The sequence below is a fragment of the Liolophura sinensis genome, chromosome 4 (genome assembly GCF_032854445.1).
Source record: "Liolophura sinensis isolate JHLJ2023 chromosome 4, CUHK_Ljap_v2, whole genome shotgun sequence".
Lineage (NCBI taxonomy): Eukaryota > Metazoa > Mollusca > Polyplacophora > Chitonida > Chitonidae > Liolophura > Liolophura sinensis.
In genome coordinates, this window is record NC_088298.1 from 20974988 (window position 1) to 21119166 (window position 144179).

The 144179-nt window shown below is 37.1% G+C and overlaps 4 protein-coding genes across 9 annotated transcripts in view; 2 read left to right on the plus strand and 2 right to left on the minus strand.

The window, feature by feature from the left end:
- Nucleotides 1-2836, plus strand: part of LOC135464513 (cilia- and flagella-associated protein 65-like) — a 47491-nt gene extending 44655 nt beyond the window's left edge. Inside the window, 4 exon segments of the mRNA XM_064741938.1 lie at nt 15-143; nt 773-986; nt 2204-2352; nt 2674-2836. Of these exon segments, the coding sequence (XP_064598008.1) occupies nt 15-143; nt 773-986; nt 2204-2352; nt 2674-2836 (655 nt within the window).
- A 3819-nt stretch (nt 2837-6655) lies between these two features.
- LOC135464933 (titin homolog) lies at nt 6656-88524 on the minus strand. 6 transcript variants are annotated; one of them, XM_064742511.1, is made up of 25 exons: nt 88330-88524; nt 82328-82590; nt 81759-81885; nt 80686-80907; nt 70446-70579; nt 69014-69151; nt 37853-37966; nt 37205-37354; nt 36384-36467; nt 35911-36008; nt 34664-34768; nt 33433-34136; nt 32122-32594; nt 30481-30675; nt 30072-30245; nt 28596-28736; nt 27214-27407; nt 26178-26345; nt 23159-23827; nt 22472-22633; nt 20401-20712; nt 13236-13253; nt 11432-11850; nt 10261-10280; nt 6656-9112 (listed from the first exon to the last, which is right to left on the minus strand). In XM_064742511.1, the coding sequence occupies exons 3-24, from the start codon at nt 81866-81868 to the stop codon at nt 10265-10267; spliced, it is 4800 nt and encodes a 1599-aa protein (XP_064598581.1). In that variant the 5' UTR covers nt 81869-81885; nt 82328-82590; nt 88330-88524; the 3' UTR covers nt 6656-9112; nt 10261-10264. The 6 variants fall into 6 exon arrangements, with proteins under 6 accessions (XP_064598581.1, XP_064598584.1, XP_064598582.1 ...); XM_064742514.1 differs by having other exon boundaries at nt 69092-69151; nt 70482-70579; nt 81759-82590; XM_064742512.1 differs by having other exon boundaries at nt 69092-69151; nt 81759-82590.
- Nucleotides 88525-124516: 35992 nt separating this feature from the next.
- On the minus strand, nt 124517-132043 carry LOC135464668 (COP9 signalosome complex subunit 8-like). The gene is made up of 7 exons (XM_064742159.1): nt 131962-132043; nt 130150-130220; nt 129780-129828; nt 128705-128834; nt 127473-127580; nt 126399-126461; nt 124517-125292 (listed from the first exon to the last, which is right to left on the minus strand). The coding sequence occupies exons 1-7, from the start codon at nt 132019-132021 to the stop codon at nt 125213-125215; spliced, it is 561 nt and encodes a 186-aa protein (XP_064598229.1). The 5' UTR covers nt 132022-132043; the 3' UTR covers nt 124517-125212.
- Nucleotides 132044-133562: 1519 nt separating this feature from the next.
- LOC135464514 (MPN domain-containing protein-like) overlaps nt 133563-144179 on the plus strand; it is a 16144-nt gene continuing 5527 nt past the window's right edge. Inside the window, exons 1-8 of the mRNA XM_064741939.1 lie at nt 133563-133814; nt 135415-135561; nt 136328-136420; nt 139310-139458; nt 140699-140745; nt 141395-141632; nt 142355-142451; nt 142942-143014. Of these exons, the coding sequence (XP_064598009.1) occupies nt 133602-133814; nt 135415-135561; nt 136328-136420; nt 139310-139458; nt 140699-140745; nt 141395-141632; nt 142355-142451; nt 142942-143014 (1057 nt within the window). The 5' untranslated portion in view covers nt 133563-133601. The remainder of the gene's footprint in view (nt 133815-135414; nt 135562-136327; nt 136421-139309; nt 139459-140698; nt 140746-141394; nt 141633-142354; nt 142452-142941; nt 143015-144179) is intronic.

The following is a 144179-nucleotide window of genomic DNA, read 5'->3' on the forward strand; positions in this document are numbered from 1 at the left end:
GATTTTATAAACAGAGCATTGAGTGAGAAATCAGTGAGGTCATCTCAGAGTCAGACCAATGAACAAATGTCTGGTCCATCTGTGATCAACTGTCTGGAGTCAGAGGGACAGGTGGTAGCAGGAGTCCTCAGTAACATCCTAAGGTGAGACAAACTGTACAAACTGCTCTGTGAGGCCTTTATTTCTGTGACTGACTTACCTGTGTGTAGGGGGTCCCGTCCAGCAGGCAGGGCAGGAAGGGCTTGGTAATGGGCTCCCACTACACTCTCTCACCTGCTGGTTGGTACAGTTACAAGGGCAAAAGTCAGATTTGTCCTTTAATCACTGTATAACTGTTTCTGTATATTGGTGGTATTTTTTTTGTTTGTTTGTGAAAGCCTTTGAGAAAACAGTACAAACCAACTGAGTTATTTTAAATAATAAAGGTATTATTGGGATGTCATTAACACACTGTTTCAAATCAGAAATGTAAATTTCAACACAATATATTAGGAATTTTCTCCCAAACTCAGGTAATTAATCCCTTAATCTTTTTATTGTAGGAATAAGGGAATCATTGAGAGAGCCAGTGTTTCATTAAAAAAAAATTAAAATATGGACTAAATTGCATGAGTGCGTGGAAGACTAGCTGTCTATATTCTTCACTTTATGTACTTTCTTAGTGCTTGGGTGCATAGTTTGTACTGAACGGTGTTTTGGTTGTTGGTATTGTGAGTATTGACCCAGAACGTCCATTACCGTCGACGACTGACATACGATGTTCTGTTCCCAGAGGTCTGATGGATGACACATACTTCCATGATGCCGTCAACAAGATCAGCGAAGAACCCATCCCGTACTTTGATCAGTACCGGCGCCCAGTCACTCTTGGGGCAGGGGTAGTGGAGGCTGCATCAGAACACTTGCAGACACAGGTGGATGATAGAAAGACCCCGTGCTCTGATATCGGGAACATTGAAACCCCAGACAGCCCTGTGTCTGTACCGGTGAGTTGAGGGAGAAGATGTGTGCTTGTTGCTCCGTTCTTGTTACGGTTAATATGCAAAAGTCGCCCCACTGTTGCAGATTTTCCAGTGGCACATTTAGAAATAACAAAAACTTCATTTGTTTTGGCAATCACTGATGTGGAAATGTGCATGAGGGAATAAATTTCATTATTTGTTGAGTTTCAAATTGCGGAAAAAACTAAAGCGAAGATCAAAAGCGACTTAGGAATGTACAAGTGCTGGATACAGAGTGCATTGCCTGCCAAGAAAAGGGAAATCGAAAGAACTTCCTCCAGGCCGGCTGAATCTGTACGTGTATCTTTTATCAGTATTTTTGCGATATAGATTTCCTCGAACAGGCTCAGCTTTATAATGAATAGGTCATTGTGATGTGTCCATGCTCTGTTGAAAAATTGGTATTGGACGGGGTCCGGTGCAGATTGTCAACACCAAAGGGATGAGTACGATACCACTCTGTAATATACAAAACACTTCACAGTAACCTAATATTCTTGAGTACGGCATAAAACAACAATCAAATAAATATTCAGTGTTTAGGTTTCTCCACCACAAAAGCATGATTGCATGCCGTTGTCATATGAGTGAAAATTTCTTGAGCATGGCATTAAACCAAATCAATCAATCAATCAATCAATCACTTTTTCAGTGGGAGTAAAGTTCCAAAGAACTTGTCCAAATATCTGTAGGATAAAAGATGACAGTTACATATGCAAACGTATTAGATGAATTAGCTTCACATACAGTTGTAAAGCACAACATGGGTTCAAACTAACTTCTTCAGGACAAGTTGATTTTGTATTAGCCCTGCTTTAATGTATTTATTTATTTTGTTATTTATTAGTTTCATTGGTGTTTTACGCCGTACTCAAGAATATTTCATTTATACGACGGCGGCCAGCATTATAGTGGGAGGAAACAAAGCAGAGCCTGGAGGAAACCCACAAACACCCACAGGTCGCTGGCAGACCTTCCCATGTACCAACGGGCCTTGATTCAAATAAGGATGTAGAATTCATTGACTTCATATATAAGGATTTTCCTTACCACTCACAAGGAGTCAGTTGATCTTTGAGGAAATGCGAAATAAATAAATAAATGAATAAATAAAACAGGCTATGAAGATTTTTTATCAGATTTGCAGAAGATATTTCTAAAATTGTCAGTTCACCAGGCTATTCTCCTCATTCTTGTTCCAGGAGAGAACGGCGCGAGGTGTCACACCTAAAACCGGGTCCCCTGTGGTTTGCCCGGGTTCTCCACCCTGTACTCCTGTGGCATCCCAGGATACATTAGACAAGGCTTTCCTTAAGGAGAAGCAGTTACAGGAGACTCAGGACTTGAAAAAGTAAGTACTCTGTCACTAATCCCCACAAAGCTTGTTCTGGCTCAATTACTGTTTTTGACCTAAATTTTTATGCACATCTAAGTTACTCATAATGTATTATTGTGAGAGTTGTGTTGTTCTTAGATTCATGATTTTGAGTTTTGTTCAGAAGGTGGTATGATATCCTACTTCTAAAATGTATCTCCCAGTGCCAGAATTAATAGTTTACAAGCTTTAACATGTCCCTAAAAATTACCTTTTTGGAGCGAATGTTTAGAACAAATATTAAGAACTGAAACTGAAATTTTGAATAAGATTTTCCATCCTGTTTTCATTTTGCAGACTTCCGGAATTTGGAAATTTAAGTGAGTCAATCATTGAGAATACACTGATGAACATTATGTGCGAGGCTCTAAGCGGAGAATTCCGAATAACTGCAAGACCAAGGTTTATCGCCCTGCCCAAGAAACCTGCTTCAGCCAACAGCAGATCTGGAAGGCTGTGAAAAGGGGAGGGAAAATTGGGCGGGTTTTGGGAAAGTTAAATCCAGTTTATTAATTCTTTTGACCGTACGAAACATATGCTATCAGTTCAAGAAGATACGTGAGTTATTTGCAGACATAATAAAACACAACACACTTTACAAAAATGTTGGGGACAGGTGGGTTTCTGTCAGCCTTTTATTAATTAAGGTTTTAATTAAAGTTGGTGTCAAGCATTTGGGATTAAAATTTAGTTTGATGGATACATTTTAGTGCATGTAAGATCTGGATGGTTGGATTCATCATCTCAGGTCTGGTCCAGCAATTTCAAATATTCAGTGTCATATATTGAATGACAGTGTGGTGAATTTAACTCAGTGTTGTGTATTGAATGACAGTGTGGTGAATTTAACTCAGTGTCATGTATTGAAAGACAGTGTGGTGAATTTAACTCAGTGTCATGTATTCAGTGACAGTGTGGTGAATTTAACTCAGTGTCATGTATTTGATGCCAGCGAAAACTGATAAAAATTCAGTATTACCAAAGGTTTTATTGAGAGGTACATTGTGAAATTAATGCAAGCAAACATCACCATTTATCAGAAGGTATTTAATACTAACACCCAGAAAATGTATAGCATTGTATATTTTTATATTCCGAGTATGTAAATGCCTTTAAATTTTCATCTTGAATTTGTTTTTTGTTTCAATGTTGAGCTGTCCTTTTCATTAAACAATATTGTTATGTTTTTTCTTGTTCAGGTTTTGACAATGCTGCGTAATAAGAATTTATTTATTATAGGTTTTATTCCTTGATTTCCGTCCTTGTAAACCTCCGTCTGCCAACGTATTGGGGGAAATCCTTGACAAGCGCTCTTGTTTGTAGAGTTTGAGACTGAACTTAATAGCCACGATACTGGTTAATGGTTGTTTTAGAGAAGTTGACTTGACACTTGGGCTTGGTATATCTGTGATATTCATTTACGTATTGTGATATTCTCTTCAGCCCTTAAACAAACAGGTAGAAAGTTGGATTTGTTGATCAGCTTTCATACGTTTGTACTTTGTCTGGCTGTTGACTTTGATGTATATGTATGTCCTGTACAGACACATGTATGAAATCTATAGTGGTTGTGAAAAAGAATAAAATCAACCCTTATGCTTGGTGTACATTTCTTTTTGAGTTAAATAGTTTAAATTTCTTTTTGAGTCCATTGGCAGAACGGTTGGCAGGTGCTTCACCCTTCCGTATTCAAAAATGTTTCACTTGTTACACATTGGAAACTAGAGTTCAGGAATAAAACCATAGGACTGTAGCAAGTAATTGATCAGCTTCCCATATATGCAGCACAGATTTCTACCCACTGACACGGCTTAGGACACTCAGGGTGTAAACCATGTCGACATAAGCCAAGTTATCAGCAAACTTCATGTAACACTACATGAACTCTCTGGTTCTCCTAGGCCTGACAGAACTATTGGCAGGGAAATCTAAAAAATGTCTTGTGCCAGGCTGGAATGGGAGACCTTGCAATCTAGAACTAACTGCTCCAAGCAGCGTACTGTTTTGTTGTTATTTCTAAATACTACATTGCTTTTGTACTGTGGTGCTTGTGACGCAAATAATTTGTTCATAACAGCAGAGAATGATGTGTTCAGGCAGTTCAGCTTATTACAACCGGCTTGTGTAGTCAACTTATTACAACTGGCTTGTATAATCAGCTTATTACAACTGGCTTGTGTAGTCGGCTTATTACAACCGGCTTGTGTAGTCGGCTTATTACAGCCGGCTTGTGTAGTTGGCTCATTACAACCGGCTTGTGCAGTCGGCTTATTACAACCGGCTTGTGTAGTCGGCTTATTACAACCAGCTCGTGTAGTTGGCTTATTACAACCGGCTCGTGTAGTCGGCTTATTACAACTGGCTTGTGTAGTCGGCTTATTACAACTGGCTCGTGTAGTCGGCTTATTACAACCGGCTCGTGTAGTCTGCTTATTACAACTGGCTTGTGTAGTCGGCTTATTACAACTGGCTCGTGTAGTCGGCTTATTACAACTGGCTCGTGTAGTCGGCTTATTACAACTGGCTTGTGTAGTCGGCTTATTACAACTGGCTTGTGCAGTCGGCTTATTACAACCGGCTTGTGTAGTCGGCTTATTACAACCGGCTCGTGTAGTCTGCTTATTACAACCGGCTCGTGTAGTCTGCTTATTACAACCGGCTCGTGTAGTCGGCTTATTACAACCGGCTCGTGTAGTCAGCTTTACAACCGGCTCGTGTAGTCAGCTTATCACAGCCGGCTTGTGTAGTCAGCTTATCACAACCGGCTTGTGTAGGCAGCTTATCACAACCGGCTTGTGCAGGCAGGAACAACATTTCACTTGTATGACAGCGGCTTGAGTGCAGCATAGAACACCAGTTATTTGATTGGTGTTTTATGGCATACTCAGGAATATTTCACTTGCACGATTGCGGCCAGCATTATGGTGGGAGGAAACCCACAACCATCCGCAGGTTGCTGGAGAGGAAGCCGGCAGGAGCTGGACTTGAACTCACAGCTATAGCATTTGTGAGAGGCTCATGGGTCAAATGCACTGCGCTTGTGCGCTAACTGCTTCAGCCGCCAAATAAATAATGTAGGCGGGAACTGTTGAGCAATCAGGTCGTGTTCAAAGATTCAGGACATGACAGCTTTGTCCAAAGAGCATAGTTTTCACCACAGTTTAATCTGTCTGACATTTACCAAATGTATAGATGTATGTACATTTATCAATTTATTGTGAACACAACACCTCTTTTTTTATGTACTGTAACACTGGATGTCCACATCTGCTCATGTTCATTCAATAATCTATTTTTAATATATCATTCAGTTCAATTATGGATCAAAATTTAGTAGCAGAAAATGAAAATTTGACACAAAAAGTTAAGATCACAACAGTCTGAAGTGGTGCCAGAAATTATGCAGTGACAGTGAATGACGCTAGAGTAACATCGCATTTCTAATACCGACACGCAACAGGAAATGTGTGTCATGATCGTTATGATTGTCATGGTCTTTGTGATTTTCATGATTGTCATGATCTTTGTGATTTTCATGATTGTCATGATCGTTACGATTTTCATGATTGTGATGATCTTGTGATTTTCATGATCTTTGTGATTTTCATGATTGTCATGATCGTTACGATTTTCATGATTGTGATGATCATTGTGATTTTCATGATTGTCATGATCTTTGTGATTTTCATGATTGTCATGATCGTTACGATTTTCATGATTGTGATGATCATTGTGATTTTCATGATTGTCATGATCTTTGTGATTTTCATGAGTCATGATCGTTACGATTTTCATGATTGTCATGATAGCCATGATCGTTAAAATGATGCAGATGTACAGGGTATTACACATGCACAAGAATTGCCAGATAAGGTTTGGGAAACTGACAGGTAGCTGTGTAAGTGTTGTGACATAGAGCTACAACTGTACGATCGGCAGCTAGATTCAAGCACATCGCCATATTGGCTTGGGAGATGCTTGTTATCCTTAAGACAAGCTCTATATGGCTCCACTCATACATTGAAAACAATGTATTTTTTTGATTGGTGTTTTACGCCATTCTCAAGAATTCTTCACTTATACGACAACAGCTAGTGTTATGGTGGAAGGAAACCGCGGTTGGTGGGGGAGGGGGCGGTTGGGTGGTGGTTGGGTAATCCAGGACCATCTGAAGGTTGCTGATAGACCTTCCCACATACAGCTGGAGATGAAGCCAGCATGAGCTGGACTTGAACTCACTGCGATATTGAAAAGAATTCAATAACAGATTGTTCATATGTGTATCAAAGTTTTATTACCTTTTGAGGTCTACAATTGAAAGGAACAGCCAAAAAAATATATATACATAAATGCTTAAGTATGAAATATAACATAAGTATGAAAATCAGTAAATTTGCAACTTCCGTTAACTTTACAGTCTTCAGTTCTAATGAAAGTACATTCAGAACAAATATTATTTAACAACTAAGTGCGAGATAAAAAAAAAGAAACAGGTTGTGATTTCACCTTGCATGAATTTGACGCCCACAAATCAGAAAAAAAAAATATATATATGTAGAGTTTTAGATCTGCTGCCTGAGATATTTACAACACGGCATCAAAAATGGCACAGCTGGTCTATAGATTCTCTGCAGGAAACAGTCCAGTTAACAAAAACTACTACATAAATATAAATATTACATCGAAACAATATCTAGAACCAGATATCCAAGTTTTATGAAATTTATGATTTTGTAACACTTGCAAGTGGAATGTAAATCTAACTCTTGCTCCTGAAACCATTGATACAAGACATTTTGATTGCAAAATCATTATTCTTTCTGTTTGTTACTCGCATTATCTTGAGTTAATCAGAAACGGTGAATTTACTTGTTTTAGAAAATGAAGTTACAGTGCACTTTTGTATAAAAGTTATTCACAGGAAAAGAAAACAACAAAGAAAATAATTAAAAATAAGGAAAAAAACTGAAGTAGATCATGTTGTTATTGGTTGTTTAATAGCAACATTTTAAATTGTTATTTGAGTATTATAACGAAGACAAAAATTTAATTCAGCTGCACTTTTAACTGCCAGTAATTAACACAAGAATACATGTATTAATTTTGAAAAAAAAAATTTATGTATTTATGTGAAAAAATGGTGGATATGGTGGATTTCCCCCAGAAAGTCAACCGTTTTAGTTACACATGAATAATAAAAATGAAAAATAATTATGCTTGTTACAGGGCCTCATTTTAGACATGAGTGTGAGGCTAATTTACATATTCATATAGTATGCCCAGTGCATTGTGTGGGGGGAAAAAATCCACTAGCATGAGATTTTCAGAAGCATTAATAACATATGATTTCCATAAACATGCTGGTTCATGACATTTTCATTAATTCTGCAACATCAAAAGCAAATTTCTGGTGCAATTGGGGAAGCAGTATATTTGTTAATCCTGTAAGGTGGCACGAGTGTGAAGAATGACCTCGAGCCATTGTTACGTCAAGAATGGATTACAGCGTAACGTCTACACCATTACAGTGTATAAGTTTCTACTGTACCTTTGTCCTGTCTTTGATGTGACGTCATCATGATGAGCTGGGAAAGGTATCATTTCACATCAATAGGGGAGTTTCAAATTTGAACTCTTTTGTCACTGAAGGTAAAAAGGGTCTTTCAGTATCATGTGACCTGTGAAAAATGTTAGGCAACCAATGAAGACATTAATTTACCGATCACTTGTCTCGCCGTGTTTCAGAGTCACAAATGACACCCCTTTCTTGTAGAAACTTCTGAAGTTCACAAACGTTCAGCACCTCAAAATTCTCCATCGTAGGTCCACTTTACTTAAAATTTGCGAGACTTTTTTCAGACACCCATGTTATAGTAAATATCATCCTGCAATAGTTACCTAGCATTTTTTTTTTGACAAGTCACATGACACAGTAGGAGATTTTTTTTTTTACCTTCAGCGATAGAAAAGTTTGAACTCCCCTATAAAAAGACGTCAAGGTTCTGATGCCGGGTGTTTGACAGGTCCCCATTAATGCCAGCAGTAGTCTACCCAGACATGGCATGAAGGTTTTGCCTCATGATGTAAATATGCAATCTGAAGCAATCTGAAGCAATCTGAAGCAATTTGCAAGTCACAGCTGCCAAGTATCAGGCTTATTCATCATGTATTACCATCACATAATGCTTGGAGAAATAATTGACATTTACACAATATTGGAAAAATCGAGCTATACTAGTATCTAAAAAATATTAAATCATTATCAGAGTTCGAAAAAATGCCCAAAAAAATCTGACAGTTGTTTCCTCCTCTTATCTAATGTTAGACATACCTACAAACATAGACAAGATAGGCAATTAACACCAGTAATTAAACCATCTGGGGATGGGTCACATGACCATCATTTCATTGTCACTCGGGAATCCTTAACTGCCATTTTGAAGCAATTTCTCTCTCCCTTCAAACACATGAAGTGAAAAAGGAACAGCTTAATTAGCAATCCTTAAGGTCATTTGGATCATCGCCAAAAAAGTTTTGTGCACTTTTAATCGTGCCACAGTTTATATCACTTGAAATAACATTGACCAATGTAACATGTATTATTCTCTCAAGTGAATTGAATGTATTTTAATTTTCCATTGCTCAAATTTAACATTCCCAATGAATAGTTCAATTCCTGTGATATTCTGTAATCACATGATCCTTCAGTGACGTCTTGGATTTATTCTTTGCCAACCTGCAACAGAAAACAAAGCTAATTAGCAACTATATTAATGTATGTAATTTATGAAAATGAATTTATTTAATAATTTAAAATTAATTCACTCATAACTTGTATCTGATTACTATAAGAAATATTCCACATGAATTCAATAACTAACTGCTGCATTTCTCAATTCAGATAAACTTAAACACAAACAGAAACATTTCAGATGCTGTGAATGCAATTAAATAATTTTTGTGGAAACATAAATTATTTTCTACAAAAATTTACAAACATATGTGATATATTTGTAAATGTGATTAGACAGTTCACATGGTATATTTTTCAATATTGTGTATGATAACACATGTATGTAAAAATGTCATAGAAATGGGTTGTGGCAGACTTTCAGTGACAAACACAGGAAGCAAAATAAGAATTCTATACTGAGTTCATCATTAGACACCACAGCATGAAATTTAAGATTGTTAAAGTATTCATATTTCTTTGAGAGTTTTAACCAAAGGACAGCAGAATCTATAAAATTATCAACTAAAATTTCAGCCAAGAAATACAATGGAATTTTGTACATTCTAAACTGAGCCTGGAAAAAAAACAAGCCATTTTACAGGTGTGAATCTACATTAAAAATTTATGCAGAGCAGAAGAAGAAGTAGAAAGCTCCAATAAGCTGACACAAAGCAAGCCATACCCAAAGAGACCAAGCCAGTCAGACAGTGAGTTATAAACCTGCAGACAGATGCACTTGTACTTTCAGCCAATGAAACTGTACGTTACAAGAAAAGTAAAGCAACCAAAAAAAAAACAATCATGCAAATTACTACCAAAAGTGGCCAATCTTTCTTTAGAGAAAGTGATACTAAGGAGCAGAAGGCAAAGAAATTTTCATCAAACACCATGTTCAATGCTTCAAAGAGTAACTTTGTTCTAACAGCACAGCTCCTATGCTTGACAGGGGAGATAGTAAGTGCGCCTGTGCACAATTACCTCCCCTTGAACAAGCTGGGAATAGTCGGCAATAGCTAAGATAGGTAATAGTAGATACAGTTTGCTGCAAATAAATGTTTCAGCAGCAAGAAGCCAAGAATGGCAGAAAATATGCTAAATTATCCGATAAGATGAAGAATTAAGTTAAATATAGAGCTGGTTTATAAACTTACGTGCTCAAAAATCAACTTGGCTGAAAAAAGACGGAAAACACACCAGGTGTTGCATTACAATGCTTTGTAAATTACTGTGGCTCCGGATATTTTCAAACTTCGATGTAATGGCACGTAAATGTGAAATATTCTACAGAAAGTTAAGCAATTCTGACACTTTCTGGGTATGATATGCAAATTTTGTTTTGTAAACCACAGCTTTCCCGAACATAATCAGAGCTGATGATGCAACCTGTTTTTAAAAACAGCAGCAACCATTTGGGTTGATTTTGCATCATTTCACAAACATGTTTTGAAGCACCAGTTATCATTTCACAAACATGTTTTGAAGCACCAGTTAAAATTAGATATCCCTTATTTTGAGTCTGTAAATGCTGAAGAAAGTGATGGCCCAACAAAATGGCCACTTCTATAAATTACAGCTTCTCAACAATGCGGTTGCTGTGAGTTCAAGTCCAGCTCATGCTAGTTCATGGTCGTGGGTTTCCCCCTGGCTCTGCCCAGTTTCCTTTCACCATAATGCTGGCCTCCATCGTTAAGTGAAATACTCTTGAGTACGGCGTACAACACCAAATCAAATAAATAAATTTGGCTAATATGTTTTTAGATTATACTATGCACTTTGTCATTATTGCCAATATTTTCTCAGTATCGAAAGAAAAATGTTTTTATTATATGTACTGTTAGATTTACTGATTGTGTTTAATGCTCAAGATTTTTCACTATATGACAGCTGTCAAGTTTAAGTCTGGCAGAAATGCACAGTTAAAACCTACTGTAATCCTTCAACCTTTTCACAAATTTGCGAGGCGTTTGTTCAACCATATTCTCAAGGACTTATCCTGTGTAGACTGATAAAATGATACTTTTGTGAAGCCCTGAAACTGGCCAATCCAGCTAACGTAGTTAGCTCTCCACAAATCAGACTTAAAATGCATAAACTGAAAGATGATCTTTTAAATGTGAAATGGTTGAGGAATGAGGGTATTGTCTCTAGTTCCTTTTCAAGGTTGTTATTAAGTTTTTGTCATTAATTCCTCTTCAGGTAATTCCATCCAGTCAAATCACTTTTCTTATCGTGAACAAAAAGGTTTGTTTAATAATGCCCTATATGAAAACAGAATGTATGTACTCGTGATGTAGCTGCTGATTGGTACGTTGTCAAGACTACCTTTGGTCTCTCAGCATTGACGGGAAAGAATCGGTCACCAAATCATCTGAGGCAATTTCATCTTGGATTCTTTTGTCCCAGAATGCAGCACGAGCCATAATGGACCCCGTTTTTATCTTCGGACTTATGGGGGATTTCGGAATTGCTCCACTGCTGGAGTCGAATGACTCTCGTCTTTCAAAACTTGAGGCAGTCTGCTGATTGCCTGCAGAAGTTTGCACAACAGGGGGTTGAGGCGCTGGGTATTTCTTGCTCCTGGCACCCAGTTCTCTCCCTTTGCTATTTGTGTCTTGAGATGGTGCTGTGTGCATTATCGTCTCCAACTGAGGTTCAACGTCACTGGACTCTGAGCTCCGATTTCTCTGACGGAATTCCGCCAGTCGTTGTTTGTTGAAACTTCTGGCAGTGATGCTATGTACCTGTAACCATGGAAACACTGAATACAGACAAAAATCAACAGTTCCATAAATTCTACAGGCATGACGACAATCAATGTGAGTTCTGTTTAATCCTTATTGGTTTTTTTTTTTTTTTGCCATTTTGAAAATAAGTATTATAAATTCACTCTGCATGAATTATGGTTTATAACTAGTAGTCTGTTGACATGTGACAGCATGTTTTATAGCATGAATATTCTCCTGCCAAATACTATCATCAGTTTCAGACACAAATTGTCTCGGTTAGAATTTGTTAGAGTTTCTGGTTTTTTTTTATCTACATATTATTAGTTAAACTAAACTAGAAGATAAACAGAACTAGATAGCAAAAAAAACCAAAAAAAAAACCAACAATCTACTGTTTGTTGACTATAAATTAGTATGTTACAATTCTCCTGTTTGTAGAGAACAATATGGTAACGCACAACGTAAAGACTGAATAGTGTTTACAATTACAGCCCATTTCTGATAAATAAGGATTCAACCGAGGGTCACAAGGATTAAAGAGACAAATGAAAGTCCTAATTGTTGTTATATAGTTCAATAGGTATACAATACATGGTATCAAAAAGAATATACGGTACGCGGTACAGCCTACAGGCAATTGGGTGCAGTAGAACATGAAGGAAACCAAGTACAACATGAAGGAAACAAAGTACAGTATCAAGGAAACCAAGTACAGTATCAAGGAAACCAAGGACTATATGGATAAAACAAGTGCAATATGAAGGAAACCAAGTACAACATGGAGGAAACCAAGTACAACATGGAGGAAACCAAGTACAACATGGAGGAAACCAAGTCCAACATCAAGGAAACCAAGTACAATATAAAGGAAACCAAAAACAATATGAAGGAAACTTATACATTATAAAGGAAACTGAGAACAACATCAAGGAAACCATGTACAATATAATGGAAACTGACTACAACATACAAACACAATGTTGAATAAGAAGTAAACGGAGTGCAGTATGAAGGAAACCATAGTGCATTACCAATGACACTTTAAACATTTTAGCCTGACTTAATACAGAAAGAGACCGTGTGTGAGAAGGGCTGGGGGCTAATATTGGGAGACGGAGCTGGAGATTTCCATTACAACATGGCCATAGTCACTATTAGAGTAGACTTTCCAACATGTCTTGGTCCTTCAACACACACAGGATGTTTCTGGCATCCAGAACTATCAAAAAAACTACTTCCCTTAAATTTTAAGCAAGCTCATTGCAGGGTAAGGGGGCTAACAGCAAACTAAAACAAAGCAAGCACGTATTGTACTAATGTTGTCAGACATACAACTGGATATTTCTTTTTAATAGTATGATTTAGTTTAAGGCCTGAGAAATGTTTTTTGGCATACTTACGGCTTTGAGGTTTGGATCCTGATCCAATCAAATGCAGCCAAACAGAATACATAGAATATTAATTAGTATGGAAATGAGGCTAACATGCTAGTTGTTCAGCCAATCAGAATGAACATAACTTGTCATGTGTATATAAACAGCCAATCACAAGGCCATGCTCAATATAGGTAATTTCTATAATATGCCATGCAGGCAAACATATTGACATTTAATTGAATGAAAATCATGCTAAAAAATGGAGAATAATTCAGGGAATCATGCTGTAAACTAAGTATATGTATATACATGTAAGTAAATAATTTGTTGTAAAATTAAATGTTTTTAACATGCAATAATACAAGGAAACAACTGACAAAAAATGAACAAGTCATCTAATACCTGTAAATAAACATGCATACCTCTATGTTATACTATGCACCTTTACATACACACAAGTTTTAAACTATAATTTCTGTGCTTCAAAACTGAATAATTAACAAATGGCCTACTATCACATAGATCAACTAAGAGTAAACATTGTGCACATTTTTGGAGGTTTTTTTGGAACAGGTAAAATTTATATAAATTACAATAATAAAAGTATTTTTTGTGGTTCTACTTATTTACAAAGTTAAAAAAAAAAGCTCTCATGCCATTCGTCTTGGTTACCTGGCATAAATGATGGAAAGTAACCTTAATTATAACATCTATTCAAGCTCTTATGCGATTCATGTATAAATTTCCAGGATTTTTCCATGACTTTTATATAAATTTCCCGGATTTTTCCATGACTTTTATATAAATTTCCAGGATTTTCCCATGACTTCTAATAAATTTCCCGGATTTTTCCATGACTTCTAATAAATTTCCAAGAATTCACCACGACTTGTACATCACTTTTCAGGGCTTCTCCAGGACTTGTACCTAAATTTCCAGGGCCAAAAATGATAACTGCTCACCTCAAGAAGAAGGGGCAATATATGATATGTGTAAATGACTAGAATTCTTAAAAAGTCTGAATTAGTTTCCTCTTTCATGATTCATGTTTTCCTCTTTCATGATTTATGTTTTTCTCTTTCATGATTTATGTTTTCCTCTTTCATGATTTATGTTTTCCTCTTTCATGATTCGTGTTTTCCTCTGTCATGATTCTCATCTGGGAATCTGTCGACATTAAGCTTTCCATAACGCTTTTTGTACATATTGTAGCGGTCGAGCAGAGTGAAGGAACCAAGGTAGACATAATCCACTGGTAGTTCATTGTAATTTTGTCAGATAAATACCATGAGAGTCAAATCCACACAAGACTGAGTATTAAAGCACTGAACACAAATGGTAAAATGGCAACAAACATGAAGATGATGTGAAGCAACCATATTTATGACATCTGTTCAAGCTCTTACGTCATTCGTGTTGGTTTTCTGTTATAATGCAAAATAAAACATGATTCATCTTTAACCATCTCGGAATGGACAAAAATCTTGGACAAAAATGTTCTAATTTTGTCGAAAATAGTTGAAACAGCCCAAAGCTAAAGCTTGATGCTTAACTCCACATAGTGAAACAATGTAGCAAATTTGATCAAGAACTGAAGAGCACAAAAGACATCTGGAAAACTCTTACGGATGGGAGATACCCTAAATGACCTAAACCTGCGCCCACAAAAATGCCTTTTCAAGGCAAATAAATGTCACAAAATATTATCACTGATCCTGAAACTTACAATTTTCCACTAGAATATCACCTCGAGTTTCAAGCAAACCTGAACACCTTTCTAAAATCAATAGAACTCTCAGAATCAGGAAATATGGATAAGTTAGTCACGGAGGAAATTCATGGTCGTTTAGTTTACCAGTAAACCTAGAGTACTCTCCCTTACCCTTAGGGGACTTCATAAAGACACTGGGTGCAAGTATTCAAAACTAATGGTATTTTTCAGAAATAGCCTTTGTTTTGATTCGTTTTACATTAATTCACGTGGTTTCTTTTTTCCGGTTCCTACTTAAGAATACTTCAGTTACATGACATTCAGGTTAAATTAAGCATTAAGGAGACTAGGCTTGGTGTGGAGAAAACCAGGAGGCAAATTCAATTCCAGGACTTCTCCAGGACTTGTACATAAATTTCCAGGAATTGTACATAAATTTCCAGGACTTGAACGTAAATGTCAACGACTTCTCTAGGACTTGTAAGTAAATTTCCAGGACTTGTACATAAATTTCCAGGACTTGTACATAAATTTCCAGGACTTGTATGTAAATTTCCATGACTTCTCTAGGACTTGTGCATAAATTTCCAGGACTTGTACATAAATTTCCAGGACTTGTACATAAATTTCCAGGACTTGTATGTAAATTTCCATGACTTCTCTAGGACTTGTGCATAAATTTCCAGGACTTGTACATAAATTTCCAGGACTTGTACATAAATTTCCAGGACTTGGATGTCGGTTCTCTAGGACTTGTACATAAATTTCCAGGACTTGTACATAAATTTCCAGGACCTGTACATAAATTTCCAGGACTTGTACATAAATTTCCAGGACCTGTACATAAATTTCCAGGACTTGTACATAAATTTCCAGGACTTGTATGTAAATTTCCATGACTTCTCTAGGACTTGTACATAAATTTCCAGGACTTGTACATAAATTTCCAGGACTTGTACATAAATTTCCAGGACTTGTATGTAAATTTCCAGGACTTGCCTAGGACTTGTAAATAAATTTCCAGGACTTGTACATAAATTTCCAGGACCTGTACATAAATTTCCAGGACTTGTACATAAATTTCCAGGACTTGTATGTAAATTTCCAGGACTTGCCTAGGACTTGTAAATAAATTTCCAAGCCGTTTTCAGGACCTGTACTATTAGTTACATGGTTACTCAGTGAAAGTATATTAAAATACGTGGTGTTAGTAATCCTATTAGGTGAGGCATCAGCTGAGCCCAATATGAAGGTTACAGACATCACATATTTTTGTATCCTATCACTGAGTAAGTATTTCCAGGAATTTATCCTGCAAAAGTCCCATTAATTCAGTTCAGGGGATCATTCGCTTGAGTGATGTGACCATTGTTTTCACAACCGAACCAAGGCAGATAACCTACTGAGCAGACACATTTCACGTCTGCAGGACTCAAGAATATACACATCCTTCACGTGACCATTGTTGTCCAATGAAAAGGCAGAATTTTCTTGTCTGGTGCAGGATAAATAAATTTCCAAGACATCTCCTGTACTTGTACATACACTTCCTGTACATATATTTCTAGGACTTCTCCAGGACGTACATAATTTCTGAGATGTATTCAGGGCTTGTTCATAAATTTCCAGGAATTCTCTAGCACTTCTCCATTACTTGTATGTAAACTTCCTAGATGTCTCATATACTTGTACATAAATTTCCAAGGCTACAACACAACGTAAATATGCAGGACTTCAAGGACATAAATTTCCAGGGCTACACCACAACATAAATATCCAGGATTTCAAGGACATAAATTTCCAGGGCTACACCACAACATAGATATCCAGGACTACTCAAGGACATAAATTTCCAGGACCACTTGTAACAGACCTAAAAGCATCCCCCATGGCAGGATTGGGCCATTTTACTTAAAGCAAAACTAAAAGTACCTCTCGCAGGAGGATTGGACCATTGTAACAATTAAAAGTATCTTTTGGAGGAGGATTGGACCGTTTCACTTGTATCAACTAAATGTATCTCTCCCAGGAGGATTGGACTGTTTCATTTGTAACAACTAAAAGTATCTCTTGCAGGAGGATTGGACCATTTCACTTGTAACAACTAAAAAAATCTCTTTCAGGAGGATTGGACCATTTCATTTGTAACAATTAAACGTATCTTTCGCAGAAGGATTGGATGATTTCACTTGTAACAGCTAAAAGTATCTCTCGCAGGAGGATTGGACCATTTCACTTGTAACAACTAAAACTATCTCAAACAGCAGGATCAAACTAACTACTGAGACAAACTATAGAATGACGAATAACAGCTCTTGAATGAATAAGGCTTACTGCCACCTCACAGTCACCTTGTGTCCAGCACAGCTCTTAAAAGTTTACAACAAAACATTCCGCCGTAGTTATAAAGCAATATATTTTAATGAGAAATGTCAGAAAGTGGTACAAATGTAGGAATGAGTTAATATATATATATATATATATATATTTGTATGGTACAATATAGGTATGAATGAATATATATGAATTTATATGTATACCTATATGTACAGTGTATATTGACATATACATGAAAGACAATTAACGAAGCATCACTGCTTTTGGTCCGCACATTATACCATGATCTACAGCTATGAAGTTTCACCCATTGAAAAAGAAATGTTCTCCATCTATAACCATATCATCAATATATATGTATTTATATATCCATATCCTTCAGTAAGTCTTTGTCCAGTGAAAAATCCATGAATTATTGGATCAGGAGAAAACCTGATTGGAGTAAACCACAGTGCCTGAAGGAAACCACGGTAAGTAGCAGAAACAAGAACCACAGTGCCTGAAGGAAACCAGGGTAAATAGTGGAAACAAGAACCACAGTGCCTGAAGGAAACCACGGCAAGTAGGGGAAACAAGAACCACAGTGTCTGAAGGAAACCAGGGTAAGTACAGGAAACAAGAACCACAGTGCCTGAAGGAAACCAGGGTAAGTAGCGGAAACAAGAACCACGATGCCTGGAATACAGTTAATGGCAAATGTCGGAGTCTGCAGGTACAGAACCAACAACTATTCCATCCACGTGATTTGTAACCACGCAGCCAGACTCCTCTCTTCCCCCAAGAAAAATCAGGGGGTAAAGCTGATGTTCCATGCTACATGTAGTAATGCTGTGCTGTCTGTGACAAACACCTCTGATTAACTAAAATTAGATCTCCAAACATGTAATGTCTACACGCTTTGCAGGAGTTACTTCCCTTGTTTCGCTATCTTAATCAAGAGTTATTTCCCTTGTTTCCTTATCTTAAGCATGTTGTCTTACTCCTTGGAAACTTGGCAAGAAAATCACGAGGTGTCCTGACCAGACAATTATAGGTGGACATTCGTCTGTTAATAAAAAACTTCATCGGGTGCTGTTTTTGATTTCCCAATTTATTAACCTGAGAGTTTTAAATGCTGTTTCAACATTTTATGGACTTGATATTATTCAGTGTTTTGTACGATAAAGCTTAAGCTTCACATTCTCATGGAAAGAATACTTAAGTTAATTTTTTCTATAAAATACAAATAAAGCCTAGAAAAGGCCAAAATTTTGATTAACAATATCACAACTTCTTATCACAAAAATGTCATTCAATATTGTGAGAATGGAAGTTTTCAAAACCGACTGTATTACCAAACAAATGTAACAATTACAATACTGGTCTTCAATTCTAACTCCATTTCATTATTCAAAATATCAGTAAAATACTGTCAACTCTTCACAGCTGCTGGTCTTGTATTATTGGTTTAAGTCTCCGCCAAATACCTTACATTCCTGCAAAACTTGCCAAATAATCAGGGCTTTAGGCTATTCCACTTGCATGCAAAAACAAGTATCTCTAAAATGTCACATTTTCTGTAAAAATTTCATTTCTATCTTTTTTAAACAACTATCAAAATCAATTTTAAAGCTGAAAACTTGATGGAAAGTTACTTGTACATACTAACATGGCAGATTTCTTTCCGAATTTCAAGTTTGACAACAATGGCTATTGCAATATGCCTAAATTTTAATTTTTTTTATCTGGGAATGCATCTTAACATTGTCAGTTACAGTGAAATTAGGGATTTTCAACAAATTAATTGTTTAAGCGTCTGACTCCTTATATATCACAATCTACACGTATCCATTTTACATAAGGATGTGAGATTCTGAAAATACTGCTTTTAGTTATGTTGGAATATCTTGTATTTAAGTTTTCACAAAAAATAAGAAAATAAGGTTTAATAGTTAAAACTGCATTTTTACCCTATTTTGTGGAGTCAATGAGCTCAACTCTGACAAAAAAATACAATACAAAGTAATACATGTATGCATCATACATACATATGAAAGTTACATAAAAACAAAAGCTTTTGTCTGTGGATCACTGAAAGGAAAGTAATACTATTCAAATCGGGGGTGTTGGGGGGGGGGGGGCCTCAAAAATACATACGTGTTATCTTGACAAACTGCCTTTCACTTTAATTTTTATTGTTCTCTTGTTACGTGAAATGGCTTATGAATCTGTTAAAAGCGAGTGTTCAATAAATTAACTCCAGCATTTCAGCACAAGCTTGCTAGTTACAAATTAAAGCTGTCAGTCTGCCAGTTAGCATGGAGTGACGTGAGCTTAAAACCACAGCACAGCACTACTTGAGTCAAATTCCAAACATGTGACATCAATGCAAAACGTGATGTATACGGATGGTATGATTGATGACAGGTTACACTAAGACACTATGATTCAAGCTGAAATACACATAAATGGTACACATGTAGTGTTTTGATCTCTATGGAAAACGTTATGGTTCCTAAACAAAATGTTACAACTTACACATTTTACGTTTTTTTTATGTACTTACATGTATATATGAATTATTTTTTCGACTTCTTGTTTAAATAATGTAATACAATTATTAACATGACCATGTCAAAGTTTCCTGACTTTATATACCTGAAGCTATATGCCCCAAAACTTAATTATTGCCCAAATCAGACTGAAATTTTCTGATTCAAAGTCATGTCATGAGAAGTTGTATATGTTTTTAAAGCCAATATTTGCAGCCCTTAATTGCCACAACCTACAAAAAAGACGTCAACAATGTATCAATATTATCATACTCTTCCCTGAAATTCTATCACTGACCAGCAAAATAACAAATTAGATGTAAAAATACATTACCTAAGTAACACAACTTGAGATTTCTAAAAACACAAATTGTTGATCAACTTTCTTTTACCCTATTAAATTTAAATCCTTATCTTCCAGCCACCATTGAGACAAACAGGAAGTAAGAAACACCCGCCACCTACAGGGCAGTCACAGTCAAGGGAGATAATTGAAGTGGTGCAAAAGTGCATGCTGTGAAACATGAACAAAGTTAATGAGTTTAGATGAGTCGGTTAATGTCCATCTCCAAGGGATACACAGAAACAGAAATCAGTATTTCTTGCTAACCCGTCTGAAGGCAGATTCTCCGCCGCCATCATCTCGATCAGAACTACTGAACATGTTCTTCAGTCGATTCACAGATGGCAGCTGATACTGACGTGCATCGTATTCTGACTGGCACGGAGGCACGTCTCTCTCTTTTGTCTCGCTTACAAGACTTCGTTTCTCACTCACACCCGATGACTCCGGCTTTTGAGCGGATATGCTGATGGAGCTATCTCCGTATTGCTTCATCCCTCTAGACCTTGGTTTCGGGATCTGCTGTCCAGCTGGTGCGTTATTCCTCAACTGAGCGACCACAGTTTCCACACGGTGAACCTAAAAATATCCAGAAGGATAACATAATTACTTTTTCGAAAAAATATGATAAAATCCAAATCAACAATTCTGAAATAAAAGGGATTATGTCCACACAAACTTAAACAAGTCAAATAAGAGACTTGTTCGCTGGCATTGTGCTAATTTGTGCGAGACAATTTGCCTTTCTCAGTATCTGTTAACATCATACAAAAGCACAGATACTTAAAAAAAAAAACTGAGAAGTCGCATATCTGACGTTAAAATACTTCAAAAAAAATTTTATTTGTCAGCTTCAGGATACGATAATATTTTGTGGAAATATTGAAACATCAAATATGCGATTTCTCAGATTTTTTTTGGAGCACCATTATGCCAAGCTTGTTGGTGGATCAACACCTTTTTTCAGTATCTGTCAACTCGTCTTCAAAGGAGAAATGTACATGTACAAGACTGACATCAGCCATACTGGATCACATTGAGTGACGAAAGTCAATCACAGCCCTGGTTTTATGCAAGGAAATTTAGTATGTATGTGTACACTTTACTTGGGGCTTGGGCCAAACCAGTTTTAATTGTTGTTTTTTTTTTTTACAAGCAGAATAAATCTCTTTTCAATGTCAGAAGAGGGTGTATCAAAATGCAAACAAAACAATTAAGCCATCTGCGGAAATTTGTGAAAAATTTAGAATACCTCGTAATTTTTCCTGATGAAAACATATTTACATGATGGGTAAGAATTGAAAAACAGGAAAATCATAAAACATCAAGGTTGGATCAGCACTGAAATCAGAACTTAAACTGATGTCGCCTCTGATTTGCTTTAAATTCCTTCATTCATAAACCTAATTATTCTCACAAAACTTCAATAAACACGCATTCTTAAAGAACTGCTTCTGCAATAGCTGTCCCCTGCCAGCTGAACCAAACAAAATGCACTGTATACACAGAAGTCACTGTCCTAACGGGGACAAAAATGGCCACAGTTTTGCAGAAACAAGTCAAAACTTGAACCTGATCTGTAATGCATCAAGGTGAAACCATGTGTAATGTTTCAATCCAAAATGAATTAAACTGTTATGGAAACAAAAAAAAAACAAAAAAAATCTGGAAAATCTGGAAACTGTTCTGCATCCACACGTCAAAACATACATTTGTATACCAGCATTTAACCAATACAGACGTCCCAAGTCAATAACCACAAGGCCAAATGGAGGCTCGAGGACGAGCTACACAGAAGGTCCAAATAACAGTAGAACCCATTGTTAGAATTAGATACAATTTATAGGATACTGAAATACTAAAATTTCACCCCGAAAAAAAAAGACAAATGGAAGTCATTATCCTACTTCCTAGATCACCGCACCTGAAGACACCCTTTCTGAGATCAATAGAGCTTCTAAAGATTCGGGTAAAATGTGCTAGGTAGTCACAGGGGAAACTTGATGTCATCGACATCCTTTGGCATAAAAGCAGTTACAAATCCTATTACAAATCCTGTCATAATTCTATAGCAGATATTTTCTCGTGACATTGCAGAGCATGTGTACTTCATGTAAGTGTTAAGTGAACACGTACTCCGATAATTGTGACGTAATATAAAAGGTAAGAACAAACAGCTCACAGCTTTGGACTGTCTTGATAAGGAGTTTATTAAGGAGGCAGAAAATAGTTTTAGAGTTGCCCTTTCCCAAAACTATGTCATAATGACTCAAACATATAATGCACAGATCGAGACACCCCCAACAGGTAGAGATTAGTAATTACAATGTTTTCTTACCTCGTGTTCACTCTGTTCCACCTGTGCAACAGTTCTGGCAACTTCATCTTCCAAGTCAGACAGGCGATCAGAAGCCACCTTATTCTCCGCAGTTTTCAGCTTTTTCTCCAGACTTCCGATCTTCTCCTCCAGGGAGTAAACCTTGCCGGCCGTCATGTAGATCTGGATACAAATGTCGGTTATTAATTATTCATCAATGATGTTAATTTGGATATAATTCAATTCTGTTATTTAGCAATTAGAATAAGTTTTCTAAGCGCAGGAAATGCTAAACACCTTGTCTGCTTAAGAATTTAACAAACTTTCAGGTTGTGGGTTCCCCTGGACTCTGCCTGGTTTTCTCCTGTCATAATGCTGTAGCAGAAGTGAAATATTCTTGAGTATGGCGTAAGACACCAGTCAAATAAATAAGTAAATAAAAAAAAATCATTGCCTTCTATCATGAATTAACCCTTAAATTGTCTGAGAAGTATTTCCAAATGTTCTTTTCTCTGTAAATGAAAAATCAAAAAAAAATATTTAAGACAGTGTTCACAAATGCCTTTTTACACCCATTTTCATCTCAAATGTGCATCACTTTCATGTAAACCTTTTTCCTTTAACCTTAATGGTAATGTATCTGGTTAAAATCATTACTTACAAGTGTACTATAATAATTACTTGTGTACCATAATATAAATCTCTCACCTTGTCCTCCGTGTTGTTTGCCGTGTCCATGGGATTCCTGTTCACGATGTCCGCCCTCGGTGAATAACTGTTCAAATTCACCTCCCACCTTTTCCGCGAATGCTCTGATTCCTCCTGATTTACAACATAATCACGACCATATTTATCACTCACAGGTTTCAGACCAATCACAATCTTCTCTCCTTTCACCACCTGCACCTTTTCAGGAGTTGCCTCCCTTAAGGCTGGCGGAGACTGCGTACTAGACAACAGATTGTGTGTTGAAAGTCTTGAGGTGGCCTCCGTCATTCGAGAATTTTCATTCGCCAATTGTTTTCTGGGCGGTCCTTCTGATAAAATTTCCGAATCTGCCACCACAATGCCCGAATCACTCATCCTCTTAGAATCAAATCGACCGGATGACGTTCGCTGAAATCCATTTCGCTCGTCGCCAATGATGCTGAAAACACCTGAGTCAACAGATGTCTTGCTTTCTTCACGCTCAACACCTCTCATTTTAACATCCACTGTGAGACTGTCAACGTAACTTGGTTTGACGTAAGCATCCCGTAATGATTTCCGTTCCACAAAGTTCTGATTGGCTCTCTCTTGCTGAATCACATCTTCGGCTGATTGGATAACATTAAACGCTGTGGCTGTCATGGACCGGACATTGCCTGCAGATGTTTTCTGTAAAATCACAATCAAACAAAGTCAAGACTAAAATGAAAGAGAATAATATTTTCTCAGTAACCCTGAAAGAAATCATTGAAAACGGAACCAATGTGTTAAAAGAAAGAATCTGTTTTGAAATGAGACAATTTGGTGACCGGATTAGCCTTTAAATTTGAACTTTTGTGGGTCAGGAATGTATATTTGTGGAATTGGCTTTGATGGAAACAACACTGGTTGTGTGATCCCAATATATTTTCAGGAGAGTGAAAATGAGGAAGTGCTGAAATGAAAAAATGGTTCCAAAAGGTACCTCAGTAGAATCAGAAAAAAAAGTCAGATCTATCATCACCAAGGAATTAAAATCTAGAAGAGAAAGAATGTGCCAGAATTTTAACCAACACCAAATGCAACTTTCACATCAAAAACATCTTAGTACCGATCAAGAAATGACAAGTTGGATGTCAAAACACACAAATGTCACGTAGACACCATCGCCACGTCTTATATCCACAGCATCCCCATAGAGGACGATCGACCTAGCTACTAGGTGAAATTTTACAACTGTTGTACATTCACGCACACAATGAAGAATCCCTGAAGCTGGAACACCAATCAAATCAACATACAACAGGAGACAACACATGTATGATGTTAGTATAATGACATCACAATAATCAATTCTTTTCAACCTTTTTGTTGCTATAAAGGAAATTAAATGACATGGATAATGTCTCTTACAGTAAATCTTCAACATTTTTGACCCCTAAAACACCTTTTTTCAGTGAAATTTATGCATCTAATTATTACGAAAATGATGCAAAAACGATTTAGTTGTTTCACTAAAGATGTAATTTTCACAAAACTGTTCTCTCTGAATGTTTCAAATAATTGTCACAGAGGTGGTTGAAAAGGTCAAAGAATTAGGGCATATACAGTTTATAGGACAATAAGACACTAAAATTTCACCAAAAAACTCATAAAATATAATTTTTGGTGCTGAAACTTGCACTTTTCCAGGAGGACATTGTCCTACTTCTCAGATCGCCTCACCTGAAGACACCCTTTCTGAGATCAAAAGAGCTCTTAAAGATTCGGCCAAAATGTGCAACGCAGTCACTGGAGAAATCTGAAGTCACTGATGTCCGTTGTCATGAAAGCAGTTACTAATTTTATGACAAATCCTATTATAATTCCACTAGGGTATTTTTAGTGTTTTATATTTTTAGTGTTTCACCCTTTACCAGCCATCACACTATCTCCGCTGCTCTGGTCTTTCTCTCTCAGCGGTACATCTTCGTTATATTTTATAAACATGTCTTTGTAATACTGTCATCCTTCAACTTTTTCGTATGTTTGCAAGGTGTTTAATCAAACTTATTTTGAAGGCATTATTCTGTGCAGACCGATAACATTACACGTTTTGTGAAGCCCTGAAATTGGCCGATTTAACCAATGTAGTTTTGGCTCCAAAGTCAGCTTAAAAATGTGCACAAAATTGTGCTGAAAGTTACTCTTTCATATGCGAAAAGGTTGACGGGTTCGGGCAAATGGAAAGTAAACAGTGTACACTAAAATTAAACAGGACACACATGCATAAAAAGGTTGAAAAAGTAAAGTGTTTAATATGGTACCAGTCAGGGCAAAGTCAAGGTAACACTGTAGCCAGATACCAGAATGCCAATGGTTTCTCTGCAGTGTGTCTGTGGTGGGATTATTTAACACTGAATAAACTGCTCCAGATGTCAGGTTAGCATTATCCACAGGTGAAGACTAGCTAGGGGAAAGGTTGAAGCCAGCTGAAGGCAAGCTAGAGGAAAGGTTGGAACTGGCTGAAGGCTATCTAGAGGAAAGGTTGAAGCCAGCTAAAGGCTAGCTGGGGGGGAAAGGCTGAAGCAAGCTACCAGTGTGCCAATGGTGAGATACCCTCTTGTACATGTGAGCTACTGGGCAGTGAATGATATCAAATTATTGTATGGAAACACAAGCCACCAAAAATATTATTCCCAAATGAAGAATGGCAGCACACAACAAACAACTTATTTACCAACGAACAAAGATCAACACTAATTTGTGAAACAAACACTCATTTAGTCCAACATTTACGTTTCTCAAACGAGTTTGTCGACAACTTGATTCCGATAAGATTTTGACTTTGCCCATGACTCAACCTCAAATTGTAAGCGTTACCAGCCCCATCAGGAATTTCCACTTTAGCCAGTGCCTTAAAAGTGAACGACTGATGTATGCACCATTGATGAAGTTGAGTATTTTTGCGTGGCTTCTGTCTTCCACATTATTGCAGCTAGTTGATCAGTAACATCATTGCTACTACCCCTGGTGACTGAATGACCCGTCTGACACTCACCATTACATTATAGTCGTCAATGACTTGATGACTGAATGTGTTGCCAAGCAGAGAATGATGGTTAGTGGAGTTAGAACCAACAATGTTGTTGTTGTTGTTAGTAAGTCCCTCCTCCATGTCTGCCAGGGCTCTGTTCATGGCATCAAGCTCGGCATGGATCATAGAGAGCTGGAGTGCAAAGAGAAGTGCACCTTCATATACCACCACACGAAATCTAACTATGACGCAAATCCCGCTTCTGACCCCAAAGTGCAGGCAGACAGTGATTATGAAACTATGTTATGAGCTATGTAATGAACTTTTATAGCAAGAAATGGGGGAACTATTCCTGTTTAACATGAAGAGAGCAAATTTGACAATTTATCTGTTTACAATAAGGTTTCAGTTCAATATGATTTTGATTTGATTTGATTTGATTTGATTCCAAGCTGTGTATTCCACTCAGCGCCATTCTATATCATTTACTGCAAAGGCATCCCTGCTCCCTAACAATATAGAAACAGCAACAAATTTTGATGCCCATGGGGTCATAAAATTTTTTTCCATCATCACTCGATCATTATTAAATCAATACATAGGTGCATGAATTAACATTTATTGTATGGTATTCAATTACAAAAGACTACAATATCTGACCTTGTCTCTTGCTCAAAATCAAATTCATGCTAGTCAGAAAAAGTTCCCCGATATAGTGATCCGATTTGACTCCTTGTTGGTCTAAATGAAGATGAATACTACTAATAAATGAAATGAATACTTAACAGCTTCATATATATTCTCATTTATCTAGTATCTTTACATCTAGCAACTATATTTTTACATGAAATGCTTATAAAACTTCAAAATTTAGCAGAATTCTTTAGAAAAAGACTAAATTTATTTAAATTAATCAAAGCATGGGGTTTAGCAAGCTGAAAATGGCAAGGACAACGCATTCATAGCTGCACTTATTAACTTTCACCCTGAATCCTCATATTCCACCCACAACAAATAGTTTACAACAACAACGCCACCCAAAACACTACCACACCCTCACCTCTCCTGCAGTTGACAACATATCCTCCGCAGCATTTGACACGTCATTCCTCGTCATCTCCATCTTCTGGCTGAGATTTGCGATCTCTTGATTTTCCTTCGTTCGGTTTTTCTGTGCCGGAAGCTTGCTCTTCTGACTGGAGGTAGAAATAGTCAAAGCTGACCTCTGAACTTTGTCCTCTGTCTCATCCAGGTCTATAATGAAAGGAAAACAGACAGATTATTTGAGTCCACATGCAGCCACTGATCTGTCCAATTTATGCACTATGGTATTCACAACAAGGAGAAGGAAACATAAAAATGCTGCCAAAATCAGATGAAAGAGCGTCAAAACTTATTTGCAAATATGATCTTTAATATTTTGGGGGATTTTTTTTTCATCAGAAAAGGGCATTTGAAAATATTTTTGAATGGTGGGTATTTGGGACCAACCTTTGGTATTTATCGTTGTTGCATAATAATGTTCTAAATAAAGATGTGATGCTTGTCATATAATTTATTTGAATGTAAATTTGTTGTTTATATCCAAACATATGCATTTAACCTAAATTATGATAATATTTATGAACATATTAAAAACATAAATATGATCCAAATTGAGGTTTAATACATTTGTCAGCTGAAAAGAACAAATTCTAGCGCAAAAATATTTATTAAACCTGTGTTAAGGAAAAATCAGAAAAAATATTGAAGACCACACTTAGGAATAACTTTTTGCACTCTTTCATCTGAACTTTGTCATTTTTATGCTTTCTCCACCTTTAAACTTTTTTATACACCGTACTCAACCTAAACTCTTGGTAATGACTACACATACCATGCTTATTTTGACTGATTCTGAGAGTTATACATGTATTCAGGTTAGCAAGATGTTTTAAGGATCATTAGGAAGGTAGAATGATATCTTACCGGAAAATTTCCGCACAAAAAATCAATATTTGATGACCTTCATTTGCTTCTAACTATGCATTTTGTAACATGACAAATATGGTTTACAGCAATTTTCATTTTACATAACTTTTCAGAGAGCATAAAATATAATAAAGTAAATAAAAAAAAAACAAAAAAAAAAACTGCTGCACATCACTTTAATTATACAGAGGGATGTTATTATTCAAAGTTTCATTAGGCTTATTTACATCTACCATCATATAAACGAGTGAGTGAGTGAGTGCGTGCGTGCTTGGGGTTTAACGTCGGACTTAACAAATTTTCAGTTACAACTTCCTCTTTTAAGGTCTATTGGTGTGACTAGGCGGCCAGGATTGACCCTGGATCTACCGCTCCCGGAAGAGGACATTCTACCTACTGTGCTATCGGGGCCGGTCCATCATACACAGGGAGTTTTCAGTTATACCAAATAAAACAAAACAATGAACACACCCTCTTTCTCTTCCAGCACTAGCAGTTGGGCAGACTGTTTGCATTCTCCGGCCAGGTTTGTTGCCTTGACCGTGTACTCCGCATCATGGTCTAATGTGGCGTACTCTATACCCAGGATGTAATCTCGATTTCCAAACTTATCTGAAAACACCAAAACAACACGGTGATCACCATTTTATTTATTTTTCATTTCACAAGCAAATCATTTTTGACAGGTATAAATAGTGAGTAAGTGAGTGAGTGCTTGGGGCTTAATGTCGTACTTAACAAATTTTCAGTCATATGACAACAAAGAAATCCTTAGAGTGCATGTAATGTGCCTCCTTGTTGCAGGACGGATTTCCTCTGCTCTTTTATCTAGTGCTGTTTCACTGCGCCCCGCCCGAGCCATTATACTGAGTCAGGTCAACCAGTCGTTGAACTATCCCCTTCATGCTGAACGCCAAGCGAGAAAGTTACAACTTCCTCTTTTAAGGTCATAGGTGTGACACAACCGAGGATTGAGCCTGGATCTACCGCTCCCGAACCGGACGCTCTACCAACTGTTCTGTGGAGGGACAGGTATAACCAGTAAAATGCCACACTGCGTATACATATAGGCTACACCAATTTTATTTTGTGTTAAAAAAGTGAAAGCAGGAATAAAAATACATATGAAAATCTACCATTCAATTTTTTATCCTATCTGAATGTTTTATCCTATCTGAATGTTTTAGATTATTTTCCTTTTATGCAATTAAGGCCTTCCAATCTTGTAAATGTGTCTTTAATAAGGAAAATAAAAGTTTACATTTTCCACAAATTGGATGATGTGTTTTATTTTTTATTTTTTTGCTCTCCTCAGACACTGAAAAAAGATTTATTCTGCTCATAAAACAACAATTAAAATAAAATTTGTGTGTACTTGGCGTCAAGTACAAATTTAGTGTCTCACTAACACGTTCACTATACCTGCAGGTGTGGTGTTTGCTTCCTGCACAAACTTTTACACATGAGCTAATATAATAAATTAAGTTGTGCAATACACTATTACAGTTTTTGCGGTCTGTCATTGCCCGTAGTGAGCAAATAATAGTACACAAAAGGGGCCTACATTTTTGCCTTGTGTGTTTGACTCAGACTGACAACCCAAAGCGCACGATGCCGATTGACTGGTGAGAGTGTGCATGCACATTGCTGGCCAGTTGACACGTGCCAACTTTAAAAGAAATACCAGTACAGGAAAGGTGATTTACTTTGTATTTATTCATTTCCATGATGTTTTCATTGTAGCATTCAGTTTTTACTTAGCACACTGATGACAACCTTCAACATGTTTTCATACTGTTATCACATTTCATACATAATATTTATCACTAGACCACAATTACATGTAATTATAAATTTAGACCATAATTATAAATTTACACCGTAATTATAAATTTACACCATAATTATAAAGTTACAGCGTAATTATAAATCTGCACCATTTCTTACCAACTTTGTAGTCTTTGTGCGACTTGGCAATCCTCTGACCATCTTTGTACCACGTGACTCTTGGCTGAGGGTAACCTTTGATCTTACACCTGAACTTTACACTTCGACCTTCCACGACCTCAATATCCTCTAACCCCCTCATGAATTCTGGCGCTTTTAATTCCTGAGTGTTTTCTTAAAAATCAGAAACAACCAAATATGGTCATTGAATAAATAATTGTTTTGAACTTAACCAAAATAAAGAATATTACATCCAAGTGCAAAGAAACAAAGAAAAGTTTTTAAAAATGCATCAAACTGAAAATACTTCCATCTTGATGGACATGTCAGTTCAGATCTGAACTTGGACATCATTTCAATTCCAAAACATCTTTAAAGCTGGCTAAATAAAAATTAAAGATCTACACACCTTTAATACGAATGGCAAAGTACTGGCAGCATCTTCCACTCTCGCTGAGGGCCACACAGCTGTACTGCCCTGCATCACTGTGGGACGGGTTGAAGATGGTGACAGTGTGACGATTTCCCTCATTCGTGACATCGTACTTCTCACAGTCCTCGATCTCTCTTAATTCATCATCGTCAGCACGATACCAAAACACATCTGAAAATCCAGACACATTAAAATCTGATGCGCACTATCATAATGAAATACATCTATGATCAGTATGAAACCAAAACACATCTGAAATCCAGACACATTAAAATCTGATGTGCACTATCATAATGAAATACATCTATGATCAGCATGAAACCAAAACACATCTGATGTGTTTAAGACCATTTAAAAAGAGTTTAAGACATGTTTAAAAAGTGTTTAAGACGAGTTTAAGACATGTTTAAAGAATGTTTAAGACGAGTTTAAGACATGTTTAAAAAGTGTTTAAGACATGTTTAAAGAGTGTTTAAGACATGTGAACACTGAGCACAAGGCCAAGTTAAATCATTAACCTTTGTATATGTTTACTTGAAGTCTAAGCAAGGAAACTGACCAAAGTCAAAAATCAGTTCTCCACTGGGGAGGCGGCAGATTTTGAGATCCCTTGAGGCTCATGTGAAGTAGAACCTTGAGTCATTGTTTGATTGAATGTCTACCATGTTATACTGTAATGGTTTCTGTCTGGTACTGTTATACTGTCTTTTAATAATGTGACATCATGCATGGTGCACTGGGAAAGTAACATCTGACGTCAATGAAATGATGTCAAGGTCCTGCTGTCAAGTGCTTGACAGATTCCCACTGTAGTTTCTGGTGTCCCTTTTTGACATACTCCTGAAACGCAACGATCCTTGGAGCTACCAATTAATAAATTTCTCACTCTTTGCTCGGCCAGGTGACAAACATGATTTTACACAAAGGAAAGATAAATCATCATGATAAAACATCATGAAAGACATCATGATAAATTTCAGATGTGGAATATGCCTCACATCAAAAAATATGTTTCTTGTTTAAATAATAATCATTAAGAAATATCAAATGCGATAACGACTTGAATATGAATATGAATGAGATATGAATATGAGATATGAATATGATCTGCAAATTTGCATTCACAACTCATTGAAACAATAATGAATATTACACTTTTTGTATGACGCCGATGAGATTTGTGGGTTATAGATTAACGTTAGGGTAGAGTTCGATCAATGAGAGCTAAATTTTGAGGAAGGAAAACTTGCATGTGATTGGTAATTGCACTACCTGTTCAGTGTTTAAGTTAAAAAGACAAAAATGAAACATAAAAAACCGTAACAGTTATTTGCTATTTCTGGGTGCATGTGTTTGATCTTGTAATGATTATTACCAATTTCGCATATTTTTCCATCAGCTTGTTAAAATATAGGCCAAGTCTCCTCCCCCTTCCACTTTCCTTCCCCTAACAGTTTTGACAATGTTCTGGCTAATTAGATCATTATTAAACTGCCAGGTTGACAGCTTGAACCTAGGTTATACAGACTATCCTTTAAAGTATAAAAAGCTAATTTGCATAAAATAAATGCAGAGTTCAAAGAGCATTTCAGTTTAATGCATCTTTCAACCACTCACCAATAGGCTCAGTCCCAGAAACGCGACACACCAACTTGATTGCCTCCCCTTCAAAAGCCGTCGTGCTCTCCGGAGGAAGATCAAACTTGGGATCATTGTTCTCTGACGGAATCAACATTTCCTGAAATTTCTGACTAGATTTGAGTTCGTCTTTCCTCTCCTGTATGGACGACAACACAGACGAATCGTCTGATTGGATGCTGGTATCCAAGGACTCTGACAGCCTTAGTTTCAAGGCAGGGTCTACTGAGTGTTTTGATTTCATCCCGTGTAAATGCAGCGAAGACTTGGAAGCATCCAAATCGGAATCGTCTGTTTGCACAAAAGAGTCTGTAATGCTGGCAGTCCTGTTTATGCGATTAGAAACGCGCTCAATTTCGTTTGAAGTTTGAGCATAAAATGCATTGTCATCATCATCACTGGGAGAGTCCTTATCCTCGTTTTCGGACAAGTCGGACAAATCCTCAGCATCCCTGAAAACACAGCCATCCCTATTTATCAAACATATATTGATTACTTTTACTTTTCAGGCTCATGAATTTCTACTGCTACTGGTAAAGTAGCATTCCTGCATTACAAGAGAACATTAGCCTATCCAGCTTGGACCCGAGTTGCCATTGCATGGGAAACACTGCCACAATACTGGTGGAAATCGACTGTGCAGAACTGACTTGAAGTTGCTGAAGTGCTGAGCAGGTACCTCACAGTACTGACCAGTCATTACACCTTTCTGAGCATGCACCTATTCCACAAAGCCATTTCTAATTTAAGTCAAAAGTTAAAATTCCACCCCAGCACTTAGTTTTTGGTACTGGAAGTTCAACTTTTGTTTTTATGAGATAACACTTATGAGGTGCACCAAACATTGTTTATTAGCACCCGCTTCCCTGCAAAAAATTTAAAATTGTATTTAAAAGTTGTTTTAAGTTGATTTTGGAAACAAAACTGCACTGGTTGAATTGGTCAGTTTCAGGGCTTTACAAAAAGTATAATTTTATCAGTCTATACAAAATAATGTCACCTGAATAAACACCTTGCAAACATGCGAAAATGTGGAACAATTAGTAAGTCAGAAATTGTGGAACTGTCCTCATAATCATACGCAATGAACCCAGCAGTCATGGTTTTGTCATGAAGTTCTGAGAATAACCCAACTCAGGAAAGAATCCAAATGGATCTGAACACAATTTCACGATGTGAAAGTTGTAGTTTATAGAAGCATTTTGTGCTCACTACTGACTGATGATTACTTTGGTTAAATTATACATGTACATGGAAATCGCACAGACCTCACTGAAAATTCAAACTTACGTTTCTCCAACTCTGGGTGAGACGTCATTTTCTGGCACATGTACGTACATCGAGTCTGACAAGTCGCTTTTCACGCGTTGGACAGTCGCGCGTTTATGTAACCCAGAGCCTCGCTCATGTCCCAAAATCCAATTGTCCTGCCAGGAACGATTCAACTTCCTGTTCAAGGAATTTGTTGATTCTGATAAATAGTCTTGGTCATCGTACCCATTGTCTTCGCGTTCGCTGTGACTTAGCGACATCAGGTCAGGATCCACTTCATTAAATCCCAGCGAACCCACAGAAAAGTCGGGCAGTTTCGGGTGTGGGTCGTGAAGCTTTTCCAAACCCATAACACGATCGAGCAAACCCAATTCCGTTTCCTCTTTCGGCTTTGTCACCTTCACAACTGGAACTTCCTCCACTGGTGCTAATTTTTCTTCCTGAAGTTGCCGAGCTTGAAGCTTCGGTCGCGATGACGAGCCCTGTGAGAATTTGATGAGTTTCTCGAATTCGGCGTCGTAGTTGAAACGGTTCTTGTCCGCCTCCTGTTTAGCGCGCTCCGCCTCTTTCTCTTGCTCTAATTGCAGGGCTTCTTCCTGCGCCTTTATCTCTTTCCGTCGCTGCTTTGCCTTTTCTAGCTCCTCTCTCTTCTTCTCTTTTTCACGTTCCTTTTGACGCAGTTTCTCTTTCTCCTCAGCAACCTTGCGATGACGGTCGACCACCTGTAACAACAAAATTAAAAAGTTCCAAAAATTTTCTGCTCTTCTTGCTAGTGATTGTTAGTTGCACGTTAGAAACGTAAGATTGAATTTTCAGTGGGGTCTGTGCAATTTCACGCAAGCATCTCATCCTACAGGTTTTAAACATAGCCCCAGTTCAATAAATAATTCATTTAATAATTCCTAAATAGAATTGCTCTACCTTAACTCTTTACTATTCATTTCACAGTTATAGGGAGAAGTACACGTATACGCATGTAAAAGTGAAAGTGAAAGATTTGTCATGACTGTCTAATATGCATCAGAATATGAAAATTTTTGAACAAATGACCACTGCATTTTTTCAAGTCCTCAGGAAGGCACCTAGCAAGTATCGAGCTGTCTTGATGAACGCATGTGGTGAAACCATCTCACTGAAATGAAGACGGAGATGAAGGGTTAAATGGCCACACCAGCATTACCGACTGTTAATCCTCACGACAACCAATGAGATCAGGGGAACCTACACATTCCCTGTTCAAGCCTCTTACCTTTGTAATGAGGACCTGGGCCAGCTGGTCTTGATACGACGTGTCGATGTCATTCCCATCCTCTGTCGACGTTGACAGATCCGACACTGCTTCATCGGAGCCCTGCTGTAAACAATGAACATCACATGTTAGTATTAAACGAATAAGACTCAAGGATTTTATCGGTGCATTATTTAGCAAGAACATATTAGTTGACGGGGCCGATTCCAAAAAGCCATTACTTACGTGTACTTAAGGGTGGAGAAAACATAAAAATGGCATAGAGTTTAGATGAAAGAGTGCAAACAGTTATTTCTAAATGTAGTTTTCAATATTTTTTCAGATTTTTCCTTAAACAGAAAAATACACTTGAAAATAATTTTTGTATGGTGGGTATTTTGGACCATCTTTTGGTATTTATAGTCTTTGTTTAATAATGTCATAAATGAGGATGTAACACAGGATTAATAAATATCTCTGCTCTAGAATTTGTTTTTTTTTTTCAGCTAACAAATGTATTAAACCTCAATTTGGATCATTTTTATATTTTTAATATGTTCATAAATATTATCATAATTTAGGTTAAATGCATACGTTTCGATATAAACAACAAATTGACATTCAAATAAATTTATTAGACAAGCATCACATCTTTATTTAGAACATTACTATGCAACAACGATTATAAATACCAAAAGTTGGTCCAAAATACCCACCATACACAAATATTTTCAAATACCCTTTTCTGCTGAAAAAAAAAATCCCCCAAAACATATCCCTAATATCATATTTGCAAATAAGTTTTGACGCTCTTTCATCTGATTTTGGCAGCATTTTTATGTTTTCTTCTCCTTCATACCATAATACCAGTGTTATTGTCTCATTTTCCCTAGAATATTGTTTCTGGATTCACATCGAAATTTCCATTTGTATTACGTATTTTTTAGCCCACATTAGGTAATGATCTTAGCAAAGCCACTCTTGGACAATTTAGTAAATGTCATATCAGTTCAGGGTAGGCAATGTGACCTACCCTTATTTTTGCAATTTATGTACAGTTTTAATTTGATTATGGAACAAAACCAGATTGGTTGGATTGACCAATTTCATTGATTTGCAAAAAGTTTATTTTATCACACAAAATGAAGAAGTCTTCAGAATATGCTTGAAAAAAAAAAAACCATCTTGCAAACATGTGAAAAGGTTGAAGAAGTACAGTACTATTAAAAGATTCATCACACTTTCTTTTGCAAGGGGAGATAACTTACCCAATCCACTGTGTCACCGACAGCATTTTCCACAACTTTTGATAAGGTTTGTCGAATTCGACTAGAAGACTTTGATTGGCCTGTATTCCCATCTGCATCTGCAAGAGACAGAGAGAGAAAAAAAATCAGCGCAAAGTTCGGGAATCTTTAGGCTTCTATCTGCAAATGATTCTGATAAATTCTTATATGCACCTTTACAAACTGCTGATCATATATAAATACTATATTTGTGCCCCAAAAAACTTTCTGTAGACTAGGAGAAAAACTATTGATTGTGGATTTTCTGATCACATATCGTGGGCAAATGTTACAAATGTAGAGTAAGTTTTGTAGATGAAGAGAAAAACTTGCGATTGTGGATTTTCTGATCACATATCTCGGGGAAATCTTACATATGAAGAGTGAGTTTTTTTAAACTAAGAGCAATCTTATAAATGTAGAGTGAGTTTATGTACACTGAATGAAAAACTTACGATTGTGGATTTTTTGTAGACTATCCGATAAATTACTCAGAAGATCACGGAAACGATTTCTGTAATTGGTCACAAAGTCTCCATCTGGAAAACAAACATCATGATATCATTAAAAACAAATTGTCAAGAAAAAGTTACTAAACAAGCAAACAATAAGGCAATGAATGCACCTATCAGCCCTCTTATGTAATAAGTCCATTTATTTTTTTGATTGTCTTTTTACACTGTTCTCAAGAATTCTTCAATTAAACGACGGTGGCTGGCATTATGATGGAAAGAAACAGGATAGAGCCCGGGGAAACCCACAACCATCTGAACATTACTGCCATACCTTCCCACATACGACTGGAGAGGAGTTGAAACTCACAGTGATCACATTGTCTCAGAAGAGACTTCTGAGTCGCTATGCTGCAGTAGCATGCTAACTACTAGGCCACAAAAGCCCTTCTTAAAAAATAAAAATGTTGGGGAGGAAAAAAGCAAAACAGTAAAAATCATCATGTGTCCTGCATACTTTCGTTCCAAAGAGTTAATTTTTGTTAATTACATAATATGCTTATCTTAATTGTTTGAAATAGCATAAATGAAAAACTTTAAAAAACTTGTAAAAATACTGCGTCATTTTTTAATTCTATTCCAGACTCCTGTTGTGAAATGACTTAACTGATCAGGTATAACCACAGAGCGGTTTCTGGAAAACCACAACGCAGTGGGAAGCCACCGGGTAATAACACCATTACACAGACCACCCGGTGTCCTACACAGAAATCAAACAGTTAACCAGACAAAAGTTATGTTACTGAAAAATACACGAAACGTACATTTGTTGCCATGGTAATCGATCTGTGATGGCGTCTGGTTGTCCAAGGATCTGTACAATTCTGTAAGGGCGTTCTCAAACTTTTTACGGAACTTTTCTGTTTCCTCATCCTCACGTTTCTGAGCCCTCTGGAGCTGTGTTTTATATGTATCTGAAAACCAATCAAAAAAAGTCAAAACCAAGGTGCTAATAGACTTGCAGACGAAAACAATCTTAGCTCTGGGAAAAAAGCTTATAACAGGTATGAAGAAACAGAACTGACAATGATATGTTAAAGGGGTATAGCTTACTTAAAATCCTAACAGATCTAGCTTTGTTTTTGTTTATTTATTTGACTGGTGTTTTACACTGTATTCAAGAATATTTCACTTATACAATAAAATACATGACCATCTGCAGGTTGCTGACAGACTTTCTCAAGTACAGCCTAAAGAAGAAGCCAGCATGAGATGAACTCACAGCGACCGCACTGGTGGGACGATCCTACTTCACTGCATGGTGCTGGCACGCTAACCACCTCAGCACCCAGGGCACCTTTCCATTTATAGGTATCAATGACAGATATCTACTGCCCAAGGCTGGCTTTAAACTGTAAAATTGAAAGAACCCAAAGACAAGCACCTTAACCATGAGTTTCAGCTCGACCTACCTTTAACGATGACAGAATTCTCTTCCTTGAGCAGAGGCTGTGGGGAGGAGAAAGCTTTCGGGAGTGGCAAACTGGGCGAGGTGGACTTCTCACTGACACCACTGAGGTTGAGCTCTGTGAAACACAGGGAGACGAAGTAAAGATAAAATATGCCAATTGTCAACATGTCAAAAACCATAAAGACAAAAACAAAGCTTTAACACTTAATACACTGCTGCTGCAACATCAGATGGAACATCACCTAAAGCGTTCGGTGATATTTTATATTCAAGTTAAGATCAGCAGTCTCATTCTAAGACTTAAAAGTACTTTAAACAATAGTAAATCCGAAAAAAAACCCAAAAAACATTGAGTTAGCATGCAAGCAGGTCGATCAGCAAACAAAAATGAGAGAGAGCGAGAGAGAGCGAGTGTGAGTTAGAATGATAGCAAAAGAGGGCATTAAGTGAGGCAATGCATTGAATGGACTCCAAATATCATATTCCACACAATACTTCAGCTAAACAGCTAATTGTTTTTATCATTTGATTCGTATTTTACATCACTTTTTTCCCACCATTCAACATTTTATGTGTGCAGTAGCTATCAAATTTATGACAGGCACAATCCGACTACCCGACAAGAAACATCCAGGTTCCGAAGAAGACAAGGTACATGTAGGCTAACTGGCACCCACAAACTAATATGTAATTAAACCACCATTAATAATGGTAAAACACATCTCTACTCAAGGAACTACTAAACTCCTGACTTGGGCTATAAATGTTGATATTAATTTTAATGGTGCTTTAATTTTATAACTCTCTGTAGGATGCCATGGTCAATAAATATCCACCTGTGAAAAGGTGTTTTACAATATGCTAAAAAGTCATTAGGATGAATAAAAACATACTGGTTTAATTATATTCATTTATTTATTTGATTGGTGTTTAACACCGTACTCAAGAATGTTTCACTTATGTGATGGTGGCCAGCATTACAGTGGGAGGAAACCATCCGCAGGTTGCTGCCAGAGCTTCCCGCGTATGGCCAGAGGTTTAATTATATACTATACAGGAAAAAATGTGTATGCATTAACCTGTATAAGATTTTTACATTACAGACTAAAATGTGCATCAATTTCTAGCTATTATTTATTTATTTGATTTGTGTTTTGCACCATGCTGAAAAATATTTCACTTAAAAGACGGCGACCAGCATTATGGTGCAAGGAAACCAGGGCAGAGCTTGCGGGAAACTCACAACCATCCACAGGTTTTTAGCTATTAAATACGAAGATAGATGCTCTTCAACAATTAGTGGACAGGTGCATGTATCCACAATAGGTGAAGATTATCTCGCATTCCAAACTAAAAGGGGACTCAAGTTGTTCAAATGTAAGAAACATAAGAATGAACTGTTTCACGGGAGTACACATTCGATCAGGTTCTTCATTAGGACTTGTTAAACAAGTTTCCTTGAAAAAGTTGATAAATTAACTGCTGCATATAAAGGTGGAATATACTGCAAATGGGATATATTTTCTGTCCAGACAAAACTCGTCTGCTTTAACATGTAAGGACAAACCACACAAGACATGAGGCCTTTCACTTAGAGGGTATTTCACAAAGTAAAAAATACACCACCGAGTAAAAATATTTGCGTGCTGTTAGGCCATAGAGCCAGATTAACACCTGAGCCAGGTTAGGTGCTAACGAGGCTTGTCAATTTCTCGGCCAGGTAACTCTTCGAGGTTTACTGACAAAATAAAAAAACCGCCTAATTCAATTAGGCCAGAGGAAACCCGTGAGGTTTTACAAAAAAATGTATCACCACACCTTAACATAACAAAAATCAGTAGAGAGAAAATGAATCGCAGGAGTCTGCCGTCCATCACGTGGCCAAAATATACAGAGCTGGACACCCGATGTTTATTCAGAACATTGTTCAAACGTGACGGTAATTCAACAGCTCTGCTTTAACTGCCAAATAAATATGTCCTACAACAGCTAGGATCTAGGCTTTTATTGTACAGCTTTTATTGTGGAAAAACCAGTTTGAAAAACTGAAAAAAACTGAGCATGAATATAATTATTCCCTGGATGAATCATCGGAATGTACGTTCCAAATGAGAATTTCAATTATTAAATCAAAGCGGCTTTTCAGCATAAATCATTCAATCAATCATTCAAACACTGTCAGGACTTCAGCTTGAATATTCACAAACGTTATAGCATGACAAAAATATGATGCAAGGAAATGCAATAATTATAGTAACTGGTTAGAAAAAGCATCAATACCCGGTTGTTTGAATTTACATGTAGTTTAAGACTTGTTACCAGATTCAACTTGAGCCAAGTCTTCAATTTTGTACTTAGCCTTACAAAAAATTGCATAACATTATACTAAATATGAACTAAATCTACTGCTGCTTTACTTTGACACTGGAGAACTGCATTGTCGGCTGGGCTTGAATAAAAATTTAAATATAAAATATGACTCAATATCAATATTAGTTAATACAATTTTGAATAATTGGGCCCTGAATATTAATACAAAAAAGTTCTATGTCCGATGCAAGATATATAATTTTACTGAAATGTCATGCTTAGTTCCATGACCTTTATCATCATAATTCATTGTTTTTCAGAATTGTCTTAAAAAGAAACCCGACATGTTCTGTATGACTGATATATATATATATATATATATTTATATTCTGAAATCAGGGCAGTGTAGTTATTAAAAACAATCCAGCAAAAAGAAATCTGAAGAAGATTGTGCAGCGTAATGACCCAGGAGTCTCTCACCAATGAAGTCGCTGTGAGTTCAAGTCCAGCTCATGATGGCTTCCTCTCCGGCCGTACGTGGGAAGGTCTGTCAGCAACCTGCAGATGGTTGTGGGTTTTCCCCGGGCTCTGCCAGGTTTCCACCCACCATAATGTGAAATATTCTTGAGTACAGCATAAAAATACCAATCAAATAATAAATAAATAAATAAATAAATAAGAAGATTGTTATCCCTGAAGTCACTAAACTTCAAATCCAGTCTTTCCTTCATAAATCCTTTAAGGGATGTGTGTTTATATGTGCATTCATAAAGGTTACAAGTTTCCATGCAAAGGCACTTTAGTGGACCATTACAAAATACCTGTATGAAATATGTCTTTAAACACAGTGTGTACTAGAAATACAGGTATGGTGAATTCACCATCAAAGTAATAGGTTTCAAATTTATTTATTTACATGTATTTATTTGATTGGTATCTTTCGGCATGCTCAAGAATATTTCATTTTTACCATGGCGGCCACTATATTAGAGGGAGGAAAGTGGGCAGAGCCTGGAGAAACCCACGACCATCCGCAGGTTGCTGGAACACCTTCCCATATACAGCCCGAGTTTAGATACTTGATTAACATAATTCTAGATGAGAGCGCTACGACGGGTTCAAAGAGTAATAAACGCGAATGCGACGCAAAATAAGAAAACATCTCAGAAATAAGCAATATGTCTTAACATCATTAATTATCACTAAGATAAGTCCACGGTGTTACGCACTATCATGTACGACAAAAAAGTTCATTACATCTCCATACAAAAAAAAGGCACAAAAACAAATCATCACTCGGGCTAGCAAAAATCTTTGCAAAAATTTTTAATGGCCTATTAAAATGACTGAATTACTGCTGGCTATATACACAGTAAACTCATTTGTTAAGTTTAAATGCGATAAGGATACTGTGGCTTCCCTGGGGGTTTACTCATTACGCTATACGTGTGCATATCAGTGTACGGAATGATGTGAATGAGGAGGCTTTTCAAACCACACAACAGGAAATACTGCTTCACACATCACGTCAGTGTTGTTTTACACCTGAAGTCAAAGTCTGTTAGCGACAAGCTTCCCCACAACTACGTTATACAGATATGCACACCGTATGGGAGGAAGACAAATCCTCATCCACACACATTACACTGCCCAAATGCTATGTATTAATTGTCAAATTGAGCTGGCCTTGCTTCGGCTGCAGATTTAAAGGCACAGACCACTCTAAACTGAAGTATATGTCAGATGAAAGACAATTAAAAACTTTCCATGAAAATGGTTGGATTAATTTTTTTAAGAATTTTTCTAACAGAGAAAAAAGGTGTAGAAAGAACAGATTCTAATGTGACCCAAAAGGTATCAATTCCGTCATATCTATACATTTTGCTTGAAATAATTCCTTTCACGGTCCAATCAGCGAAAGCATTCGTAGATCTATATGTATGATGTTCGAATGGTGACATGTAGCAGTCTAACGTGTGTTAAGTAGCAAAAACCATATGTGATGATACTGTTGCCAATTTGTGGTCAGAAAAGACCACCACAGAAAAAAAAAATAAAAATGCATTTTACCAGGATTTACAAATTTTTAAAAAATAAATCGAACTATCTTACTGGACAGCTTTTAATTAGTCAACATACTGTAATTCTTCAACCTTTTAGCATGTTTGGAAGGTGTTTATTCAAGCACATTCTGAAAGCGTTATTCTGTGAAGACTGATAAAATTACACTTTTTTGCAATGCCCAGAAATTATATCCAGAATTATTATAAAAATGTGCATAAATTGACTGAAAGATGACCTTTCATTCGCGAAAAGATTGAGGAATTAGGGTATTGATAATTCAATTCCTACATAAATCTTAGAGTCTAATATTACCAGCTTGACAGTATAATCAGAAGTTCTGACTGGCTGAAAATGCAGCTTACTTCACTGGTTGAATTTTTGCAATGTTGTTTACCTGCATTTGAGGTCAAAGGTCACCTCATTACAGCCTCTGATTACAGCTGGCTGTTGTTTTAGATGAATGGGGATGCAGAACTCTGATGACATTAACACTGTCCTAGAATCTTGTCCCTCAACATGTGAAAGGTAGATACCTGAACTCAGGCACAGTCCATTACCATTCGCAGGGGGGTACAGGTAATACTGAGTAATGTTTATATAAAGCTTGCTTTAGCCCATAAACTGATAATGTTAGAATGAAAATCAATAGTCAGGTAATATTATCATTCTGTCTGCTTTAGAAGGTCATATCCAAGGTGAAACTATTGTTGCTGTAATGGAATGTGAAACATTTCAAAAGCTTTTACTTTCCAAAATTTTAAATTGTGACACAAATGTAAAGTGAAACTGAAAGAATATTAAATATCCATTCTAAAATATGTCTTGTATTTACAAAATTGTTTCGATTCTACACAATATAGCATGTTCAACAAAGGTGTAGCGTCACATGATTAAACACTTCATATTCCAACATCACGTACTGGTATATGATGAGAATGCTATGGAAAAATAAATTATATATCATGTACTGCTACTCATGTAAACAGCATCTTACGGAACCACATGCACCTAGTAAGTTGGTGGTGACCCATTACACTATCGGAATAAATTAAATTAATTCAGAACTGTTACATCAGCGTATTAAATAGCTTTTTACTTTGAACTTAGAACTTTCAACATAAGGCTTAATTACAAATGCAGGTACTCTCATACATGCATCTTATACAACCACATACAAAGCTTAACTACACAAATGAATTAAATAAATTCTGGGCTAGCGGTTACATAATCCTATTATATTACTTTTTTAATTTAAATTCAGACTTTCACAAATAAGGGTGAATTGCGCATAATTTCTTACCTATAATTATCAGAGGACATCGTGCAAGCTCAAATTAATTAGCATTAATTTTTGCCCTAACAATTCAATTACATACTCTCATGATCTTGCTCACAATCCTTGAATCATCTGATGATACATAATGAGTGCTTTCATGAATTTCGAATCTCATTAATATGCAAAAATATGCAAAAGCCACAAGCTGTTAAATGTTTGATATGCAACAGTTTCTGAAAGAGCAACTTAACATGCACCAAGCTAGGCTACAACTTGGTGGTGAAACCATCTAATCAAATGCTGCTATTTTAGCTATATTTACTGTATTGACTGACTGAAAATTCTCACTAAAAAGCATACGATTTTATATCCCTATGCAGACATTCACAATTAAATCTCTAAATCACATATGTACAGAATATCAATATACAAAACCTCTGTTTCCCATGAATATGTATCACCTGAACTGAATATTCATATTAAAAAAGAAAACATTTGGAGTAGTAATCTAACATATTTACTGCCTTTTATTTTGGTTATCCTTCTGAACAAGAAACAACAATATTGGCAAAAGAAAGCATGTACATGGTAGAATACTTTCTGGCTGTAAATGAATCATGTAGTTACGACATTCCTGACTTAATTTACTTATATTTTTTATGCAATGACTAACAGCATTTCAGTGTTCGTTCATTACGGAGCAGCCAGTCCCATGAAAACCGTGACTCATTCAGGCAGAGGCAAGAATAAACATTACAGCATTCCCAGGTTTTTATCATTTTTTCCATTCCTAGATTTTTACTTTTCTGTTCCCAAAAAGCTTACTCTATATTGATGTGCAAGAATTTCAATTAACTTTGTAATAAATAAATTCACCAAATCAATGTATGCGTGAAAAACTGAAGTATTTCAGTTACAGTAATGTAAGACAGGTAATGTCACATGATTAAAAAAAAAAGGAAAAAGATACTGCGATTCCTCTATACAATCAATGAAAGTTGCATGGCTATTTGTTTTGCACATTTATTTTTTGTCCCAAATTGATTGTTCAGCTTCTGAGTGGAGCTGATGAGCACCGCAAATAAACAGATCCCATTACAAGGTGGAGGTCATGTTTCTTTTCTGCCTAAAAAAAGATCTGATCAATATTTGTCTGTGTCAAGTCTGTTCATGCAATCATGAACGACTTTTTTCGATGTGGCTGACCCACTGCTTTTTGCTCTCTGGCTTTTTTATGCACCGATGAAGACAATACAACTGGGAGATTAATTATGCGGATACGATTAATTATTTGGAGGGAAATGAACATCCTGTACAATGTAGGTAACGTGATCACTGAACACTATTCTTCTACCATGAATTATTAATTATAGGCTTGAGGAAACAAAGCTGTCATGAAATTCAAGTTGTTTAGTTATTAATCAACAATTTTTTAAATTCAGACGCATAAAAAGCTGTATCAGGTACTGTAATCCTTAAAACTGTCTGCAACGTTTGCAAGATGTGTATTCAAACATATTCTTTCAGGCATTATTCTGTGTAGACTGATAAAACTGTACTTTTTGTGAAGCCATGAAACTGGCCAACCCAACCAACGCAGTTTTGTCAATAAAATCAAACTAAAAATGTACATAAATTTCACAGAAAGCTGCTCTTTCATATGAGAAAAATTGAAGAATTATGGTAAATAAACTCAAGCAAGACATTCCGATTCATTACAGTCTGTAACATTTAAATTATTTAGTAATATAACTGAACATAAGCCTTAACAGAATTCTTTAAAGAAAAGTTTTTTTGTTGTTCAGGAATACTTCCTGCATAAATCTAGCAAACATCAAACGCCAAAGCAGACGTGTAGGAGAACAGCTGAGGCATTTGGGAGCATACTGGTAGCTAGGTCTTGAAGTACATCTCTCAGCTCTCTAGGTAATACACTTTTGTAATTGACATCAATAGCTCTGGTAAATGCAATTTGAATTAATTCAATACAATATTACAAATATTACAAAAATTATATTCATATTATTTCGTTCAACCCGATTTTGATTAGGATTAAATTTAAACTAGCCAGAATAGACTTTTTGGTGCATTAGCACCAGCTCTCGAGAAAGAGTATTTTCCAAACCAGGTGAGAACAAATAGGGCAGGGTGAGAGTTTGCCATTAAAGGCAAGGTAAGTGACAACAGGTAACATACACCACTCTATTTATACTTGTCCAGTGTTCATTTCACCTATAGGTTGATTAACGACCATTAAACCACAGGTAAACGGCCAAAATACAGTCATGCATCAATAAACCAGGTCAAATATTTCACAGTTAAATATTTTTTCGACGAGTCATCATGTGGTATAATCTGATGTTATCATTGAGGTGGTGACTTAAAAAACGTAAATAACATAATAAATAGGAGCACCTGACATAAAATACAGAGGAAATTAGATAACTGTTGTCAAATTACATGAGGTACAGTTATATTATCTGTCACACAAAAACCTCAAATTAAGAGTTTTTAAATATGATCTATGGGATGAGAAAAGCCCTTAATTGGGAAAAAAAACATAAGAACAAAACAAAAACCACCACAGAATTTAAACACTGGACTTCACAGTCACTTATAACTATAATTTGGAGTGTTCCTTCACCTCATGCACTTTGGTGAATTTACAGAAAAGCTTCATATCCCTAACAAAATTTACTGTGGTATAAAGAAAGAATATTCCAGACTCCTTGGGTTATCATACATAGACAAAAATCACAGAGAATGGTTTGTGAAGTTCCAGTACTATATTGTGTGTAGTACTGGAACTTGCCAGCATGGCTAGTGTGTTAAGGCGAGTGGAAAGACATTGGCACTGGCCTACTACAAGCATGCCAATTGCATTCACTTGCTGCAAGTGTGCTAGTGGTCAGCTGATGGCATACCACTGGCATTAGCCTGCAAAAAGTGTGCTAGGGTCAAGTGGAAAGCCATTGGCACTGGCCTGCTAAAAGTGTGCCAGTGGCATGCCATTTGCACTGGCCTACTGCAAGTGTGCTAGTGGTCAGCTAACGGCATGCCACTGGGATTAGCCTGCAATAAGTGTGCTATGGCTAGTGGAATGCCACTGGCATTAGCCTGCTGCAAATGGGCTTAAATGGAATGCCAATGGAGGACATTAATAGCCTGCTGGTAAGTTCTATATCAGATTACAAAGATATCTGTCAAAAAAACTATCTGCCTGACTTTGTCAACAAACACATATCCACACCTGTATGCTACTTCCACGCATGGTGAAGGAAATCAATTCCGCATGATTTAACACTGCGCAGGCAAGGTACGTCAGTGATGATCAGTTACCATCAATCAACATTTACCTCCAACATGGCAGAAAATGTATGGAGACTAATTTTTTACCATTAATTTTCTCGGTTTTCTTAAGGATTACTATGACAGGTCTCAGCAAAGATGGGACAAGTCTTAAGCCGACAGGTATAAAGGATCAAAGAGTGGCATGGCTAACTCACAGGTAAAGGTACGACCCGACAAATTATGGCACCTGACGTGGATCGTTTTGGTGAATGAGGAGACAACCTCAGAGGAGAGCAATGCATTCACGTATCCGAATGATCTCTGATATTTGTGCATAGGTACACATTTATCATCTAATAGAAGGCTAGAAGGTGACATCACCATGTAATGCACAAACATCATATTCTTGCATTTATTATTAACATCATAATTTTTGGCAAAGTAAATGACAATGAAGTTAAGTATACAAGATGCTCAGATTTTCAGCTATACCTATATGTGTGCTGTAATTCTTCTAATTCTTAGAACAGATATTAGTAGTGCTGAAAACCAAAAATTACATTTCTCTCTCACTGTTTTCAGAAAAGTAAAGATATGTTTATGTTGTTCATTGGATGGACTAACGATGTGAGAAAAGAAAAATAGTGCATTCCTGTTACAATTACAGGTGTATTAATTGGCTAAAAGAAACAGACTGTCAGCGCCAAAAATTAAAAGAGTTATGGTATATGTGATATCATCAAAGGCAATTCATCTCCTATAAACTTCATGTCAGACCACACAATCTTCAATGATGGACAAATCATGCAGAAACAGGGCTGTCAGTAGGAAATTGACAGCTAGGAGATGCCAGTGAGCTAGTACTCATGTTGTATGTTAGGAGTTACAAGGGATTGGCACAACCCAATGGTTAATCTCTTCCCACCTCTAGCTTAATCCTACACATTTCCCTAGCTAATTTCACAGGTAAACTCAGAAACACCTGGCCTACTAGCTAAGTAAGCACTGTAGCATGGTTACTTTACAGTGACACCAAGATACACTGTAAATTACCATAAGCTTTGTCCATGCCCTTTTTACCTGATTCTGACAGTTCTACTGATTTTAGAAAGGTGTTTCGCGGCTTGCTTCTCTGGGTGATATTCTGCTGGAAAATTGTAAGGTTCAGTACCAAAAAACAGTATTCTGTGCCATTTATTTGCCTCTAAAAATGCACTTTTGTGGGTGAAATGTAAGGTAATTTAGTAGTTATTGTAGTTATTGCACCAAACACAGGTGAATAATAATAAGTCTTAATTAATGACTGTTAAGACTTGAAAGTGAAAGGTTTGTTTTTTCCTTCTTCTTTGATAGGGGTGAACATACGGCACCATGGTGAAGTAGATTTGAAAGGTGAGTGAAATCATGCAGAGCTTGGTGTAAACTATCCCCCTTCCTCAAAGCAAATTTCAAATCATCCTTTTGAATCATTTCAAATTTCAATTTCAAATCCAAACCATACTTATTTCATGTACTTTACACACATGCAGGTTTATAAATACTAGACTAGTCTGTCTACTGCAACCGATGTGAGTTTTTCTTTATTTAAAATATGAAGATTTTACTTTCAGCATAATGCTTGGAAAACCTTGAAGTATGCGAAACAGCTGGGTGTGAATCCGAAAGTCAGGTGAACGTAAGTATCCCGCAGACAACAATGATTAATCTGGCTCACCTGTAAATTTGACTCTGACTTCTACCTCACCTAACATATCTCCCACACACATTCTTGCTTAGGACAGGAGTGAAAGATTCAGTGGCATGAAGGGGAGATTAGTGGCAGCACGGCTGACAGGAATTGTAATGGAGCTGGGTTGTACGGGTGTGAGGTTGATTTTATTTATTTAATTGTTGTTTTATGCTGTTTTCAAGAATACATGTATTTCTATTATATGATGGTGGACATCATTATGGTGGGAGGAAACCAGGCAACTCAGGACCATGGTCCAGTGAGGTTGATAACAGACTTGGGCAGATTAAAGATTTATTTATTTGTACTCAGGAATATTTCCCTTATATGACAGTGGTCAACATTAAGGTACGTCCCTAGCTTAAAGCAGTTAAAGTTCTCCATAGGATCTGTCCGAATCGATCCCATTTTATGAACAAACTGTGGTATATATTCTGATATACAAACTTACAATTACCCACCATTACAGTTTGCAACTTGCCACCATTATATTCAACTTACCACTGTCACATACAGCTTACCAGTGTCACATACAACTTATCATTGTCACATACAACTTGCCATTATCACATACAGCTTACTAGTGTCATATACAACTTGTCATTGTCGTATACAACTTGCCATTTGTCATTGTCATATACAACTTGCCATTATCCCATACAACTTACCAGTGTCATATACAACTTGTCATTGTCATATACAACTTATCATTGTCACATACAACTTGCCATTATCACATACAGCTTACTAGTGTCATATACAACTTGTCATTGTCATATACAACTTGTCATTGTCACATACAACTTGCCATTATCACATACAGCTTACCAGTGTCATATACAACTTGTCATTGTCATATACAACTTATCATTGTCACATACAACTTGCCATTATCACATACAGCTTACCAGTGTCATATACAACTTGTCATTGTCATATACAACTTGTCATTGTCACATACAACTTGCCATTATCACATACAGCTTACCAGTGCCATATACAACTTGTCATTGTCATATACAACTTGCCATTGTCCCCATACAGCTCACCATTGTCACATACAGCTTGCCAGTGTCATATACAACTTGTCATTGTTATATACAACTTATCATTGTCATATACAACTTGCCATTGTCACATACAACTTGTCATCACATACAACTTGCCATTGTCATACACCTCCTACCAGTTGAATGTTTGTGGTTGGTGTCATATACTTAAGTGAAATTATTTGTCTATGGCAGAGTAAGAAGTTAAAAGAGCTTAAAGTTTCACATGAAATATAGATCAAAATTTTCCACATGTAACTTTACACAAGTACCTACAATACTGACAAATTGTCATATAAAACATACCTGCCAGGTGACTGAAAGAAATGACTAATGCGAGACAAGAAAGGCTCACGTCGCCCGTGGTTGTCTGACAACTCTGGACAAGAAATGACAGGCGGGCAGATTTACTTCTGACAATACAGTGCACGCAAGTTTCTGTTGTTTAGGTAGAAAGCTATTTGAACTGACATGAACTTACAACTACAGGTATAATACTGAACTCAACTGTTAAAACAACGGACATCATAATACATGATCATGATGATAAATTTCACCTGTTTTAACTTTGTAAATATAACATTCCAACATCATGTCACTTCATATCCAGCACTAAAGCATTTTCTTCTGTGGAATTTAAGCTGACAATTATTGTGAAAATGATGCTGAGAATGATCTGCTTGTGCCACTAAAGATGTAAGCTTCAAGAAACTGCGCAAATTATTTCTCTACACCCCATAGTTCAAAATTTTGTTCTAAGAAGTGGTTGAAACAGTTGAAGAATTAGGGTATATGTGTTTATAAACAGGTAAACCATAAGATCAAATGATCTCAAATTTAAATGTGATATAAATTATGATACAAATAACAGAACGCCGTTTACATCACAACCAAAATGATATTTTCTACCCAATTATAAAAGGCTGGGCTTAAAAATCCCCCAACATTTTCTTTTCAGACAAAATACCTTCAACACTATATAATTCTCAAAAAAAATAAATAAATAAAAGCAGAAAAGCTATGGAAAAAAAAAAACAGGTCAACAAAAAATATAAGCCCATTAATTTTGGGAGTCTGCCACAGTTAGAACGAAACATTTGCCATAAACATCTTGTCAGGACAATAGCTGCCTTTGAAAACTCCAAAACTTGTACAACAGGATAGAAGACAAAAATGGGGTCCATGAGACAAGACACCAGACTATGTTTTATTTATCGGCGTCTGCTTCTGAGTTTACAGTTTAGGACTTGTGAAATTTCGTACAATACCTACGCAAATACCCATTGGCAATTAAAATTTGGGGGGGGGGGGGGGGGGGGGAATGCCCTAGCATCGATCTGGAATGCTCGGAAAAATGCCTGACTTTATTCAGTTAATGAGAAAACATCCCTGATATAGGACCAATCCCAGTCTGTGTTACAATCAACAATGTTAAGGCAGATGGCAGATTCTATTCACAGCAAAAAGCTGAAGCTCTCATAATGAGTGTGACCTTATTGGCCAGGAGACATTCTGGAGCAATCCTGCAATACTAACCAATGCTAATTTTGCACCAACATGAACGACAAACGAATGTTATTCTGGAATGACAAATATATCTGTACATAAATATATATATAACAGGACTAACAATACGATATGCAATACAAAAAAAAATGAGTGTGACACGCACAATCCCATCAGGTTTAACATCCAGCTTTCCACGCCTACATGCAGCCTCTAAAGCTATAACTTTCTGTTGGTTGCTTTAAAATCCAAAATCTGAGAACATATGACTTGTACATGTTCACAGGAGCTATACTGAAGCCATCATGCTTTACAAGTCCAAACTAATATTTCTCCAACATTTATCATGCAACAGATTCAGAGTCAACTTGCTCCAGGATGACAAACCAATCTTAAACTTAAGTCAAAATTTTGTATCACCTTAAAATTGTTATTTCTTACGTAACAAGGTTAAAATATTGCTTGACAACGTAAATTCTGGGTAACTTATCGCAAAACACATGTCTGCTAAAATAACAGAAAGGAACATACCAAGTTTAATGATTAAAAAATTGGATTAAGTCTAAGATCACTTTGGTGATCCTGGGTTTGAATGTTATTCTAATTTCTGCTGATCTTGGATCTTTTGAATTACCCAATGAGTGAGACGTGCGTGGGGCCAGACCTCGATAAAGTCTGGTGATGTATACACAGACCTTGGGATTGAATAAATAATTGACAGGAAGCAATTTTCATTGTTTCAAAATTGACACATTATCTCTATGAGTTGCTTTGTTCAAACTGTTCGGATAATCTACACAATATTGTCAGAAGACAAGGGATATCCAGAAGTAGCGGCAAGGGCTGGCTGAAGAAAAAAAACACATGACGGTGTTTTTGTAACAAGAGCAAACGTCTTGTTCAAATTTGTGGAGGAGTTAAGCGAAGTGGCCAAAAATGTTTGGCGAGGAATTGAAGAATGTGACTTTCAGCTAGTCACATGACTTACCGTGGTCGAATCCAATAAACCAGGTCGCAAACGTTTTCCCTTCTTTCTTCTGACGAATCATGCTGCGGCTGTGATGTTATGGGTAAAAAAAATCTTCACGCAGAGATTCACAACTTTGCAAAATACACCCAATGGTTAAGATGATTGATGTAAGTCTTTCCGACACTTGCCAATCAAATCATGTTTCAACCCGGACGTAACATTTTTGAACTTTTTTTTTTAACAGTTCACAGCAAAGTTTGCATACAAAATCAGATGTTATGGGGTTTGGGGTCTTCTTGTTTTCTTTTCTTTTTTCTTATTTTTTTCTCATTTTTTTTTTTGTCTAAATCCACAACAAGGTTCAAAAGAATGACAACAATCTGCATTATCCTGGTATAGCCCTCCAATCCATGGCTAATGAAAAAGTCAAGCAAATTCCTGCAGACTCCATCTACTTCAGCTTTGCTGAAAAAATTTCACGTTGAACATATCTCTCCTTAAAGCAAATGCTTGGGCTTGCAGGTCTCCGGTTTGGATTCTTGGCATCGTGAAATATTTCTGCTCTTCAGGTAGTTTATGACCAGCTTTGTGTTCGGGTGTTGTTAGCCTGTCATATGACACCCCAACCCTCAAATTAGCCGCTTTGGGGTGGGGATTTTCTGCTCAAATTTTTTGGCTGAAACACATCACTGCATCTCAGGAATTTTGCCGCCACATTTACTTCACCTGGGACCTACAGGGTCAAAAATCAGTGTTTTTTTTTTTTTTAATAAAGCTCAATTAGCAACAATTTGGGTTTTTAAATATACACTGTGGAAAGTTACATCAAAGTTTTCCTTTCCTTAAATACATACATACATATGTTCAGAAATTTTTTACAACAAAACATATAAATATGAAGACAATAATTACATAATCTACAGTATTCTGGGTAAATGAGTACTATACGTTACTAATCTTCCCCAGGACATGCACTATGGGTTTTCAGCTGATATATAGCACAATTTTGATGACAGTAGGCCCTACACAACACTATCTTCAGTCCTCTAGTGAGATCAACCCATATTTTTTAGAGAATTTACACCATATAATACATATCCAAAGGCGAAAATGAAATCAAAATTCTCCACAGATTTTCTGAACAACCTAGTGAGGTGCCAGTATTAGACCTCTTGAATCTTCTGGCAATTCACTTCAGACTAAAGCTGCCCTGACAAGAAAAATTCCCACGATGCCAGACAGGAATTTTCTTGGAAAATAATACTTCCTGCCAGGGACACGGCTGAACGAGACAAAACCTCCCTAGGGGGAAATTCACACATTATTTACCTTGATTACCACCCAAATACCTTCAGATCAGCCAAACAAACACGCCATCATCGAGACGACCCAAGAGACAGGGGAAAACAACCCTGGAAGGTTAACTCTGACGGAGAATGCTAAAATGACCTCAGAAAAATGCTCTAAAATCCGTCCCACGATCCCCTCGAAAACACAGACAGTTTGTGAACTTTTCTACAGACGGCCACTGAGACTCTAGTGTGGTTGTTGTAATCATTTCAATTCGTCACGCTTATATTTTTCTGACCCGTTAAAAGGATAGTACTTTGTACCAGCCACTCCTGTAACAATACGACACTTGCAAGAATGCTGAACTCGAGTTCACAGGAAAAGTTGAATTTCCTGACTGAACCAAAATAACCCTGATGCTTGATGAACGTGAATGAAATAACTCCAGACTATAACGGTATTTGTGTGAGCTGCATGTGCTTGTGTCCTGTTGTCATTCGGCTATATAAGGTCGCTGGATCCGTATTCACTTTATGACTGAATTATCAAGTGACAGGCTGCATTACCGTATACCACCTAATAATATCACTGATTTTTTTTTTATATATTGAAATTTCAACCTTTATGATTGCAAACAACTTTCAAGTGGAAATTAAGAAAATGCTACATTACAACAGTTCATCAAAACTGAAATGCGTCTGAAAATTGACAGAAAACGCACATAAACATCACCATGTGTGCTTCTTAATTTATCTACACTCAGGCTGTAATGTATTCCTTGATATATTAACTTGTGAATCATAATGCCATTGAGTTCAAAGGTCGTGTATCATTTCAGAGGGTCAAAGGTCACACTAGCCTGCCTGCTTGTTATATATCACCAAAACATTAAGTCTTTTGTGAGGCCAAATTCAAACATCTACATGTGATGAACTCCACTCAACCCTGAAGTAATTCTAGAAATAGAACTAGCTGATACATGCGCACAAATTGAAAGGCAATAAATATCACAGAAATAACAGTCTTTCCAATTTTCAACTAAGAAGACCGAAACTAGATGTAGCAGACCAAATTCAAACATCTACATGTGAATCAATACACTCAGCTGAACTCTATTTACCCTAAGGTATTTCTAGAAATAGAGCAACTGATAAGAACAAAAGTACACAAAATCAAAAGGCAATAAATTGAAACTGACTTTAGGTTAAACACTACTTGTCATGTTAATGAACTCTGAGAAACACAAGTTCATCTGGACATGGTGTACACATCTCCTCACTGTTTTATTTTTCTTTTTGGTTTTGTTTTGTTTTTTTTTCAAGGTGTAACTACAGCAAATATTTCTCAAAAATTCAGAGAGATCTAAATAACCTGACCTCCTAATTGGCTGGGATACACAGAGCACAAAGCCAAGCCAGACCTGTACAGAAAATAGACAGCAATCATAAAGCCTATGACAGTCACATGTACACCCAGGTGAAAATGTTAATGACAAAGGTATCATCCTGACTAGATAACATCAGGCTGTACTGTAGAGTAGGGGCTTGATTCCCCCCAGGGGTATAGGCAATCTAATACCACTGCACACAACTGACTGCAACACCCCTTGGGGGCAAGAAGCCTGTTTGGGGCACTATAACAAAGCCTTGTGAGTGAGACTACACGATTCTACCAACCTGAGGCAATATACTGTAATTCTTCAACCTTTCCACAGGTTTGCAAGATGTTTATTCAAGCATATTCTGTGTAAACTGATACAATTATACTTTCTGTGTAGCCCTGAAATTGACCATTCCAACCAATGTAGTTTTGTCTCCAAAATCAAATTTTAAGTGTGCATAAATTCCACTGTAATCTGCTCTTTCATGTATGAAAATGTTGAGAAAATATGGTAAGGGAAATCTACACAACTTTCTGTATCAGGTATTGTAAAGCACGCTACTGATAGAGGACTTGAAAGGAACCAAAAGATTAAAGATTTAAATTCTAACCAAGAATAAGTGAGAAGTTTAGGGAAACTCATACCCATGTACCTGTGTTTGGGGGGGCTTCGTAATAAAACCTTAAAAATGATGTCACACAATTTCAACAAACCAGAGGCAACATGAAGAAAAATCCCTAAGCATGTAATCATACACCAGGTAACAACTGACCACTCACAGAGTTCTTCAATGGAACTACAGGTACTTCAAATATTAACCTAGGCAAAGTGGGTACAAAACAACTCATACAACTTCAACAAACCTCAGGGAACATAACGAAAATCCCTAAAACTTCATACACCAGGTAAAAACATACCACTTACAGAGGGCTTCAATGGAACAACAGGAACTTCAAATATTAACCTAGGCAAAGTGGGTACAGAACAACTCATACAACTTCAACAAACCTCAGGGAACATAATGAAAATCACTAAAACTTCATACACCAGGTAAAAACAGACAACTCCTAGAGGACTTCAATGGAACTACATGTATCTTTATGTTCTAACCAACTATAACTGAGACAAGGCAAAAAATCCATATGTGAACAGAATTGATACTGTGCCATTACCTGAACGGAACTACATGATATTCAAACCAAGAATAGGCAGTATCAGTTTAGCATAGAACTGTATATTGATTAAAAACCTCGGACACTTTTCATTATATCTACACCTTAAACAAACATTACTTTATTTTGAATAAATGTTGAAAAATACTCTCAGAATCAGGTAAATCCTTACCAAAAAGCTGTCTCACCTGAATTTAGTTATAAATCATCCCCAAAAGAAAATAAAAATGGGAAGGAAATTCCTTTCAGATATTTCCAGAACACAGGAGAATTCTGTAGGCCTGCAGGCTTTCACTTTGCTGTGTAAACTTTCGCACAATGTGCCAAATAATTCCAGGTGGGAATCCAGGTAAGCACAGGTAAGCCTAATCAACACACCTGTGGATTTTCCTTCTCACCTGACAGGTACACATCACAGGGGGGCTGATGACCCAGAATACACACAATGTACTACTAAGCTTTGAAAGTGATTACACTTCTCACAGTGACTGAAAACTGGTACCTGTACTGCATCATGCATGCGTTACAAAACCAGGTACACAGGTGTACACAGGCTTTTTGCGACAGGTGAATATGTCACAAATGATGTGTGTACAGGTGAGCCGAGATAGGTATCCACACACGCAGTCACAGGTAAAAAACGCAGGTTAGAAAACACCTTGGATTTACACCTGTATTTTTTTTTCTTGCCGGCCCCCCTTTAAAGGGAAAGGTATTCATCCACATGCATACAAAAACTGACAGGTAAAAATAGCCACTCCGCTCAAGAATACATCCTCGCTTCAATAATTTCCTCTCAACTCCACATCTCTGTCTTATCAGTCAATTCACCGTGTTCCTCTCACGCAAATTATTTTCTCTGGCTGGTAACAAAAAGATGACATAAGACGAAAATGTCAAGGTTTAATTGTTCCCACTTATCACGTTCACTTGTTTTTCAAAGGTAACTGTTCTCAAGCCGTGCTGAATTTCGGAGGATTACTATTTCATTCTCCCAATTAGCAATGACAATGTCTCACGTGGAGGTGCTGATGGTTTGGTTGTTGTTGTTGTTGGTGAATTCACCCACAAACAACATCTGTCGATCTATCCCAGTTGGAGACAGCTGTTCACGGTAAGCAATCCACAGCCGAGCTCACTGACTGACATACCTGTCCAGGTGTACACGTATGTTACATCTTCAGTGGAAGCATCGTCAGCCTCAGTGCATAGACAACACAGGAGCTTACCTACGTCTGTTGTCAGAATAAAAAACAAAAAAAGCTTCAAACAGCCTCAAGGTGTTGTCTGCCTGCCTAACCCCCCAGGATAACGATGTCAGCAGACAGACGACATTTACCTGCTGCTCTCAACTCCCCAGGTAGCTTGCATGTTCTGTAACCCCATCTATGTGTAGACACAGCCTAACACCTGGACTAGTCCATTATGAGCCTGTCACAGGGGGGATGGGCTAGCTAGCCCAAGAGCTATCAGCCCATAGCATCCCCTATCAGAACAGGTATGCTTACAGGACTATCTCAGTTCTCGGCTTTTTTTACAGTTTGAGTTGACGTATGTTTATTATTATTTTAAGAAAATAACCATGTCTGCATTGACGTCTTTCCGGACTCCTATGATGAATGACAACATCCCCAAATAGAATTTTCGACTTCATTACATCAAATAAAAAATTTTTTTACAAGCACAAGTGGAACTTATACATTGTGTTAGGATTTCAACTGTTCATGTCAAGCACCCGCATACTTATTTCAACTTAAATAAGTTAACACCATTTTAATAGAGTTGAATAATGTATAAATTAATACTTTACACCAGCATTAAAATTGAAATGTAAAATATAGTCTGTTTATATGAACATTTTTTTTTAAGGGGCTAATTTCAGCTCTGGGCTAGCTTTCTCCATGCTATAAATAAATGTGATGCACAAAACAGCCTAGGTAGCAGTTTCCAGTAACAGCATGGCAGCTCAGAGCGCCTTCAATACTGAATTTTATCATATGCGCATACATTAACGCCTGTGACCTCACGGACTCAGATATCAAAAAAAAATCAATTATACAGAAGATTACAGGCTAACCCTATCTATGACCTAAAACCATCTGATAAATCTGGCAATTTACCTGGGCCCCTCCTGAGCCAATACACAGGTGATAATTAGCTCATTAATTAATCAAGGTTCTGTTAATTAGTTATTCTTCTCTCCACAACACCTAGTATATCCTCAAGCGGAGCTTATGGACTATTTTTTTTCTGTCACGATCACAAATAAAAGAGTTCGATTATCGCCATTTTTAGCTTTTAGTCATTAAGGATAGTTTATACAATAATAGTTTTTGAAGTATTAATGGTTTGTGTAAGTACAGTTTTTAAAGAATCAATAATTGTTAAACCATTTCATTGATGTTTACACTACAAATGACAAAACTGATATTTAATCCTTTAGTTACACAAAACTTTATTGATTTTGTCTCCCTAGCTAGATTCATGATTGAAAGTTATATTTGTTCAAAACAAATTGTTATTCTTCATATGGTTTTGTATTGTAACTACATATTTTAACCGCCATATCCTAATTCCTTTTAATTTTTGGGACATCAGGCCTTGGGATCACCTAAGACTAAAGCCAAAAGTTCAAATCACTTTAAAATTGTTACTTGTTACATTGTTTGACAACATAAATTAAGTTATTGTAAAACAAATTTCAGCTGACATAATGGAAAGGAACATTCCAAATTTACTGATTAAAATCTTGACTCAAGTCTAACATCACTTTGTGATCCAGAGGCCTGGTCTGCTCTTTTTAGGATTCTGGCATTAGCTTTTCTTCCCCAAAACTGCAATTCTTTGCTATCAGCACTAATAATATCTGTTCTAATAATTAAAAGAAACAAGGAACTGTTAAAGATTCTCTAGAAATACTACAATCTCATCTGGTGTGCATGTAACAGAGCACTACATAATGTCAATCATTCTAGTCACGGCAAATAGACAGTTGTGCGAATTCAGCCTGGTTTTGTATGGTCATATTTCAACCAATAAAGTTTCCAATCAAAATCCAAACAACATCTGGCTACAAGAATTAATATGTAAAGTTGTACTTTTTTGTACTCTAAATATTCTAATTTTTGCCACAGATAATAGTAGTGTTGAGAGTAGAATATGACATTTCTTTACCAGCCTTTTGGAAAAGTAAAGATATGAGTGTGCTGTTCATTAGATGGTCTAACCATGTGAGAAAAAAGAAACTCAATATTCCTGCTACAATTACCTATATATTGGCTAAAATGAGCAGAGCAGGTGTTCCAAAAGTTAGAAGAAATAGGGTACATCTATGTGCTGTTTAATTAAAAAAAGACAAAATATATAGCGTGTGGTTCACACATAAATGCATATCTGCTGACAACGTCTCTTTATAAATTGCATGTTTTCTCCCCAAAAGCAGAATACCATGACAATGCATCATTAGACACATACATGCAGATCATCTGAATGCAGGCTACCTGTTCTTTACCTTTACTTGTTTTTTTAATTGTTTTTTTTCATGGATACATGTTCAAGAATGTTTCATTTACACATCCAGCTTCACCATGGGAGTTAGGACACCTGGCAATGCTCGAGGGGAAACCCACTACCATCGATCCACAGGCTGCTGATAGACCTTCCTATGTATGATCGGAGAGAAAGCCAACATGAGCTGGACTTTAACTCAGATCAGTCACATTGGATGGGGGTTCCTGAAGAATTGTGTTACATCCCTAGCACACTAACCACGAGGCCACGGACGCCCACCACCTTCATGTTCATATATATAGATACAACGCAACAATTAGACAAATACATATGCTATAACTAGCAAGAAACAATGACACGCCCTATGTAGCATGAAAAACTCATGTTAAACCTGCAGTCATGTTTATATATGCCAATAATATATTTATATCTGATTACTTATGCAACTGAGTAGCAGAATAACTACTTATGTAACAATTATCATCCATCATGACAGAAAACTGGCGGAGTTTTTTGCAGGCGAGTGCTTTGATGTTAGCCTAATTCTTTCAGGTGTAAAAAATGAAGACCAAAAACCAACTGTAAACTTATTGCTAAATTATGCATAATGGTCTCATATGAGCCACAATACATTATCAGATCATCATTTTTTTTTAAGATAGCTATATTTATCAGCACTGAATACTCCTACATGACAAGCATGACTTAAGCGACAAACTTTCAACTTTTGTTTATGCATAGTTTGATCTTAATATGTTTGTGTTAATTATCCAACAGTCACCCTAAGGCTTTGTCCCAGAATTTATGGACGGTGTCATATGGCTTGGACAGTTCTAGGAAATCTGTCATTCAACTATGATGGTCAGTTAATATCTGGAAAAAAAAATTATTTCTTAATTTTCCCTTGATTAATTTTTATATACAGAAATGAGTTTCAAAATGAAAAATAAAAAAATATAAAAATTAAAAAAAAATAATAAAAACGAGCAGGTTTCTTGAGCACTAATCAGAGAGATCAGATTGAAGTGCATTTACATGTAATAGGTGTGCACAGCACTGTTCAATCTGTATTAAAGCAGGTATAAGCTAATTCCTTGATAGTTCCCTGGTAACTAACCAGGACAACATCTGACTTCAAAATATCTTTCTATTTTACTCACTGAATCAGTGCCTTCAACATGTACACTATTAATAACATTAATAGTATTACAAACTTATAATTGTTTCCAATGACACAAAGAAACATACAAATTTCTTCTGGTGTAAAACCATGAATAACAGAAACCAGTTGTAAACTTAATGCTATATCATGTATACTGGCCGTGGTCTATTCTGAGTCGGTTTATTCTGGTTCATTCATCTACGTTACAGGTCCACTTAAGAGTGTTTTGTGCAGTTTGATTAATTTCTTATTAAAGATGGCATTAAAAGTACAATTTTAAGGACTTATCTGCTTCTGAAAGTGCAGTTTTACCTACCAAACATTCAGTGAAATACACTCTCATTTTGCTCATTCCCTGAGAACTGTGAATGAGATAATGGGCGTTATTTTCATGCGACTATAAGTTAAACTTATTGACTTTAAATACTTTAATTCTTCCAAAAGGAAAAAAAGCCAACTCTGATGTTGTTGGTCAAAATTACACTGTTAGAGTTAAGCGTCACCAAACTGCCATTTTCTGTGAGACCATTTCTGTACGAGTCTGAAGACATATATAAACTAGTTATACTTGTCTTACATACTGACTCGAAGTGGTTTCAGGTCAGGGTCAAATTCCTGAACAAACGATCAAATTCCATGAACAAAAACCATCGCAAACCTGACACGACTTACTTTCAGGTTTTACACCAACTTCAAGAGTCCAGAAGAAAAGACCTAAAGCCAACCCGTGGAGAGTGAATAGCTCTTGTGCACAGATTATGAAGCTGTCTTTATAAACATTTTTTCAATGACCTCTATTCAAATGTTGACATCAAGGTCAAGTAGAATATTGGTGCAATAGACTACGGTTTCCTCCAAGTCTAACTCAGGTAGTTCTTTTGACGTGGTCATGCAATTCTAAAACCGTCCTATTCACTAAAGTGGGATACAAAAGAAAAAAATATCTGCTTTAGATTTCTTCAATGAATTTAACCGAGAAAAGACAAGGTTCTTGTCATTGTCACCATCTGATCATGCAACAACTTGTTTTCCTAAATGCACTATATATGTACATGCCCTAAATGATTTGAAATTTCCTTCACAAAAGTGCTTTTTTACAGGCAAATAAATATCACAAAATATTATTTCTAGTGCTGAAACTTCCAATTTTACAGTAGAATACCATTCTTCTTCCAAGCAAACCTCAAAACACCTTTCTACACTCAATAAAACTCTCAGAATCCGGAAAAAATGGGCAACTTAATCATTGTTAATCACAAAAATTTAGTGTCATTTCATGTTGTCTTATCAGCCAAGAACACAAAGTATAAATTAAAATAAAAGCACCTCTTTCATGGGAGAATGGTTTGTCATTAATACACATATTCAGACCTCACCCCACCTCTACAACATCATCATCGGAGAAGCCACACCTGAAGTCCAAATGACACCCCAAGTGCAGGTGTAAAAAAAAAGACAAATCCATTTTAATTTTTCATTTGGAATCAATTTAATTTTTTATTTGTCCCCACTGTTTAGGAATGTAGGCATAAGTAGGTGGGTGTTAAAAAGTTAATGATCACAAAGTTGGGAGAGTAAATCTATATTTATCAAAAAAGTTGAAAATTCCAAGAATTCAATTTTTTTTTTCATGTATTGACTTGAATGGCGTTTATCTGAATTGCACCTGATAGACTCTTCAAATGTGATCAGCCTCTTTCAACAGGTATTTACCTCTTGTTATTCACATAAAAATGTCAGCCTGAACTCACAAAGACTACAAAGCATGTAGGTAGATGTGTATATTATGAAGAGCAGGCAATACTGAATGCATCTGTATTCATACACTTTATAATTCCCATTCACCTCAGTTCAAAGTACATAATTATGGTTATATAATACAAGACTAATTGATTTCCCTTCCTATGACAGGGAGGGGGTGGTCTATGTGCAAACCACCCTCAGCATCCTATATTAGAATCCCTTGACACATGCCCCACCCACAGAGCTAGATATTTTGAACTGAAATAATTAATAGAAGGAAGGGAAGAGTCCAGACAGTCAACCTTTGTTTAAAAAGATACAAAGGGGTTTAACTCACTCCGTTTTCACCCCACCCCCCCACAATCCCACCCTACAGCCGCAAACACAATGGTCAAAAGTTGTACAAAGAGAGAACTAACCCAGTAGACATATATACACATGCCCATCGATGAATATATTTAAATCCTGTTTTCATACTACATGATCAAAGTTTAAATTCAGAGAAGTAGAAAATGCAAAGAATTCAGGCCTTTTGTAGAGAAACATCCACTAATCCTTTGACACTGGTGGAAATGTCACGGTGACCTTCTGAAGGTGAAACCACTTTTTGTGAGTATACTGGGGCACAGTTGACCCCTGCACAAGGACACTGTCAGGAATGTTTACATTTTTTAAGTTATTTTTTTTATATGCTCCATTAAAATATCTGTAGAATGCATGGCTGTACAAGCTTCCTTTTTTAAGCTGTACTCTATAAGGTTATACATACCAGTAAGCTGTACAAACTTCCTTTTTTAAGCTGTACTCTATAAGGTTATACATACCAGTAATATACTAAATATGGACATTGTAAGAAATTTCAGTTTCTTTTTCATTGTCTAAATTTCTAGAGAATGTATACCTCTCCTTCATCAAACTGAAAATATAACTTAAAACTTCGAAGAGCTAAATATATATATATATATATATATATATATATATATATATATATATAATAACCACTACATTTTCCCCTTGTTGGCCCATAAATGGCTTTGTCATCTACAAAAGTCGATCTACAAATTCAAACATCTGACTGCATTTAATTCAGTGGAAAAAATTTAAGAAAAATAAATCAAAAAATACGATAGATTATTTTTATGGACGGTTTCAATGGTCTTTCTCTTGATGTTCACTGTCTGTGCTTCTAGTATCAGCTAGGATCTACATCTATGTATGGGTGTATATCTGCGTGTATGTGTCCACCTACATACTGCATCAAACTAATGTTTTTGATATGTACACTACAGCTTGGAGGCTGACCGCGCTGGAAGATTTGCCTCAGAGGTAAATCCTGACGTAGCAATCTGGATTATCACGAAATCAATCAGTGGCACGCTCGCAATAGCCAAACTGCTTACAGGTATATTTTTATACTGCTGCCTGAGGCCATAGATTATCTCCCCTTGCTGAGTCAAATCGGTCCATCAATATAAAAATAGATATAAAATTCCTGTGTGATTTAGCTTAATTGGATATTTCATGACAGACGCTCTTTTTTAAATTCTAATGTTGATCCCAATTCATTATTAATGCATTATACAAGTTTGAGACACGATAATGCACACAAACAGGCATTAATAGCACATTCACTGTCAATCAAACACAGTGTTAACTCTTTATTTTAATATCTAAAGATTTTCAATGCCAATATAAATTGTTTCTTTTTGCCTTAATTATTGTCTAGACAATGTGTGTACTCTTCCTTGAGTCCCTTGTGCATACACACATTCACGCCAAAGGTTATGTACAAAGTCTATGCAGTACTATATATACAAAATATAGATGACCCTGATGTAAAATGATCAAAGACTATATACAATGTAGCGCATCACAGACAATTTCATACTTAATCAACAGAGGCATATTTTGACGTGATAAACATTTCCATTTTTTTTCTTTTGAAAACAATGAGATTTTGTGATTTTTTAACATGCATAGGTAGTCGGTTCCACAATGTCACCTCAGATCACCCAGTTCATCCTTTCCACATGTCAACATACCAACCTCCCAACACTTACATGTATCTGTACACATTGCAAGTCCCAATGAACGAAACTTTAAGTACTTAAAACTACATTTAAGCCTATCTTGTACATGTACATGGTTCAGAGACACATGCAGCTACCAGATGATTGACTGATTGGCCGGCTGACTGATTGCTTGTTTGATTGGTGTTTAACTCGGCAATATGCCACATGCTCACAATATCAAAGACAGTTTTAGTGGGTTTCATAGATGCAGGACACCGGTCACTGACTATATTTCCCACAGACTTTCACCTGTAAATCCAGATCAATGTTTGCGCAATGTTGGTAGCAGGTACATTATCTTACATGAACTTTGTGTAACACCACATGAAGGTTCCTATAGAGCACTATGAATGACTGATTAGCACCATACAGGCACTAAGAAGTTGAGGCAGTTCTCCTGAGAATACCTGGTCTGAGGCAGGGATATACTTGTTACAGCTAACACCCAGCATGTGTATTACCTGTGCATTGTATGGCAGGTGCTAAGTCATCTTACTCAAAATACAGGTGTGCCTTTTAGTATAAGTACCGGTACATACTCACAAACTGATGCCAACAGACATTAAGAGCTGGAATTTTATGGTTTTCTAAAAAGGTCACTCTGTCATATATTTACATGTGATAAGTTATACCATACAAGCAAATCCACAGGTTAGGTCCCACTGATTAATTGAACCAGTGCTGAACAGTTACCGTACAATACATAATAAAATGTATTTCCCAAGAAACACTGATCATTATTCTGGTCCAAATACAGTAGTTTAGCTTTAACGTACATATATATTTTGGTCAAATCTTTCAAAAGCATAATTTTAGCAGTACAGTTAGGTGTAAAGCTTTTGTCACATTTGTTTCTTTATAAAACTGACAACTGTTTTGTAAACTCTGTATAATGTCAGTAATAATCAAGTCCAAAAGCAATATTCAGCCAGTTAATTCACACACCCAACCATGTTTCATGTGTAGAATTAGTCTTTTTTTAGAAATGATAACTAAAACGGCAATGAATGAGTCTTACAAGTTGCAGACCTGTAGGTGTTAGAAAGTTTACCTGTGTAATAAAAGGCCACCCACCTGTACCAGACACTCAAGTACTTAGATTAACCTGTATTTACCTTATGATCTCCCATCATGTCTTAACTTCTAAGGTACAATAAAACCTTAAGTTGAAGGCAAACACACCTGTGCCATGATGTACACCTTTACTTATGATGATAGGTAAACATTTGAACTCAATGGTTATTGCAGTCTTTCAAGTGTTACCAGAAAGAACCAAAATTTTTTTTCTTAAAAATGCCCTAATTCTTCAACCATATCACCACCTTTGCGACCAGTGTTTTGAAACATTCTGAGAGAACAATGAACTGCAGAGAAATGTTTTTTTGCAGTTTTATGAAGCCTGCATCTTAAGGGACACGCAAAAAAAAAATCATTTTTAGTATTACTTTCACTAAAAAATGAATAACTGTATGCATAAATTCCACTTAATAAGTGCTTTAGTTGTTGAAAAGGTTGAAGATTTATAGTACTGTTACTAATAATAAAATTTAAAAAAAAAAATTAACTATGATAAAACCTTGAAACTTCATCAATGCTGGGAACAAAAATATATAATTTTTTTTTATCCTTTCATGTTGTATACTTCTTACATTTCCCTGCTACACTGTCTTTTCCTTCCACACAAAGAATAACATGAAATCATGGGTATGTTCTAGTCAGTGCATCAGTTAAATATTTCAGTTACTATCTGAACTGGCACTATTCTGACTGTATGAATCACGAATAATAACAGATCATCAGCATCTTAGCTGCTTAACAGTTCTATGGCAAGACTGATGTCACAGTGGTCTCAAATATTTACACACAATACCAGAAACTTCCTGTCAATTTCATGTCACATCTGCATTTCAAATTTAGTCATGTTGTCAACAGAAATGATCACAATAATGTTTTATAATAATTATTTCTCAACAGTACGTGTAGTTCAGGGCCAAGACAGCACCTGGGTAACACATATTTCAATCGAAAGCAGGATACTCAAGTTTTCTAAACAGTATCATACAGTATAATTTTAATGAGATTTCACCGAATAACATGTAGAACAAAATGACAAAATGCGCGGGTCGAGGCAGCCATCTTGAGAATTTTATCCAATCAAACGCGTTGCTATCAGATTGCACTGCCTAAGCTGTGATGTAGCCTTTACTCATTCACTCCCATGAAGTGACATATGATAACACAGAACTACTGAAAAAGACATGATTTGGAGATCGTTTTTGACAATGATCAAAATGATTGGGTACATGTAGAGGAAGGGTCATTTCACAAAGTGTTGCGAGACAGGTCTGTATCATTTACGAATGTCTCCATTAGCGAGGCAACAATGGGAATCATTTTTTTAAAAGTCTTTGGTTTGACCCAACCCGGGTTTGATCCCCATACAATATTTGTGAAAATCCACAATGTCCCACAAACTTCCTGTAAGGTCCCTATGAAAGTATAGACATACACATAGTACATTTGGTAATCTCCAAAACTCCCTGAGTCATTAGCTGGATGGCATGCGAAGCAAATACATCGGGAGCAACAAGGGAGAGAACTCTAGTGACATTTTAGTTTATTGAGCAATTATTCACATGGCTGTAAGAGTTACTTGCCTTGAATGTATAATGGTGGTAGGAAACAGATGGGAAACCTATGGCCACCTGCAGGATGTTGACGAACTCTCTCTCATATGACCGGAGGGGAAGCCAGCATGAGCTGGACTTGAACTCACAGCGACCACATTGATGTGAGATTCATTCTGCTGCACTAGCAAGCTAAGGTACGCGTACACCCGATCAGCCACGGATACCCCTGCTCAAGGGGCCACCCTTCATCTACCTGTTATCATGCTGATTTGAGGCCAATCTGGTTACAAGTTTGTTTCACGTGAGAAAAGATAATTGGTGGGTATTTTAAGAGTACAGGAAAACTTCCATTTTAACTACCAGGGATATCACGTTTACCATAAATGAACCTTTTGTGCTCAGTATATACCACCCTAAAAAGACAGTAACTCAGGTGTGAAACTTAAGGTCATTTACCGTATCTGTAATGAAGTGCTTATATAGGATCAAATATTCTAGGAAAAGAGTTAAATCAAAATCACTCTGGTAATATTGTGTAAAATTATCATGTAATAGGTATAGGACTAATATACCAGACCTCTTTGGTCTAGTAGTAGAAGCACATGCAGGCTACAGCGCCAATGGTCGTTGGTTCAAATCCCAACAAAGTCATCCTATCACTATCACAGGGTTATTTCAACATGTTTTAGTGAGGAAGGAAATACTGTAGAAGACTCTCTTTTGGCTCTTCAAAACCTTCAGTCAATTATTTTCAAATGCCCCTAGGGATTGTTTGGCTGTGCTCATATGTATGCGTCATGTTGATTTAACTAGTCATACATGTTTTTGTTTTTTGTTTTAACATGTAAGTAAAACAAGGGATGGAGCTAGATAATGTACTGGAATTAAAAGTGTACATCATGTGAATTCAATTTAAAGCATAAAAAAATTTACTTACCTTTCTCAAACGGTCCAGCTAGGAAACAATTTCTATTTTATGTATTTCCACAAATAGAAAGCAGAGGCAAAATCAACACTACCACCCCAACTAAGACCCAAAGAGGAGAAAAATATTGTTAAGGTGTGAAGGAGTTTGTGTATTTGGGGGGAGGGGTTGATCTTGGGGAGGTAAATAAATCAAAAACAGCAAGCACTGTAGCTCAAAAACAGAGTAAGACTTGTAAGAATAGTAAAGAAAAAGGGCATCGAGAACTGGGGAAAAGCATGAGTTTACTGACTTTGACTGTGATTTTCTAACCTTTCCCATAATAAAAATTTGTATATAATTGTCAAATTTTTTTTTAGTCTTCAACAATAAAAGTATTTTGAAAACAAAAATGCACAGACTTACGACACCAGAAACAGATCCACTAGCTTTCTTTCTGAAAGGTTAAAGATTCACAGCAGTAGTAAGAACAGACCCGCACTGAATTACCTCCCTTGAGGTCACTCTCCCGTTTAAAAGGTGCGTTTTTAAGAGCAAGCTGTGGATTGGTGGGGGCTCAGAAAATGGCTAACAGCAAGTTTCAGAGTTAAAGCGCAATAAGCTAGTTGTAGATCAAGCTTTTACACAAATATTAATGTTGTAAACTTATCTGGAAAGCCAAGGATTAACTTTATCTTTGTTTTAATTCATTCGGGGGTCATTTTAAAATCTTGTCTCTTGTTGAATACAATAAACAGGTTCAGCAAACTGCTAAAAAGCTAAAAAACATGGACTTTCAGTCTTCATTCAAAATCTGTCAACATTTCTGCGACTCCTAAAGGCTTATATCATGTTTTTTTCACAATCTATTCCCTAGAAAATATTTGTCACTGTCCTGACGTATCCTACATACTGTCCTGATGTATCCCACATGCTTAAAAAGTCAGGTCCCACTTCTCCTACTTTCACACCTCGAAAACTAATCTCACGTTACATGACAGTTGCTGTCTTTACAAAGGGAGGTAATTCAGAGCTAGCCTATTGACAGAAACAACAGACAGGGGAGATAACTCCTTGACATTTCTTTAGCTGAGCATATATACCTTCACCATGCTTTGCAAATGGAGTGCTAAGGCGGGGGAAAACATCATGCAGTGCTGGGCGTGATTTCACCCAAGTACCTGAAGACTCGAGGGCCTGAGATAAAATGGGATCAATGCCACTGTCATTTTCTCCCTCAGCTGGAAAAAAACAAAAACAAAAAAAAAACAAATTTATCACTATGAAAAAATGATGATTTACTAATTCACTTCAGTGTTTTTTGTGTTTTCAAGTTTTTTTATATTAAAGGAACTAGCAGGCACATATACTGAACTCAAATACAACAGCAAGCAGGCTTACACAGTGAAATTTAGCCTAAAAGAAACTGCAAAACATTCTGCCAAATACTGAAATTCTCTTTGAACTAAAAAAAAAAAAAAAAAAAAAAACACATCCTCTCTCTGACTACAACCTGGTACAGTTATATACAATATAATGAATATATGTATATAATAGTCCCAGCTAACACATATATCTACTGTTTCATTTTGGGCTGAATCCCATCTGTAAATACTGTTTATTAATTTAAATGTACATAATATAATACGAGCATTTACACAAATACTGAATCTAGCAGTGAATACTATAAGAAGCCACATGTTTCATATCTCCAGGTTTAACCGCATCATGTTAATACTACATTTTATCAATTAGTTCAGAAAGATACTGAAAGATATTTTCATTTACGGAAGAGACTCATTAAATGAAAGATAATTTCGTTCAAAAAAAAAAATCAATCTTCTTTGAATTTCACGAACACAATTTTGTGTAGACATTCACGAGGTATAAAATAACAAAGAAAAACACAACAGTTTTTAAAATAAATAACTAAAGAAAAAATGAATAAGAAGTGGGCATTATAAGTCACATCACAACAGTCACAGTACAAGCCAGCATCGAAGAGAGTAGAATGAAATTAAACAAATTTAATTAAAATTAGAACACAAGATACTCATACATAAATAATATCTGATGCCACATTTATAAGAGATTGTTCATTCCGACATAAAAGGAAGAGGGTATTTCATCCAAAGTTTACCATTAATTTAAGTGCCATGTCTTGCTTAAGACGATTTTGATTGATTCCAGAAAAAAACGTTAGCATCAAAAGTAACATTTCAAAGATCTTTACATGTTCACATACCAAACTTTAGGTGAAATACAGTAGTTGTCAACTTCATGAAACATTTCAACAAATTAGTTTTGCTTTTCTAAAGAAACCCTCACAGAAAGAACATGTAATCGGAATATTTTTAAGCCAAAAACAGATGTTTCTAAAACATTCAATGCAAATGAAATATGAAGAAAATGAAACAAACCACATAAATCAAATCATCACTCAAACAGATGACAGTTTATTCTTAGCAGGATCATAAGGCAAGACTTCAAAACTTCAGGCTGGCAGGCACATGCGAAAGTTCCAATCTAACTTACTTAGCTGTTTTTGCCCTTTCAGTTTTTCGCTCTTACGTTTGTATAAAGAGCGCACAACCTTTGCACTCCCGAAGCGTTTAAACCTCTGACGTACACTGCGGTAAAACCACTCACAGGACTGCTTCTCATAGTCACTGAAAACATAGGAGACATTTACATATTAATTACATACATTTGTCACAATTTCACTGGCAGACTGCAGGACTGTTGCCATAGATACACTGGAATGATGAGAAACAAATTAAGGGCCAATCATAATCATTTAAAACATACATAACATTTATATATTATGAATTCCATAAATTTTGTAAAAACTTCACTGGCAGACAACAGGACCTTGTTGCCATGGATACCACGGAATGATGGCAAAAAGGCCCTATCAACTACACTTTTCCCTGTAAATCTGAAATGGTTTAATGAAAAATTGAGAAGTACAGTGTAGACAAGTAACTGACTGTTGACGGAAGGTTGGTCACATTTGTATGAATGGCGTTTACAGCTCGTCAACTTTTGCATCAGGCGATATCACAGGTATTTTTTTTTTTACGTTGACCTCAAGACGTGTGATTTATTTATGGTGCAAGAGGTCATGCAGTGTTGAGCTAGACTTGAAACAACAGTGACTATTGGTGAGATGCTCCGGAGTCAATATGCTGAGACTAACATGGACTAACAACTAGTCCATGGACACTAGTGCATGCTGACAACCAACATTTGAGAAGCAAACGATGAATTTTCTCAAAACGGAATGCAAAAATTTTCAATGCAGTTAGCAAGCTTGATGAGTACATGCCACATGTACCAGTAGGGGGAAGATAACTTGTGATCTCCAATGCATGAACTTCATTTCAGACTAACCTAACAGCCCTCTTAGAGCTGTAAACCCACTTTAGGCACGGACAGCTGAGACAGGGGAATTTGGACATCCTGATCCCTGTCCTAGGCAAGGACATAAATAACATCTTGTCTGACACACATTTAAACGTCAAGGTGTGCTTTTTAATCTTGTCACAATTTCTTCGCAGTCAGTTCAACTTAATACTTTGTATTAAAAAGTCGCTCCCGGCTTGATGCATCTTGTTGAGATGCAATATTTATTTATACATCACTTATGTGGCGTCGACCAGCATCACGGTGGGAGGAAACCGGGCGGAGCCTGAGGGGGTGACCCACAACCATCCACCATCCAGGTTGCTGGAAGACCTCCTGATGCTGACCGGAGAGGAAGTCAACATGAGCTGGACTTGAACTCTGAGCTATCGCATTGGTGAAAGGCTCAGAGGTTTATTGTGCTGCGGCAGAACACTAACCACTGCGGCCAATCAGGCCCTCATTTAGCAGAAATTAAGGCCTAGTTTTACAGTCAGAGAAGAGTGTAAATAACACCACACTATGGGTGCAATATTGCCATGGTGGGGTTGATTAAGCCATACCCATTCATTCAAAACTGTGTAAAAGTGTTCATTCAAAAGCTGGGGGAGAATTTCAGGAAAAGTGAAATCATGTTTTAGAGAGGAATTTGCATGTTACCCGATAGACACCTTAAGATCATTGCAACTGACTGTCAAACATTTCTAGCCGCAAAGTCCAGTGATTTATCATTTTGAAGAAAATTTCATGTGATTTTTACACATTACATGAACTCTATCCCAAGATATTTCCTTGTGACTCTGAAGGAAAACATTCCTTTATTAACTTGGTTATTTTGCTTTCAAAACCACAGAGATTATTCTGGTATGCCCAGGGGGAACTCCTGAAATTGATGACTGTTAAGAACTACCTGATGCTCTAACAAGAAAATGCAAAAATATGCCACAGGCTATTAACCAAAGAGGAGGACCAACACTGTGGTTACCATGGCAACATAAGAGTAAAACCCATGGGACACTGTAATAGAGATCAAGACTTGTATACAAAACGGATTGAGGGCAGTGAATTTTTGAAAGGTATATTAAAGGCATGAAAGGGTTATTTTCCCCCCAAAGGACATTTGCATTTAGTGGCGAATATGAATTATTTAAACCACAACCTGCGCTTTTTATCTTTTAATGTCATGATTTTTTCTGAGCAACTGACTTTAATACCCCTTTGTAAAAGTCATTTTGGGCTTGATGCATGTCGTTGGGATTTAGTACAACAGCACAGTTTTATTATCAAGGGAAATGCTCATACATACATATATATGTGTGTCTGGGCTTTTGGTCATTGGTACATCAACAATGACATAAATCTTTATCATCCACTCTTCCCCTGTTTCCACTCAATTTGTCTTGATTCTTCAAGGAGGCCATTGCTGGCACACTTAGATGCATGAAGCATTAAACACGCCATACCACACAGCTGTTAACCAATGAGGTCTCTTTAGTTTATTTATTTATTTGATTGGTGTTTCACGCCGTACTCGAGAATATTTCACTTATACCATGGCAGCCAGCATTATGGTGGGAGGAAACCGGTCAGAGCGCAGGCGAAACCCACAACCATCCGCAGGCTGCTGGCAGACCTTCCCACCAGGTCTCTTTAAGTGCTACTCCAGTTCAAAGACAAACAGGACGGAAATATTAAATTGAAGAAACACGGTTCAATAAGATATAGAGTGAATAATGCTATTTAACATCTGTATAAAACTGAAACGTCATCAAAAACGAAAACAAACTCTTCAGTAGTGTCTGTAATATTTTCCTGTTGTGATGTGATAATATTCGTTATGTGATGTTGAATGAGGCACAGATGACGCGGAGGAAGACAGTTATGCCAGAACGACTCAAGTGTGTTTAAGAGTACATAAAGCATGATTTGTGGCTACAAATTGTTATCATCGTCCGGTGACATCAACTACTGATGCGTGAGGTCACATTGGGCAAAAGTGGAATTAATTGACAGAAATTTTTTGTTTCAATATTTTTTAATGCACTGCAATTTTTTAAGAATTAAGCAAAGCAATTCAGACTATCTCAATCTTTAATCATTAGATTTTGCGACACAGATTTTTGACACTTAAGTAGCCCTTTAATCATGCCTCCAAGATTTAAGCTGTTGGTCTACAGCTACGTACAGCTATCACCCAATGCTGGATGACACACCAGCAAAGAACATGAACCAAGATATAGCTCATTTTCTGTGAAATATTTTATTCTATTTCTTTGGCCTTTTTTCATCCCCTGAGGAAAAAAATGCCATAAAGTGACTACTATATTTAACCAGTTCAGCAAGTCACCCATAAGTATTTAGTTGATGAATTCTAAATCTGGCGTAATCCTACAGTTTTATATCAGATGGGTGGATCAGCCAAAGCAATGACTCTCTTCCTAACTACTCAAGTGTTTAACACACATATTTCATCACACATTCTTTAATGGATATTAAGACACATTTCAGCAAATTTTCAGTATCACGGGTGAAAAAGTACTAAAACAGAAATAAATTTAAAGTACACGCCTGAAATGTGTAATGTCTGATGACAGAATGACATTAAGTGTCTGGAATGCAATAGATTAATTTTAGGCCTTTAAATTTTCTGCTGATGTAATATTTGGGATGCAATGCATTAATTTTAGGTTTTACTTTATATTTTGAATTTTCTGATGTTTTATTCCTTAGGGTGCAATACATTAATTTTAGGCATTTAAATTTTCTGATTTAATACTTGGGATGCAATACATTAATTTTAGGTTTTAATTTAAATTTGGAATTTTCTGCTGTTTTAATACTTAGGACGCAATACATTAATTCTAGGTTTTAAGTTAAATTTTGAATTTTCTGCTGTTTTAATACTTGGGATGCAATGCATTAATTTTAGGCTTTAAGTTAAATTTTCATTTTTCTGCCTATGCTGGCTTCCTCTCCGGCCGTACGTGGGAAGGTCTGTCAGCAACCTGCGGATGGTCGTGGGTTTCCCCCCGGTTCTGCTCGGTTTCCACCCACCATAATGCTGACTGCCGTCATATAAGTAAAATATTCTTGAGTACGGCGTAAAACAACAATCAAAAACAAAATCATTTTTCTGCTGTTTTAATACCTGGGATGCAATACATTAATTCTAGGTTTTAAGTTAAATTTTGAATTTTCTGCTGTTTTAATACTTGGGATGCAATGCATTAATTTTAGGCTTTAAGTTAAATTTTCATTTTTCTGCTGTTTTAATACTTGGGATGCAATACATTAATTCCAGGTTTTAAGTTAAATTTTGAATTTTCTGCTGTTTTAATACTTGGGATGCAATACATTTATTCTAGGTTGTAATTTAAACTCTGTATTTTCTGCTGTTTTATTACTTGGGATGCAATACATTAATTTTAAGCTTTTGAATTTTCTGCAATTTTCATACTATGTTCATGAGGAGTGTCTTATTTATTTATTTATTTGATTAAGGTTTAACACTATACACTTGACCTTAAAATGGAACTAAATTTTATTATTTATTTTCCGTCACTTCTACGGCTGTATACATGGTGTATGGCTTAAAGTTAACAGTAGCTTGCTATGACTATGCAAGGCTTTTCAAAGCTTATTTCAACTACAGCCTACGGTCTAATTATGTTCAGAAAGTTTTACATTGTACGTCAGTCTGTTTTTGTTTCACAGGGAATTAAACATGTAAGTAACGTTTCTGTGAGCCTCTGAATTGTAGCATTAATGGAGAAAATACATCTATGTTGTTTATGTATATACATACACGATATAGATCAGATTTCCCAAGACACCCTGACAATTCCATGCTCAATGTTCTATTTGAAACTGCACTTCACTCTTCATACAAGGAGGTAAAAAGGTTCTTGATTATGTGAACTATAATGTAATGACAGCTAACATGTTACATCTGGATAGCCTGGGGCAGTGAACATTGCATTAACAAGAGAAAAAATGCAGCCATCGAAAATAAGCTGCACAGCCTGAAGAAGACAGACTAAGTGCTTTTTTTGCCTTGAGCGCAGCTTTCCTGCGCAATTTGCCTAGCTTTCTCCCAAAATGTAAACTCGCAGAGTGCCATCATGTAATAACCATTAACAAAACCGTCACCATGGTAATGACCATCAGAGACACTGTAACATACACAGGCCGGGACAGGACAGAAGGAAGCCAGGTGACAACCATCAACCAATCCACCTGCCATTTTTCCCCCGACATACAAAAAGGCGATTTTATGCTTTATCTCTGCAAGCTTGACTCTATTACAGGTCTGCTTAACTTCCAAGCAGAAAAATGTTTATTTATTTATTTATTTGATTGTTGTTTTACACCTTACTCAAGAATATTTCACATATACAACGACGACCAGCGTTATGGTGGGAGGAAACCAGGCAGAACCCGGGGGGAAACCCACAACCCTCCGCAGGTTGCTGGAAGATTATTTACTGATTATTCTCAGCTGCAATTTCTCCCTGAAACCTGGATATTTATCTGATGGTTTGATTCAATGACATACTTTAGAATTTTTTGGCTTATATGATGTCAGCCTTTTGTTTTTTTTTGTGGGTCACATTTGGTAAGTCACAAACAAACTTTCCACTAAGTGACGTGCAGATATCCAAACAATATTGGTGAAAGTAGTCTCCAATGAACGCCAGACTAGGATGAGTGCCCTTGACCATTTACTGTCACACGGGGCCCAACAAAAGTGGGAATTGTCACGAAGGCCCCATAAACAATGGGAATTGCCATAAAGGCCCCATAAACAGTGAGGATTGTCACAAAGGCCCCTTAACACTGGGGATTGTCATAAAGGCCCCATAATTGGTGGGAATTGTCACAAAGATCCCATAAATAGTGGGAATAGTCACACAGGCCTCATAAAAAGTGAGAATTGTCATAAAAGACCCATAAATAGTGGGAATTGTCACAAGTTTCCATAAACAGTGGGAATTGTCACAAAGGCCCCATAAAGAGTGGGGATTGTCATAAAGGCCCCATAAACACTGGATTTGTCAAAAAGGCTCCATAAACAATGGCAATTGTTACACAGGCCCCATAAACAGTAGAAATTGTCACAAAGGCCCCATAAACAGTAAGAACTGTCACGAAGGCCCCATAAACAGTGAGAATTTTCATGGGGCCACACAACAGGTAAGAATTGTCACAAGTTTCCATAAACAGTGGGAATTGTCACAAACGTCCCATAAACAGTGAGAATTTTCATGGGGCCACACAACAGTTAAGAATTGTCACAAGGGCCCCATAAACAGTGGTAATTATCACAAGGGCACCATAAACAGTTGTGATTGTCACAAACGTCCCATACACAATGAGAATTTTCACAAAGAACCCATGAACAGTGGGAACTTGCCCCAAAAAGAGTGAAAATTGTCACACAGAGCCCATAAAGAATGAGAATTGTCACAAAGGGCCATGAACAGTGGGAATTGTCACAAAGGCCCCATTAACAGAAAGAGTGGGAATTGTCACAGAGGCCCATGAACAGTGGGAATTTGTCACACAGGTCCCATTGACAGTGGGAATTGTCACAAAGGCCCTATAAATAGTGAGTAGTGTCACATAGGCCTCATAAAGAGTGGGAATTGTCACGAAAGCCCCATAAACACTGAGAATTGTCACAAAAGCACCCTAAACAGTGACGATTGTCACAGGTTCCACAGCAGGTGGGAATTGTCGCAAGGTTCCATAAATAGTGGGAACTGTCACAAAGGCCCCCATAAACACTGGGAATTGCCACAAGAGACCCATTAATAGTGGGAATTGTCACAAAGGCCAGCCACAGACAGTGGAATCTACAAACTTTCCAGGGCGAGAACAGAAGAGCAACTTGTGTGACTTGATTATGGTTTATAGGAAGTTTATATGTACAATATCCACAATGCATTCAGCTACGTAGGCCCCACTCCCTAGGACTCTAGGTCCCACTCCTAGGACTCTAGGCCCCACTCCCTTCCACTGTAGGCCCCATTCCCTGTGACTGTAGGCCCCACTCCCTGTGACTGTAGGCCCCACTCCCTGTGACTGTAGGCCCCTCTCCCTACCACTCTAGGCCCCATTCCCTATGACTGTAGGCCCCACTCCCTAGGACTATATACATGAATAGTGTATTCACTCCATAACTGCAGGGGTGTGAATGCACCCGCATCCCTTATCACATACATGTCATGCACACCCAGGGCCAGGTCACAAAAACAATAATTGCATCAGCACATTACATACCGGTAAACCAAATAGCAATAAATGCCTTGGTCACAATTATACAGTCTGATTATCAGTAATTTGTCTGGCTAATGACAGAATTACTTGTGGTCTCCTGCAATTATCCGATGAACTACACCTACTGATGTCAACTTCCACGCAGGCAGTGGCCACATTTATGCATGAGCTGAGCTGTATATAACACAGCACAAACATGGGAGTGCCCTAAATCTCCGGATAATTCTACCACGAATCGGCAAATTAGACAAATCACTCAACTTTTCTTATCTAAACAAATTATTTTCACGATTACTGTCACGTTTTTACATGTCCCTATCTGCATCATAAATTTTAGTCTTCAAAATCTGACGAAGGCTGTTCATGCTTCAAAACGGGAGGCGGCATATTTTTTTTCATCCCGTGATGTGGCACTAGTCTGAAGCAGAACCTCAAGCCATCGTTCTGTCAAAACTGGATGAAAGCATGAAGTCTACATCGTTACAATGTATCATTGTTTATTGTAACATTGTAACATCCTACTGTCTGTAATCATGATGAGCTTGGAAAGGAACAGCTGATGTCAATAAAATGACGACAAGATCCTGCTGTTGGGCGTTTGACATTCCCTTTGCACATGAAGTTAACTGCACTTCACTGGTCAAATTTGTTGAGAATTTATGGTAGTAGCACACCCTCAGAATTCAATAAGATACATGTACGCAGCTCAATGGTACCATAATCATGTGTACTATTGTGATATTCTCTCCTTAATTTGTTCCACAGGACACAAAATTTGGATGCATAGATATAACACTTATGATTGGTCAATCTTTTACGGACATGTACACATGAGCCACTTTGATATATGATGTACTGTCATTTGCTAAGTTTCGTTTCGTTAGCACTGAAGCAATGAGAATGAAAGCTAAATACTTCTGTACACTGATAAAAAAAAAATGTATGCTACATGAGTGTATATAGAGATAATACTTAAAATCAGAACAATGCAATCATTCTTAATTGGTGTCGGCCTTTTCCCCACACTCTTGCAAAAGAAACAGTGAACCCTTTTCAGTGAACAGTGAATTTCTTTTCAAAATTATGAAGCTGTCCCAAACATAAAGTTTCATTTAATGAGAGAAAATTGAAAGTAAAATTTCACTCATCCAATATATATTATACTTTAAATATTAAATACATTTTCATCAAGGCTCACTGATAAAAAATAAAATGCCCACAAGAAAAACATAGTATGTTAGGATATAAAACCAGTCAATTCGTATAATACATTCATACCGAGTTTCTTTGGGTGTATTTTAAGATCTATATGTGGCTTAAAGACTGTCTTTTGACAACTGGTAGTTCAATAATGGCTGATATAACAGGACCAATATTAGATCTACACTTTGTACATAGATCATGCACCATGAAAAGTTGATAAATTCCATGACTTTCCAGGACTTTGTCAGTTTTTCTTTTCAGTGTTTTCCACTTTTTGTCGGAGACTGATTATGTAAGTTTTTGTTATCATGTGTAAATGACAGACAACAAATTACATCTTGCTCCCAAGAATTTTAACCCATAACAGCAGTCTACAAGGAGATTGGAAAGTTTTTTGTCATTTTAATCAATTTGCAGGACTTCAAAGAAATTAAATGACTTGCATACAAATTTCATGACATTTCAAGGCCTGGAAATTTTAATACCAAATTCCATGACTTTCAAGGCATTTTCCATGGCTGTATGAACTCTGCTTTTATGCCAGGAAATAAATTATTACATCTACAAGCTACACCTACATGAAACTTCCTAATTCACATGAAACAATCACGAACTGTATACATTGAAAGTTTAACCAAACATATTTAGATATGTATGTCAGTATCAAAATACATCTATTTCTCGTGTTCTACATGCCCATGTATCTCCACATAAATATTATATATCTTAGCTATAATACGCCGGGATATTAAGAACAGCCATAATTAATGAATTAATGAATAAATGCTTGGGATTTGATGTGGTACTTAACAATTTTTCAGTTATATCACAAGGAGGAGGAGTCATTAGGTGTGTGTGTGTATACATAGTATCTTCTTGTTGTAGGGAGAGTCCATGTCGTCCATGTGCTGCTGCCACTAAAGTATCATGCCGAAGACACCCGACTTTACACCTCACCCAGTCACCTTATACTGACACCAGATCAACCAGTCCTGTTTCATTGTTCTAACCTCTCAGTACTGAGTGACAAGCGAGGCAGTAGCAAATGCCATTTTTAAGTCTTTGGTATGACCTGAACCTGGTTTGATCCTGGGTCTCCCGACTTCGAGGGGTGTATGCTCTGGCCATTAGGCCACTGAATCAGTCCAACTGCCATAATGATTTTCTGAGGAGCTTGAACGGGGTGAGATACATGTATGATGATCTCTTATATATTGTTCTCATTCAACAGTGAAAAAAGCATATCTAAACTGTTATACTAAATAATGGACATATTTCCACTGCAATGTCTACCTCACAAACTGTCCAACTAAGACTTCAAAGCTTAATACAAGCCTTGGTGCATCCTGGCAATTGGCATTTAAAACTGGCATGTCTGGTGAAAGGGGGTTTAAGTCAAGTCCCAGGTGGCTACTTCAACTCCTCTCTTTAAGCTGAGCTAGTGGAGTATCATAGCCTCATGGGGAGCATATGGTAACCCATTCACGTCAAGTCTGTTAAGTCCTCTCTAAACAATGTCTGCAGTCCTAAACAAACGTAAACTGTGGCTCTTGGCTCTCAGCTTGTCCGCATATACAACACCTCTTGAGCGCAGATACAGAAAATATGAAGAGTCGTAAACATGGACACATCAAACAAATTATTCCTTACAAAAATGTTGTTTGACTTAACCTTATCACATCCAAAAGAAAAACTTTGGACTTAAAAGCAAACTGCACTGGCAATGAAAATATAATAAGATTTGCTTAGGGAAAAAACTCAATCAAAATATTTAAGTTGGACCGAGTTTAGTGAGAAGATAGGATTAGGTGAAAAAAAAAACAAATTTTTAAAGAGAGCCTAACCCAGTCTGAGTATTTGATCAAAGTATAAATGAATGTATACTTACACAGACTGCAAACACATGTGGCAAATGTAGCCTTTGAAAGCGTCCTTGTACTCGCTGCAGTTCTTGCAGATGTTCAGGAGACACAAGACGCAGGATTGCTTGCGGTTGAAGATGTAACCGAATGTACGACAGCAGCGGATGCAGCACTGCTCATTGAAGCTCTCCTGCCGCGTTAAGATGCAAGTCTTCTGCACTTCACTCTCCAAACTGTCTTCAACTTTGCTGAAAATGTAAAAATAACTGTTTTGAGAACAGTTAATTGTGAGTTTGGTGAATTCAACCTGCCAGTGGCTCCATTTTATAAGAAACCTTGTAAGATACGTCAAAGAGATGTGATATGAATAAAATAATGTGGAAAATGCGTAAATAATGACAAAAGTTTGGAAAACAGCTGTAAGTTTGGTGAATTCCACCTGCCAGTGGCTCCATGTTATAAGAACCCTTGGAAGATACCTCAAACGGATTTGATATGAACAAAATAATGTTAAAAATGCATAAATAATGACAAAAGTTTGGAGAACAGCTGTGAGTTTGGTGAGTCAAAACTGCCAGTGGCTCTATTTTACAGCTACTTTTTTGTTTTGAACAGCAACCCTTGGAAGACACTTCAAAATAGATAGGATATGACCAAAATAATGCTGAAAATGCTGAGTAAAAAGTCCGTAAAAAAAAAGTCACAAAGTAGTTTTCAAAATGACCAAATATTTTAATATTTCTGATTAATATTATCAACATGTACCTTCTCTGGACAAGTGAACACGAGAGTTTAATGATGAGGATATATAATGGTATGTGTTAAAACCTAGGTATGGAGAATCTATTCTGTGGTAGTATATTTATAACCAGGTTTTGGTGGATTCCTGCAAAGTTGATCAACAAGAATCCCTTTAGACTCTGCTAAAAAAATTGGCAAAAATAAAGGTCTTCTCTTCTCCCGTTGATGGCAAAACAATGTGCTGAAATACTGAGTCAAAATAAGCCTTAAGTTTTTCGTGTATTACATGTGTATTAAAGTAATTAATTGTGGAATACAAGGATTACAAAGGTGTTAATAACACATTTTCAGTACTTACGTAAGGCGTTCTTTTTCCTTCTGCCTTAACTCGAAATCCTTCTGAATGACCTGAAGAATCTGTTCACATTCTTCCTCCGAAAGGTGTTGAAGATTCAGTTTACGGCCCATCTTGTCTGTCGAAATAACTGTCGAAATTGTGTTGGGAAGTGGGTGAAAAGGTGACTGGATTGATGTGACCTCGTTGACCTTGATTCAAATTGTTGTTGAACTGATAATGATGAACACTTATGAATATTTTGTGATTTGATGTTTTTAATGCCTTACGTCTCTTTCCTAGAAGGAATTAACACGATGCTCAGTACAAGGTTTTCCTTTAAACAATTTCAAAAAAATTTGAAATTTCCAAAAAATATATATAGGTGGGATGGTTTATTATATATGTTGAAAGAAGTATAAAAAGATACAAAGCAATAACAATATATGTAGAATATTTAAAATACTACTAAAAAATAATAATAAAATAAAACGGTCTGAGAATATTTCAGAACTGTAGCAGATCTACATTATTGTGATAAGAGAGCTATCTAAAAGCACTTTTTCCTCTTGCCAAAAATGAAGTATATGTACCTTTACTTGGTGATGAAAAGTTCTTACATGAATGTGTGACGTATGAAAATGAATGACTGTATAGTGTATGGGAAGTTGCAGTAATGTCAACCTAACTGACAAATCTCAAGTTGATCAGGTGATCAAGGGCAAAGCAACGAGGTCAGTTTATCTATGTTAAAGTGCAGAGGTCAAGAGTTCAAGGTCAATGTGCTGAGGTCAATGCATTGAGGTCACACCCAGAATTCCTAGACGATGTCGTCCCTCGTGGAACATCACAACTTCTGAAAAGGAAGAAGACAATGTACCATAATTAACAATTCACCTGTTCTAAATGTATTAATTATCCTGGCATGCCACATTACATTTGATTTTGTAATTTTTTTGATTTTCATTGGCATTTTACGCTGTACTCAAGAATATTTCTCTAATATGATGGTGACCCGAATTATGGTCGGAGCAAACCGGACCCTGATCTGGGGATACCCACGACCATCCTCAGGTTGCTGCAAACCCTTCCCATGTGCACCACATTTATAAATGAGTCTGTACCCTGTCCAACTTTTAAATGTATCCATACTGCTATATTTATTTATTTATTTATTTATTTGCTTGTTGTTTACGGACATAGAAGTCTTCACTTATACGATATGGCAGTTGGTTTTATTTGCGGATGCATCCAGAGGAAAGTGTCATGTGGCACAATTACAATTTCTGTCATGAGATAGACTGGTCTCAATAAAATTCCGACGGTCACAAAGACATTGCTGACAGCCATGAAAGACCCATGAACAGATAGAGAGCAAATCTTAAAATTCCCTGTCCATGGCTAAATTATCCTGCATTTATAAAGGAGTAAATTTTCTCATTCCTAAATAAATAAATCAATCCTACATTTATAAATAAAACATTTATGAATTATTGCATATATATATAAATGATTGCGTAAATTATCCTACATTAATAAATGTAACCATACTCCCATATAATGTAATGAATCAATTATCCCATATTTGTAAATGTATAGATTACTGTACATTTTTACTGTATGTGTAAATTCTTACATTTATAAATGTGTAAATTCACCAACATTCATAAATATGTGAATTACCATACACTTATAGATGTGTGAATTATTCTACACTTATAAAATATAACTGTACTTCCATATGATGTAACAAATAAATTGCCCTACACTTGTGTGTAAATTATCCTACATTTATAAATTGCCCAACACTTGTGTGTACATTATCTTACACATATAAATGTGTAAATTGCCCTACATTTATAAATGTGCAAATCATCCAACACTTATAAATGTGTAAATTATCCTACATTTATAAATGTGTACATTGCCCTAGACTTATAAATGTGTAAATTATCCGACATTTATAAACGTATACTTACATAGCAGTTGTATTTATACTCGAGAAGAATTCTGTGCAATACATGTACATATTCAGGTGTTTATCCTAGATGTTATGAGCACCTAAATGACCCAAAATTCGTCAACAAAGGTGCATTTTAAGAGGCACAAAATATTTATTGGTGATGAAACTTACAATTTTCCAGTAGAAGATCATCCCATGTTTAAACACCTTTATAAAGTCAGTAGAACTCTTAGAATCAGGAAATATGGCCAAGTTACATGTAATCATGTACGAAATTTATTGTCATGTAGGGTACCTGAAATTATGACTCTGGCCATAAAATTATTCATTTTGGCAGATTCTCTTGAGTTCTGTTCGTGTCTTTAGAACAAAGATGTTTTTAGGGTTTGTTTGGAATTTCATTATAAAAAGTAATATTCACGTGTTGTAAAACTTATCTGCCGACAAATTCATCTTTGTGTGTGAATTTTTAGACTGAGCGCACAGTGTTTTTAAATCATTCACCAGCATAGTTGGGTTTCTCTATAAAATAATTTGGCGGTGTTTTGTGGAATTTGGTTGCTGCTTTGTTGACACTCAATGTATAATTGTGATACAGGTACATGTAGCCTAGGTGTATGCGTACCAGTGTGGTGTCTAAATACACTGCTTTACTGTTTTACTTTGGACATGCATCAAATAGCAGCTACATGTAGATTTGACAGTTTGAATGATTTCTGTGTTAAAGCAGTTCTGATACCTCTTTCTGTTGCTATATCTATATATTTATGTGAACCATTCATCTGTAACTGACTGTGCTATGATGACTGAATATATGCATAAGTAAGTTCTCCTTACACGTGCATGTTCCAGGGGAGTAGAGAGTCAGGACAACATGCCCGTGTCTGACATTTGTTTATTGACAATTTGACAATTTTTTCTGTTGTTTTCAACCGACATAACATTGAAGCCTTTAAGAACGATATGTTTGGCGTGATATGCATACAGCACCAGCAGTGTCATCCGCATTGAGCCTCATCATGGCCTGTAGCTAGACTGTACATCGCCTGTGGCTTGACTACAACACCAACGATCTGGAAATTATGCAGAAAGCTGAACTAATATGTGTTTTGTCTCATTCCATATTTTCTTGTTTTATAAACAAGTAAATTTTGCAGACCGTGTCGGGCAGCAATCGTAACAAACAGGCCAACAATAAAACCATTTGTCATTGTTTGACCCCAAGTGACCTTGTCTAGAAATATCGCTCTATCATGACTTTTTCTTGCGAATGTTTTACCAGCTTATATTTATATTTTCTAAACAAATGCTGTGAAAAAATTTCTCAGGATTTTTTTTTTTTTTTTGCCAAAGGGAAAACAATGTTTTTTTTTTTAAATATTCACAGAAGCACACACTTGGACGATTGGATTCAAGATTCTCATCTTAACAAGTGTGTTCTAAAAGATGGAGGGTAGCCTGTTGATGTTGAATGTTTTCTCCTCTTACCTTGCCTACTTTGTAGTGATTTGTATCTGAGGGCGTGTTGGACATATTACTTTACGCTGATGATCGTGGGTTTCTGCCGTGGTCTGCTTGGTTTCCTCCCACCATAATGCTGGCCGCCGTCGTATGAGAGAAATATTCTTGAGTACGGCATAAAACACCAATCAAATAAATAAATAAATACTTTACGCTGTTATCACTTTTAATAATTTCAAGTTGTGTTTACGTCGGAGGATTCTTCATCGTTCGTTGGAGAGATCGACATATGGCTGTTAATTGATAAACTTTATCAGATAAACTGAAACATTAAAAAACTAAAATAGTTGGTATATTGCTCTGTGGTTGCTATAGGTTGGCATTTAGGTAAATTCAAGTGTGCATGTTTGATATGGACCGAAGAATTGAGTGCAAGAAGTGGAAGTTACATGATAATTTGTACAGACATGTTGCATAATTTATATACATGGACTACTATATTTGCTTTAGAAATTCACCTGAATAAAAAAACAACATCTCTAGGCAGATAAAGTTATAAAATATTGATTTTGGTATTGAAACTTTTTTTTATGTTCCCTACAGGACAACATCCTACATGTCCTACTTGCAAAATAGTAACCTCTGTAAAGCTCATCTTTTAACATGAATAGAAATCTGGTCAAGGAAAAATGAGTAAAGTTATACTAATGGATGAAACAGTACAGTATGTATACATGTAAGTGTGACAGTATCATTGTGGGATGTAAGTATTGATCAGATGGTCGCGAAAGCCAAGGATGGGAGCTGGGGGGTAGTTCTGATCAACAAATTTTCATCCTTAGGGCCCTGGGCCCATGTCTAATTTGAGACAGCACCCCCACTTTGCAAATAGTTCTGGTGCCCGTGTATTTAAATGATAAGTAATATGGCAGCAGCTTAATGACTTATTTGATACATAATGTAAAGTGGCATTATTGATACATTTAAGAGGTGGTGTTGGTACATTTATTAATGTAGGATAATAGATACTTTACTTAATATGGGAGAAGTTAGAATAATTGTATTTGTAAATTGTAGTATAATTCACACATTTATAAGTCTAGGGCAGTAAGTATACGTTTATAAACTTAGGCATGTGATATACATATATGTATAAGCATTCCTATACACATGTAGACACAGTAGAATTGTAACATTTATAACTGTAGTTGAATAGAGCAGAGCAGCAATTATTAGCTACACGGTTACTCAGTGGTAGGGTACGGAAATATATGGTGTCAGTAATCCTGATACTGAGTGAGGCCCAGAATGTGATACACATGTACATACATGTGTAGACATTCTTATACATATATAGTTTATAGACACAGTAGAACTGTAACATTCATATGTGTAGTTGAATATGTCCCTGAGCATAGGGTGATAGGATACGGAAATATATGGTGTCAGTAATCCTGATACTGAGTGAGGCCCAGAATGTGATACACATGTACATACATGTACCACATACACATGTACATACATGTGTAGACATTCTTATACATATATAGTTTATAGACACAGTAGAACTGTAACATTCATATGTGTAGTTGAATATGTCACTGAGCATAAGTGATAGGATACGGAAATATACGGTGTCAGTAATCCTCTTATTGAGCGAGGCATAAGCCGAGCCCAATAGGAAGGTTACTCACACCATGTATTTCCATATCCTGTCACTGAGTACAAACCATGCAACAAATTGATCCTGCAAAGACCCATCAATTCAGTGCGGAAGATTGATTGTATAGGTGAATTGTTGTCCAATGAAAAGGGAGTATTTTGTCTGATGTGGCATAGATTTGCGTATCCTATCACTGAGTCACCATGTAACGAATTTATCCTGCAAAGACCTGTCAATTAAGTGCCGAAGACCGATGTATAGGTCAGTCGCTTCAGTGATGTGACCATTGTACTCACAACCCAAGAAAAGGAGATAACCTACTTAGCAGACACATTTGGCCGCGTCTACTGGATTCAGGAATATATCTGTACCCCACGTGACCATTGTTGTCCATTTAAACGCGGGTTTTTTTGTCTGATGTGGGATAAATATATTTTTTACATGTATACATATATACAGATCACCTGGGAACCATTCCACTGAGCTAAGATGCCTGAGATACCTGCATGTAGATATTAGCATGTAAGCTGTCATGCATGTTACACGCATGTACATTTGCAATATGCCATATGGGTAACATGAGAAAATCATTTATATCATGAATTCTGATGTGCATCTAAATTAATGAGCCTTTAGATACATGTATTTTCTGCCTGCACAATTATTCCTTTCCCACAAATAACTAAATTAAATTCAATCACGCTGAGAGTTCAAGTCCAGCTCATGCTGGCTTCCCCTTCCGCAGGTTGCTGACAGACCTTCCCACGTACGGCCGTGCGTTTCCTCTCACCATAAGGCTGGCCGCCATTGTATAAGTGAAATATTCTTGAGTATGGCGTAAAACACCAATCAAATAAATAAATAAATAAAATTCAATCAACTTTTGCTGCTGAGAGTATTATGCTGGAACGTTAGATATACCTGTGTATACATAATTCTGTGACATTTTATATTCTCACTTATCTTGTTATGTGATATCCAATTATACAGCCTGGAGCCTCCGTGGCTCAGTTGGTTAGCGCGCTAGCGCAGCGTAATGACCCAGGAGCCCTTCACCAATGCGGTCGCTGTGAGTTCAAGTCCAGCTCATGCTGGCTTCCTCTTTGGCCGTAAGTGGGAAGGTTTGTCAGCAACCTGCGGATGGTCGTGGGTTTCCCCCGGGCTTTGCCCGGTTTCCACCCACCATAATGCTGGCCGCTGTCGTATAAGTGAAATATTCTTGAGTATGGCGTAAAACATCAATCAAATAAATAAAAATTATACAGCCTGGTTTCCTTTGCAAATGAGGGTCAAATCTTAACACAATCCAATAATCAGATGGTATCAGAAAATACAGCTAATTACAGTGTAAAATTGGAAGGTGGTGGATTTGAACTCATACTTGCATATACCACACATCTTTATTGAATAGAAAGTGGATGAGGCAGCTGGGGAAGATCAACATGAAACCAGAGAAAAACATTCTCACAGTGAATTCATGTACGTACGCATAACATAAAATTACTTACCGTTAAAATGGGCTCTTTGGAATAAATACACAAATTTCTTTTCTGCAGATCAATCGTACCATCAGACGTATAACATATATGCCCATGTCCCTACACTATGTGATTCAGGTAGATAAAATAATCACAGCCCTGACCACATCCTGCAGGTCAGTCAAGCATCCAGCTTCCTATACCAGACATGTACAGTCCTATATCTTCGTGTACATACCACTTCAAGCAAGCATCCTAACGCACAATGTGGTTAGATAACGATGCTTGCTGTATATCTACCATACATTTCTAAGCTGTCCATATACATCTAACAAGAACATAGTGACAGCAAACCTCTGGATTATAATATGCTACGCACAGACTAATTTCAGCGTACTAAATTACCACCCTCCAAACCCCAACAGCTATGACATTAAGTCCAAGTTCAGGGGAAGGCAGCTAAATAATTGACAGTGGCCTGGAAAACGCCACAAGGCGACAGAATGCAAGCACGGTGTACGATGGAGACGCATAGCTCTGGCTAAATGCTGACATTTCTGTTTCACACACATTATCCCATGTTGTAATTCCCACTCCCAGATGTACAGTATGCCGGAGATTTCCAATAAATTTACCGACCATACAACCGAAATAAAGAAAGCAATGTGTGTGTGTGAGTGTGTGTTTTTCTTTACAGTTAGTAATTTTGCTATTCCTCATTTGCGCTGTGATGTATTAACTAACTGCTAGTGCCATACTCCCTCTGTGATCATTAAACTCCCGCACCCAGCTCTTGTCACTCCTCCAAGACAAATGAATTTGAAACCTACTTTTTATGTACATGGATAGCTCCCACACAAATTAACATTTCCCCTGAATGTCCAATAAGCCAACATACAATGTGTACAAATTTATTTATTTGATCGTTGCTCTCATGCCATATTCAAGACTTTTGCACTTTTTAATATCCTGTATATGATGAAGTTTTAAGGGTGGAGGAAACCGAAGTGCCTGGAAAAAACCACCAACCTTTGGAAACTTATACATGTATATACATGACAGACTTACCCACGTGTGAAGTACAAATACATACTCAGATTATATAAATAATGTTTCACACATACACATGCACATTTACATGTAAATATATGTTTATTGTTGACAACACTGTCAAAATATGCCACATTTAATATAAGCATTTAATAATACCGATTCATCATGGGTATATTGATACCAAAACTTATCTACATGATTAAGCGTCAATTTATGCTTACCTTATCCTGAATAAGGTTATTTTGCTGATTAGAGGGGTACTGTTTGTACATGCTATATGTGGTGACCTTGCCTGACCCACTTGATTATGGATAAATGGTAATAAACAGGCATTCATTAAGTTGACCTTGCAACTGGGAGCAACTGGATGCTTGAGTGCAACTGGGAGCAACTGGATGCTTGAGTGCAACTGGGAGCAACTGGGATTTGCAAATGGACGTAGCTGGGAGCATCTGATTGGACGTTGTATGGACGTAAATGTAGTCAATCTACGAGGGCTGGCAATCTCTCACTCACTGCTGACTCAGCAGTTGCGGCATAAGCTCAGATATTGAGTAATCATTTTCTACTTTTCTGTCACTCAAGCATTCAGTAGTATCCAGTTCTGTTGATCAAAGTGGGTTTGTGCCCTGTTGGTGACAGTCGGCCATGATAGCAAGGTTTAGTCAAGCCTTTTCAGAAAAGCATTGCCCTTAGGTTGATTATGTCTAGCTGGACACAGTTGCTTACGATCACAAGTCAATTTTTTCTATTCCCCTACCCCTATTATTCTCTGAGGCAAATTCATGACAATTATTGTTCGATAGCGCTCTTTTTTGTCGTCTTTTTCTGTTTTCTTGAGACCACCTTCCACGAATATGACATGACAGAGTTCAAGATGAAGTAATTTTGCCAAATGTTTGTGGTTTATTTCAGGCACTCAGTCTGCATGCTTTCCTTTACCAATAAAGCCTGATTTCCATCAGGTGAAAAATCCATGAGTATACATGTAATAATAATATGTAACAATAAACACCAATCAATCAATCAATCATATTGATTATTGTTTAATACTATGTATTTACTACATGAATTTTCACAAATATTCAACGCCGCGGCTCGTCAGTTTTAGGTTTGGAAGAAACCGCAGTAAATGGCTGAAAATATGCATGTTAGGTAATTTGAATGTAAATGTGTGCACATGAATGCATACAAAATCCATGTAATGTCTGCCTGATACAAGAAACGATCTCAGTATTAAAACACTTCAGGCAGACCTTAATCATAGCACCTGTTTATTTGATTGGAGTCCTATGCCCTAATGGTGAAGGTTTCACTTGTACAACAGCATCCAACCTTATGGTGGGAGGAAACCGAACGCTAGCTAGCGCCCAGGAGACGCCCATGACCATCCACAGACCGGGTGCAAGATATACCTGTAATTAGCATGCCAGTTCGGGTCATCTGACGGTCACGTAGCTTGATTACCTAAAATAATGCAATTTGTGGTTGATCTGAAGTGGCCGGCACTACAAAGTGATTTCCCCTGAGGTCCAGATGGACTATAATCTGATGAAAGTCTGGCTCAGCATTCTTCATTTGTTAATAATAAACAAAACTTCTCGACAATGGTCTCTTATGTGTACACTTAGCTAATTGCAAGGGCATCTACAACAGTTATTGCATACACAGCTTGTTGCATACATATGTCCTGCAAAATGGGCAAAACTCATTGGAGTCCTTTATCTCTTTGTCATCAAGTTTTTATTCATTTTGTACCGGGCTGAAATTGATTTCCCCTTTAAGACATCAAATTCCCAGTTTTCCTCAATAAAATCATTCAAATGGTTCATCGCTGTTTTTTATTTTTGTCTTTTTTTTATGTTTACCACAAGTTGCTTCAAAATGAATACTTGCCTGAAGGGACGCAATTGTCCAATGATTTTAAATCACAGAAATACTAATAAAAACTGCTCTGTATCAATTGCACTATGTTTTTTGACACATCACTTTCAATGATGTGGAATGCCTATGCACAATCACTGACTCAGCCTAAGGATTACATTAAGTAAACCTAGCCTATTTTATAACCCACTGTACCTGATATATCCTAATTCTTCTCATTCTCAGGATAAATATTAGTAGTGCTGAAAGGAAATATTTTCTGGTTTGGAAGAGTAAAGATATGAATATGTTATTCATCAGATGGACTAACCATATGAAAAAAAAAAAGAAACTAAATATTCCTGCTACAATTACATTATAATGGCTAAAAAAGCAGACCAGGTGTCCCAAAAATTAAAAGAAGTACCGTAAATGACCTAAAATTTGGCCAACAAAAATTCATTTTTGGAGCAAAATATTTTTTTTGGTGCTGAAACTTACAATTTTCCAGTAGAATATTATCCTGCGTTCCAAGCACACCTCAAAACACCTTTCTAAAATTAATAGAACTCTCAGAAAAACGGGAAATTAAGTTCGTCATGGACGGAATATATGGTCCTTTAGGGTAGGTACGTGTATGTTGTATTGGTCCGTATATTAATTATGTTCCCTTCTTGATTAAGTCTGACACTCCTGTGGACATGGCCACGGTCACTGTAAGGAGAGCAAGTTTTAATACGCTGTCTACAGTATCAGCCTTTTATCTCAGTTATCTTGACTTTGTCTCCATTGTTCTCCAGTAAAGCATTATATATAATGATTCGTAACTCTGAGGTACCACCTCTCAAGGCTGATGAATGAATGGTCATTTGTATTTATCTTTATCGTTGTTTTTGTGTTTATTTTATTTCTTGATTGATGTGAAGACTATCGTGAATATGAGACAAATTTTGTCCATGACTAATTTGCTCATTTTCCAGATTCTGGGCGTTCTGTTGACTTTAGAAACTTGCTTTGAGAGGTGTGGGGAAAATGTAACTTTCATCACCAACAGTAAGTTCCCAGGACATTAATTTGCCTCCAAAAATGCTTTTTGCGGTAAAAATTTTAGGTAATTTAGGGTACTTCAGATGTATATGTATAGCAGAGCAATATTTGTAATATCACATACATAGCTGACAGAATTGGTACTATTTTGCAGCACTTGGCCTTCAATCAATCAATCACAAGTCTACATACTCATGAGGAATGCCGACGGCTTAACACCACTTCCGCAGAACTGCAGCCATATCATAGGACCATTGTACCTTAGAGAATATCAATTTAACACGCTGCAGCTTGGTGATGTGCCGTCACTGGCATATTATCAGTTCATTTTATGTATCAAGTGACAATCAAATTAATCTACAATTACTGTGAACATTTCAAAGCTTCGATCGCCTCAAATTACCTTGGTTACACAACCACAGGTACATTATGGCACAAAAATAAATATCAATAACAATGTTACTTTAATAATGTTCTTCATGACAAAAAAACCTGACAGCCCAAATTGAACAGCAACTGATACATGTATTCTCTGTAACCGTTTCCTCCTAAACTGACGGGTTAAATTGCAGTCTTTCTCTTTGATGATGGTTTTGTAATATACATGTATAAAATACCCTAAATGACTAAAAATTCGGCACACAAAAAAGTGCATTTTTAGAAGCAAATAAATCTCACAAAATATTATTTTTGGTGCTGAAACTTACAATTTTCCACTCCAATGTCATATCGCGTTCCAAGCAAACCACAAAGCACCTTTCTAAAAATCAACAGACCTCTCAGAATCAGGAGAAATGGGCAAGTTAGTCAAGGACGAAATTTATGGTCATTTATTCTAACTGCTGATGTAATGGTGCTTTTATGATTTGTTACATTATGAGGTAAATTGCGTTTCCCTGTGTCTGCGTGAATTAGGCCTCAGGGAAGTTTGATCAAAAGGATGACAATTGATTATAAGCCCATTTCAACTATTAACTCTAGACTGGTTGGAGACACTGGCCCAATAACCTTGAAGAATAGTTCAATGTCAACTAGGTGAACCTGTCCAGCATATTTGATGAAAATTACTTAAAGGCTTCAAGAAATATCAAGTTTAACTTAAATGATCATGGTGACCTTGAAAAAAATAGGCGAAGGTCAAAGAAAATAAACAAGATTCTTCCCAAAAGAGCTAAATCTGGCAACAAGCATTCAGAAATATTGTCATGGATAAGGGTGAGCAGACTGATAGCATAAACACTACAGCAAAACCCCTAGGCCAATCATGGAAGAGGGGTAATAATTAGGTAGTGCTAGCTTATACTATTACTTCTGCTCCCTAACAACAACATGCACCAATATCATTGACAAGAACTTGATAACACAATTTCTTTGTGGGTTTGTTTATTTCCTCGGTTACAGAGGTTCAGAATTACTTTCGTTTTCTAGTACTCGGTTCTGGTCCCAATGCTGACACTTGTGCATGTACATGTATAGTGCTGCATCACTGAAATGCCATGTCAAAGATACCATACACAACACCTGATCCTTAGCTGTCAGAGTAAGCCAGATCAAATGACCTAAACAAGTCTGCATACATGTACTGACTTCTGTCTCTCAAAATATAATACTGATACAATTATCAATTTGGTTCTGGTCAGAATATATGTCAAAAATATTTTGGTCCAGAATCTCTGCATACAATTTCACTTCCTCTTGAACATGCAAAAAGCTTACATAATTAATGCTGTGCATTATTTGGCAGCTATTAATAATTCAGCATTTATCAGTTTTGCAGGAGTCTTGATTTTTTTCAAAATCACATTGAACAAGCAAAATTATCTCTATATACATGTGGAGAATTTAAGGCTGACGATCTAAGAAACAAATCTATATAGGTAAGACAAACAAACAAGAATTCTTGATGCTTCTGCAATAATGTACAATCCTGACAATTCACTGCAAGTCTGCAAAGGTATCAAAACTCCACAAAAGAAATAAGGAAAACAACAATAATTTTGTTTAAATCAGACAAAACAGTCCAAACCTCAAAACTGATCCATATGTTTGGTGAAGGCATATGTACATGTGCCAAGTTTTACATCAGAATAACACATATTTACAGTACTAGTAGCTAAGGGACTATCAAACGGTGACACATGGCAATACAATAATCCGTATAAGACACCTGTGGGGACTTAAATATCTGCAATGGAATAACAGACAAAAAGGAAAAATGTATTTATAAGTTGATCCTAGATTTAAGCAGTGTTATTTCTAACAGACATTATCGCAGCACCTCTAATAACAGTTGATATCTTGACATTTGTGTTTCTGCATCGATAAAAAACCAAGAGGAATGCACCTGTGTATTAGGTAAGATGAACATGAGACATCAATTGTGTTGTCGTGGAAAGATTTCAAGCCCTGGACGCTGATGATTTTCTACCACAAAAGACACCACAATAGAACCACAGTCTGGTCTCTGTAATTGACCTAGAATTTTGCCACAAAGAGTCAGTTTAACAGGTAGATATTAGTGTCACAATTAAAGCATTTCTCTTTGTGGTGAAGGTTACATTATTTCAAAAGCATATCATCCCACTTTCCCACCATACCTACAAAACACCTTTATAACATCAACAGAAAACCCTGGAGAATCGATCAGGCAAGATGTGCTGCTTCATCAGGGGTAAAATTTTAGGTAATTTACCCCATGTCAATAGCCTATATACCATGTATACAGTACAGATGCACCAATCAAAACCCAATCTGAACAGCGTTATGACTTTTCCCCGATCTGCACTTCCACTTACTGTACATCCCAGGGAAAATCGTCTTCGCATTTACGCTGTCAGAGGTATTGCATAACCTAATTAAAGTCAGCTCGTCAGCTTGCTGCATGACAATAATGAATTCCAACCACAAACTAATAATGGTTTTCCCACCATTTATTTGGCTAACCATTGATGAATTCCAACCACAAACTAATAATCGTTTTCCCACCATTGATTAATTCCAACCACAAACTAATAATCGTTTTCCCACCACTGATCTGGCTAACCATTGATAAATTCCAACCACAAACTAATAATGGTTTTCCCACCACTCATTTGGCTAACCATTGATGAATTCCAATCACAACCTAATAATGGTTTTCCCACCATTGATTTAGCTAACCACTGATAAATTCCAACCACAAACTAATAATGGTTTTCCCACCACTGATTTGGCTAACCATTGCTGAATTTCAATCACAACCTAATAATGGTTTTCCCACCACTGATTTAGCTAACCACTGATGAATACAAACCACAAACTAATAATGGTTTTCCCACCACTGATTTGGCTAACCACTGATGAATTCCAACCACAAGCTAATAATGGTTTTCCCACCACTGATCTGGCTAACCACTGATAAATTCCAACCACAAACTAATAATCGTTTTCCCACAACTGATCTGGCTAACCATTGATAAATTCCAACCACAAACTAATAATGGTTTTCCCACCACTGATTTGGTTTAACCACTGATGAATTCCAACCACAAATCATTATAGATTACATAAAAGCAATAAATTCTTTATTATATAATCACCCACCTGCCACTGATGAATTCCTAACACAAAAATCTTAGATCAGCAAACAGATAATTCAGAAAACAATAGTCTGCCTATCTGTAAAATACACATGCTAACCAGTCATGCAAGGACAATATGAAGTCATCATGCGTACATGTACATGCAATACAGATTGGCCAAAATTTGAAGAATAATTAAACTATGCCCCTAAAAGAGAAATTTTTTTTCAATGTTGACATATCACTTAACACAGCAGTAACCCAAACCCTGCTGTTAACTTAGGGGCTCAAGTGTTCACTGAATGCTGAAAGCAGCAAATCCAAGAAGTACATACATGTATCTACCAGCATACATATAGCCAAGGTGACCACCATCTTCATTTGATATATGTACATGTATCTATTTCAACTTACCCTAATTTCTCAAACTGTTTTCGCATATGAAAAAGTGCAACTTTCACACATTTTAAATTTGATTCTGACGATAAAACTACACTGGTTGGATTGGCCAATTTCTGGGCTTCAAGCTACACAGCATAATGCCTTTACACTATGCTTGAATAAACACCTTGCGAACACGCGAAAAGATTGAAGAATTGCAGTAAATCAGATTTTCTGAGCATTATTTGCAAAGAGGATTGCAAGTCGCCACAAAATCAGACAAAAGGATCATAAAGGGGCTTAAAAGAGCATGCAGTACAACCATGTAATCAAAACCCACCTGTTATTTAAGAGGACCAAGTGCTCCCTGAATATCTAACTGCAAAATCCAAGAGAATGGTAATTCTCAATGGGACTCTGGTTAATCAAACCTTTTAGGTCTGCCTGGCCAGCTTGTGTGTATCCAGGCCTTCTCTAACCAGCAGTGTCAAAACCACATGATCACATTATCCAGCCAGGTACTGGAACCAGAACGGATGAGGCTTTTTCCAACTAACACATCCACAGCCAGATCAGAATACATGGATGGTCGAGACAGTCCATTTCCACAGAATTAATATTCCCGTCTTTAGTTAAGAGCTAGGCCTCAATTGTGCAAGGGCCCAGCCGTCAAGGCCAAACACGCTACGCTGTATATAAAAGCAAACTATTCTATGACAGATAACAGCTGTGTTGCTAAGAACCTTTTTGACAGGATTTGAAGTTAAGGGCAAATAAAACAGGTCAGACGAAAGACCATACGAAAGACTATTTTGGAAAAAAAAAAAAAAAAAAAAATACATTACCTATAATCCAACTGAATTTTTGCAATATTGTTGGAACAGCCCAAATAATTACCTTTCATAAATTATGAATTTTGATTGTACACATTATATTCCAAAATTGGTAAAAACATTCCTAAAATTTATAATGTACATGGGTCGCTTCAACAGTTTTTCAAACTTCAGAATCACTTTCACACTACAAATAGAACAGGTACTGTTATAATATTTATCACTAGGCAACCGTTTGCACTATTCTAGGCAAATAATAAAACTTGACTTCATTAACATTAATTTTGCCAAAAATCACTGGTATAGCCTCCTTATAAATACTGTCTGGAACGAAAATGGCTTCAATTATATCTTATTTAAAGACTTGTTTTCCTGTAAGTATTAAATGAATTAAAAACACTGGATTTCTGACCATACTGTTACCATGCAGTCACTCATATATCAGGTTTTTGCATACAGAATACATACTGATATAGATCCACATTAGAATGCATTCACAGAATGGAACTGGAACTCCTTTTTGAATTAAAGAGAAACTTTCAGTGCAATTTATGCACATTTATAATTTGATTTTGGAAACAAAACCACATTGCTTGGATTGGCCAATTTTCAGGCTTTACAAAGAGTATAATTTTATGAGTCTACACAGAATGATGCCAAACATGCCAAAAAGTTGAAGAATTACAGTAAACATATTCAAGCAAACAATACATGGGTGTGACATTTCTCATCAGCTTCCCAGGAAGCAGCTCCCAACAAAGCATCATAAGATTCAATGTTTCAAATTCATTCTACTCTGTTTACAGGTAAAAACTATAGGTATTTTCCAGGACGGTGCTTAATTTGACAAATACTACGTCTTATTGTCGTCTTTCCTTTCAGCAGCACGGTGTTTTGGTTTTGACCTCAGTTCCATTTGCTCTCAGCAAACAATATTCCACTCACCTGCTCCTGTTCAAAGCAGATTTATCTGGTGAGCACGATGTTTAAAAACTGCAGACGATTAAGTTTCGAAGAACAAAGAGACAGCGCCATACTCTGTTTACATAACACCACAGGGATGCCATGGAAACGGAAAAAAGTGACATTTATAACTGCTTGCTTTGCCATTCTAGTTTGCCTTAATGGATAGAGCCAGCTCTGTTCACTTCTCGTGTCTAGACAGCCTGGCAACATACGTGGTTGCAATTTCCAGACTTCACAAGCAATATTGCTTCCACAGAGTCCATATTCCACGGTTAGGATCATCTCATGCGAACTGAGAAACATTCTGAATACTGAACTTAACCTAAAATTTTATCCACAACAACATGCACGTTATGCACCTTTGACGCAAAGGTTTTTTAAGGTTTCCCTAGACAGGCTAGAAGATACAATGATATCCCACTGAAAAAATGTAGATTTCAGTCACGAAAAGAAAAATTTTGTTACCTCAACTTGCATTCAAAAAGGCACTTTATGAGCAAATTTCTCGGGCATTTACAGTATACTTTCTTCTTCTTGATGGGGTTTTCACTTTCAACCATCACACACACTGAACATTCGGAGATATTTAGATAATCTAAAACTTACAGCAGACTAACTAGTAACATTCAAATTATGTTTAAAATTTTGTCTTAATACATGTTTTCACACCTTAAGAATCTGTTTTGACTCATCAAAATTGGCAAGAGGTTGATATGCATAAAAGGAAATCTGGTAATGGTTTAAGCCCAGAGTGGTTATCAAAATGAAAACAAAAAAGTATAAAGATATCCTGTGACAGCTAGAGAGCCCAAGTTCAATTTAGTCAGTACAAGGGGCCATTTTCAAGAAGTGATTCTGGACTTTGCTCAAAAATTAGATATACTGAGACACAGCATACGGCCAATTTTGACAGCTTTATTTCAACTGAACACTTATTGATTGGCAAACCCAGCATCTTCTAAACCAGGCTAATAAATAGCGTTAAAATCAGATTTCAAATCTTGCCGAAAGCCAAAACCCTTTTTTAGCTGAATTGGCCCCAGGGGATCCAATTGTCACGTTTTACATTATCATGGCTTACATGTACGTGCATGTATGTTGGAAAAACCAGACCTAGATGATCTAAAAACCTACTTTAATTCAAAATTCAATTCATTTATTTATTTATTTATTTTTTTTAACATGCTATAGGGTAGCTTTTGAAATCTGTGATGTAACCAGCTACACTGTGTTGTGCCTTTCAAATTTTATTTCTACTTTCATTTATTTATTTGTTTGATTGGTGTTTTACGCCGTACTCAAGAATATTTCACTTATACGATGGCGACCAGCATTACGGTGGGTGGAAACCGGGCACAGCCCAGGGGAAACCCACGTTCAAAATTCAAGGATTAAATGATATATCGTGCATACCTTTTTCGAAACATGATAAACAATTTCAAATCACTAATAACAGTTCAACACGCCGGGCACTAATGCCTCTTTTGAAAGACTTTTGAAAGACAAATTTTTCAGTTAGATCGGACTACATTCAACAATGCAAGCAAGTAATGCAAATGCCTGAGCCAGCAAGGACCCTTCAAACCTAGCATATAACAGGGGTTGAATGATTGATAATTCCCTTTCGTTTTTAAGACTTCAAACTGAACCCAGATGACCTTGTATAATGGAAATATTCATAACGTCAGACACATAAATGACTGCTTGTTGCTTCTTATACACATTTATATTGGTTTACAACATCATCTAAAGCATTTGACACCTTTACATCATGCTGGATGACCACAATGTCTGTAATGGTCATCAATGAAAAACTTGAAATATCAAACATTTTATCCACTTTCATTTACAACATCTAAAACATCTGACACCTAACCTTTACATGTTGGATGACCAAAATGTCTGACAACGTCATCACCCAAGACCTTGAAACTTCAAACATTTTGATTGCTTCCACATATTAAAAATTACAACAAATGAGCTTTTCATACCAAGGGACCCTTTTAAAAAAAACAACAACCAGAATGGAACTGACATGTACCATATGCGACAACAACCACTTTTACATCGAATGTCAAGAACTACTTTACTCCTGTGCTGAATCCATCAAATCAACCTTTAAAGCCAGGTACACGGTAACAAAGGAATTGTTATACTGGCAAATGGAATCGTTAGACAGCCTTAATTCAAAGCGTGGATTTTACATGAGTTTGCTTTCAGCCGTGCACACAATAGGATTGTGGTGTGAAGATCAAGATTCTCCTTGTTTGTCCAGCCAGTAGCAGGTTGAGCGTACACATGTATGTACTTGTTAGGACGGAAATGTGAGGCCTGATCATGGATTCTTAACTAAACCAGAAGCTTTTTATGCCCTGGATTGATTGGTCATACCTATGCTTTAATGTCACTTCTATGCACAACCACTATAAAGGTTTTAGGCCATCTTTAAAAATATGGTTATTTCAAGTATCCCTTATAACCTACACAAAAGAGGCTCCTATTCAAATGTTTTTTAACCGTGCTTCTTCTACAGGAAATTCCTTATTTTTTCATTTAGTGCTATTTAATTTCTTTAAAAAGCAAAATTTTATTGAAAAAGTAAAATAAAACTGTCCAACCCTGATACTTAAGATAGACTAGTTACTTCAACCGCTAAATTGATGTAAGCTGATACATGTAATGATGTATTATTGACTGTTTTCATGTCTTAAAAAAAAAAAATGGAATTGTATATACTGTTTGCACTTGTTAAGTGTTCATGTATTGCTGCAGATGGCCTCTGGGAAGAGCAAATATTGTTCAATTTGACAGAGCTATCCTCTTTAAATAAAGGTTTCAATCATATGACCATGTTATGTGAAACAAACCATTTTTTTAGAGGATGGTCCGAATGATCTAAAGGACTAAAATACAGGTAAGTATGACAATAGGTAGGTCTCCATTGTACGCCGTTCTTAACGGAGACTTCGCTTACATGAAACTTGGCATGCAACATTGTCAGCTTTTCACGCCCTCTCATAAAAGTTCTCATATCAAATTTTCTTTTTTTTTCAAAAGAAAACTGGCAAACCTTGAGCACATTTTTTTGGGTTTTTTTTTAATGTATGCGATGGTCAGGCATTGAGAACAGGGGCTTTGTGTTATAAATCAGGCAATAGGTATTTAGCGCCAGAGTCAAAATCCGGATAACTAGCTGTCATAAAATATGAAAAACATTGGAGAATGGCCCAAAGCAAACTGCTGAAGCAGAGCGTGAATTAATACAGAGGCACATTCTTCCTGTCCTAAAGAACAGAACTGCATGTACATGTAGCTCCTGGCATGTCTGATATGCAATTTTGACAGTACACAAACAGCCACACTAAGCTGAAGGCCCCACTCAGCAAAGAAAAGGAGCATGTTTCAACAGCAGGGTAACATAAAAAATGTCTTCTAAAGAGCGGAATCGAATTGTTGTGGTATTTACAGGGAAACACCCAACATCTGACAACAAAAAAAAAAGGCACACCTGTTATTGATGCACTAAATAATACCAGTGCTCGAATATTTGATCACTGGCAAATCTGTTAAAATGCTTTCTTTATTTCAGACCACCAATTCAACAGAAGCATCCAATGGAACAGTTCCTTTTGGTGACTTAGGAACAAATTTTAGAAAGACAACAATTGATTCAAACCAGATTTTCTGGAAAAACCTGTGGTTCTAAGTCCTAGTACATCTTGTTCAGCCATGTACAGTAATGTACAGAAAGCTTCTCTACCCTGAAAGCAACCTTTCACACTCCTAAAAGAATGAATGAATGAGTGCTTGGGGTTTTAACGTCATATTTTTTCAGTCATGTGTGTATGTGTGCTTGGGGTTTAACGTCGTACTTAATTTCTCCGTCATATGACAGCGTGGAGTCATTAGGTGTGTGTAAATATAATGGGTCTTCTTGTGGCAGGGCGAGTCCATGCCACCAAAGTGCTGCCGCCAGTGAAGTATCATGCTGAAGACACCAGACACCTCACTCACATTACACTGATACCGGGACAACCAGTTCTTCTTCCTTGCTCAAACTTCTCAGTGCTGAGTGCTCACTAGGCAGCAACAAGTATTATTTTTACAGGCTTTGGTATGACACTAGCCAGGTTTGATCCTGGGTCTCCAGATTTCGAGGCAGATGCTCTAACCATTAGGCCACTGAAGCAGTGTCTCCCAAATCTGATGGGATCTTTTGGATGATCAGAGACAAAGACAAAAGTCCATTTAGTCTGAGTAGATCACATGATCTGCTTACAACATGTGCAATGTACTAGTTGACCTAAGTATCATTAGTGCATTAGTAAAAAAAAAACTTTGAGGTTACCATGGTAACAAAGTGCTATGTGAGTGAGTGATTGCTTGGGGTTTAACTTTGACTTAATTTTTCAGTCACTTAATGACGAAGGTGCCTCCTTGTTGTAGGACGGATTTCCACCAACCTTTTATCTATACTGCTGCTTTACTGAGACAGCTTACCGAAGGCAAGTAAGCTGCCCAGCCCGAACCATCATACTGATTCGGGTCAATCAGTCGTTGCACTTCCCATTAATGCTGAACGCCAAGCGAGGAAGCTACAACTTCCTCTTTTCAAGTCTTAAGTGTAATCTACAATACCCCCCCCCCCCAAAAAAAAACGGACAAAACGCTATGGTTTCAATTCTAGCAGCAACAGCTAAAATATACAGTGATCACGCTAGGTAGATTGTTTGAAATGTTGTGGAGAGAAGAGCACACTGCATGTGGTGGCATGGCAATACACAAAAGTTTGTGGATATACATGTATATATATATGTTTTTGGATTTTTTCTTACAATTTTTTTTTGTTAGTTGAAGAGGAGTATTCTTATGTACTATACTTTACCTAAAGTTTATCTCTAAAATGTGTATTTATTAAGTTACCTGATTGGTGTTTTACGCCACACTCAAGACTATTTCACCTATACAATGCCAGCCGGCATTATGGAGGGAGAAAACTGAGCAGAGCCCAGGGGCAAGCCACGACCATCCACAGGTTACTTGCAGACCTTCCCATATACGGCTGAATAAGAAGCCGGCATGAGCTGGACTTGAACTCACAGCGACTGCACTGGTGGCGGCTCCTAGGCCATTGCACTGTGCTGGGGTGCTAACCCCCTCGACCACGGAGGCCCCCTTAAAAGAATACCCTGATGACTTAATAATCAACTCCTGACCATAACCATAGCATAAACTTATAACTGTGCAAACACTCATGAAACACATTAGCACAGGTGTAATATACATGTTCAGCAGACCGAAATACAGCTCAATCAACTACTCAACTTTGATCAAACAAGAGTCTGAGTACATGTTTACATAAATAATTCGTCACGGTCACTGCATGATGATCAAAGAGGAGTTAACTGGCAGGTATGCCATTAACCCTGGCCCTCTTTGGTGCAAATAAATGTTGTTAAATTACACCAAATCCTTAATCTCTCCTATGATGATCATAAACATAATTTGTATTTGACAGAAATACATTTGAAAAAAGCTTTGGACTATAATTTAAATAAAGTGAGAATACAACTAAAGCAATAGATAAGAATATTTAACTTATATGATGGTGGTCAGCATTATGGTAGGAGGAAACCGAGCAGAGCCTGCAGGAAACCCAGTAGAGCTTGCAGGAAACCCACAACCATCCGCAGGTTATTTGCTGGCAGACCTTCACATGTAATGCCGGAGAGGAAGCCAGCATGAGCACCTCAAAGTGACCGCTCCTGGGCAAATGGACAAATACAAATTGTACAGATCTCTACTTAATTTAATTGTACTTTACTTCAGACCGCTAGCTAGCAGTTTATTGCTTGGTGCAGCACCATGCCTACCCGGAGGTCCGCCATGCCTTTGTGAAGCCACAGTACATTGCACCCTGCCTCTAAAAAACACTTTATTCGATTTGCTGTTCTTTTCTGCAAAACAATCCTGTACTTTCATCGGATTGTCGCATGGTATTCAGTGAACAACGCTTGCGATCGCAGGACGATTTTTTTCCCTCCCCATATTGAAAAGTAACTATAAAATTGGAAATCAGGTCTCTGAGATTTTAAAATTCAGCCAACCGCGCATACATAATGCACAATCTTGCATCGACAAGTGTACACAACAATTAAACTTGAATGATACACCACTGCCAACAGCATGCCCAATTCAGGTCAACTAGAGAGAACACATCAGTCCACTCACAAAACACTAGCCACATGGAAACAAGTCTATTCAATCTTTTTTTACAAACCCGACGAAGTCGCAACTGTCAAAGCAACATCAACAAGATCTTCCGAATCGGTCCTCTGTCTTGAAGATTTAAACAATCTTATAGGATAAGAAAAACCTTAAACAAAGTATACCTCAAGCAGACCATTCAAAACTACATGTATAGAAGAAAAGGAATTTCATTCTTTGTACTTTTTGAGAGAAAACATTTGGTTCTAATGGTATAAATTTTACAAGTAACTTTAAAAGTGACTGACTTAAGTGAGGTCAGTCGTTGGACCCTGTTTTGTTTCAAATGTCTTATTAGTCATAATTCCTAAACAAATAACATTTATTTCCATGGTGCTATCTGTATTTGATGTAGTGGAAATCACAAAATGAAAATGAATAAAAAAAATACAAGGAATAAATACAAAGAAAACAATTTCTTACTGCTTAGCTCTTAAGTTAATAGACGGCCTGCTAAGGAGTACTTCATTTAAAAAAGCTCTTTCGCTTTTAAGAAATGAATTTACTGTAATTCTTCAACCTTTTCTCATGTTTGCAAGGCTCTTATTTAAAGCAGAAGAAAATTTAAATATCAAACAAATACCCCTGAAAAGAGAATGCATTTCCTCGCAGGTGCATGCCATAAGAAAACTTCTATTATGTACCTCAAGTTGATAAATTATAAATAAATTTGTTTTCTGCTTGATGATCGGGATACCGGAAAGCTGGATGCAGGTTCCGAATTTACACGAACAAGCCGGCAGTTTTAGCGACTCTCATTGGCTAAGAGGCAACACACCCCCAGCATAAATTACAGGGTGTTAAAGATGGAGGACGCGATGAACTCAGCAATTTAGGCCAGCTTTGCCATGTTCAGACTTTACATGTATGGTGAGGAAAAATCGCAAAATTATGTAGTTTTGTCCCCAATATCAAATAAGAAAGGTACAAGAATTGCCCTTCATGTGCAAAAAGGTTGAGGAATGCGAGACTCGAGGATGAGCTACACGGAAAGTCTAAATCACAGCAGAAATCATCGTTCTTGACATTGCAGTGCTTGTGTGCTTGTGTTTTATAAGGACTCATACACCGATAACTGTGACGTAATAAAGGCAAAAAAGAAATGAGTTCACAGCTTTGAACCATCTTGTTACAGACGAGAAGAAAGTTTTACAAGTTAGGGTGATGTGATACTTATGAGGTACGTGCAGGCAAGGCTTGTGAAAATATCCATTTTTCTTTCAGTGGGGGAACTTTAATTGATACATTCCACGGATGACATAGTTTTAATATTGACATATATTTAAACTAGGATTTTAGATCTGCACAGGTCTTGAATCACAACACAGCCTCTCCAAGTTCTTGTGGGCCGGGGGTCTGTCATGAAAACCTCACAGAAGTAAGGATATATTCTAAGTTTCTGAACTAACTGAAACATAAGAACTCATTCTCACAGTTTATTTCAGAAAAAAGGTCAAATCCATAATTCTCCAATTTAGAATACATTTTGGTTGCAAAAAAAATCAAGAAATTAGTTGAAAATACTTCCAATGTTCAACTTCCTATTGTACTGTGCCTTAAATTTCGGTCAAAAACCCATGATCATGCTCAAGGAAAACTACTAGGGAAAGTTATATTAGTTATGAAGTCCATAATAATTAAGTAAAAGTATTTAGTGTACATCAGGGTAAAACCCCAACAATGCCTGACCCGCACATTTTAATTTAAAAGGACTAGTTTTAAGAATAATAACCATTCACCTCTGTATATGTTGTTAAATCCCGTTTAAAAAAAAATTTAAAAAGGGTACATGTATATTAATCTAAATAATATGGCATTTAAAATCACTTGATAATTAGGCTAGTTTTATGCATTTTTGTTTTTTTTTTGCCACCACTGTGTAGTCTCCCGCCGAATTAGGTCATGCAAGTTCAAACTGGACGAGCTATCAGAGCTTCGCCATTTATTTATTTATTTATTTGATTGGTGTTTTACGCCATACTCAAGAATATTTTACGATGGCAGTCAGCATTATGGTGGAGGAAACCGGGAACAGCCCAGAAAAAAACCACGACTATCCGCAGGTTGCTGACAAACCTTCCCACGTACGGCCGGAGAGAAAGCCAGGGTGAGCTGGACTTGAACTCACGGTGACCACATTGGTGAGAGACTTTGGGTCATCACGCAGCACTAGCGCGCTAACCAACTGAGCCACGGAGGCTCCGGGCTGTATAATTGGATATCACATAACAAGATAAGTGAGAATATAAAATGTCACAGAATTATGTATATACAGGTACAGTATATCTAACAGAAAATACATGTGTCTAAAGGCTCATTAATTTAGATGCACATCAGAATTCATGATATAAACGATCTTCTCATGATACCCATATGGCATATTGCAAATGCACATCAAATTTCTACACGAAATGGTTTGCTGCTCTGCTTTTGGTGGGAAAAACAGGTCATCCAAGAATCCTGGAGTTGTTTTTTTTTCAAGTTTCCTGACACCTTGACCCACAGGAAGGCATTAATTTACAGAACAAGATGGCTAAATGTGGGCACTAATCCTTTAACTATAATCCAGATCTGTTTACCATGGACTAGACAATCTTAAAGTAACATCTTCTGTGTGTATACACTTGTGGCTCTTGAACAGTACAGCCATACCAACAGAGGCCACGTTCACAAAACTTCACACATATCAAGAAAATTGTTGGCTGCAAATGACATACTAGTCAGCTTACGGATCTGCCTACATTTACACATAGGCATGACAGACAAAATATGAATGAATGAATGAATGTTTGGCGTTTAACATCGTATTTAACAATTTTTCAGTCATATGATGGTGAGGCAAGTCTGCATATTGACTGAGAAAAATCTCAACTGACTGAAAAACTTAAGTCATACACTGTATTCAACCCAAAGTTTAGTTCTTTTAAGTGCCACATTTTGCTACATTCTGATTGACTGGTCCATCTCTACAGAGCCTCTCTAGATCTTTTTGTGCAGTCAGATTAACTCATTATCAGAAAACCTTACATGTAAGTGTTGCCTTCAAAGGTATCATGTTTTATTAGTCTTTATATGCTTGTGTAAGTGCATTTTTACATACCCAACTTTAGGTAAAAAAAAAACAAAAAAAAAAAAAACAGTATACTGAATCATAGTTATTAAAATTCTGGGCATGTGTTTAAATCCAATGTGTAGAGCTTGTTGTTTGGATCAAAAGGCCACTTACCGCTCTGATCTGTCAACAAGTCTTTCATAATATCCCAGGTGAACACATTACATTTACACATGAATCCCGTTAGAAGTCTTAGTTACAACAGGTGCGTGTATATATTTGTACAGGTAAGAAACCACAGGATTTCCAGACAGCAGCTGCACATGCTACGAGCACAACCCAATTCTCTGTTACGGAATCATCAAGGGTCACTTTGCAAGCTTAATACAATGCTCAGCCAAGGAAAATAGTCTAAAACTGTTGCGATTGAGATGAAAAACATTCCCAATCATGAAGAAAGGGAGAGCCTTTGAATATCAATTGTCCCGGTCACGAAGCTAAGCCACTTGGGTAAAACTTGGCTTTATCCTGCCTGATCTGCATGTACATATATAACTGTTGAAGTGGTACAAGGTCTTCAAGCTGCCAAAGTTCAAAACAGATCCTGGAGTACTGTAAATATGTTAAAAATATGTGTGTATGTGTGGACAAAAAAACATATATATACATCAACAAAGGATATATCAACCAGCTAATATATTTTATGTTTTCTATGAGTGAAAGTGATATGTTTTCCCTATCACTACACGATTGTTCTAACCTTTTTTCATTTAACTCTCAAGATAAGCTCAGGCCGATACCACAAATTATATTTAAGTCTAACTTTAAATCTTCATTATGACGGGCCGTATGTGGGAAGGTCTGCCATCAACCTGTGGATGGTTGTGGGTTTCCCCCGGGCTTTGCCCGGTTTTCTCCTACCATAATGCTGGACGCCGTCGTATAAGTGAAATATTCTTGAGTACGGCGTAAAACACCAATCAAATAACTAAATCATTATGACGGACAGTTTACTGTGTAAGTCATTAAAATTCACCTACCATATCACTTTTCATGTATTCAACATTTTAACATCAACAGTTTGAAAGAATTAGCGTTTAATTTTAATATTCACATTCTGTCTTTCATTACCAGTACCTTGCTTTATCTTCAAAAGAAAATATTTGAAACCATGATGAAATCTACATAACAGCCGTATACTGCAGAGTTTTGAAGTTTTAGAAATGAGCAAGTGCATGAATTCTTACAATTAGCAGCGGGAATATTTCATGTTCACCCCATCTAAACAATGATTCCTTACTTTTCTATTCTGTAATTCTTCTGACTTTTTAGTGCACTCAGACAGATGCACATTCTAGTACTTTTTTCAGCACATATAAAAAATTACACAGATTATGAATTAAGACCTAAATTGACCAGTTGTGTAATTTCGAGTGTAATTTCACTTTCACTATCAGGCTATGTGTAAACAAAATGGTAATTACAGAGCCTTTTTAAATTGAGAAAATACTTTAAAATTTTCTACATAAATGTCAGAAGTTTAGAAAACACTGGATTCTCAAACTCACCATGTCATCCATCATGTTCTGATAGCAATGACCACTAAACTATTTTTAGGGTATTTACAATAGCCTCACCAGGAATGCTAGCAAACCTGTTCCAAACAATAAATACAGTACTACAATAGGTAGGGTACAAAAAATCCACTGGCGTTAACTGGACAGGGGCCAGGGTTGAGCAGCCCCTGGGGGACAGAGGCCTCGATGCCCCAGGACATCAACATTCAACAGGGTGTGAGGGGCGGAGGAGTGATTTGGGTGAAGGTGAGAGCATGACCTGATGGGAAAAGTGGTTGGGGACAGCTGGGCTGACATGGGAGGGGTAGGAAAGGGGCGGGGTGGAAGAGGAGGGGACAGCTGAGAATGTGGGTGGGGAGGAGGTTAGGCAACAGAGCTAGAGTCAGTGGCAGAATCTGATTAACTGTTAACTCCTGTGATTTTCAATAATATACAATTTATATTACATAAGTGGTCATAGGAGAGTATATACTGTACGTTTCGTTATAGATCTACATGTATCTAACGACAAGCAAGTAACAGGGAGCTGCTACCAGATCTGACTTTATTAAGATCTGGGATTAAGATCAACTGAGATTAACCTGAGCATGTAGGTCATCATTTGACCTTGATACTCACAGACTGAAACCATTACTATTCTTCCTGTAAGGATTATACTGTTTTTCCGTGACAACTGACATGATCACATGAGATCTCGCATGAGGTGTTTTCTTAAAACTCATTTGCATGTTTAAAATTCCAGCCTCTTCCTTGTGACTCAATCCTCATTTCCTTTCTCTTTGCTACACACCTTTGCACAAGAATAATACTTTGCAGTATTTATGCAAAGCATTTTTCTGGCGTCATGTTTTTTTTTACACTTTTAATACATGATATTAACCTTTTCGCATATAAAAGCAACTTTCATTGCAATTTATGCACATTTTTAATTTGATTTTCAAGACAAAATAACCTTTGGTCACTGGGCCAATGCCAGTGCTCCACAAAAAGAAGAATTTTATCAGTCTGCACAGAATAATGCCCTCAAAATATGCTTAAATAAACACCTTTAATACATATAATATATTACATATATATATATGCGAAAAGGTTGAAAAATAGGTTTGCTCTGAATTTACTCCCTTGTTACACAAAAGCGACTATGATGTCATGCAAGATTAGTTTTTGTTACGTGGAACTACAAGAACGTGGGACCTCGCCTATTACAGCATTATGTAGGTTATGTAATAACAGTGACAAATATTTTATAGGCAACAGAATGTAATAAAACATGACATCAGCCTTTGAGAGTCGCAGAAATGATGAGAGATCATAAATGAAGTCGATGTTTTCAACTCATGAGTTTGCCAAACTTGTGTATTATATTTAAATAGGACCAGCCCCTCTGAATGGATTAAAAATACATACTGTTTATCCTGGTTTTCCAAATAAATTTACAAAGATTAAATCTGCCTAAAAGCTCCGTCACCAGCTAGCTAATGGCGGTTTAACTCCGTATGTTGCCACTAGCCATTTTCTGAGGACCCACTTAACAACAGCTTAATCCTAAAAACACACCCTTAAAATGGGAGAGTGACCTTAAGGGATGTAATCTGGTACGGCCCTATTGCAGAAACCCATAATAATACAACAGAAATCATACTCCAATAATTCTACAAAGTTATTTTTGAAACAAATCTCAGTTAAACCCGCAACCCTAAGACGGGAGTAAATATGATAAATGCTTTTCAGTATAACACTTCATGTAACTTTTCGGTATTCCCTAAGTTATGAATTATTTTGTCTAAAAATATGCGGCCACTGTGAGTTCAAGTACAGCTCATGCTGGCTTCCTCTCCGGCCATATGTATTAAGGTCTGACAGCAACCTGCGGATGGTCGTGGGTTTTGCCCGGTTTCCTCCCACCATAATGCTGGCCGTTGTCATATAAGTGAAATATTCTTGAGTCTGCCATAAAACACCAATCAAATAAATAAATAAATCTAAAAATATGTGTTATAATCAAATTTCAAATTCTAGCATAAACATGACATGACTAGTTTGGGGAATTACATGTGCATTTGACACCTGTTATAACAAATTACTCTTCAGAAAGCAATATCATAGGCTTAGCCAGGTGGTTGTCTCGGTGTCTTTGAGACAACCATAATCAAACAAAATTAACATGGGAGAGATAGGAAAAATAGGAGAAAACTGGAAGGAAAACCGCTGGATTTCAAATTCTGGCTACGGCGATTAAATAATCATGAAAACTGCTCTAAACAGTAAACGAATATACACATAGATACACATCTTTAGGGCACACCTCAATTATCAAGTTTCAGGTGCTTTTATACTGTGAAGAACTTACAAGAAACAGGAAAAAATGCACCATGGCCTGGTTACTGATGCGACAAGGTACATTTCATACAGATGCAGAGAGTGACAATAAATGCACATGTATGAGTTTATAGACGCCTGAAAAGAAAATATGTCAGGAAAATACAGTATGCTTGTCACCACAGAGGAAAGAAGATCAAGGTTTAGGATGAATTCCACATTTTACAGAGTCAACAGACCATGGTATAAATGCAGGTGTAGATGTGTACAAGGAGATATGAGAAGTATATGTATGCTCTAGCTACCACAAATGAGCTGGCCGGTGCATGCGCACTGTATATTAGAGTCTGAATCTCCTGGAGACCTCTGAAATAAGACCTGCCTGTTGTTCCCTATAGTTACTGGGCACTAACTAGATCTGGTGTACATCAACCTCAATGAAGTCAGATAAACAAGATCTAAATTACATCACTCTCACCAAAGTCCAATCCTTTTGCTGTGCCGACCAGGACACTAATGACTTGTCCTTACATATCTAGATCTGCAGAGCATAAATCTCATCATACAGCAGATCTGTCTGTTGCTCCCTACATCAATTTCGCTTTCAGTAAAAATCTGGTTACGGCTCCCTATACTGACTTGTATAGCTAATTAGATCTGAAATACACCAATCTCACTTAGGTCTGCAGATCTTGCTGCTGCCCCAATACTGACATATATAGCTAATTAGATCTGAAATACACCAATCTCACTTAGGTCTGCAGATCTTGCTGCTGCTCCTACACTGACATGTATAGTTAATTAGATCTGAAATACACCAATCTCACTTAGGTCTGCAGATCTTGCTGCTGCCCCAATACTGACATGTATAGCTAATTAGATCTGAAATACACCAATCTCACTTAGGTCTGCAGATCTTGCTGCTGCCCCTATACTGACTAGTATAGCTAATTAGATCTGAAATACACCAATCTCACTTAGGTCTGCAGATTTTGCTGCTGCCCCTATACTGACTAGTATAGCTAATTAGATCTGAAATACACCAATCTCACTTAGGTCTGCAGATCTGGCTGCTGCCCCTATACTGACTAGCATAGCTAATTAGATCTGAAATACACCAATCTCACTTAGGTCTGCAGATCTTGTTGCTGCCCCTATACTGACTTGTATAGCTAATTAGATCTGAAATACAACAATCTCACTTAGGTCTTCAGATCTTGCTGCTGCCCCTATACTGACATGTATAGTTAATTAGATCTGAAATACACCAATCTCACTTAGGTCTGCAGATCTTGCCGCTGCCCCAATACTGACTAGTATAGCTAATTAGATCTGAAATACACCAATCTCACTTAGGTCTGCAGATCTTGTTGCTGCCCCTATACTGACATGTATAGCTAATTAGATCTGAAATACACCAATCTCACTTAGGTCTGCAGATCTTGCCGCTGCCCCTATACTGACTAGTATAGCTAATTAGATCTGAAATACACCAATCTCACTTAGGTCTGCAGATCTTGCTGCTGCCCCTATACTGACATGTATAGCTAATTAGATCTGAAATACACCAATCTCACTTAGGTCTGCAGATCTTGCTGCTGCCCCTATACTAACTAGTATAGCTAATTAGATCTGAAATACACCAATCTCACTTAGGTCTGCAGATCTTGCTGCTGCCCCTATACTGACTAGTATAGCTAATTAGATCTGAAATACACCAATCTCACTTAGGTCTGCAGATCTTGTTGCTGCCCCTATACTGACTAGTATAGCTAATCAGATCTGAAATACACCAATCTCACTTAGGTCTGCAGATCTTGCTGCTGCCCCTATCCCGACATGTATAGTTAATTAGATCTGAAATACACCAATGTCACTTAGGTCTGCAGATCTTGTTGCTGCCCCTATACTGACTTGTGACTCTAACTAGATCTGAAATACACCAATCTCACGTAGGTCTGCAGATCTTGTTGCTGCCCCTAAACTGACTTGTGACTCTACCTAGATCTGAAGTACTTGCTTATGTAAAACTTTGTTGCTGTTCCATACTGATCTGTATTTATTTGATTTATTTATTTGATTGGTCCTAAACACAGTTCAAGAATAAAACATATTCAAGAATATTTCACTTATACGACGACGGCCAACATTATAGTGGGAGAAAACCGGGCTGAGTCCGGACAGAACCCACGACAATCCACAGGTTGCTGGAAGACCTTCCCACACATGGCCGGAGAGGAAGCCAACATGAGCTGGACTTGAACTCAGACATACTGAGTTGTAAATAACTAAATCTGAAGTACGTAACATCAATCTCACTGAACTGAGATCTTACCTGGATTTCAATATAACAAAGTAAGCTCACACAGTATATACTGCTTCTTGGATTTAATAAAAGTAATGTTTTCTTTGAGTATTCAAACAAGTAATCTAATTTCATTAATAATTAATCTCCATATATTTTGGCTGGGATAAAAGTAGAATAATAGCCTTATAACTGGATTAAAGTAGATGTTAACTGGCTTCCTATATAAATTCAAAATAATCTTCTTAATGGGACCTGAACATTTTCCTCTAACCTTGAGCTGGCATGCATGATTGCACATGTACTTCTGAGTCATTATAAAATCAGAATAATTGAAATAATTGGACAGATAAAGCCTATACATGTCTTCAACACTTTGAGTAGGAATGATAATGAATTCAGACCTCAGGTCAACTAATGAGATTACTACAGGCAACAATCAGCTATCCCTACTGTCAACAGGTGCTAATTGGTGTTGGCCTAACTGCTGACCACACATACTGGACCGTATGTCGATTTAAGGGTCAGTTCATTAGTTTAGGGTACAACCAAGGTTACTGTTACTCAATAGTTTGTTTCTCATGATCTTGGTTTGATAAAACAAATACTACAAATACTAATCATTGATAACGTCATAACACCCTTCAAATACATACATGTAATTATGTAATTATTAGGAGTGACTGAGTTGTAACTGAATTGTTCGTTAAAAAGTTTTCTCTTCGCTCACAGAATTACAGCAGTAAAAAGTAACTTAAATACATTATATTTAGATAAGAGCATAAGCTATGAAAATATAATTCTGACCATACTGGAATGAACATTTTCCTATACAGTATTTATTTATTTATTTGATTGGTGTTTTAAACCGTACTCAAGAATATTTCACTTACAAAATGGCGGCCAGCATTATGGTAAGAGGGCCCGGGGACACCCACGACCATTCGTAGTTTGAGACCTTCCTACGTACGGCTTGAGAGGAAACCACCATGAGCTGGACGTGAACTCACAGCGACCACATTAATGAGAGGCTAATGGGTCATTGCGCCTCGCTGGCGTGCTAACCACCTCGGCCACATCATGTTCCTTTATACACGTATCTTATGCATACCAATATTGTTTATATTATAATTTTAACCGCTTAAGCCCATTTCATGGTATTTTGTCAATATCAATACTTACATCTGAGATTTAATATATTCAATAGCCACTTAATTTTATTCTTAGCCCTTGGATAAATTGTCAATAATTCTCAACAAAGTACACATTTACCAAGTACATAACTGTGCATACACTTTTACACCACCTTCTGGAACTTAAATCAAAGCATAAATGCATGTAAGGCGACACCAATTTTATTTGGTCTCTCACAGGCAAGCCGAGACTAAAAATATCCAAAAATGGAATAAAAATAAAACTGAAACTTCACTTTTTTATTCTGACCGAAGTTGATGCCTTTTATGATTTTCAAGGCGTTCCGATCATGCATGTATGTAAGTTCAACAAGAAATATTTCTGGGATGGTCCAAATTTTCCACAATTTAAATGATTTTTTTTTATTTTATATATATATATATATATATATATATATATATATATATATATATATATATTAGATATATATACCCTCCTCCGAGACTGAAAAACGATTTATTCCGCCTGTAAAACAGCACCATAAATTGGTGTGGCCTAACTGAAAGTTGCATGTATATACGTTACATGTTATAAAATGGATTCAGACTGGTTGAAACAATTAACGATGCAAAAGGAAATCAATAATTATTTGAAAGTTAGCTAATGTATTATTCATTTTGAAACAGTACGCCATGTTTGTACCATGCCTCTGTGACAATGCAACCAATTACTGAATGTAAAAGGCTGCATATATCCTGACTCCAGTTTCTAAATTATACAGAGTTACATGTACATCCTGCCTGCAGACAATTAAGAACTCAACGACCTGAAGAAACATGTATATATAGTGTACATGTACAGATCCACAGACAGTTTGTTTTCACAATTAGGCCTACACGTCTAATCTACATCTATGATTTGTGTTTGTACAGTAGTAAACCCTGTAAGTATTGAGAAAGCTTCAACGTGACCAAATGACAACAATCAATGAAATAATTCAATCATCAGACCGGTGGAAATGCAACCGCTCCTTCCACCCTAACCTCCTTACTGCCCCCTTTCCTTGACTTCCTCGAAAATGTCATTCCACAGTTAATCCCCTTCAGTATATAAAAAAAAAAGTCAAAAAATGACAACGTGATGAGTGATGGAATTGGCTTGTTAACTTGTTAGCTTGTAAGTCTGCCACGAGTTAAAGTCCAGCTCATGCTGGCTTCCTCTCTGCTTATACAAAGGAAGGTCTGTCAGCAACCTACGGACGGTCATGGGTTTTCACTATTCTCCCAGCATAACACTAGTCATCGTCATATAGCAGTTAAATATTTCTGGAATACAGCATAAAACTTCAACCAAATAAAGAAAGAAACAAGTATGGAATTCAGAATAAACTTCAATCAAATATAAAAATGAATAAGCATATAGTACGTGGGACCACTTTTGTTTGTTCTCAAAATCACTGCTTAAGAGAGAACTTTACATTATTAATTATCTATTTCTTGCTCAAAGTAATGTTTTTAGATGAACTTGACCTAGATGGAACATAATCTCGGTTAATAAAAAACATGACAAAATACACTACTGATCAGAAATTTCTTTGTTTATTTGATTGGTGTTTTAAGCCGTACTGAAAAATTTTATATTCCCATAACTACAGTGTATTTCTAGCATTTGTTTCTGGCAGATGAGACAAAATTATTTTTATAATTCTTTTTTCATGAATGGTCAACACCTAACACACTCATAGCATTAATTATATTAGCCACAAGAACTAAGACAAGAGGGCGTGAAACAAACTATTATTATTAGAGACCTGAGGCTTAAGGGCACATCAGATAAAGTCTCAGTATGGATCTACTACTCTCGCAAGCTCAACATCAAGTTATCGGCAGGAAAGCATGCAGGCAGTTTGATGGCTGCGCATACTGAACACTGATAAGATTCCGCCCCATATTAGCTCCGTAGGCTCAGTACATACGCCACAGTTGAAATACCACCATTTCTTTTTGTGGTTTCACATAGATTCAAGTCACATACACATTGTAAGATTTAAACGTTAATACTACGGCTCCATGTTTATGCTGATTGTTCTGCTGTATTGGATACTGTTATACATGGAACTATAAAACACATAAAAACTGTATAAAAGTCTCTATAAACAAACTGTAAAACTACACAGTTGTCGGCAGCTTTAAGAACTATAGGTTGATCCTTTCGTTCGTTAAGGAGCCCCTTGTCATATGTTCATTGTAAAAATCTGATTCTTCCATGAAATGACGTCACTCCACCATATACAGCAACCACAATTTTAAAATTCCCATATATATGGACAATATACACCAAATGAGTGAAAAGGCTGGCAAAACAGGTGCATATATGCTCAACTATCTTGTCAACATTTCATTATGAGCTAAAAGTGTTTTAAAATTAGTATGTATAAGATGAACGGCGTATCAATTGCAACGACAAAAAAATTACTCAGAATGAATGGGCATTTACTGACGTAAAGCGAACAACACGCTATTTTCGGGACAAAATGGACATGTTTTTTGGTACATTACGGTAACCAAGGCTTTGGCTAGCACTGCAGACACAGACGTGTCGAACAACAACACCGCTATGTTTCCAGACGACCAATATGGGTGGTGAAAATTTCGGATCACCAGAGATTATTCGCTTATCAAATACAACGACAGTTGGTGCCATTAAAACGTGACACCTGACGAAATTGTGTACACTTACCTAGCACAATCCGGCCACTTGCTCCAAAGGCAACTCCATATCTTGTCAACAAGAACACAGTTGGCGACACGCTTCGCCTGTCATGTCCCTGTTCATTCCCGCGTACTGTGGAAAGTGCCCGGACCTTTAATGACCTTTGACATGAAAAGGAAATCTCTGAAGCATGTCGCGAATGCCAATGGCATTGGAAGATAAAATGAACATAACTCATTGCAAAACCCGAAAAAAAAAAAAAAAAAAAGACGACGTACTGTAGCACGAGCATAAAAAGCCTTGAGAGAAACACACCCACATATATATTTGAAACATTATTTTTTCTTAAAAGAAATTTTCCTATTGAACATTAAGAAGTGAGTAAGTACTTGGGGTTTAACGTCGTACTCAACAATTTTTCAGTCATATGATATTGAACATTAAGATCAGTAATGTACGGGAAAAAGGGTTTATGGGTCCATTTGTCAGGATATGTAAAAAAGCATCTGCCCCGTGAACAACACCCTGGTGTTTAAAACACATCGGCCTCATTAGGCCTGTGGCAACTATACAGAACCAGTCAGATTAGCGATTGTCAACAAAAGTTAATGAGATACGAATTTATTTATCTAGTATTACGAATAGAGTAAACTCAACCAACAAGCATAGCTACAGCTATAATTATAAGGAATACTTATACTAGGTCTGTAGCTTTACAGGCCTAGTTTATCGTGCAGCTATACATGTACGATAGGTGTACCCGTACCTATATATGTACATATACATAGGTGCAAATAAAAAAAAAAAGAAAAGAAAGAAAACCATCCTAATTTTCCAAAATCCAGTTTCGAACCGCCGTTTTCATGAAGGGTATAGGTCCTACTGTGTCTTTTTATATGTGGACACATCGAAATTTTTTATTTTATTTCATTAAGGGGTGGGGTTCACAGAGAATTTGTAGGCTCTAGAACCGCGAAGATTCCATCGGGTTTTTCTCATACTAAAACTATATATATATATATATATATATATATATATATATATATATATATATATATATATATATATATACTTTAACACTTTAACAACATGTCGGAGAGCAGACTCGGGTCTGGCTTATATATAGGCAGGCTTAAAATCAGAATTCTTTATTACGATTTTATACTATCCTGCTTTAAACAACAAATTATTCCACTAAGTGAAGAAGACATTTATTTTAGTTAGCAATGGGCCTTTCATTTACTCAAGCGTGACTGTACCTTACATCAGCGTTATCAATAATGCAATGGTTCCTTATACTACATAAGCAATAGCGTTTTTTTTTTTTTTTTTTTTTAAATTAGTTAGAGATTTAACTTGTACTGCAGAAATTTGGATTTGTACGTGGAAATAATTACAAGTGTAGACCAGGTGGAAATTCATGCCACCCCACTGTGATCTCATTGGAACAATTTTCATGTAAACTCTTACCGCACCGGTAATCCCACTGTGCTGTCACTGGGGAGATTTTCATGAAATCCCACTGTGCTCTCACTGAGGAGATTTTCATGAAATCCCACTGTGCTCTCACTGGGGAGATTTTCATGAAATCCCACTGTGATCTAATTGGGGAGATTTTCATGAAATCCCACTGTGCTCTCATTGGGGAGATTTTCATGAAATCCCACTGTGTTATCACTGAGGAGATTTTCATGAAATCCCACTGTGCTCTCACTGGGGAGATTTTCATGAAATCCCACTGTGCTCTCATTGGGGAGATTTTCATGAAATCCCACTGTGCTCTCACTGGGGAGATTTTCATGAAATCCCACTGTGCTCTCATTGGGGAGACTTTCATGAAATCCCACTGTGCTCTCACTGGGGAGATTTTCATGAAATCCCACTGTGCTCTCACTGGGGAGATTTTCATGAAATCCCACTGTGCTCTCATTGGGGAGATTTTCATGAAATCCCACTGTGCTCTCATTGGGGAGTTTTTTTATGAAATCCCACTGTGCTCTCACTGGGGAGATTTTCATGAAATCCCACTGTGCTCTCACTGGGGAGATTTTCATGAAATCCCACTGTGCTCTCATTGGGGATATTTTCATGAAATCCCACTGTGCTCTCATTGGGGAGACTTTCATGAAATCCCACTGTGCTCTCACTGGGGAGATTTTCATGAAATCCCACTGTGCTCTCACTGGGGAGATTTTCATGAAATCCCACTGTGCTCTCATTGGGGAGATTTTCATGAAATCCCACTGTGCTCTCACTGGGGAGATTTTCATGAAATCCCACTGTGCTCTCACTGGGGAGATTTTCATGAAATCCCACTGTGCTCTCACTGGGGAGATTTTCATGAAATCCCACTGTGCTCTCACTGGGGAGATTTTCATGAAATCCCACTGTGCTCTCATTGGGGAGATTTTCATGAAATCCCACTGTGCTCTCACTGAGGAGATTTTCATGAAATCCCACTGTGCTCTCACTGGGGAGATTTTCATGAAATCCCACTGTGCTCTCATTGGGGAGATTTTCATGAAATCCCACTGTGCTCTCATTGGGGAGACTTTCATGAAATCCCACTGTGCTCTCATTGGGGAGACTTTCATGAAATCCCACTGTGATCTCACTGGGGAGATTTTCATGAAATCCCACTGTGCTCTCACTGGGGAGATTTTCATGAAATCCCACTGTGCTCTCATTGGGGAGATTTTCATGAAATCCCACTGTGATCTCGCTGAGGAGATTTTCATAAAATCCCACTGTGATCTCATTGGGGAGATTTTCATGAAATCCCACTGTGCTCTCACTGGGGAGATTTTCATGAAATCCCACTGTGATCTCATTGGGGAGATTTTCATGAAATCCCACTGTGCTCTCATTGGGGAGATTTTCATGAAATCCCACTGTGGAGATTTCCACTGAGGAGATTTTCATGAAATCCCACGGCGATCTCATTGAAGGGATACTTTGGAATGCCACTATGATCTCAGTGAAGGAATTTCATAAATCCCACTGTGCTCTCATTGGAAGATTTTCATGCAATCTCACTGAGATCTCAGTGAAGAAATTTTGTATAATCACACTGTGAATTTCATGGAATCCCACTGTGATGATAGGAAGGATTGAATTGAATCCCACTATTGTGATCTCAATGGAGCAATTTCCATGGAATCCCAGTGCAATCTCACTGCAGGAGTTATGATGGAATCGCAATGCGACCTCATTGGAGGGATTTCGTGGAGTCTACTATGATCTCATTTTTAACGAATTTACTGGAATGCCACTGTAATATCATTGGAGGAATTTCATGAAATCTCACTATTATCTCACTAGAGGAAATTTATGGAATTCCACTAGGATTTAACTGGAGAAGAGACCTGGTACAGTAAGGCGGGAAATCGGCCCCAGAGAAGTACGATAATAAAGTGCAAATTTCAAAATCCCAGCACAATTCTGCAAATTACCAAATCAGAAGTATAAAACTTGGTCGAAGCACCAATAAAAGTTATATGGCCATAAGCGAGAAGGTCGCTAAGTAATAACTCACCAAAAATGCACTTTAAATCAAAAACGCCAATTTTTCGTTGAAACAAGGCACTGTGTTTTTATTTACAGTATAAAGATCAATGCTAACAAGAAAAATATCTTTACTCAAACTTTCATGTATGTATCAGTTCTACCTGCTATAAAAGTTTCGTTTTGGTCAACGTTTGTCTTCATATGTAAAACATAAACTTTTGTCATATTTTGGCAAGTTTAAGATCCGTATTTCTGCCATTGTATCTCAGTTATCCTCCATAGTATCTCAGTGATCCTCCATACTATCTCAGTGATCCTCCATAATATTTCAGGTATCCTCCATAGTATCTCAATGATCCTCCATAATATTTCAGTATCCTCCATAGTATCTCAGTGATCCTCCTTCGTATTTCAGGTATCCTCCATAGTATCTCAGTGATCCTCCTTCGTATTTCAGGTATCCTCCAAAGTATCTTAGTGATCCTCCATTGTGTTTCTGGTACCCTCTATGGTATCTCAGCTATCCTCCATAGTATCTCAGTGATCCTCCATTGTATTTCTGGTACCTCTATAGTATCTCAGTTATCCTCCACAGCATCTCAGTGATCCTCCGTAGTATCTCAGGTACCCTCAATAGTACGGTGGACTAACGAAGTCGCTGGTGAAAACATGCTGCATCTTGGGAAAGAGTTCGAATCTATTCGCCTCCTCTTTTTTTTTTTTAGAAACATAATTTTGTGTGAGTAAAGATACAGGCCGTTTGGTGTTAAATAAGTGTTATCATGAATTAGAATGGATAAGCTATGGTATTACGTAACATTTGGCACCATAGCGAAATCATACGTGAACTCTGGTTGAAAGTACGTGATCCTGTTGGTAAATGTACAGTGACATTTGTTATATGTTTATTTAATAGACTGGCGCATAACTGTGTGCTCAAGGCTTTTTGAGAAGGAGATATCTGTGGTGCAGTGATTTTCACAACTCTACAGTGTATAATGCCCCCAAAAAATTATTTTAGTGTGACTGGAACGGTCTACAAATTTTCCATTTTATCATCTATACATCGCTACAGTGTATGTTTGGAGCTTTTAAAGTCGCTTACTTGCCATATATCAGGAAAAGAAGAGTAAAACAGAATTGAAAAAAGGAGTAGGCTTGCGAATGTGTTATCAGCTGTCACTCACAGCTATTGCCTGTTTCACTACTTGAGGCGCACAGTTTCTTGCACTTGGCCCGATTTCCCCCTTATCATAACAGTTCCTTTCATGGAATCACGCTGTGATTTCACCAGAGGAATTTCATGCAATCCCACTGTGATATCATTGGAAGAATTTCGTGGAATCCCATTCTGGTCACACTGGATGCATATAATGGAATCCCACTGTGATTTCACTAGAGGAATTTCATGCAATCCCACTGTGATCTCGTTCGAGGAATTTCATGCAAATCCCAGTGTGATCTCATTGGAGGAATTTTCATCGAATCCGACTGTGATCTCAATGCAATAATTTGATGGAATTACACTCTGATCACACTGGATTGAAAAATTTCAAGGAATCCCACTTTGATCTCTTTGGAGGAATATTCATGCGTTCCCGCTGTGATCTTGAAATCACAGTGTGGAATCACAAATGTGGACACTGTAATCTCAACTGAGCATTGTCTTCGCACTGTGATCTGTGTAGAGTAACAATGTATTTATTTATTTGGAGTTGATTTTACGCCATACTGAAGAGTATTTCACTATTCAACAGTGCCCTGCATTAAGGTGGAAGGATAGAGACTGGGGGAAACCCATGACCATCCGCAGGTTGCAACCAAATCTTCCCATGTATGGCCAGGTAGGAAACCAGCACGAGCTGGCCTTGAACTCACAGCGTTGGTGAGGGGCTTCTGGATCATAGTGCTGTCATAGCATGCCAACCACTTGGCCATGCATTCTCCAAGCCACAATGTACCCTCACTTGGCCATTTCTCTTCACAGAACCACACTGGGATCTTCAATGATGAATTTTAAAAAATGACGTCAGTATCACACTGGAGGAATCTTACTGGAGGAATTTTACTGGAGGAATTTTACTATGTGGAATGAAACTTAAATCCCAGTTGAATGCACTCATATAGGATTCCTTCTTGACTCTCATTAAGTGATTTTCCTGACTGAATGAATAAATGAATGCTTGGTAGTTTAACATCGTGTTTAGCAATTTTTCAGTCATATGATGACGGCGAGTCATTAGGTATGTGTACACATACTGTGTCTTCTTGTGCCAGGGCAAGTCCACGCTGCTAAAGTGCTGCCGTCACTGAAGTATCATGCCAAAGACACCAGACATGACACCCCACCCCAGTCACATTATACTGACACCGGGCCAACCAGTCATCTTTCCTTGTTCTGCCTTCTCAGTGCTGAGCGTTAAGGAAGGCAGCAAAAAGTATCATTTTTGAAGTCTTTGATGTGACCCGACCCAGGTTTGATCCCTGGTCTCCTGACCTTTGATTTCCTCACAGAAATCCCGCAGATGTTTTGCTGGGGGAATATAGACGAGTTTACATTATGATCTGATGGGTAGAATTAGCAGTAGAATGAACCTCCGTGAGGACCCAACCAAAGTCATTTACATGTAGGAAAATAGCACTAGTTCAGCCTCATTAAAGAAATTAAATAACTGACTCTCCTACAAGTCCTGGTTGGGTTTGGTAAAGAAAAAAAACCCCAAAACAACAACAACAAAATTTTCACACATAATTTTCAATTTAGCACTTTTGTACAAAAAAGCAGTTGTCAATGATCAGTTACATCCAAATATCCAAATAATAATGTTAACGTACGTGTTACACTGCCACTGTGTAATTCTGCCATGCTTATCAATGAACACATATACTGTGATTGAACACATCTGGGACTAATGTAACTGTTCTATTAGTCCCAGATTACACGTACATACCACAGGTGACCATAAATTTTGTCCAAGACTAACTTTCCCATTTTGCTGATTCTGAGAGTTCTAATGGTTTTAGAAATGGGTTTTGAGGTTGCCTTGGAGCATGAAACCATTCCACTGTAAAAAGTTTCAGCACCAAAAAAACTTATTTGGTGACATTTATTTGACAAAATTTTTCAGGGTATACGAAAATCCTTCAATATAACTTGTTTAACTCTAGAGACATTTTTCATTTTCCCTTTTTGCTGATTATTCCCAAAATCAAAAGAAGCCAGGTTTTGGGATTTACAAACTGATGAACAAAATTTCAAAATGGAGTTATTTGTACAACAGAAGGACTATGGAGAAGAGCATGAAAATCAAAATTTATCATTTCTTTAATGTATTTATTTGATTGGTGTTTTACACCATACTCCAGAGTATACTTATGTGATGGCAGCCAGCATTATGGTGGGAGGAAACCGGACAGAGCCAGCGGGGAACCCACAACCATCCGCAGCTTGTTGCAAGACCTTTCCAGGTACGGCTGGATAGAAAGCCAGCATGAGTTGGACTTGAACTCACAGCGATCATCTGCTTAAAATGATACCCTAAAACATTAAAGACGTTATACCGGAGATTTTGGGCAAAATAATCCATATTCTCAAATTTTCTCTATTCGGCAAGAATAGTTCAAATTACTGACTTTCAGACTTGTACCTGTATTATTCGTAGGGTTAAAATGATTTAAAAGTTCGAAAAAGCTATAATACAACCTGCACCATGAATTTTCGGAGCGTCATTGCCAGTACTGAACGATAGAATGTGTACAGACGAGGTTGATACTTTGTGAAAGGCAATTTTATGGGCTATTCTACAAAAAATACCAAAAGTTAAATTGTTTCAAGCTGATGACTTTGTTTTACCCAAATCTCTGGTATAACCTCTTTAAGATGTTAATTCAGCTATCAGAATAATAGTCTGTCTTCCCACAGAATTCCTCTGTGTTAGTTTTCCATGCTTTTGGAAATCTTTTCTCAGTTTGGAGTTTCTAATGGCTAGTCTTCTTCACAGCCTGATGTTACAGCACACAGAGCTCCCCGAACGCTAGCTGCTGCTATGTTGCTGACGTTCATTCCAAATATATCTGCTGTTGAAATGAGATTATGATGATATACTCTGCATTCAGAATCAGAATTTATGACTGCTCATGGAGAAACACTCCACACATGAACGGCTAAAAATTCCACAGGTGATGCACTCCAATAACAAGTCACCAGTTCACAATGATGACATCTGATTTGTGTGACTTCAATTCAGAAGAGTTCTCCACCAATCTCCACAACAGTGCATAAATGGAACAATCCATAAATGGAACAGTCCAGTTAGACAGAAAACTTGGTTGACCAATCAGTTTTCCAGGAATGAGACGTAGTCTGTCAGAACTCCTAGCTGTTGTTCATTGGGTAATGGTGGATCAGGGGGTGGAGCTATGAAAAGAGGAAAAAAGGTAGATGTATTATATGAATGACAACACACATTACAGGTGCTGGCACAATGAGTATCATTATAATTATTACTTTAATTCTGTTGAATCTTCAAGCATTATCCACCCATACGATGGCAGCCAGTATATTATTTGGTGAAGGAAACCCGGAGTGCCCAGGTTAAACAACCGACCATGGGAAATTTATGCTGGTAAACATGTCCGGTAGTAAGATACATGTATGTTATACTGGAGAAAAGCAAGTGGTTTACAGCAAAATTCATGTAAAACTACACGAATTTAATGTTAATGGTGATGCTGACATTTTAATTTAATGAAGTTAACTAAATGGTGTTTGTGAAATATCAAAGTATTACGCTTAAAATATTTTCAATAATTGTGAATTTAAGATTTATTTATTTATTTTTATTTGATTGGTATTTCACACAGTACTCAAGAATATTTCACTTATATGATGGCGGCCAGCACTATGGTGGAAGGAAACCGGGCAGAGCCCAGGGGAAACCCACGAAGTTGTCGGCAGACCTTCCCACATACAGAAGGAGAAGAAGCCAGCATAAGCTGGACTTGAACTCACAGCAACTGCATTGGTGAGAGGTTCAAGGAGCATTGCGTCCTGCTGGCGTGTTAACCTAAATTTAAAAAGATTACCATATTCCCTGGCCCTATATACTGACTGGACGACTGATTTGGGATTAATGCTCTCAATGTAGTCTTTCACTGTCATCAAAGTGTTATACAGTAGCAGGACTTGTGCCAAGTAGGCTTAAACTAGGCTAAACTGTTCCCAACTAGGGGGAGGTAACTAAGAATGTCTTATTTATTTGATTGCTTTTTTATGCCGTACTCAAGAATATTTCACTTATAGGGTAGGAGGAAACCGGGCAGAGCCCAGGGGAAACCCAGAAAGTTGTTGGCAGACCTTCTCATCATTATGGTGGGCGGAAACCGGGCAGAGCCCAGGGGAAACCCACGACCATCTGCAGGTTGCAGCCAAACGTTCGGCTGGAGAAAACTAAGAATGTTGGTACGTGAAAATATGGTCACCAACACCATATTTATCAGAAACTTTAAGAAATGTAATATTACCTGGTTTTTTGGGCATAACCATCCTTGTTTGGGCATTTGCTTCCCAACCTCTCTGAATAGCCGCTGAAAATCACCAAAAAATATTATTAATGACAGAAGATGTTTCTAGAAATATTTATTCACAAAAAATCAACATCTTTGGATGTGCTAAATGGGAGTTTGTAAAACTCATTCTCGCTTTTAACAAAGTGATCGAATGCCATGCATGACAACCATGTGTTTAAACTGAGACAGGGCGTCTGTGGCCTAGTGCTCAGAGTGCTAGTGCAGCACAATGACTAAGAAGCCTCTTAGCAATGCAGCTGCTACGAGATCAAGTCCAGCTGATGCTGGCTTCCTTTCCGGTCGTACGTGGGAAGGCCTACTTATAACCTGCGAATGGTTGTGGGTTTCTCCCTGGCTCTGCACGGTTTCACCATAATTCCGTTGTACACTTGTAAGTGAAATATTCTTGAATATGTTGTAAAACACACAAATATTTATTTATTTATTTGATCGGTGTTTTATGCCGTACTCAAGAATTTTTCACTTATACGATGGCAGCCAGCATTATGGTGAGAGAAGGAAACCCACGACCATCCGCAGGTTGCTGGCACACCTTCCCACGTATGGCCGAAAACACACAAATAAAAAAATATACTGTGATACAAGCCTCTTTTCGTAACACACCGAAGAATCTCCCATTAATACCACCCCATGAAAAGACTTGCTTAATAATCCAAGGTAACAGAATTACCTGTTTAAATTCCTTCTGATCTAGTTTCAAAACTAAATGACTCTGACATCACACGACTAATGGTTGCCTGCTGCTTGTGTGTGACTGGATGACGCTGACCGACACAACATTTTTCCCTTTGACATTGATCTAAACATAAATAATATGCCCTACACGTTTAGCTGGTTTCCTTCTTTCAATTTTTCCCACTGTTAAATGCTTAGCATTTTGATCTGATATTTCAGGGTATCTAAGAGTTTAACATAATCTATTTTAGTTAGTTTGTCATATGAGTTAACAAAACCCAGAATTTGAAATACCATACACTTGTAATTAGACAGGAAAGAAGATTTTTTCACCATCTATTGCTTCTTTTAGAGGAAGTCCTACAAACGATGCCAAATCATCACCACTGATGGAGGAGTAAGCCTGTGATACCAACATGAACGCTCTCTGTCTTGTAGATTCTGGAAAAACAACAGAAAGGCTATTTCACTATGTAACTCACTGGTGATAGTATTATTATTACAAGTAGTTTTATTTGATTTCGTCCTCAGCCCTTGTATAAAAGTGTCCCTTGTCTGCAACGCCAAGTGAATAGTTCGCAGAGTAAAGTGTGACAGTGGGTTTACAGTGGTATTTCTGGCTTCATACAAAGGTTTTCAATGAAAGCAGGTAAACTGAATGTTGGTAATTTCAATGCATGTGACCATATCTTTCATGTTGGCCAGTAATTCTTTCACCGTGAATTAATTTATTTATTTAATTGTTGTTTAAGCACTATACTGTCACACAAGCCTAAACTCCCATGTAAGTGTAAAGTATTACAAAAGCATAAACTGTCACACAAGCATAAACTGTCACACAAGCATAAACTATCACTCGAGCAAAAAAACGCCACACAAGCATAAACTGTCACACAAGCATAAACTGTCACCTGAACACAAACTGTCAGGCAAGCATAAACTGTCACACAAACATAAACTGTCACATGAGCAAAAACAGTCACAGAAGCATAAACTGTCAAACAAGCATAAACTGTCAGACAAGCATAAATTGTCACATGAGCACAAACTGTCAGACAAGCATAAACTGTCACATGAGCACAAACTGTAACACAAGCATAAACTGTCACAGAAGCTTAAATTGTCACACAATCATGAACTGTCACAAAAGCATATTACACAAGCATAAATTGCCACACAATCAAAAACTGTCACACAAGCGTTATTGACTCCTTACTCTCACCAATATCCCACAAACAGTGAGATCTGGTCCATTCCATCCCACAAACAGTAAGAACAGGAGAATCTATAAACTCCTTTATCAATGCATGGTTTAAAAGAAAAGAACACATTTATACAATGTATACTTTAAATGAAAGAACTACACTTAAAGTTCAATAAAATATTTAAATTTAAGAAATCTAAAAAAAAAAAAAAATGAATTCCACGCAGTTTGTGTAGCTCTTACATTTAAGATATAGTTTGTATAAATGTGTTCTTTTCTTCTGAACCCACATCTCGTGTGTCTTAACCACTGAAAGGCGAGCGCCTTTAATTACTCGGCCAAGACCTGCCGCATCACTCACCTTGTAAGGCTGTCATGATATTTTTGATGGGTTCTGACCAGTCTTTCTTCAGAGAATCATAAATTCCAGGGAAATCCCGCAGCCAGATTTTCTGCCCCACTGCCCAAATAAATCCCATCTCAGCATTGGCCTGCAAAAAATTAAATTACCACTTTTAAAGACGTTACAGTGAAAATTTGCATAAATGATTCACAAAATACATCTATATCTTGAATATGACACTAACTGTTGCTGATGTTCAAAGTTAGAATATTTCCAAGTTACACTTATTCTGCCAAGCTTTTGAAATACATGTAAAATCAAACTGATTATCAAAGTTATTATGAATTGTCACAGGCTACATATTGAATATGACATTATGACAAAGACATCCAAAACAGATCAGATTTAAATGCAATCATCCTTATCACAAACATTCAGTAGTATTTGTTAATTATTTGATTTTATTTCACAAGAAAATTTTCACTAATATCAAAGTCAGCTTTATGGAATCCGAAAACAACTAAATCTATAAAAGCATACAACTACAAACAAAACCACAATCAAGCAAAGTAGAGCAATATTTGAACCTTGGACCCTCAGCAAGACCACAGGTTTTATTTGTGATTATCATTTTACAGGTTAATGATAAGGAACGATGATTGATTGTAAAGAAATTGCATTGTGTTAAAGCACTGCTGTAAGTTTCAGAGGATAATATGGAAACTTTCTTGTCATTTCCAATTCTGCCTGATGTGACATCATGCAAGAACACTTGGTGTCACACCCATCGCTGACAATATAGCCACAAATGATGCCATACTCTCAAACACTAATGACATCACTCCACCATACTTGCCTCACTCAACATCACATCTGCCTAATTCATCGTCACAAAACAAATATTTTCACTTTACATCGGGAAAATTATTTACAGAAACTGCCAAAGATTTAATTCTTCAGAACTCTTCGTTTGCTCATCATCGTATCAGCTCTATTCCATAAGGTATCCTTCATATCATTTTAATATTCCTGCCTTGTGGCACCTTAAGCATCATTTCTCTGGCATTATAGGCTGAAATTGAGTTTGACTCACAGCTTTGACTGCTTGGGGGATTCTCTTCCACAGAAACTTGGCATGACTCCTAAAAAAGAAAGGTTTGTTCAGTTTGAGATCAATGCTATATGAATACTCACTTTCACAAAGAATAAAAGCCACAGTAAATAGACTCCACAATCTTATGAGGCACCATGCACATTCATTGCACTTCTTGTTCAGAACATACCTTAATGTTTAGATCACAAGCATGACAAACACAGTAAACTGTTCAGAGACGCCATTAAGGGTTTAGACAACGAAAATTTGTCTATCATTTTGACTTTTTATAAAAGTTACTGCTCTCCCTCTTTATGCAATTAATAAAATCAACCATGTCTAGTCTACATAGAAAGGCTGTTTCACTTACATTTCATTTTGCAGCAAGTAAATGGCCAGAAGCTGGCTGTACACATTCGGAGCTGCTACCCCCAATGGACTCTGCCAACAACAAGAGAAGAAATATCACCAAGGTGGCTGACATTTGATAGGGAATGGGCCCTGGATTTGCATTTGCATTTGAATGTGCATATCTCTAATTTGCCAACCAGCCCCGATAGCACAGTTGGTAGAGTGTCCTCTTCGAGAGTGGTAGATCCAGGGTCAATCCTGGGCCGAGTCACACCTAAGATCTTAAAAGAGGAAGTTGCAGCTTCCTCGCTTGGCGTTCAGCATGAATGGGATAGTGCAAATACTGGTTGACCTGTATCAGTATAATGGCTCGGGCAGGGCAGAATACTTGTCTTTGGTAAGGCATCTCAGTGAAGCAGCACTAGATAAAAGATCTATGGTGGAAATCTGTCCTACAGCAAGGAGGCACATTACAAGCACATTCCTTCATCATCATCTGACGGAAAAATCGTTAAGTACGACATTAAACCCCAAGCACTCACTCATTCCAAATTGCCACAGGTTAGTGGTTTATGTGGAGCAGCCACCCATAAAAACTGACGCCAACATACAAGCCAAAAAATTTGGACTATGGGGTTAGGTAACACTCAAATTGCTTTGGGTAAACCACCAACCTTTGGCATTTCACTGACTAAATATCTCACAAGTGATGTACAGATATGCACACAAATCTGGGGAGCAATACGATGGGTCCGCATTTTAGGTGTACCGTGCGCTCACGCAGGTATGGACGAGACAGGGTGGGGGCTCTAACAAACTAACGCAGCTAAAAGGGGAGATTTTATGGAACATGCAAGATTGAATACACATCTTCATATCCAGGTCTGTTGACTCAATGGCACCATTAGCAGCTGTAAAATCACGCCTTTTACCCACGTTAGTTTGTAAGAGCCCCCACGTACATTAATGCTTGACTTGCAGGATTCCTGAAGTTCCGACTCAGCCTATAATTGGTCATACATGTCAATCTTCACAAATTGTCACAAAAGCATCTGTCTATTGTCACCAGATATGCATGTGCAGGCTAATTATGGAAATAAAGACAAGGCTGGTGACCTTAGTCAGGAGGTGAAGGTTCAATCGCAGTCTTGAAGAGACAGTTTTTATATACACCAAAACCTCACAAGCAGCGACAGCGACGGAATATATAAAAACTGTCTGTTCAAGACTGCGACTGAACCTTCACCTCCTGACTAAGGTCACCAGCCTTGTCTTTATTTCCATAATTAGCCTGCACATGCATATCTGGTGGATTTTTTGACAGCTTAGCAATTACAAGTCATGGTTAATGTTGCTCTGTAGGGCTGTGATCACGTATACTATCACAGCCCTGTCTTGTTCCATAAGCTTACCTATAATACCTCTGTACTTCCCTTGCTGGCTTTAATATACTACTTCTGGGCGTCAAATAATTTGTTTGTCCGTAGTCATAGTCATTTCAGTTTTCAATTCTAGGTACGTGTTACCATGTGTCATCACTATTAATCCACACATGCATGAAACTAGTGGAAACTGGATAAATTCTAACAACAACCGCCATGTTTTAATGCATACTCCTCACAGTGAAGCGAATCATGTTTACAGTTATCACTGTGATAGTATGTACGTAATCACAGCCCTACAGAGTTAGGTTAATGAAGACCCAAATTTCGACACATGCCAACATAAGTGCGTGGGCCCAGAGCGCTTTTCTAGCAAAAAAATGGCTATCAAGCTGAAATTAAACAAATAGAAAGTACACTGCACTAACACTTTCATCTGAATGAAATACCTCTAATTCCTGCGTCTCTAAATCAGAAGCAATTTTGGCAAACTCTTCTGATGTCGACATGTTGTTGTTGTTGCCCTCTGAATCACCGACGGAGGCTCGCAGTAAATGTTTCATTTAATAAATATCATAAACTTACTTTATGCATGCAAAAATACTCAAAATCATTTTTAGCGGAAAAGTGTCTTTAAATCATATTGGAAAGATTTACCCAATGAGAAAGCTTGAAAATCTCATTTCCCACTTCTACTTTGGAGCAGGTAAACAATGAGGCAGGTGTTAGGTTCGAAAATCGGACAAAACTTAACAGAACTTTTCTTCTTAAACTTTGAACTTAGTCAGAGAGACAAATTCAGGCTATGGGTGAGAAAGTTTTGCTACAAGAGACGTTTCTTGCACCGACTGCCATCGAATTTGGGGTTGGCAAGAAGGTCAAAATTTTAGAAATTTTGGTTTGGATATTCGAATCCGAAATGAAAATGTTGCAGACGACACTTCACCTCCCGCGAACAATTTCTTATTCATCTTCAGAGAATGTCAATCACGGATACTTTTGTTAGGTGCTTTAATTCTGTGTGGATTACCTGGTGGTATTTGCTATTTTTATCTCACGAACCATATTACGGCCGAAAGTTGTGTATTGGTAACCACTAAATTAGCTTATGCATACTCTTGCTAAAGTCACGCTAACCAGTAGAAATACACAGTACACCGTCAAAACTGTCTAACATTGATGCTATCTAACATTGATGCTATCTAACATTAATGCCGGTGCAAATAACAGCATGATGATATGTAGAATCTTTAACTGCCATACAAATTCACATATTTCACTCAACAGCCTATGATTTAACCTTGCGGCAGCATGCTCACTACATTAAGTATCTGTTTTTTTTTTTTTTTGAAATTCTACATTGGAAATCATGTCCTCATTTGCTGTAACTTACAGTGAAAACAATTGAGAAACCACGGCTGGTCTGTTGTGGTCATTGTAGTGGGCATCCTGAGTTGTGAATGTCGCTAATCTCTATACCCACATGCCTTCTTATAATACATCCTCAAGATATGGCAGAAATATTGACAATGTTACATTAAGCCATAATCATTCATTCTTATAACACATTGGGCATTTGGTACCGGCCCCGATAGCACAGTTTTTAAAGCATCCGCTTCGGGAGTCGTAAATCCAGGGTCAATCTTGGGTCAAGTCTCACCTAAGACTTTAAAAGAGGAAGTTGCAGCTTCCTCGCTTGGGGTTCAACATGAAGGGGGTAGTACAACTACTGGTTGGCCCGTGTCAGTGTAATGGCTCTGGCGGGGCAGCTTACTTGCCTTCAGTAAGTGGCCTCAGTGAAGCGGCATTAGATAAAAGAGCAGTGGAAATCCGTCCTGCAACAAGGAGGCACATTACATGCAGTCTAAGTATTCCTCAAATGGCTGAAAAATTGTTAAGTACGACGTTAAACCCAAAGCACTCACTCGCTCACTCATGAGATATATGGGGAGATGGTATATGAAAAATGAAACTGGGGGCATTTTACAAATAGAAATCTTGCACAGCATATTGTGTTAAACAAGAGAAAATGGTTCTTATTTTAGATGTCGCTGCTGCTAGAACAAATGATACTGCGACAGTGACAAACATGAAAGAAAGTCTGACTGAAGAAGAAGAGCTTGCAGACGGATCTGAAGAAGATAAAAGCAGTATTTCGTCCATAACGCACACGCCTTCTGCAACATCACTGTCCAGATTATCTCCATTCAGAATGATTTCCCCGAAAGGTGTCACGCTGCCCATGCTCATCCAGGACGGAATCATTGACCCTGGAGAAAAGATGCTCACCATGGAGTACATGGTGAGTTTTGTGAGTCAGCAGGTTTTCATACTGAAATCATGAAATGCCAAATCCACAAGGCCCCTTTATGTTAGGCGACACCAATTATATTTTATGTTTTACGGCAAGCCACAACTAAAATACCATTAATGGAATAAATATGAAACTGAAAATTTACTGCTTTTTTTTTTGTTAAATGTTGTTGTTGTTATGATTTGTAGATTTTTTATTGCTTGCTGATCATGTAATCATGCTTGCTGATCATGTAAAAAATGCCAAGGATGGTCCACATTTTCCACAAATTGGATGATTTTTTTTAACATGCTATAGTGTAGCTTTTGAAATCTGTGATGTAACCAGCTACACTGTGTTGTGCCTTTCAAATTTAATTTCTACTTTCATTTATTTATTTGTTTGATTGGTGTTTTATGGCATACTCAAGAATATTTCACTTATACAACAGCGGCCAGCATTATTGTGGGAGGAAACCGGGCAGAGGAAGCCAGTATGAGCTGGACTTGAACTCACAGCGACCGCATTGGTGAGAGACTCCTGGGTAATTACGCATATTCAAGCGTCAGGACCCACTTTGACAAAACCCCATAAATCAGTTTTTCGTAACTTTTTGCTGGACCCAGGTGTATGCCGCACCGTGCTCAGGTTAAGTAGTTTTCATAAAAAAAAGGATGGGAACTGAACCCAAGACTCCTGATTAAAACCCTGATCAAGATGTGTACATCTAATTGGTTGTTTGTTTATTTGTTTGTTTAATCAGTGTTTATGCTGGCTATGCTTTAGATTACAATTTTTACATGATTGTAAAGGGCGTGTCCAAAATAAGTCATCAAAACATTTTTCGCTAAATTCAATATTAAAACCAAAATGTTTATCCTGTGAGATTTATCATCAATAAATCAACACATTTGAGACATGGTACGTGTTTTTGTATAAACCACTTTCAAATATACTGCTTTAGACAAATAGTTTAAACAATGATACATGTTCCAGTGATAATAAATTTTAAGGTTTTTTTTTTTATCTAAATTTTGAGGCATATTTCAGATTTTTCATCACATGTTTAACCACTCAAGAATACAGAAATACTTTTATTGTAAACACACTGATTTTCATTTCAGATTTATTTTGCAAACTGCACCTACATCTCCCTGTGTTACCCTTTTCTGTCTTACCTTCTCTTTTATTCTCAAATAAATGTTTTGTTTGTGTATTTTGTTTGTTTGGTTAGCCAAAATGATCAGATTTCATCTTTTTGAAATATTCTTGATTATGGCATAAAACACCAGTCAAATAAATAAATAAATAAATAAATTAGTTCGGTGTGGGTTGTGTTACATGCAGACATGAGTTCAAGTTTCTGTTGAGCCAGAATTTTTTAACTGCTTTAAACTGTTTTTTTAAATTTTTTAACTGTCTTGTATCTGCTGCTTGTATCACCTTTTATCCTTTCATCATATGTAAAAGTACAGTACTGTGTCTAGTCTGCGACCAACTTGCCTTGCAGATGTGATTGCCACATGCAAGACAGTTTATCGGTAACATTCCAAACCTTCAACTTGATGATTTACCCCAGTTTTAATAGTGAATAATTACTTGTTGACAGGGTCAGAAGTTTGTGGGAGACCTCTTGCCCAGTGGTAAAATCCAATGGCCTGAATCATCCGAGATTTTCAACTCCCCCAGCGCCTGGGCCATCCATTGTAAACAGCTGGTCAACCCAGCCAAGAAGACCGGCTGTGGCTGGTCGTCGGTATGGACTATGATTTAAAGGGAGACAGAATAGACACTGATTGGCTGATAGTGGAGATAGGGTTTTGTGGGTTGAACACTGTAGCTTTGGACATGTTTGAATAAATCTGCCTTACCTAAAATTCAGCTTAAGCTGGGCAAAGCCTGAATTTGCCCATCTTTCACACCAGCCAATCAGAAATGATTCTCTATCCCTTTAATGAAGCTGATCTATGGAAATGAAGATGTGTTTTTCATTTTAAGGTTTCAAATTTTCCTCTGTGTGAGTGGATGGTGTCAGAAAATGCACTTAACTTTGCAAAGGGCCAAGCATTAACTGTAACAATCCAATGCTACTGTAACAATCCAATGCTTCTGTAACAATCCAATGCTACTGTAACAATCCAATGCTACTGTAACTGGTTACTGTATAATATTCTGCCTCTGTGTTGATAATGCGTGCTTCTGCTTGCTGGGGTCACTAAGCCAATTTGGCAAGTAGAACTCGATCAGAATGTCGCAGGTGTTAATATTTGTGCTGAACGCACGTCTTTGTTTGAAATAGTCTCTTCCCACCATAATGTCGGCCGCTAAGGTTAAAGTAAATATTCTGAGTATGATGTAAACCTTAGTCAGATAAATAAATAAATTACTTGAAATATATTTGGCAGTGTCACATTTTCACTCTCTCAGAATACAGTGCAAACTGTTGCTGATGTGTGTAAAGTTGTAATATTCTTTTATCCTTACATATCATTAAGAAGATAAAATGATGATTATACTTGTAGATAAAGTACAAAGGAAAGAAACTGGATGCTTACAAGTCAGCTTGGTTCGTCAAACACAGAGCAAACTTCAGTCACCCTTCATTTTTCACTTCAGTAAGTTTATACTGGTTAAAAAGTTTTTTGTCTCTGTGAATGCATGAATATTTTTTTACTTGTCTTTAAGTGTTTTCAGGCTCGGCATACATGAGAGCTTATGACAAAATGTTTGATTTACGGCTGTATTGTGTGGATAACTATCACTTCACGTAATTTAATGTTCGCTTTTTAGCCTTTTTTTACTTGTAGTCTTTATGTTTAAAGAACATTGAATTAATTGAAGTAATGTGAGGTATAATAGATCAAATATTTTTTGTTTTTGACTTTTAGATTTTAGATTCAGAATTGCCACAGTGTTGAAAATTGAAAAAAAAAACCTGAATAGTCGTGAATTCATATCTCGTAAATTGTCATCAGTGGTAGTGAAAATCATGAAATCGTAGTGAAAATCATGAAATCGTAGTGAAAACCATGAAATCGTCATGAATTTTCATTTTCAGTATTTGTTAAAGTGAACATAAAGTCTGCCACTATATATACGTAAATAAAATAATATAGGACACAGTTATCACAGAAAAATATGTAATAAATTTTATAAGGTTTTGAAAGCCGGGAAGTATATGTTCGCCATTGGGGATATGGCACTGACGGACAATACACTCCGAGCAGCCATGTTGTAGAAGCCCTTATGAACTTGGCCAATCACTGGCGCGTATGGATAGACAGATATAAATACAGTAAATTGGATTTTGTGTTTAGCTTAAGTGTTAAGCTGATGCATTTTGAACACATTTATGAGCAGAGAACGTCTGCCCATGTCACAATGCATGCATTTTGAGGGAGCATACTGCAGTAACTTGTCAGGGTGAGCTGGCAAGAAAACTGCTCGCGCGAGTCATTACGTGAAGAAAAATATTGTGACGTTGCATCATTTTTCCTTAGCAAAGTCAGATTTGTTACGAAAATAGCTTGTCAGAATCTGAATGAAAGAGTCTGTTATCAATCAGAAGGTAAATTCCCTGATGTCGGTAAAGCCAGCTAGGCCAAATGCTTACACCCATGAAGGACAACGACGAACAGGGCCGCTACAACACGACGCTTGTGTCCACGAACATCGCCTTGACCGAGAGCCAGACTAAAAGAAATATTGGCCCTTTGAACACGGAACAGAGCTGATACTCTTTGCGTGGGTGTCAGACGTTTTTGTTTGTATTTTCTCATTGTCACATTGTTTAATACCAGTGGTTCGGGAGAACTCTTAGGTTTTGTGACGTCACTCTAAACAGTGAAAACATGGCAAAATGGCATCACCAAATGAGTGGCTGGGCATTGACGATTTGTTGCTATTTGTTGATAATCCGTGTGGAATTTTAAAAATATTTTTAGAACATTGCTGGAATACTACTTTATTACTTAATTCAGCTTTAGTGGCTGACTTACCATTCACTTTAATGCTAGTAAGGGGTTAATCCATGTCCTTGCAGCCGGTTGTTGGATGAAAAAATACACTAATACTGCAAGTAATATAACTGACTCACATCATGATAACATTGTTGCTGTCAGGTGTTAAATTTTAAAACATGTGTATTAATTTTCTGTGTATAATGTACATGTATGATAATTAAGTGTATATCAGGTGGTTTCGGTTTTTAGACTTTTCTACCCGTAGTGTTTTTATTTGGAGAACATTGCATTTTGGAAGCACCAAAGAGCATTAATGTAAGAAGTGCAAGGTATAATAGTGCAGATACCGTACTTTTTTTGCCGGTATTGAATTTTAGATAAGGTCATGTCGAATTGTGGGTGTTGATTAATTAATATCTCTGTCATGAATTAGTCATGAATTTTGAAAATTTTGCCATAAATCTTCAAAACGTCATGAATTTTAATTTCAGTATCACGACATGCGTTGTACTCATTGCACAATATTCTTGATTACAGGGTAAAACACTAAATAAATCTAGAGTAAAACAGGGTAAAACACTAATCAGATAAATAAATCAAATCAAATACTCCTTGGATGAACAGACATTGGTGACAGTCAGATGGTAAAACATCTAAGCCACACCATTTAATGGTGCAATATAATCTACAGATTTTGGTCATTTCAGATGGTAGAAGTCATGAATGATTGTCAAATTTGATTAATAGAAGTCAGTAATTTTTGTTTTTCGTTTGGAAAAGGTATTGTGACTGGGAATAAGATGCAGCGGGTGGCGGTGTCCAGTTTGGATGAAGTTTTTGGCCAATCATAGGGTTGCAGTGGCAGCCATAGTAGACAGATAGCCAATCATCGGTAGTGGCTTGCTTATCAAAGACCAAGAAAAATCTTTACCTCATTGCTCCACATGTTGCTCAGCTATAGATAGGGTTACAGTGGCTTCCCATAGTACATGGATTGCCAAATGCAGTTCTTGATTTACATATCAAAGACTTTTGTGGTAAAGTTGGGCTCCAACTCCCTACAGTGTCTTTTTACCACAACTCTATAACATATGAAGTCACTGCTCTGCCATCCTTACACATATGGTAAACAGTAATAGATGTGACATTGTGATAATTTTGGTCTTTCTTATTGAGTTAATTACAAGATCTTAGCACTATATAATTAGAGGATAATTTCTGTATATGATAGTGTCAGTCATTCTATTTTTTTTTTTTTTTTTTTTTGATTTAGAGGTCAATATTTGAATGTATCACATGACTATGAATATGATGCAGTTTTACGAACTTCTCAAAAACTGCTCAAGCGAGCTATCGGTATTCTCTGAAAAATTCTCTTGTTGAAAACAACTTCTCAAAAACTGCTCAAGCGAGCTATTGGTATTCTCTGAAAAATTCTCTTGTTGAAAAATCTGCTGTAACCCTGTTTCAATTTCCTATTCTCAGGCTTGGTTTTTACCATGTGGCTTACATTTTGTGTACTAACCAATGTTGTTGTTGTAGTCGCCCATACATAGCTCTGCCGATGATATGAGCCGAGACAGCAGTTTACCTGCACCAGAAGATCTACGTCCTAAGAAGGAGCCAGTCATAGAGAACACACACCCGGCTCACACTAGCACACCTGTCACTAACGGGATTAACAAGAAAAGGTGAGCGTCAGTCAGGGCTTGAAACCTACCTGTACATATGAGCATATATCCAAGAGCACCTACGTATAAGACCACATCAATTTAAATTCTTATTTTATTGGAGAAGAAAATCATTTTTCAGTGTTGGAGGAGGGTATAAAGATAAAAGTCGAAAATTATCTAAATTGTGGAAAATGTGGGCTATCCCAGCAATTTTTCCTGTTCAAGATAATGTTTACATGATCACAAAGCCTAGGAAATCATGAAAATCATTAACAACATCAGTATTGACAAAAGAAAAAGGTGGATTTTAAGTTTTATTCCATTGTTTTTTCAGTGTCAGCTTGCACGTAAAACACACAGTAAAGTTGCAATTCATATTCACGTCGTTTTCCCGCAGGCCAGAAAGGTTTTTGACGGAAATGACGGAAAAACGGACATGAAACCCCAAGCTTACATACGTTCTTTAAAATAGACGTTCCTCTCTGTCAGGGAGTGGTACATATATAATTCATTATTACGGCATAAAACACCAATGAAATAAATAAATAAATAAATAAATAAATATACAATTCATCAGCTGCACATAATGCAGAAAAAAGGTGCAGTGACCTGAAATTTTGTCCAAAAAAGGTGCATTTTTACAGGCAAATAAATGTAATAAAATATTACTTTTGATACTGAAACTTATATTTTTTCAGTAAGATATCATCCTGCCTTCCACGCAATCCTCCAAACACCTTTCTAACATCAGTAGAACTGTTAAACTCGGGCTTGCAATGTATTTATTTATTTATTTGATTAGTGTTTTATACCATATTCAAGAATATCTCACTTATACGTCGGCAGCCAGCATTATGGTGGGAGGAAACCGGGCAGAGCCCGGGGAAAGCCCACAACCATCTGCAGGTTGCTTCCAGACCTTCCCACTTACGACCGGAGAGGAAGCCAACATGAGCTGGACTTGAACGCACAGTGAGTGCATTGGTGAGGGGCTCCTGGGTCATTACGCGCATGTGATGTAAGATGTTGAGCTAATAGTAGTACATGTACACAGGTAGCGTTACTCCGAAAAACGAAAGCTTCATTATGACTCGATATTTTAGCATTTTAGTTTGCCGTCGGCATTGCCATTCTGAAATCTTCTTTTTCATACTAACACTACATGTGTATGAAGTGAAACTTAGTCGGTGGATCTACGGGGCTTTGACCTTATGGATAACTAAAGAAAAACTGAGTGTATAATTTATTTGTGTTTCAGGAAACTTGATGCTGCCTGGAAAGCTGAAGATGCTGGTCAGGAAGAAGGTAGAACAACTGCTTTGTTTCCTGTTTTCTTTTTTTTAAAGTTTTTGTAGCCTTACATGAAGTAATATTTGTCCTCCATCAGTGTGGTATAAACATTTATTTATTTATTTATTTATTTCATCTGTGTTTTGCACATACTGAAGAATATTTCGTGAACCTCATCAGGTACTTGTGACTTGTGGGGTTTTGGTGACTATAAAACATTTAGAATGCTTGTGTGATCGCCTGTGTAGTCTTACATTGTGATTGATTATAGACCACTTAACTTCCACTAGTATGGTGTGTATATCTGGTAATGTGTATGTCAGGCTTGGAAAAGTTCCACAGTTAATTGCCGAAGGTTGGCGGTTCACCTTGAGCACTCTGGTTTCCCCCACCTATGAAACAGACTGCCATCGTACAAGTGAAACATAATTGAGTATGACACTGAACAACAATAAACTAAATAAATACCTAAAGTTTGGTATGTAAAATATAAAGGCTTTAAAATGATACTTTTGATGCGGACACTTAAGTTTTTCTTATAACAAATTAATCACAAATGAAAAAAAAACTTGTTAAGCGGCCCTAAAAGGAGTCACTTACAAAATGCTAAACTCGAGGTGAAATACCGTTAATACGGTGGTGATAGGTATTCATGTTTTTGCAGCCTTAGATCTTTGCATTCGTCCTTCACGCTCTGATGAACCAGCTGAGAAAATTAGCGAGAAAAGTGAGACTGAGAAGAATGGTGACAGTCAGCCACAAAGGAAAGAAAAGGAATTGTTAAAGGTGCCTTCACGACTGGGAAGCAGCATTCCGAAAACGGACGTGATGGATTCACCAAAGACTTCTTCCAGTCGAAAACTTGTCAAGTATTCCTCGCTGGGAAAACGGACAGCTGAACAGTGAGCTTTTTTAATTGTTTGTTTTTTTTTTTTTGTTTTTTTTTGTCATACAACACATAGGCAAATTAGTTACTAGTTTCATACTAGTGAACCTTTAGTTCTAAGATTTTGTAATTTATACATGATGGATTAGTCAGAACTTTGTACTTTTTAGATCTCCACAAGATTTATTCCAGGGATCTTAAATTAATTTAAGACCCATTTATAAATTTTAACTCGCATAAGATGCCAGATTTGCCAGTCCTGTTCAGTTATGTTGTTTAATATGAAACTTGAGTAGACATTGGCGTTTGTGGTATGAGGAAAGCAGTGCATTCTTAGGACAGAAGATGGACTCACATTAAGTGAGCTGAGCATGCAGAGATAAAAAGTAAGAGAAACTAAAGGTTTGCATAATATGATAAGTCAAAAAAGTATTCATTCCATTTGCATCGCTTGACTGGTTGTCTGGCTTGAAGTTTGTATTCATTTGGTTTCTTTGAAGTTATGATCTGTCTTTCTTTGGCTGAGCTAATTTTCTACCATCCTTATTCTTGGAATATGTCATGTTAGACAATAATCCCCAATATGCCAGCAAATATAACTGGTCAATAAATAGATCAAGTCATGTGACAGCTATCAGATTGAGTAAAGAGAAGATAACTCTGTTACTTGTGTGGATTAAAGGGGGGTAACCCATAAACAAAAAGTTCGAGAAATATTTGTCTTATTATTCTTTTCAGAGATCAAAACGTTTTAGTGGAATGTATATCATTCAACTCTATAGGCAAAGTACAGCCATTCCGGGCAGCCATATCCAGCAATTGCATTTTATTGATTGTGAGTAAATTAAGTCTTCTCTTTTCTTTTAAGAGAACATTTTAAATTTTTTGGTATCAGAAAATTTGCTTTGTAAGTCAAAATATAGAGTCAAAATATTCTGGGCTCATATTTATCAAACTAGCATCTTAAGACTTACATCGTATATTGCATGTGCTTAAAAAGTAAAATTCAGAGCAGGATAGAACTGAAACTGTGGTTGGTATGTTGCTCTGCGCTAAAGAATCACTATACAAATTTTAAACTTCTTTTAGTAAAACATCGACTTAAGTCTGAAGACTGTTTATAAATAAGGGTTCCGACCATCATACTTTGAAGAGATAGTCAGTGGATTCACTAGATTATGACAGAATATGTGTTGAGATCGTAGTTAAGATCCTCTTAGCATTAAATTTCCTTTTCAAGCATGATTTTCCCCGAGCAGGTTTATGATTATTATCATGTTGACGTGTTACTGTCAGGTGATATTTGTTGTGTTTCTCCTGGACAGGATTTCCATTGTCACCTGAACACTAACGAAGTCGTGGGGTACCTGGCTGGAAGATGGGACCCTGCCTCTCATAGTAAGCTTCTCTAACTTGCATAGGAGTTTTGTTTACTTCAAACTTTTTAAAACTTGCAGACTTTTTGACTTCCAGACAGGGATAAATGTTAAAATTTTTACTCAAATTTTGTTCCTTTTTAGCCCGCCATTACGAAGTAAGGCAAGGTGTTGTGAGTTTTAGGGAAAAGTGATGTTTGTGTCTGGGTTGGTGTGGTTGTCCGGGTAAGCTTTTGTGTTTGGCTCAGCTGAGTAAGGTTGTATGTTTGGGCCAGCTCATCTCACAATTTTAACATCACCTTCATGAAATTTGGTGGGAATGATGAACTTGATGTGGACAATTACTCCATTTTGATTATAAATTAGTAATGTTTGCTTTAAATATTCAAATTATCAGTTTTTTTGCATTTTATACAAGCCAGTACTACGGTAGGCCAGGGTAAGGTTTTTGTTTGGGTCAGCTGTTGCCACAGTTTTTACATCATCTTGCTGAAACTTGGTGGGGACAATGGGCATGCATTGAAGACCCCATCAAATAAATGATTTCAAGTAATTAGGTATATTTATATTTTTATTCAAATTATTAGGTTTTTGACTTTGTCTGTATGGTATGTGTTAGCCAGCACTAATCGGTTTTGTTGGCCAGGGTAAGGTTTTATGTTTGGATCAGATATTCCTACAGTTTTCGCAACATCTTTATGAAATGTGGTGCGAATGATGAACAGGATTTGGGGATATACTCATTTTAAATAATTAGGGATATTTGCATTTTTAGCTTGCTGTTACCAAGCTTCCTCTCTTGGTGGTCAGCATTAAGATAGTGTAATGACTGGTTGACCCGTTTAAGTATAATAGGTCGGTTGAGAGAGCTTGCTTGCCTTTGTCAAGTTTTCTCGGCAAGCAGCACCAGATAAAAGAGTGATGGAAATCCAGGTACATTGCATCACACATCCTAAGGACTCTTCGTTGTCATATGATGAAAAATTTAGTATTCAGGGTTTAAACGTTGTACAGCACTTAACACTCACTCAAAACTCACTCACTGACAGACATACATACATACATACACGGTGTGCACACCAGCGTTCACACTTTGCGCACACCATGAAGACATGACCAGGCCTGAGATTTTTTCTCTTTTTGGAATTCCTCTTTGTTTATACTGAAAATGCGTGAGGAAAATGTTC

Coding starts and splice junctions, on each gene's coding strand:
- LOC135464933 (XM_064742511.1), bottom strand. CDS start 81,868: ATGGGCCGTAAACTGAATCTTCAACACCTTTCGGAGGAAGAATGTGAA. Junction 37,967..69,013: donor ATTTGCAAAGCATGGTGAAG/GTATATATGCTC, acceptor TGTGTTTCACAG/AGCTCAACCTCAGTGGTGTC. Junction 30,246..30,480: donor CTTTGCCATTCGTATTAAAG/GTGTGTAGATCT, acceptor CTGATTTTTAAG/AAAACACTCAGGAATTAAAA.
- LOC135464668 (XM_064742159.1), bottom strand. CDS start 132,021: ATGTCGACATCAGAAGAGTTTGCCAAAATTGCTTCTGATTTAGAGACG. Junction 128,835..129,779: donor TCCCCCAAGCAGTCAAAGCT/GTGAGTCAAACT, acceptor AATTTTTTGCAG/GCCAATGCTGAGATGGGATT. Junction 127,581..128,704: donor TATCATGACAGCCTTACAAG/GTGAGTGATGCG, acceptor TTGTTTTTCCAG/AATCTACAAGACAGAGAGCG.